The 144,179-nt window shown below is 40.2% G+C and overlaps 1 protein-coding gene and 1 long non-coding RNA gene across 2 annotated transcripts; both read left to right on the forward strand.

Moving 5' to 3' along the window:
* Positions 1-61,035: 61,035 nt before the first annotated feature.
* On the forward strand, positions 61,036-69,136 carry LOC124802570. Its single transcript, XM_047263444.1, has 2 exons — positions 61,036-61,860; positions 69,077-69,136. The coding sequence occupies exons 1-2, from the start codon at positions 61,036-61,038 to the stop codon at positions 69,134-69,136; spliced, it is 885 nt and encodes a 294-aa protein (XP_047119400.1).
* A 3,866-nt stretch (positions 69,137-73,002) lies between these two features.
* LOC124793320 lies at positions 73,003-98,598 on the forward strand. Its single transcript, XR_007016580.1, has 3 exons — positions 73,003-73,106; positions 96,651-96,806; positions 98,538-98,598. It is a non-coding gene; the product is annotated as an uncharacterized LOC124793320 (long non-coding RNA).
* The last annotated feature ends 45,581 nt before the right edge of the window (positions 98,599-144,179 follow it).

Raw genomic sequence — 144,179 nt, forward strand, 5'->3', positions numbered from 1 at the left:
TTACTGCTGATTTCAATGCTGGCCCATTAACAAGTGTCAAGTGTGCAAACCATTCAACAAAATATCATCAATAAGTGGTTTCAGAGCCTCCAGATTTGTGTGACTTATCACGTAATCGAAATTTAGCTGATTTCTTTTAGTACCCATGTGAATAACTTCACACTTTTCTTTATTCAGGGTCAATTGCCACTTTCCCCACCTTACAGATATCTTATCTAAATCATTTTGCAAGTTGTTTTGATCGTCTGATGACTTTAAAAGATGGCAAATGACAGCATCATCTGCAAACAATCTAAGATGGCTACTCAGATTGTCTCCTATGTCATTAATATAGATCAGGAACAATAGAGGGCCTATAACCCTTCCTTGGGGAACGCTGGATATTACTTCTGTTTTACTCAATGACTTTCCATCTATTACTACGAACTGTGACCTTTCTGACAGGACATCATGAATCCAGTCCTGCAACTGAGGCGATACTCCATAGGCATGCAGTTTGGTTAGAAGACGCTTGTGAGGAACGGTGTTGAAAGCATTCTGGAAATCTAAAAATATGGAATCAATTTGACATCCCCTGTCGATAGCACTTATTACTTCATGAGTATAAAGAGCTAGTTGTGTTTCACAAGAATGATATTTTCTGAATCCATGCTGACTATGTGTCAATCAATCATTTTCTTCTAGGTACTTCATAATGTTAAAATACAGTATATGTTCCAAAACCCTACTGCAAATCGACATTAGTGATACAGGCCAGTAATTTAGCGGAACTCCTACTTCCCTCTTTGGGTATTGGTGTGACTTGAGCAATTTTCCAGTCTTCAGGTACGGATCTTCCTGTGAGCAACTGGTTGTAAATAATTGCTAAATATGGAGCCATTTTATCAGCATACTCTGAGAGGAACCTGACTGGTATACAATCTGGACCAGGGGCCTTGCCTTTGTTAAGTGATTTAAGCTGCTTTGTTACACCGAGGATATCTACTTCTATGTTTCTCATCTTGGCAGTTGTTCTTGATTGGAATTCAGGAATATTTACTTCATCTTCTTTGGTGAAGGAGTTTCGGAAAACCATGTTTAATAACTCTGATTTAGTGGCACTGTCATCAGTGACTTCACCGTTGTTTTCACGCAGTGAAGGTATTGATTGTGTCTTGCCATTGGTGTGCTTCATGTATGACCAGAATCTCTTTGGGTTTTCTGCCAGATTTCGAGACAGAATTTCCTTGTGGAAATTATTAAAAGCATCTCACATTGCAGTACGCGCTATATTTCAAACTTCTGTCAAATTTGCCAATCATTGAAATTTTGCATTTTTTTTAAATTTGGCATGCTTTTTTCGTTGTTTTTGCAACAACGATCTGACACGTTTTGTATACCATGGGGGATCAGTACCATCACTTATTAATTTATGTGCTATATATCTCTCAATTGCTGTCGATACTATCTCTGAAAACATTCCACAACTTTTCTATACTTACATGATCAGATCGGAAGGAGTGAAGACTGTCTCTTAAAAAGGCGATAAGAGCATTTTTATCAGCTTTTTTAAATAGATATACTTTGTGTTTCTTTTTGATGGTTGTAGGTGTTATGGTATTCAGCCTAGCAACAACTGCCTTGTGGTCGCCCTAATCCCTGTATTCATCACAATACTCACTATTTGTCCAGGATTATTTGTTGCTTTCGCAACCATTTACACTTCGAGTGGGCTCATGAACTAATTGTTCAAAATAATTTTCTGAGAGACCATTCAGTACAATTTTGGATGATGTTTTATGCCTGCCACTGGCTTTAAACGTATAATTTTTCCAGCATATTGAGGGTAGATTAAAGTCACCACCGACTATAATTGTATGAGTTGGGCACTTATTTGAAATGAGACTCAAGTTTTCTTTGAAATGTTCAACAACTATATCTTCTGAGTCTGGGGGTCGGTAAAACAATCCAATTAATAGTTTAGTCCAACTGTCAGGTATAACCTCTTCCCATACTATTTCACACAAACTATCTACTTCAATTTCGCTACAAGGCAAGATACCTCTGATAGCAATAAATACTCCACCACCAACTGTATTTAATCTATCCTTTCTGAACACTGTTAGATCGTCTGAGAAAATTCCGGCTGAACTTATTTCTGGCTTTGGCCAGTTCTCTGTACCTATAACTATTTGAGCTTCAGTGTTTTCTATTAGGACTTGGAGGTCTGGTTCTTTCCTAGCATAGCTACGACAATTTACAACTACAATACCAATCGTTTCTACAACTACCTTACTGTGTTTTACCTGTCCACTTCTATGGTTCCCAGAGACCTTCTAACCTAAAAAACCACCCAGTCCCTTCCACACAGCCCCTGCTACCCATGTAGCCACCTCCTGTATGTAGTGGACTCCTGACCTGTTAAGAGGAACCCGGAAACCCACCACCTGATGGTGCAAGTCAAGGAATCTGCAGCCTACACAGTCACAGAACAGCCTGAGCCTCTGATTCAGACCCTCCACTCGGCTCTGCACCGAAGGACCACAGCCGGTTCTATTGATGATGGTGCAGATGGTGAGCTCCGCTTTAATCTCGGAAGCAAGACTGGCAGTCTTTACCATTTCCACTAGCCACCCGAAACCAGATAGAATCTGCTCTGATCCAAAGCGACACATGTCATTGGTACTGACATGAGCCACCAACTGCAGTTGGCTGCACCCTGTACATAATAAAACTAAAGATAGGCTTGATAAAAGTCACAAAACTTCAGGCTTTAAAAGGATCTTCTTGGAACATAAACTACATTTTTTTCTAGGGCACTGGCAAATCAAACATATGATGAAGTATGACAATGTTGATCTAAGTTCCCTGAATTCTGTAAATTGTTTAAATTAGTTTTTGAGGAGATGTTCCTAAAAGTAAGCACTTCAACAGCAGCAGGTAAGGAAAATAGATCGATAATTGCAGGTATCTGAAATTCCTCCCAAAAACTAAAATTTCTCCATTCTTTACAAAAGTTCTATATACTTATCCACAGTTCCTAGATTACTGTCACAGATATAAAAAATATACAGATGAGTATTGTTTTCTGGGAAAAAAACATTCAATGACAAAATAATATACTTGTATAATGCAGAAAATAAAAACAGAGTAATATGGGATGTCACAGAATAAGAGACTGGAAAAGACAGACAGAAGTACAATTACATATGAATACAGATGGGAGCAGAATAACCGAAAATCCTTTGGAATTGGCAAATTTTGTAAATGATTATTTATTCGGTATTGTAAAGAAGTTTCTATCAAATCTTCTTAGAATGCATGTACACCTCCAATGACTTACACAGCAAACAAAATGATGTTTCTCACAACAGAGCTTAAAGTCATGAAAACAAGACAGAAATTAAAAATAAGGAGCCAGGAGGCACAGGTGAGGTCCAGTCTCTATTCTGAAGGTGTGCATAGACAGCATATAAGCTCCATAACAAACGTAATAAATTAGTCCTTTACTTCAAGTACAAGAAACAGACATGAAATGTGCCCTTAGTTAAAGAAAGGTGTGGAGAGCACTAAAAACAACAAGTTATTTCCACTACTGTCTGCATTCTCAAAATTAAATGAATGTCTCATGAAAGCTAGACTAATGCATTACATTAATAATTACAACTTTTTTAATGACGCACAATTCGGCTTCCAAAGTGGGAAAAGAACAGTATTGACCATTAAAGAATTCACAAAAGTGATACTTGAAGATCTTTACAAGGATGATTGTGTCACAGACATATTCATAGACTTGTCCAAGGCTTTTGACACTGTTCATAAAATACTACTTTACAAGCTAGAAGTACTAAGCGTAAGAGAAACAGCAAACTTATGTGCAAAACAGGGTGCTTAGGGTTAGGGTAGAGATAGTTCAGATTGTCTACTCACGATAGATTTTTAGTACAACAATTATTAGAAAAGATACATATAAACAAATATGTCTCTAAGGGCAGTGTATTGGATCCTGTTCCGTTCTTAGTATATAAGGTGTCCATAATTAAAGTTTGAGTTTAAAAACATTGTAGAAAGAGAACCACTGCTCAGAATGACATCAAATTTGAACAGCATATTATAAGATTTGAACAGCACAATACTGACGCAGAGCGAAATGTCATGCACCAAAAACAAAATTTGAAAAAAATTTTATGACTAGATGGTATTGTAAGCACCCGAATATGCAAACCGACTGATGCACGTCACATGACTGTTGCTCAGTTTGCATCCGAGACACCTAACATGGCTGTCTCCATGAAGCGTCGCACACTGCTGATAAGGCTCTTTACAAGAACGGTGACTGTATGCCAGAAGCACTGCAGAAGTTCCAGACACTCGAGATTATGAAAAAAGGCATTTGTCCAATGTCTGCTAAGGGTCAGGAGAAAATCGTTACAAAATGCGAAAAGACAGGTTGTTTTGAAGTGCAGTGTGAGTGTGGCGGAGAGAGGAAAGCAGCTGAACTGACGTCCATCAAAGTAGTGGCCACAGAATTGCAGGAGGGGTCGAGCAGTGGCATGCAAACATGCTGTGCATAGGGAACTGCCAGAGCACTGGCCATGCCTACAAGCATGGCGCATAAAATCCTACAAAATATCCTGCATTACTGTTCACACAAAATCACCCATGTTCAGAAGTTGCTTCCTGCTGACCTACCAGCAAGATGAATACTTGATCTGGAACTCCTTGCTCACATGGAATTGGACAATGAATGGCAATGGAACATTCTGTGGATCAGACGAAGCCCATTTCCATCTCCAACATACAGAATTGCAGAAAATTGGCAATGGAAAATCCACATGCACATCAACCAGTACCAGTAGAATCGAAGCATTTGAGATGTGGTGCTATAGACGAATGTTGAAAATTAGGTGGACTGATAAGGTAAGGAATGAGGAGGTTCTATGCAGAATCGGAGAGGAAAGGAATATGTGGAAAACACTGATAAGGAGAAGGGACAGGATGATAGGACATCTGCTAAGACATGAGGGAATGACTTCCATGGTACTAGAGGGAGCTGTAGAGGGCAAAAACAGTAGAGGAAGACAGAGATTGGAATACGTCAAGCAAATAATTGAGGACATAGGTTGCAAGTGCTACTCTGAGATGAAGAGGTTAGCACAGGAAAGGAATTCGTGGCGGGCCGCATCAAACCAGTCAGTAGACTGATGACCAAAAAAAAAACCACTTTATTCTGCAAAGGTGACTGTGTGGTGTGGGGTGATGGCATCGTTTACTGCAGGGTTGTATTTTTTTGAGGACATGAGTTCTGCAGGACCTGTTACCTGTACCATCTTTGATGCGCACCAATATTATTACATTTCTTCAACAGTGTGGATGTGTGGCCGGGATCTTTTTTATACAACCCTGTTCTCCTCCACACATCACACACCCAGTGCAAAGGCATTTAGGAAATTCTACTATTATCAACCATAATTTCCTTAGAATGTGGTCATCCATGTCACTTGATTTTAATCCGTGTGACTTCTGGCTGTGGGGTTATCCGAAGGATGTTGTGATCAGTGCTCCAATTAAAAACAGCTGAATTCAAGGCACTCATTGTACAACACTTTCTGAACATGACCCCAAGACACTCTGAGCTGTTGTGGAACATGCTGTTTCTTGATTTCAACTTGAGAAGTAGAAAATGGTCGATGCATGTAAACATGTCTTGCAGCAGTTTCACAACAATAGAAACCATTATCATTTTGCTTTTTATGTGATTTTTGGTCACAGGATATTGTTATTGTAGTGGTCTTCAGTACGAAGACTGGCTTGATGCAGCTCTCCATGCTACTCTATCCCATGTGAGCCTTTTTATTTCTGAATAAGTACTTTCTGAATCTGCTTACTGTATCCATCTCTTGGTCTTCCTCTATGATTTTTACCCCCCACACTGCCCTCCAACACTAAACTGGTGATCCCTTGACGTCTCAGAATGTGCCCCATAAACCGATCAGCTTACATTTTATATCATCTCTACTTTGGACATTGTCAATTATCTTGCATCCAAAATATCAAACTCATCTACAACTTTAAGTGTCTCATTTCCTAATCTAATTCCCTTAGCATCACCTGATTTCATTCAGCTACAGCCTATTACCTTTGCTGGAATTTTGTTGATGTTCATCTTATATCCTCCTTTCAAGACACTGTCCATTCTGTTCAACAACTCTTCCAAGTTCTATGCTGTCTCTTGAGAACTTGCAATCACCAAAGTTTTTATTTCTTCTACCTCAACTTTAATTTCTACTCCAAATTACTCCATCGTTTCCTTTACTCCTTGTTCAAAGCACAGACTGAATAACATCAGGGATAAGCTATAATCCTGTTATACTCTCTTTTCAATTACTGCTACTCATTCACGTCCTTCGATTCTCATAACTCCAGTTTGATTTCCATAGAAGACACATATAACTTTTTGTGCTCTGTATTTTACCCTGGCTACTTTCGTAATTTCAAAGATAGTATTCCAGCCAACACTGTCAAAAGTTTTCTTAAGCCTACAAATGCTATAAATGTAGGTTTGTCTTTCCTTAATCTTGTAAGATAAGTCGCAAGGTTAGTATTGCCTCACATGTTCCTACATTTCTCCAGTATCCAAAATTATCTTCCCCAAAGTTGACTTCTGCCAGTTTTTTCCATTTCATTTCATTTTCATTTCATTTTATTATCTTCCTGTATATCATTTACATGATGTAGGAATTGTCACAACAAAGTTATCATACTAGTACAAGTACTACAGACATAATAATGGAATATCACTTTCAAGACATTTTTTAAAAGTACAAGTTTAGACATACAAATTAAAATTTTTGGCAATAAATTTACACACAATCAAAGTACTCATCTACGTCATAGAAAGTTTTGCTTAAAAGGTAATTTTTAAGTTTAGTCTTAAATTTTACTTCATCTATTATTGCCTTCATGTACACTGGCAGAGCATTGTAGAGTTTTATTCCAAAATAACTTACATGCTTTTGGGTTTGTGTTGTCCTTACCCTTTCTACATACAAATTCTTACGAGTTCTAGTATTATAATTACGGCAGTCCTCATTTGTACGTAGATTTTTCATATGTGCTCTTGTACACAGAATGCTTTTAAAAATATACAGTGATGGTATTGTGAGTATTTGCAGTTCTTTGAAAAGGGGCCTACAATGAGTTCTTGGAGAGTTATGTGTTATGATTCGTACAGCTCTTTTCTGAAATTTGAAGATATCTGTTAAGCTTGATTTAGTTTTACCCCAGAACACTATGCCATAAGACACGATGGACTGAAAGTAAGCAAAATACACTAGTCTAGTACAGTCTGTGCTGCATACTCTAGATAATATCCTCAATGCAAAACATGCCGAATTGAGCCTGTGGGATAAGTACTTGAGATGGTCTTTCCAGCTTAAGTTTTGATCAATGTGCATGCCCAAAAACTTTGTGGATTGTACACTCTCTGTCTTCTTATCCATTAGTTTTAACTGGAGGTCCATATCTTGAGTTGCTTTGCCATACTGTATATAATTTGTTTTACTTAGATTAAGTGTTAACTCATTAGCATTAAACAAATGTTGAATATATTTCAGGACTATATCAGTTGTGGTGGTTAATGATTTTTTATCATCACTTATAATTATGCTAGTGTCATCTGCGAACAACATTATTTTGGTAGAAATATTAGGATTTTTTATGTCATTTATATAAAGCAAGAATAATAATGGACCGAGAACACTGCCCTGTGGGACACCTATTTCCAATTTCTTTGCATCTGAGACCCACTCGATTTTCTGATTTTTATGCTCTGCGATGATTTCTACCACCTGAGTTCTATCTTGAAGGTAAGATTCAAACCACTGCTTCACAACTCCCCTTACACCTATTGCCTCCATCTTGTTTAACAGAATTTTGTGATTTACTGTATCAAAAGCTTTAGATAAATCTAAGTTAATTTCCACTACACATTTTTTAGTGTCGAGACTCCTGACAATCTCTTTGGTATAGGCATGGATAGCTGATTCTGTGCTGTGGCCTGAGTGAAAGCCATATTGATTGCAGTTTAGAAGTTTGTGAGCATCTAAGTAATTTATGAGTCTGGTTTTCATTAATTTCTCTAGAATTTTTGAAAATGATTGGAGAAGGGATATTGATCTATAATTTTCTACCTTGTATGGATCTCCTTTTTTAAACAGAGGTCTAACCTTAGAGATTTTCAACCTCTCAGGAAACACACCTTCGCTGAGAGACAAATTGGCAATATGTACCAGGGGCTTTATAATTTGTTGGGCAACTTTTTTTATTATTGACACAGGCACTTCATCCACACCTGCAGACATTTTTGATTTTAGACTCTTTATCACCTTTAATATTTCATTATCATTTGTGGGAATTAACAACATACTACTGTCTACTTTTAGGGCTGTTAATTTCTCATGTTTAGTAAAGTTTTTACTTAATGACACTGGTACACTTAAAAAGTAATTATTAATGTAATTTGCCAGAGTTTCATCTTTTAATTCAATATTTTCACTATTTTTGAGTACTATTTCCTGATCCTTGAGGCCCTTACCTGTTTCCCTTTTCACAATTCCCCAAATAGTTTTTGATTTATTGCCTGATTTTCTTATTAATTTATCATTACTTAGTAATTTTGCTTTTGTAATTACTTTTCTATATTTTTTTGTAATTTGTTACATATTCTTTAAACTTGGGGTCAGTCCAACTTTTCAGTCTATAGTTAAGCATTTTCATGGTCCTGGAGGAATTTCTAATACCTGTTGTGATCCAGGAGTTAGCATGTGTATGCCCATATGTGTTTGTTTTGACAAGTTTCTTAGGAAAACACATTTCAAAATTCAACATAAACAGGGAAGAAAAAACATTATATGCAGTGTTTGTGCTAGTTTGTAACAGTACTTCTGCCCATGATTGGTTGGTCAGTGCATTTATGAAGTGGCTGCAACTATTTGTGGAGAAGGTTCTTTTGTACATTTGGTATGAACTATTTTTGGTCACAGGGGCTATGGGAAATTTAAGGATAAGTGCATTGTGATCAGATATTCCTAGGTCAACATTTATTACATCTATATCTATGGCATCTATATTTGTGAAGATATTATCTATGAGACTTTTTGAAGAGTTTGTTATTCTTGTAGGGTTAGTTATATGTGGATACAAATTGAAGCTGTGTAAAACATTCAGGAACTCATCTTTGGATGCACCTTCAGTCAATAAGTTGACATTAAAATCTCCGCTTATAATTATTGTTGATTTTTTATGATGTAATACTTTGAGCAATGCCTCTAACTTATTTCTAAAAATTTCCGGATCACCACATGGTGATCTGTACACTGACATTATTATTAATTTACTCTTTTGCATATTCAACTGTATTGCTGCAGCCTCAAAATGTTTTTCTTCATTCATGGATTCAGTTACAGTCATATTTTTAACCTTTACTCCAGGTTTTACATAAATGCAAACACCGCCATGTCTTGTTTCCTTCCTGCAAAAATGGCTTACTAATTTGTATGGGGAAATGCAAATATTTTCTAGTTCATAACTCATGCACCAATGTTCTTGAATGCAAATACAATCTATACTAGCTTCACTGGCTGCAATCTCAAGTTCTAATATTTTATTTTTAATGCATTGTATGTTAAGGCTCATTATTTTGAAATTATTGAAATTAGATTGAGAGGAGTTTGTACTCATGTTTCCCAATGTTACCGGCTGTTCCTTGCCGAGGCTGGGTACCAAAAATCCTTAAGAATTACACGTTTCCTGCTCCTTGTATTTCTTACCCCTGGACGTGCCACCATACTTCTTGTATCTGTAGTTGTAACTGCTGTTTCAGTGGATGCTGGAGGTGTTTCTGAAGCTGATGATTCAGTGGATGTTGGAGATGCTGCTAGTTTTGATGCTGAGTCTGGTTTTGTAAGTGATGTTCCAACTGATACTGGAAGTGATGTTCCAATTGATACTGGAACTTTTGCTGAAACGGTATTTTCATTTAAATCTTGAACTACAGTTGGCACTGACGTTACTGTGGACGTTGAAGCTGCGTATGAAGCTGATAAATGAAGCTCTGATGGTGTTGATTTTTCTTCTGTTGATGATATCTGAGTGGCATTTTGTACCACTGTTCTTGCCTCTGTTCTTCTGATTGATGGACTAGTCACGGATTCTGGACTTGATTTTGAACCTGCTGGGGAGTGTGGTACATCTGCTGCTGATGATAATGGTTCAGCTGTTTTTGATGATTTCGACACTACTGACAATTTGGCTGACGTGGCTGCTGTACTGGACGACACTTCAGATTTTTTTACTTCTTCTAACGTCAAAGAATCTTCTGTTGCTACCAATGATTGTGGGACATCAGCTCTTCCTATTTCCGGTAATGTTGATACTTTAATAAGGCCGTTTTCAGACAGGGTAATAGTGTTTCGTTCTACTTTAGAGTCTTTAATGGCATTCGATATTTCAGCACTCGTGGCTTCTTTCCCTTTCATGTTTCTGTGAAGTCCATGCTCTGTAAAATGCTCTCTGCAATCACTATTTATCCCAACATATGTAGCATTAGGATAACCTCGACATATCTTAGCGAAAAGTCTGTAGGCGGTAATAATCTCAGTATTCACGCAAGAGTTTTCCAAGAGATCATACCTATGAGGGATACTGACAACAAAAAATTTCACTTCAGGCATTTTACAAATTACTTGCTTTAAAACTGTTGTAGCATGTCTAGTTTCATTGTGGTATACATCGTTGGCACCTCCAATTGTCACACATGTGCTGCCATTCGTCATAGATTGATTACAGCTATTTAAAACTTCACATAGTGACGCTCCTGGTTTGATTACGCGTTACCTAGAATCCTGTTTTCTTAGAACTCATAATTTCGGCTACACCTCTTCCATGGCTGTCCGCTAGAATAAGGATTTCATGTCTATTTTCCAACGTGGGTTTTTTGTTTTGTTTACAAATAGCAGGCCGATTTGTTTTGCTTTGTGAGCGCAATTTAGCGTTGATCACTGAACTGTCCGTGTGGATGATGGTACAATTTGATTGTTCTTTCTCCTCTGTGCTATTTTCAAGCACACTAAACCTATTACTTAGTTTTAAAGTAAGTTCCGCTGTTTTTGTTTTTGGTCGTGTGCTGCTTATTTGACTAGTATTTGAGAACTCTTGTAGGCTAGATTTTGAGGAATTTCTCACACTTATTACCAAGTTTTCAAGCGTTTTTGCGTATTTTATAATATAATCGAGTTCTTTCCTAAGTTCGTTCTCTACATTCACTTGCAAACCTGCCCTGTGCATTTCACTGCCTTTGTCCCGCCCGTTGCATTCTATACCGCAGTCGCACTTATTTAGAACTTCCGATCGTGAGAAACAATGGGTATGGCACCACTTATGATTGAACGCGCAAATTCTTAATCCATTTAACACAATTTTGTGGCATATGGTACACTTCACTGACGAAATACGATCACAAATTACCGAGCGATTTGAAACTACGTGTATACTCGCCGCCATCTTGGACTTAAACTCGTTGGGTTGGGGTTGGGTTGGGTTGGGTTGGGTTGGGGTTAAGGTTGGGGTTGGGGTTGGGGTTGGGTTGGGTTGGGTTGGGTTGGGTTGGTTTGGGTTGGGGTTGGGGTTGGGGTTGGGGTTGGGGTTGGGTTAGATTCCTCTATAAAGAACTTGCGTTAGTATTTTGCAAGCATGACTTCTTAAACTGATAGTTCAGCAATTATCACACTTTCTTTTGAATTGGAATTAATAGATTCTTCTTGCAATCTAGGAGTATTTTACCTTTCACATACATCCTTGCACACCAGATGGAAGAGTTTTGTCATGGCTGGCTCTCCAAAGGCTATGGGAATATTGTCTATCCCATGGCCTTCTTTTGACTTAGATCTTGCAGAGCTCTGTTAAATTCTTCTCGCAGTATTATATCTCCCCTCTCTTCTTCATCTACGTCCACTTCTCTTTCTATAAAATTGCTTTCAAGTTCATCTCCCCTGTACAGATCCTCCATACACTCTTTCCACCTTTCAGCTTTCCATTCTTTGCTTAGGACTGGTTTTACATCTCAGCTTTTAATACACATACCGTTGCTTCTCTTTTACCCAAAGGCCTCTTTAATTTTTCTGTATGGGGTATCTTTTTCCCACCTAGTGAAATATGCTCAAAAAATTCCTGCCCCGAGATACAGGGCTACAAAGATGACACTGTGAACACTATTTCGAAGATGCGAATTTTGAAACAAATCTAGATATTTTGTTGGGATTTTTTTATTTGAAAGATAATTGCTTTATGATTACAAAGAAATAATCCGTTCGGACTTATCGTCAAAGCTCTTTTACCATAGTGTTCTGAACTTTTTTTATAATTTATGGCAAACAATTTTTTTTCAAAAATGCCAATCAATAAAATTTTTATTTTTTTCCTGGTGGTTAGTACCACATAGTTCTACATTCGGATTGAAAAGGAGAGCTTCCACTTTTAAGTTGGACAGGGTTTATTTTAAAAAAATCTATTTTTTTAACTTTCAAGGTTAATGTATGTCTTTATTGAAGTTGTTTCTTACTAATTTCTTTGTTATAATGTTTATTAGTATTGTCTTTGTTGCAGTTATTTCTTTTCACTTTCATTGTTACAGATATTTCTTACACTTTGTTGTAGTTTCTTGTCAGTTTCTTTGTCATGGTTGTTCACTTGCAGGTTTCCGTATTGTAGTCTTTCAATGCTAATTTGTTTACTGAAGAGGCTTCCAAGATACCTGAGACCATCTAGTGAGTTCTGTGTTTTTGTGAGGAAGTAGCAAGTAGCCAGTTGATGCAGTTGCAATGTGTTATGTGAAAAGGATTGTTTGCAATGTCTTCTGACTGGGGCCACAGGAGAGTGAAGTGTGCTGACTATTTGCAAATCCATAAAAGAGTGACATATAAGACAAACAAAAAAACGGGATTTGTTCAGGTTGGGAATAAGAGGTCTCATCTGAAGACTCAGCTTCAAAGTGACAACTTTTTATGTTCTACATGTTTTGACAGAATAACAACAATGATAATATCTGAACAAGGTGAAGCCTCCCATGGTGCAGGTGATGCAGATTTTACATCAACGGAGGAAGAAATAAATACCCTGAATCAGTCAATTACAGAGGTAGGTGTTAGTCCTGTTAAGAAACCATGGTCAGTGAAGTAAAGTCAGAAGCTCTATGCATCAAGAAAGCACAGAGAATTACTGAAGCTATGATGAATACACTACAGCAAAACTAACCACACTCTTCAAAGTAAAATTCCATCTTCAGAAGAAAATGAGCCAAAGTACTCTTGCATCTCTTGCCAGGATTTTTTCACAAATATCAATTCAGCTGTTGAATATTGTGCATCCTAAGGTGAAAAGGTGCAAGTTTTAACTATTATTCCAGAGACATTTTCAAAGAAAACAATTGTGAACCACATTCCATCAGTATCAAAGTACATGGTAGACAAATCAAGAAATGCGAGGTCTGTAAAAGGAGTCTTATCACGAGCAGATCCCTATTATCATCACCCTGTAGAAGCAGCTCAAGTTCAAATAGTGTAGTCATTTTATCTGGAAGATAAATGGGATTTCCAAAGTGCCAACAAGAAAGACACTATAACTGTAACAGTTGAAGGTCCAAAAAGTTGTGAAAATGAAGAGGTATATGACTTGCAGTATTAAAGAAACTTTTGCAGTTTATAAGAGCAACTATACAACTTCACATATTGGAAGATCAAAATTTTATGCACTACGACCTAAGTGGGTAGTTTCACACCCACCTAGAGATGTCTGTTTATGTGTGTACTGCATGAATTTTGAACTTTGTGCGGTAACTTTGAAGAACTTACTGGAGCACGTGACATATGACACCCTGGTTGGGCGTGTGGACTGTGATCTAAAGTGAGAGACTTGTTTGTTTCAAGAATGTGGTGACTGCCCTGGAAAGGGAGGACTGTCTTTACAGACACTTGGCCTGGTAGATGTAGCAGATAACTCTGTAGAAATTACACATGCAGCATGGGGGAAAATAAACTAATTGAGACAACTGTTGACTTTGACAGTTTCGTTGATGAACTTGGTAAACAGTCAGTGTAAGCAGTAACACACTAGCATCTGAAGAAATTGCAACAACACATTTCAGAAGTGAAAGGGTGTGTACACGCTGAAGAACTATGTTTAGTTCTTCACTGTGATTTTGCTGAGAACTGGTCTGTAATTCTCCCACAAGAAGTACAAGGTTATATCATTGGAGTAATGACCAGGTTACACTGTTTACAGGAGTGACATATTTTCAAAACAAAACCACAAGTGTTATAGCTATAAGTGATGACAGGCAACATGACTCAGCAGATGCTTTGCTAGCAATGTGCAAAATTCTTCAACTGCACACAGGGGCAGAAAAGATCATCATTATTTGTGATGGTGCTCCTAGTCATTTTAAAACTCATTACTGGTTGTTTGAATTGAGTAAGCCGCTTGTGCCAACTGACTGGGTATACAGTGCTACTGGTCACGGGAAGGGGTCTTGTGTTGTAGGAGGCCTGCTGTAGCACCATGCTACAAAACAATTTTTCCAGACCACATACAGCTGCGATTCAGAATGCTGAGGATTTTACAAGAGTCGTGAAATCTAACACATCCACAACCCTCATTCTTTTGTCCAAAGATGAAATCGAAGAATTCTGTGAGCAGGAAAAAGAAGAATGGTCCAACCAAACTACTCCTGTGAAAGGAACAAAGAAGACAAATTGTTGGGCTCAAAGTGATGGGCACTTTAAAGAGAAAGAAAGAAGAAATCTTGTTTGTTCGGCCAACACCTCAGAAGCAGCAGGATAATATTGAGATTCACAACCTGAGAAGGTGGATGTTCATGGCATTTGTGTATGACTGTGACTGGTGGATTGCAGAGACTATAGACACCAGTTCATGAGTTAAACGAAATTGTAGTGAACTTTATGTTATCACATGGACCAGCTGCTGGTTATAGGTTATCAGCTTAAGGACAGCAATAACACCATCGGTGATGACTTCCTGTTCACAATGTTTTGAAGACTGTAAGTGCTCCAGTTCCTATTGGTTCAACAGGAAGGCATCACACTATATCAAAGGAAGATACTAAAGCAGTGGAACACATTTTTAGTTCACTGACTGACTAATTTCAGTACAAAACAGAGTACACAGAAGTTGCATAAATTGAAACCTTTAAGTCTTTGGACCTTTCACATACATTTTGGAACCATTTAAAATGCTCGAAAAACGTCTCTCTTACTCATCTTTAAAAACTAAAATTATGTTAAATAAGGCTAGGTTTCGATTTTTATGAGCCGATTATGTGATAATGTGGCAATAAAATAGGTTATATGTATGCCAAAAATTTCAATTGTTTATAAAACCTGTTCAACCTAAAAGTGGAAGCTCTCCTTTTCAAGGAAAGTAAACTATATGGTACTAATCAACAGAAAAAAATAAAACATTTATGGATTAGCATTTTTTTAAAAAATTCCATAAATTATAAAAAAGTTTAGAACACTATAGTAAAAGAACTTTGACACATATCTACAAATGGAGGGTTTCTTTGTAATCATAAAGCAACTATCTTTCAAATATTAAAAAAAAAAACAATATACATGGTACTGTTTCAGGTATACAGCATTTTAAATTTTTTCCAAAATTTGCATCTTCCACATGGTTTGCACAGTGTCATCTTTGGAGGGCTGTATCTCGGAGCACAATTTTTTTTTTTTGAGATAGCAAAAAAATGTGTGTTTCTTACTTAGTCCTTCATTTTAACATATGCTAAATTCAATAACATCCGAGACTGTAAAGGTAAGATTTTTTTCCTAGCCTTCCTGAACTGATATGGACTACGCCTATAGCAATCACTTTCTATGCAATACGAGACAGGGAGAGAAAGTTCTCTTTGCTTATGACAGCAACAGCATATTCACGCACAGAACACAAGAACCCGTTTTAGAAAAGCCAAATGAAACCCTGAAGGATGTTTCATTTAATTTTTTTCCCCCAATCTAATGCTCACCTCACAATGATGTAGCGATTGTATGTAAATTGAAGGGGATCACTCATTCTTATAAAAGATATAGCAACTGTCACGGGTAGCTCGATATATAACTGCACAGGATACAGGTGGTTAGCCACACCCTTGTCGAAGGAACCATCCTGACGTTTTCCTGCAACGATTTAGGAAAACCACAGAAAATCCAAACCAGAATGGCCGGGCAAAGTGAATTCCATACTCCCAAATATGAGATCAGTGTCTTAACAGCTGCACCACCTCATTCAGCTGGTCACTCAGTAGGCGCCTACTATACAATGTACTCTGATAAAGCTTATAATACAAAACAGTTTTTCTCTTCATTGCCATACACACTAAGCATTTCCACTGATGACTTCTGGCCCTAAGGATGCAGATATGCCATTTGCACTAGCTCCAGTCTGTTCTGAAAACTGACTTCACCTGAAAAATTAAGTCAGCATCCTTCCATGATAAGTGAGATGCTGAACACAGGAGAATGACATGCAATTTAGATATTGATAAATGATGTTCTTGCAAAAGCAGTGAACCATGATAATGTATTGAAATGGGACAGGGTGATGTACTTGTCCCCCCCTTTCATTATTAATCGCCACTCTGAGCCCTCGAAGTAGTCTTTGATTGTGTAGTACATACCACTTATTTATTCCAATAGAAAATGCTGTTTTGGGTTTTTATTTGTTTCTCCTTGGTAAATGTAAGTCCAAAATGGCTCTTTTTTAATAGCTATGTATAGAACTATTAGCAATTTATTTAGTAATGTTTTCCTCGATATAGACTTCAGATCGTTTAGAGGCACTCACTCAGTATGGTTCTTTACAATAAACCCGACTACTTCTAGTTACTACTCCTATGGCCCTTTTCAGCAGTTCGAAAATCGTGTCCACGTTTCGTGCCTTCGGCCCCAGAAAAGTATGCCACAGTTACGAATCGAATGTATGTCGGAAGAATATGTCACCACGAGGCATCGGTTGTTACATACTGATGATAAAAACTCTTAAAAACATAACCGGGGTTGCCACAAGTTTTCCCAAGTGAAATTCCCTGATATTTCACTGATTTCCAGAGAAGTTTTAGCATTTTTCCTTAACAAATTTTGAGATCTCAATGGTCAGTAAAGACATAAGTTGACAAAAAAATTTAAGGACTTCTGTATTTCTCCCCTGTGTGAGCAAAAATCTTCAGCAGTAACATCAACATCTTCTGTAATGAAATGATCTTCTGTAATGAAATGTTTTTAGATGGAGAAAGCAAGCCCAACGGTATATGTGTTCTATGAAGGCCACTGTTGTTATTTTATTTCAATAAAACATAACACATTTGGTGACAAAAATACACATTTCCTTGGAGTCACAAAACAGATTTAAAATACCTTCACTGACTCCAGAAATAACCTCATAAAAAAGTAGGCACCTTGGGAAGAAGTGTATAAGGCACAGAAGGCTTGTGTAACCAACAGTATATGTGACTGCCAATAAAATGTTAGTCCTATTATATTCGTTATTGTCAGTTATTACCCATTGTGTTATGTCTATTATTTTACAGGTGTCGTGTAATTTTTCTTTAGAGAAATATATGAATACATAACGTACAAACTACCAGGGACTGCCACAATTTTTTTCTTCTTATTATCCATACTCTGTAATATAAAAATTACTTTCAGAGTGCCAAAATGTACTAGAATAAATAAAATGTCCATAAAACACCACACTGTACAATGTACTTGTGGTGAGACAGTCACAATTCCTGAAATCCATTGCCTGTGGCCTCTGGCCTGCCGAGAAGCACTGCTGTCCCGGGTCCTCAGATAAATTACGAAAATCTGCCACATTATGCCGTATAAAAACAGGCCCAGCCTGTGGGCAGATTAGTGAGACCAGATCTGACAAGCACGGCTTTCATATTAGTGGGAAATTATGGGCTTCAGATCGGCAGGCCAGATCCGTTAGCGATACCTGCAGAAATGGCCTGCGGTTTTGGTCCGTCACGGAAGTCCACTCGTGTGGTCAGCTGTTCGTGTATCGGACACCGTGTTGATGAAATGAGACTGCAGTGATCGATCCTTGCAACAGACAGCATGCACAAATACTCTGAGAATCAGTACTAATGGTGATAGGTAGCAACTCACCATAAAGAGTATCACTGAGCCACAGACAGGCACACAGAAAAGACAATCACACTCTCACAATTAAATTTTCAGCCACTGTCAGAAAACGAAATGACACACACGCATTCACACAATCACTCAGACACAACCCGTGCACGTGTGACCACCGTCTACGGCCCGTGTCGACAATCTCTGAGAATCGGACCCAAACAAACTACACCTTGTGCGTCCCTGCCTGTTGTCGGCAGCTGCTAGACTAGTGGCAAGCTAAGTGGTGGCGGCACTGACTGCGAGCTAAGGGGAGTGGTAGGAAGGGGAGAAGCAGTAAAAAGGAGAAAGTTGGGAAGTGGCACATGTACTGAGTGAGCTCTGCCCAGCCAGTAACAATGCATGACATCTCAGTAAACAATCCACTTCATATACTGAGACAAAAAGATTTTTCCACTGGTATTTTTTTCCAGATTTCCCTGATAAGTTTGAAATTCCCTGATTTCCAGAACTTATGGCAAGCCTGGTAGCATGCTGATGGATGCCAGTATCTCCAAGTGTTCATTCCCTGTTAACTGACAATCAGTATTCATCCCTGAAAAGTTTATTATGAAGTCTATCGATTTATCATCTATGCATAATGTGACCAAATTGTTTCTACTCCTTATGCTGAAGTGCATACTTCGTGTGCGATGCTAATTTATTATGTACTGACCAATTATAAACATCCTTGAGGATTTCATTTGCTTTAGCAAATAGAAGCTGTGGTGTTTTATCAGCAATTATGATGTCGCTGATATAATCGACGAGAACTTTTTCTTCGTGTCTCGTACTATCTGGAAGAACACTGATACGTACTAAACACGGAACTGGATCCGGTACACTATCCTAAGGGATACCTATGTTTATATGTTTCTTGTCTAAAAATTGTTTTACAAAAAATTTAACATCAGCAAATGTGTAAACTATCTCTAGCGCTTGCACCCTTTTTTCGAGGTAAGAGTGATACAACCATTTGCTTTTCCTTTTACACCTACTGCTTCTAGCTTTTTATAGTATTTTGTAGCCAACATTGTCAAAAACCGTGGACAAGTCTGCTTATTTGCTTATAAACCGCTATTAGATAAAAACTGTAATTATTCATGTAAATCATTAAACTATCTTTCATGATAGATTCAATAACTTATGAGGGTGCAGATAGCAGTAGAACTGACCTGTAGTTTTCAATACTTTACACCTTATCTTTCTTTAGTGCACAACTCTGTGCATGCTTTAGGTATTCTGGAAAAATACCTGAATTGAAGGACTCATTTATTCCATTTATTAATGGGGCATGTGTGCTGTATATGCACCCCTTCAGAACAGAGACTGGGACAATATCCATATCTGCTAGCTTCTAATCTTTTACAACTGGGCAGTACAGGCATGTATGGTGTCTAAGCAACATAGACATAGACCACATAGACTGGAACATGTATCTATACCTACTCACTTCTTATCTTTTACAATTAGGCGATATGTAATAAATTAACACTGACCATAAAGAAAACAGTGTGCACACCTGCATAAAAAGGGAAAACAAGCATTTTGCATTAAGCTGATGATACATTTAAGGATTCTGTAACCAACACAAATTTTTTTGGAATGAATATTGATTGTCAATTAACGTGGAATGAATACACAAATATACTGACAAAAGAATGTCATCGGCATGTTATGTTCTTAGGGTTCTACTATCAGTGTGTAACAGCCAATGTCCTGTGGTGACATACTATTCCTACATACACTCAGTTCTTACCTATGATATTCTGAACACCATTTCTAAATTTCAGAAAAGGGCCGTAAGAATAATACCTAAGAGGAAGTTAAGGCTCAATGTAAAGAATTATTATAAAAACTGGCTATACTTACCGTACCGAGTGAGTATGCCTAATCCAATAATCTGTTGCGCAAATTGGGCAGAACATCTGGTCTACTAAGTATCCACTAACCCTTACTAATATTATAAAAACAAAAGTATGTGTTGCCTGTTACCTTTTCACAACCAAACCACTGAAGCTATTTTACATCAGTGAACATATATCATGTTAAAAAAATGTTAAATCTGTACCAAAATGTAAGCTATACACCATATAATGTGTTGCTACTTCAATAGTACAATGCATAGATGTGTGCTCCTGCCCATGGCCCTCCACACACACTGCTTGGCAGCAACGCAGCCATCTCGTGCATTGCAGAAGTTGGGAGGAGGGGCAGTGTATATTACAAGCTATGGTTACTCAAACAGGCAGACAGGTGAGGGTTGCTAATGTTACTGCATGTAAAATAGCTTACTTACTCATCACCCGTCATGACAGAACAACTGATCTGCCAGAACATCTGCAGGTAACAGCTAGTAGTTCCATACATAATCATGAAACAAGAGCCAATGCAGACTTACATTTACAAATGGAAAAACAAACATAAACCTCAAAACAGCATTTTCTATCAGAAAATAAAACTGTATAATACATCCTATCCAAGAAAATGAGAGAGATTACTAAAATATATCTGTTTAAAAAGACAGCTATAACATTCTTCATAAGTAATGTACACAGTTATGGATCATTTACATGAGTCTGAACAGTGGTTAATAATGGAAAGGGATAACTATAGCACCCTGTCACATCACAATATGTGGTCATAATGAAATTCTTTTAAAAGAAAAAGATCTACAGTGTGTGCCTTGTAATTTTCCTGAGCTCAACATCACACTAGGGTGGGGAGGGGGGGGGGGGGGAGGGGGGCAAGCTCACACAGTTTTTATGACAATGGCAGACATGCATGTGACTTGTAAAGGTGCAGAGCCAGTTTTCTAAACAGACTGGAGTTAGTGACAATGTTTTATAAGTATCTGGAGCAAACTGCACAATAGGGGCCAACTGAATGAGGCAGTGTGCTTATTCAGTTACTAACTTCAAACTCAGTAGGATGGAGTTTGTTCTATCTGGCCATCCTAATTAACGTTTTTCATGATTTTCCTAAATCATTTCAGGCTAATGCCAAGAAGGATAATGTCGTGGATGACCACTGATAAAAGTAATCTTACACATTCTATATATCTGGAGCTATTTATTTTTATCGTATTGTGAGGGCAAATCCTATATCATTGTGGGATGACCCCTGTAAACAAAGAAAAACAGCCGAACGAAATGACATGTCATTAAGGCACTGATGGGATCCACATAAAAGGATACGCAAGTATGTCGGATAAATAAATAATGATCGCTGTCCAGTATTTAATAGATACCGTATGATATTTACTGTTAGATAATTAGATGCAATTCTCAGTGAAATAATTATTACTAGAAAGCTGGCAAACGAATAATCACTGTTTTTTTCAGTATTCTGGATTGATTGCTTCACACCGAAGTATGCGATCACTAATCTAACAATTGTAAATGTATTTCACTATTATTTGTAAGCGTTTCATACCTGAACTTCAAGATTTACTAGTAATTAAACTCAAACATAATCAAGGACTCTACTTGCAGTTACGATATTAAAACAATCAGCTTTCACTGTTTACGAGCAACCACGGAATTGCTACAAATACTTTCATATATACTGAACTCAGTCGTTGAGTTTTACTGTCAGCTTCTGAACTAAAATTATCATTTTCATATGTCGTCGTCACTGTGAATGATAAACAATGTTGTTCTAAAGGGTATATCCAATTACGAGGGCAGTTCTACAACATACGATGTACAGGAATCTATACGACAAATAACACAATCATAAAACATTGAACACTTAATATTTCATCTCAACAAACCAAAAGCATTAATGACAAACACAAAATAACAACAATGTTTCGGAAACAGCAAACCATTATTTTAGAACGAACAACTTTTCGGCATCGTATCAATGCTACATAGTAACTAAACACGAATATTAAAATTTATACATTTTTATACCTTGTGAGATTTATTTACTACTAAATATCCAAGTAGAAAAATGTGTGACAAGCTACAATATATGTTCAATATCAATTCCAATTTGGCGCTCATTTGAAAAGTAGTCGCAGGGTTGCCAACTATCATACAATGAAAATACTAAAACATTCTCACAAAACGGCCAAAAATGGCTAAAATATAATTTATATGTTTCTTCTTCTTCTTTCGTTTCACCCTCTTTGGGGTACGCTGGATCAATGATTTCTTTGCGCGTTGTTCTTCATTCTATCTGATCTTCTTTTCCTCTCTTCTTCCGAGATGAAGGCTTTCGACTTTTGTGTAGATTTGTTTTGGAACCTTATGTTTTCATCTTTAGAAATTAATTTGGCTGTTCGATCGATAAGTGAATTTTCTGAAATCTTTAATTCTACTAGGTCTTTCTCAGTTTCTTTAAACCAGTTGGGTTTCGTTTTGCGGTTACGGAAAAAAGTCAAAGATTTGTTTGGTTAATCTCTTGGAATTCATTCTGAGATAATGACCATAAAAATTTATCCTCCTTTTTCGCATAGTATTTGAAAGTTTTTCAGTTTTCTTGTAGAGAGTTTCATTTTTGATGACTATAATCTAACTGTCTTGAAATTTTGGTCCTATAATTTTTGTTAAAATTTTTCTTTCCTTTAGCTCAAGTTTCTCCATTTGGCCTTTGAAATTCATGTTTAGTGTTTCGGAAAAGATATTAAAATCAGATGAATTCACAGAAGCAACAGAAACCATTCAGACACCAAAGCTGGGAGGATATCAAGGAAAACCTCATTACTACAGCTGAACGGATAGCACCTAACACAAAAAGTAAAAAAACATGCCTGGTGGTCGTTGAAATGTGATACCCTCGTTGAAACAAGAAACAGGCATGGCAAAACTGGCAATCACAGAAAGTAGACTGAATTTCATTAGAGTTAGAAAACTGGTAGATAAAAATATTAAAAGGATTAAGAAGACACATGAAAACAAAACTCTCCTCCAAACTGATGAAGAATTTACTAAAAACAACACAAGAAGCTTTTACAGAACTTTCAAACAAAGGTAATCACGATACAAAGCACCCACCCTCCAATTTCGAGATGTAAATGGGACCATCGCTCACAATAACGCAGAAAATTGCAGATTACTAGCAAGCTACTTTGAGAAACTCTTGAATTGTGAACCCATCCTTGAAAAATTTGAATCCATCCCAAATAACCGTGAGAAGCCAGATTCAGAACCACCGACTACTGAAGAACTACAGAAGGTCATTTCAGAACTTAAAAACAACAAAGCATCCAGAGAAAGCCTAATAATAGCCAAACTATAGAAAAAACTGACAAAAATGCAATTACATCCCTTCAGTGTGTTTTCGAAGAAATCTGGAAAGAAGAAGAGATCCAGACAGAATGGAGAGCAGCTCTCATCCACCCTATCCACAAGAAAGGTTTGAAGACAGACCCTAACAATTACAGAGGAATATCACTGCTGGATATAACATACAAGATTCTTTCTAAGGTCCTTTTGAACAGGGCAGAGCTGCAAATGGGCCCGCAAATCAGGGAATGCCAGGGAGGTTTTAGAAAGGCTAGATCATGTTCAGAACAAATACTAAACCTCAGAAACATCATGGCATACCAAAAATCAAGGGCAAAAACATACATAATATCCTTCATTGATTTCAAAAAAGCATATTATTCGATTGATAGAGTGACCCTTACAAATACATTTTCGTACGTTAAATTTATGGGCGAACTATCGGAATCCCTTGAAATAAAAACGTAAGTGCGACAGAGGGATGGATTCTCAGCATTGCTGTTCAATTGTGGGCTTGAGAAAGAAGTCAGAGAATGGAACACAAATATTAAGAGTGGTATAAGACTGGGTAAATATCTCAGAGAATGGACTAGTTGGGAGGCGGGGAAAGTAAAGCAATGGGATCCATAAAAAAATGTACTTGAATTTGACTTCCAACTAACAAAAAATACATACAACAAAAAATCCCTCCTTTCGTGTGGGTCCAAAATTACACATTACAAGACAGTGATTAAGCTACAAGCAATGTGTTTAATACATAAAAAAATAAAAATACGAAAAAACACTCATCCAGCAAAAATAAGTATCACTCTCCTCAGGTTCATTTCTTTTCTTGGTGCTGTAGATTTCACTGGTCACTCTCGCATATGCGGCATTTGTACCAACAAGCTTCACTATTTCTGCTGGGACTTCAGATGAAGAACAGTTAATGGTAACATTTCAATCCATATCTTACAGTCATAATAACAGAGAGTAAATTCTTTTTAACTCTGTTTCTGAGGTTTTTTTTCTCACCAAGTTTACCTGGCTAAAAATTCTCTTGGCTCCTGCACTGGAGCATGTTAGAGTTAACACTGAAAATGAGAGTGAGACTAATTCTGTAAAATGATTTTCACCTCTGGCATCACTGTACTTACTTCTTGGCAGAATTCAGAAGTGGATGTCTGAGTTATCCATTTCATATAGCTAATGTTTCCCCTCTGGTTTTCAATATTGTCGTCATTTTGCTTAAAACTCATACCATTAACTAATACCAAACCAGTAATAGAATGTTTCACTGTTCTCAAGGTGTCTCTAATATTTAGCAATTTCATTTGGTGGATTACTTCAAAGTTATCTGCATGGGTATTTTGAAACTCCTCAACCAGCTTTTTTTGTAAAATTCATCTGTGCCATAAAGTTTTCTTTTCGTCATCGGACAGACTGGAGAGTTTTAGTTCACTTTCGACCGAGTAACAGAGATGTGGGGATGGATCAATATGATTAGCAATATTGCTTTGAATGGGATCAATTTTAGCTGTGGGATTTATTATGCTGCCTCTTATGGACCGAACTAAATTGACCAAACTATCTAATAACTTATTGGGATCCGCAGTCTCGGATTGAAAGTTTATTGATTTTTTTAGTTCGATCACATACTTTTACTTGGCTCCTGCACGGAGGATGCTGGAGGTGGAAGCTTGCATTCGGTACGTACCACACTCGCTGCTAATACACACCCTGCCTCCTTCTTCCAAGAGCAGCCAGCTTACAGCTCATGGAAAATAAGAATGTGTAATAGGTTAATGAGCTGCAGAAGTGACACAAAAGTTGGTGGCGAGTCAGTAGAAGGATCAGGTCAAGGTATAGCCTCTTCGCCCATTTTGGTAAATAATATAAACAATCACTAAGCACAACATTGCACTACTGATTATCACTACTACATAACAGCTAACTATTGTTACGGAGCACAACACTGTTATGCAGCTAACGTTGGCAGCACCCATGAACATTCGACAGCTACCAGAATGCAGCCAGTTTCCATCGATCACAGAATGCATCTTAATGGATGTGTCCTTGTGGTACTGTATAAGAAGCAAGTATTGCGAATTTATTCACAATAAATGTGCATGTGCCTAAACTTTTTTTAAAGTTGCACTGAGAAGAACATGACAATTATTCATGAGTTTCATGCATAAGTACTTAATAGTTTCTGGGCAGAGTTTCCTCTGTAGCATGAAAAAGTTCAAACTGTTGTTAATGACAGAAGCAAAGCAGAAGAACAAAACAATTGTTTTCAAATTATTTTTTCATCTGAACATATACCTCACTGTTAACACCATGCAACATGCTGGTGTTGTCTATTTTGAGCCCCTGAATATTTTTTGGATCAAGTTGTTTTATTCCTAAAGATGCATAATTACATTTTAGTAGCTCAACAATACCCAAAAATTTCGTTCATCTGTGTGCTGTAATATTGCCTAGCAACTGCTAATAATTTGGATACTGAGATGTCAGTCAATTCATCTATAGTAAGATTGAATTTCTGTTTGGCTGTATCTCACACTAACAGAAAGTGAAATGCGAGTTGAGTAAATTCACAGTTATGCCCATACATTACATCACATGCAGATGAGGATCACTGTTTTACTCTCACTCAAAGGAAATACCTTATTGTATAATTGTGGCAGATAATCAGTACTCATTATTTCAGAATCTGTTGCAATGTACAATGCTGATCTAACTTCGGCCTTTTTCGTACCTGTGATTTCATCAACTCTTTTAAACATGAATTTATTCTCACATTACTACTAAATGAAATAGATGCTGGAAAGTATTACTTAGAACTTTAAAATGATGTTTTCAATGGTAATTTCCAAGAAATTTGCCCAACCAAGCTGCGGGCTCCAAATGATGGATATCGAACATGTGATTCTAAATCGATATATCCGAGTTACTAGGAAAAACCAAACGATTCATATCAGTAGTGAGTGGGATGTCTGGTATTGTAGATGTTTCTTTGGCCGACTGCCTCACGTGATAGAATCTAATTCCATGCTTATGCAATGTAGAAAATTGTTTGAATTTTTTGTCAGAAATGTGACACTCTACCCATATTTTTGGGTGACATTGGCAGAATCTACTCAGGTTGCGACAAAAAGGGAATGCTTCCCATAGCATACACATCAAATGGACTTTCTGTCACGACGACAACGTCGACGACGAGTGAGGTAAGTCGTTTCCTTTGTAATTACAACTATTTCAGTAACGCTCTGCTTTTGTCGTTGCTGTAATGACCACTATAAACGTGCTCATAATCACAGTCGCGTGATCAGTTTAGAATGGCACGTTCGATGTGTATCGTTTGGAGCCTGCGACTTCGATAGGTAAACATTCTTGGAAATTACCTTTTAAATAGTATAATTTTGCCCTTATTATGCTTTGTAAAATGCTGTAGTTGTCTCTGATACAACTGGTGGCATCCATTCCTTAATATCCAACATATCCTACCACTCCTTTCTGTAAGTTTGTATATACTGTGATTTTAGCATGATGTGATAATTAACTAATACAATTAGAAAGTTCAGTATATTCTTTCAGTACTCACTGCTCACTCACGTCATAAACGAGAAACTTTGCACAGCACTGTTGTATAATATCTTGGACCACATTTACAAGAAAGTGCCACTGTGTTACTGTAAGCTCTTAACTCTTTAGCTCTTTTTTGTGGTGTCCAGATTTCAACAGACAGGGGAACCACCAAGTTATATGTCACTGAAATAGGAGATAAGATGATATATATTATGATGTCATTTCATGGGTATGTGAGTGAAGAGATGTCCAATGTTTAACACACAACCTATGTGTGGTATCTATCATACCATGGCATGGAGGAAACGAACATTAAGAAATACGAATACATTCATAATAAAATGAAAAGCTGTATAAAATTATTTAAAAACAGTCTTCATCATAGCCAATGTAGACTTCTGACCAGATTTGGTCTTTTAATTATGGGCCCTCATCAGAGTTTGCACCATCTGGATGACGGCGTTGGCATCACTGAGTAGTTGAAAGACCAAAGTGAACAGATGTATCCAGTGAAACTTAATACAACAAAACTTCTAGAGAGAAGTAAAATTAGTTATTCCACCATAAGTTTTTGTGTTCCTCAAAACATCATTCTATAGTAGTTCTGCTCCTTCCACAATACCACATTTGTGAGATAGGCTTAACAGTTGCATAGTATGGAGAGTTGCTGAGATGGCATGGGAGGGGGGAGAGATGAGGGAGTGGCATGGCCTCAGGCGGCACAAACTTGGAGGTGGCAAGCAGCAGCCAGGTCGGATAATCCTGTCGACATGGTCATTTCATCAGTTGATGCATTGTCATGTGAACTGCATAGGTATTTACGGAGGATTTGAAGGCAATTGGACAAATGGAAGTGGTTCAAAATTGAGTTGTAAGATTTAAGGCTTTCGACTGTGTTAACCACAAAATATTACTGCAGAAATTGGACCATTATGGAGTAAGGGGAGTAGCTTACAATTGGTTCGCTCTTACTTCAAAAACAGAAAGCAGAAGGTAATTCTCCACAATATTGAGAGTGGTAGTGATGTTCAGTCCCAATGGGGCACTGTTAAGTGGGGCGTTCCCCAAGGGTCGTTGCTGAGGCCACTGCTGTTTCTTATTTATATAAATGATATGCCTTCTAATATTACAGGTTATTCAAAAATATTTCTGTTTGCTGATGACACCAGCTTGGTAGCGAAGGTTCTTGTGTGTAATATTGAAACATTATCAAATAATGTAGTTCATGAAATAAGTTCATGGCTTGTGGAAAATAATTTGATGCTAAACCACAGTAACACTCAGTTTTTACAGTTTCTAGCTCACAATTCAACAAGAACCGATATTTTGATCAGACAGAATGGGCATATTATAAGTGAGACGGAACAGTTCAAGTTCCTAGGCGTTCGGATAGATAGTAAGCTGTTGTGGAAAGCCCATGTTCAGGATCTTGTTCAGAAACCAAATGTTGCTTTATTTACCATTAGAACAGTATCTGAAATAAGTGACAGTTGAACACAAAAAGTAGTCTACTTCGCATATTTTCATACGCTTATGTCATATGGTATTATTTTTTGGGGTAATTCTTCTGATTCAAAAAGGATATTTTTGGGTCAAAAATGGGCTGTTCGAGCTATATGTGGTGTAAGTTCGAGAACCTCTTGTTGACTCCTATTCAATAGTCTGGGAATTCTGACATTGCCCTCACAGTATATATTTTCTTTAATGTCGTTTGTTGTTAGCAATATTAGCTTATTCCCAAGAGTTAGCAGCTTTCACTCAGTTAATACTAGGCAGAAATCAAATCTGCATGTGGAATGCACTCCCTTAACTCCTGTGCAGAAAGGAGTGCACTATTCTGCTGCATCCATTGTCAATAAGCTACCACAAGAACTCAAAAATCTTAGCAGTAGCCCAAACACTTTTAAGTGTAAACTGAAGAGTTTACTCATGGCTCACTCCTTCTATTCTGTCGAGAAGCTCCTGGAAGAGCTGCAAAATTAAGCAAATGCCAGTGTTACATGTTGATTTCCTTTATTTAAACTTACGAATTGTCGCCTAATACATATCCTATATTTCATTTTAACTGTTTCTACTATCGTGTTATAATTTCATGTATTGACTCGTTCCATGACCATGGAGACTTCTCCATAATTTGGTCCCACAGAACAATAAATAAATAAATAAAAATTAATCTAAACAATTATACCATAAACTAAGATTACTTGAGCCCTCAGTGTTACTGTCATTCCAAAGAGGAAAATAGCTTCAGTCTGTTGTCAGAGGCAACAGTTACTGATAGGGGTGTTAGTACCATGATTTTCCTATAAACAGCAGCAGTGTCTTTAGTATAGACAGATTTGTTAGTTCATTTACTAACCACCAGAGGCTTCGTTATGTCTCGTTTGTCATAGTAAAAAAATCTTGTTTCATTTACTCCTCAACACTTACACTTCCAATTATGGATTACAGCAATATTATCATACAAGGCCTTTTTCAGGAAATCTCATGGTGCCTGTAACTGGTTGTGAACCCCTCTGATCGTTATATCCATGATGTTCGACTCTTTGACTATATTTCACCATCGTTTGCACAGCTATTCTGGCTGCAAGAGACAAGTGCAGAGATTACCATATTCTCTGTCTTATCTACTGTCATATCAACAAACACTGACCCTCATGTTTCTATTCGATCTCAACGCTCTTATCTGAAAACATGACAGAAACACCGATTCCCATCATAACAAAATTCTTTCTGTTCCACTCTAACCATTTTCATGAAGTCTTTCTCACGGCAGGAACCCAGCTATAGAATAACTTCCCACATTACATTAGAGAACTGAATAACATCTCCAGTTCAAAAGGCAGTTAATGACATACTCTGCTAAAACAACAGTAAGGATTATGGTTGTCCCTGTATGCACTAGTTGCCCTTATATATTCATCTTTAGAATCAGATCGTCCTCTTTTTTCCAGTATTTTTAGCTAGCTAAATCAGAAATGATCTATCTTGTATCTAAAAATAAATTCAAGATTTGTACGCCAAAACAAGCGCCATGTGAAGTCTGTATGTAGCAGCGAGCTAAACATCAATCTGGAAATGGACAGTAAACTATGTGAAGGCTTATTTATGGCAAGGCTCATCGTTTGCCATTCGGCTCCAGGAAGAGAACTTCAGAACTGGATGCCTTATTCACACAGGCTTGTGTGGTCGGTTTCAGAATTCAATAACGGGATATCGGTATTTTGTACTTTTTAATGATGATTATACGAAGTTTAGTAGACTAAATTTCATCAAAGAAAAATCTGAAGTTGCAAATAAGTTATGTCAGTTCATAGCTGAAGCAAAAACTGCTGGATATATCTTCAAGGAACTTCTCAGTGACAATGGAACAGAATTTCGCAATGTCGTGGAAACTGGCAGAGCCATAATGCATACACATGGAAATATTCCACAAAAGCTTTGGGCAAAGATGGTGAATACTGCAACCTACATCTTGATCTGAACAGACCTTCCAATAGTCCAGGGATATCCTCATATGAACTATGGTATAGCAAGAAGCCAAGACTGAAACGTTTGCAGAAGACAGGCTCCACCTGCTATGCTTGTATTCCGAAACATCAGAGAAGGAAGACGGATTGTAAAGCAGTGAAAGGAATTCTTATTGGATACGATATTACAGAATTTATTGGAAAGAGGAGGGTAAACTCATTAGATCACAAGATGTAATCTTTGAAGAGATGCATTTGAAATCTGAGAAACTTTAATTTCCCCAGTGACTACTTTTAAATCAGCAGGATTCAATACATCAGACTGATGACCAGTCCATTATTGATGAGGATAACAGATGTGTGAATATACATGAAGTCACTCAGGAGGAAGATCAAGAAGACATAAATGAAGGAGCCTCACTTCCTCTGTGTGATTAGTCAACTCTCAGTGCTCCACAAAAGTTTAGAGATTGTGTGATGCATCTCCCAGCATGGTTCCAAGAACCAGAAACATTCAGTGAAGCCATGAAGTCTGGCTGGAAGGAAGCCATGGATTGTGAAATAAAAACTCTCCAGGAAAATAAAACACAGGACCTTGTTGAACTACCACCAGGAAAGAGGGTCATTCCGAACAGTTGGGTATACGAACTGAAAACAAATGCTGATGGATCAGTCAATAAATTCAATTCAAGATTGGTGGTGGAGGACTACTCTCAGAGGAGTGGAGTTGGCTAAGATAAAACCTTTAGTCTTGTAACTCGAGTGTCTACTAATGAAGCACTACTCTGTGTTGCAGCAATTGATGCTCCAACAGCTTTTCTTTTTAATGATTTGAAAGAAACCACATACATGCAGCAACCTGAAGGATGTGATGATGGGTCTGGGAGAGAATGTAGCTTAAAGAAAGGTCTGCATGGACTGAAGCAGGCTCCTTGTTGCTGGAATGAAAAGTTCAGTAATCATATCTCTAAACTTGGCTTCCAGAGGACCGAAGCTGATTCTTGTATTGTCATGAGATAGAAAGGCTCTAATAAAATATTCGCCAGCCGCTGTGGCCTTGCGGTTCTAGACGCTTCAGTCCAGAACCACGTTGCTGCAAAGGAAGCGGGTTCGAATCCTGCCTCGGGCATGGATGTGTGTAATGTCCTTAGGTTAGTTAGGTTTAAGTAGTTCTAAGTAAGGGGACTGATGACCTCAGATGTTCAGTCCCATAGTGCTTAGAGCCATTTTTTAAATAAAATACTGCTTGTGCTTTATGTTGATGATGGTTTGATTGCAGCTCACAGTGAATAGTAACTACAATAATTTATCATTGATTTAACAGAAGATTTCAAAATTACTTCATCACCTGCATCATTTCTCTTAGGACTGGAAACTGATTAACAAGAAGACGGATCTGTTCACATCAGTCTCATTTTGCAGAGAAGATATTAGAGCACTTCAACATGAATAAGTGCAAGGTTATATCTACCTCGGTTGCGAATGACAGTGATGCAGAAGAAAGTCATCATTACTCTGAATTTCGGTTCAGACTAGCTGTCGGAACACTAATGTTTCTGATGTGTGGGACAGTTCCTAATACTGCGTATGCTGTCAGTGTGGTATCTACAAATCTGGACAAACCACAGGTCGTGATTTAAGAGGATTCTACAATACCTGAGAGGTTCAACAAATTGTGGGCTTGTTTATAAAAAAGCTCAAAAAGGGGGATTTTTGAATGCTATGGTGATTCTGATCCGAGTAGAGATGTTGGCACAGGGCGCTCAAAATCAGGTGTTCTTTGTCCTTATTCTGAGGCACCTATCTCCTGGATTAGTCAAAGGCAATCTTCTGTTTCCATATTCACAACTGAAGCTGAGATTGTAGCCACTAGCGAAGCTGCTTGAGGGATAGTCCGGATGAAGAAGCTTTTCACACAATTGGATCAGTTGAAATCGACACCAATTTTACATATTGATAGCAAAGCTGCTATCCAGCGAGCCTAGAATCCTAAACTTCTTCGACAAACGTAGCATATTCGTATAAGACACATCTTTGTTCACGTTTGTTAGTGCTAGTGAAATTACAGACCTAAAAGTGGACACTGAAGGACAACTTACTGACATATCAACGAAACCATTGTTTTCAGTTAGATTTCAATGGTTGTGTAATAATACTGGATTCTGTAAGTTAGTAAATAAGGGAGAGTGGTGCTGTATTTTTTTTTTTCATCTTTGGAAATTTAATAACTGAACTCTGTACCTTTGTTTTCAGCAGTTGGCAGTACAAGTGTGTAACCTTTTACCTTTTGGTCATGTGCCTTTGTTTGGTTTGGTTTTGAGTAAAGCTTGCGTTATTCAACTATGTAAATGTTCGTTTTTCTTCCTGTGTTTTTCAAGTGTCTAAATATTCATTTGTGATACAGTAACTCTCAGCAATATGTAAAATAACAAGATAATTAAGTCGATTGATCTTAAATAAGATTCGATAGATGTAAAAACGAAAACCTTCGTTCATTAGGAAAGGATGATAAATGTAATAGGCAAACGAAGGAAGTGCACAAATCTAGTCCCATTGCCCATTCAAATACTTTTAAGAACTGAAAACCTCCTCTCAAGTTCTTTTCGTGCTCATTTTATCTATTCAAAACTTACAAAAACATGTCTCTATCACTTATCAATCTCTCTCCATCAAAATCTCTTTTGTAAAAATTTTACAATTTAATCGACACCTGTAGGATGCCCAAGAGTAAATTTTTCCAATGATTTGAAAAATTTTGCAGATTGGTTCCCAAATCTACTCTTGAGTGATGCAATCAACTGGTTGAAAACTTCAGACTCTGATTGGTGGCAAATTCAGGAAGCGTTTTGAATTTACCTTGATCGAGACATTTTGGATTTTTGTGCTGACACAGAAGTTTAGATTTGCCAACAACAAGGTCAGCAACATCTTGATAACTTTCACAGCGAATTTCCTGAAATTTAAATTAATAGGTAACCATTCACCCTCAAAAATAGAAGCTAAAAAAATGATATGATTGTATCTGTATGTATGTTTCCATTGGTAACTTGCTTACACTGTCTATATTGCCTTCTGAAGAAGACGTTTTTATAGAAGTTGAAACTCTGGTAAAGGGGTTTTAATAAACCAGCCAATTTGCAGCTGATTGGCTGTGTTCTATCTCTAGAAAGAAAGTATGTTTAACCATATCACAATCCCTGTCAAACTCTTCACGCAGTATCATATCTCCCATTTAATCTTCATGTACATCCTCTTCCATGTCCATAATGTTGTCCTCAAGTGCATCGCCCTTGTATAAGCCCTCTATATACTCCTTCCACCTTTCTGCCTTCCCTTCTTTGATTAGAACTGTGTTGCCATCTCAGCTCTTGATATTCATACAAGTGGTTCTCTTCTCTCCAAAGGTCTCTTGAATTTTCCTGTAGGCAGTATCTATCTTACCCCTAGTGAGACAAGCCTCTACATCCTTACATTTGTCCTCTAGCCATCCCTGCTTAGCCATTTTGCGCTTCCTGTCGATCTCATTTTTGAGACGTTTGTATTCCTTTTTGCCTGCTTCATTTACTGCATTTTTATATTTTCTCCTTTCATCCATTAAATTCAATATTTCTTCTGTTACCCAAGGATTTCTACTAGCCCTCTTCTTTTTACCTCCTTGATCCTCTGCTGCCTTCACTATTTCATCCCTCAGAACTACCCATTCCTCTTCTACTGTATTTCTTTCCCCCATTCCTGTCAATTGTTCCCCTATGCTCTCCCTGAAACTCTGTATAACCTCTGGTTTAGTCAGTTTATACAGGTCCCATCTCCTTAAATTCCCACCTTTTTGCAGTTTCTTCAGTTTTAATTTACAGTTCATATCCAATAGATTGTGGTCAGAGTCCACATCTCCTCCTGGAAATGTCTTACAATTTAAAACCTGGTTCCTAAATCTCTGTCTCACCATAATATAATCTATCTGATATCTGCTAATATCTCCAGAATTCTGCCACGTATACAACTTTCTATTATGATTCTTGAACCAAGTGTTAGCTATGATTAAGTTATGCTCTGTGCAAAATTCTACCAGAGGGCTTCCTCTTTCATTTCTTACCCCTTTTCCATATTCACCTACTACATTTCCTTCTCTTCCTTTCACTACTATCGAATTCCAGTCACCCATGACTATTAAATTTTCGTCTCCCTTCACTATCTAAATAATTTCTTTTATCTCATCATACATTTCATCAATCTCTTCGTCATCTGCGGAGGTAGTGATCATATAAACTTGTTCTCCTGTGGTAGGCATGGGCTTTGTATCTATCTTGGCCACAATAATGCGTTCACTATGCTGTTTGTAGTAGTTTACCCACACTCCTATTTTTTATTCATTATTAAACCTACTCCTGCATTACCCCTATTTGATTTTGTATTTATAACCCTGTATTCACCTGACCAAAAGTCTTGTTCCTCCTGCCACCGAACTTCACTAATTCCCACTATATCTAACTTTAACCTATCCATTTCCCATTTTAAATTTTCTAACCTACCTGCCCAAGTAAGGGATCTGACATTCCACGCTCTGATCCGTAGAACGCCAGTTTTTTTTTCTCCTGATAACGACATCCTCTTGAGTAGTTCCCCGCCCGGATATCCGAATGGGGGACTATTTTACCTCCGGAATATTTTACCCAAGAGGACGCCATCATCATTTAACCATACAGTTAAGCTGCATGCCCTCTGGAAAAATTACAGCTGTAGTTGCCCCTTGCTTTCAGTCGTTCGCAGTACCAGCACAGCAATGCCGTTTTGGTTAGTGTTACAAGGGCAGATCAGTCAATCATTCGGACTGTGCCCCTGCAACTACTGAAAAGGCTGCTGCCCCTCTTCAGGAACCACACGTTTGTCTGGCCTCTCAACAGATACCCCTCCATTGTGGTTGCACCTACGGTACGGCCATCTGTATCGTTGAGGCATGCAAGCCTCCCCACCAACGGCAAGATCCATGGTTCATGGGTTGGGGGGGGGGGGGGGCGGTTATATAAATAAGGAACAGCAGAAGCTCTATAACACTACGTTAGGGAAAGCCTGAAATCTCTTCTGTTTTACGCGATGACTTTCCGTCAATTACTACGAACTGTGACCTCTCTGACAGGGCCGGCTGGGGTGGCTGACCAGTTCTAGGCGCTATATTCTGGAACCGCGCGACCGCTACGGTCGCAGGTTCGAATCGTGCTTCGGGCATTGATGTTTGTGATGTCCTTAGGTTAGTTAGGTTTAAGTAGTTCTAAGTTCTAGGGGACTGATGACCTCAGAAGTTGTCCCATAGTGCTCAGGGCCATTTGAACCATTTTTTCTCTGACAGGAAATTGCAAATCCAGTCACATAACTGAGACGATATTCCATAAGCACGCAATTTCACTAGGAGCCTCTTGTGTGGTACAGTGTCAAAAGGCTTCTGGAAATCCAGGAAAACGGAAACGGTCTGAAATCTCTTGTCAATAGCACTCAGCACTTCATGTGAATAAAGAGCTAGTTGTGTTTCACAGGAACGATGTTTTCTGAACCCATGTTGACTGTGTGTCAATAGGCATAGTGTTGTGGAAAACGGTGGACAGCATACTGCACATGTTTTGCGCCAGTCACATGGAAATTAATAATACGATTTGATTTTTATTGATGCTTTTTACGCGCTTTTTTGCTTCTGGACAATTAAAAACCGATGTGATTGATCCTTTTTATGCGGTTTTTGGCTTCAGGACAGTTAAAAACCGATGTGACTGATACTTTTTAAGTGGTTTTATGCCTCAGAACAATTAAAAACCCATGTGAGTGATGCTTTTTATGCGGTTTTGACCTCAGGACATTAAAAATCGATTTTTCCCATCTTATGTGATATGACCTTGCCATGGTGGATGGGCTTACTTAACTAACAGTATCACAACTGTACACCCATGCACACTGAGTAGTGCAGTTTGTTTAAAGTCTAACATACACCTTAGGTATCGTTGTATGATTCATTCTTCATTTTTAGTCGACCACTATTAAATCATGATGCTTACAGGGCCCTCTTTTGCTACATTTTGTAACTATTTGTTTTTCTTCTGCCATACGTTTTCCCCCTTCTCCGATAATATTACATATCAATTTGAAGTTATTCTGACCAGTGGTGTTATTTCTACAGTGGTTTGAAAGTTTAACTTTAATTATAATGTTTCTGTATTTTTAATTATTTCTAGTTCATATTCCACATCATGGTCTCTATCCCATCTCCGTGGATTATCATTAACATAAAATTAGGTAGAAGCAGAAAGTGTGAAAAAGCTATCTATGATGTTAATGTTACTTAACACAAATTTAATCTTTCATTTTGTTGTCACAATGCTACAAAGGCCAGTTCCCCTGCTCTTGGTAATCAGAAGTCCATACCTGGCTCTAAAGCTGGGTTTCTACTGGCATGAATTTCTTACAAGTAGATCCCCTGCTACCACTCCCATAATTCAACATACGTGTGGAAACATGCAATTTGCATGTTGTTATACCAACTTACACCTAACCTTTGAAAGTTAAGTGGCGTTCTACCTCCTCCACCATCATCTACAAGTTTCAGCAACTATGATTAGTGGATCTGCTCTCATTCTACTCTGATTCATTCAACAGCACAGATCTAGAATCGTTTGTTTATTTACGTGAAAAGTTAGCGTCATACCAAAATAATGTGCTTGCTCTTCAACTAAGTAAATGAATACCTTCTAAAGTGACAAAATATTCTTAAACTATGTGACAGGGACATCTTTTTAACATTCAACAACTCTTTATAATCATTTATTTGTATCAGAGTAACATATCATCTTTCAAAGCGATGAAATGATTAAACAGTATCGTTACTGGCAGAATGGACTTGTTGAAGTTCATATTACAGCAGAACACTCAATACTGTAAAGGTATTTTTTATTTCAGTATAGTGATAATAAGGTCTTGCTTTAGTCATTGAGTGTAAGTATTATGGCGAAATAGAAGTTTATTTTTAACTTTGGAGAATTAAAACTACTCTTGTCCATCATTAAAATACTATGCAAATATGACATTGTTCATATTGGTGCTGTTACTGAGTGATTACTTTTCTCCACAGCTTTGTAAATTTTGATTACAAAATAAGTGCTGCACCAGTGAAACAAACATATACAAATATTGCAGTGACTTCAGTTTGCCAGATGTTTCAGTGTTACTTCTAATTTAATGTGAGGTGGCATGACAGCTTGCATACGTGTACTAGATCTTGCTACAGAGCCACAAATATAGCTCAAAAAAGATTTCAAAATTGATGTTACTCATTCAAAAATGATTTTAAAATGAATGCTGTCTCAAGCAGATAACTTCCTTATTAGCATACTGGATGTTCCCAAGTGATTGCTACAAGATGTCCACTCCCATATCCAACTTTAATAAAAAAAATATGACCTTTTAAGTTGAAAAAACTTTTTGAGTATCCCATTCATCAAAAAACAAAGTTCATTGTATATTTTATTTTTAGTTTCAGAAATGTTGATGTACGAAATCATATGATTGTTTTTATACACACTGTTCATAATTCACTGGGTCTCAGTGTGGTTTCAGGCCCCAATGGTTCATATTCAAAGATGTGAAAATGTTATTTCTTTCGTGCAAGCTTCTTTTGAATCAAAACCATCTACTGAAGGCACTCTAGCTGATCTGAGTAATGTATTTGATTTAATAAACTGGAGATACCAAGGCATTATGGCACCCACGACTTGGAACCTTTGCCTAAGGATCAATTCTTCAGGCACTGTCATTTGCAATGTTTCTTAATGATCTTCAGAGTAATTTGTCATGTATATCTGTACATGATGCAGATGACACAATGACTGCAAATTCTGGAAAAGAGGTGAACAAACTGAAACTACAAAACGGTGAGTCCTTCAAGTTATCAAATACTTGGTTTAATGCCAATGAATATCTGGTAAACTACTTGGCATGTATATGGATGCAGATTTTATCTGTTGAGTAAACTACATAAATGTCTTTCTGAAAAACTGTACCTTTGTTCATATTGTGCATTCTTTCACTTTTATATAAGATTTGGTTTTGTTGGGTGGGGTGATTCTCCTGGAGAAAAAAATATAGCAGAAGTAGAGCATTAGCTGTTTCCATAACTGAAACATCTTGTGGGCCTTATTCCAAACAGTAAATTGTATTAATAGTTACATGTCTCTTCATACACAGTTGTCCCTTGCTTTAAAAGAAAACCACCGCCAGTATAGCCTAAGGCAGCCTGTGCACAAACATAATACTTATCAAATATTAAAAACAGATACACAAACAACTAGAGAAAACGCGGTGTAGTTACAAGTGTCTAGTTACAAGACGTTTTAGTATATTACCTTCATAGGTACCTCAGGTCTCACTAAAGTGGCTGAAAGAGAAGGTCTATCTTAAACTTGAAGAATATGAGAATTGTGTAGAGGTTGATCTTAATTAATAATTAATTAACAAAGTTTACAGCTTCCACCACCTGAGAAGGTGCAGTGGGGAATTAGTCCACATTAAAGAAAAATTACATGATTGTCAGAACACTCAATAAAGAAGTAGATCATAAATTGAAATAATGGCCGTAATCTAAACACACTGTCTCACAAAAGGGAAAACACTTCATCCTGACAACTCATTGAAGAGCCCAGACTACTTCTGTGCTGTAAATCTGATAAGAAAAATAAACAGAAACCCAGGAAAAAATAACGATTTTGAAGGAGGTTTCATCGAAAAATATTGTTGTTGTTCTTAACTATGTGACCAATAGTTGAGATTACAGTAGCACACGAGCCATTACCAGCAATTCAATAAAGAAACTTTAGAATACCTGCTTGGTTGATGAGTAATTATTAAAGCCATCAACTCTGCTGTTGAAGAATGGGTGGGAAGATCGTCAATCACAGTTTCTAAGGACTAAAACTGTTTCATTGGTTCCACAACTATGTCATAGAATTGAGAAGTGAATGTGTCAGCCACCCATTAACTTTCAGCAATGGAGTCCACCTGGCACAGTGATCCAGCTCGTCATCAGTGTCCGCTACACACCATACTGCACAGCAACTGTGGTGAGCTGTACTTAATTCATACTACTTTTTTGTGACAGTGGTACCTACTGTGAAATAATTTAAAAGTGTCTACATCCAAAAAGAGACACGTTGAACGAAATATATATACGCCAGCTTGACAGTTCATGGGGTCGCGGGTAAATATTCAAATGGTCATTTCTTTTGTTATGTAGTTATGAATAAGCACTTAAATTTTGTGTGCATGCTTTACACCTTCCTTTGATAATTACAAGAGCCTGGAAACTAATTTTGCAATCTGGCAGAAAGTAGTGGAGAACATACTGAGCATAATTTCCAGTCTGCAAGTCCAGATTCATCTTTATGCTCACTGAAAGAAAATGTGCCTCTTTGCTGCTTACTCAGCAGGATCAGGAACTACGACTATTAGTAAAACTTTTGAGTTTTAACTGATTGCTATATTCTGTAAAAGTTCACATGTACAAAATATAATAATATCCCTGATAATAATAATAATAATAATCGTTTCAGAAACAGCACTATTAACAGTGCAGAGATGACCACTGTGGGAACTTCCAAGTAAAATGGTATATCATCCTGATTTCTAATCACCAAAAGTTACTTCATTGCCAATATAGCGGAAAAATAATTTCCTCACTTGCCACGTGGTTTTGTCAGCATTGTGGGCGACACACAGTTACTTCTGTGAAATTTAAGGGAACCAGGATAGTGGAATATCTTCACAGGTTCACTTCCAGCTTTTATGGAAAATCGCATTCAACTCTGCCAAGCTCTGACATTGTCCAAGACACCAGGCAAGCAGGCATTTGACTGACATGAACATATTGATATCCAGGTTCAAAGTGTCTCTCCTAACTGCCTCTCTGGCCATTTTTATATATGGCCACAGTGGACCACCAAAGGGAACATCTGCTATCAGTCGTCCTAGGGACAGGGTCAGAATCTAAAAGGCCAATTTCTCGGACACGTATTAATTAATAATAATTGTTTAACAATTGGTAATCTTCTCAATTTGTATATAAATAGAATTAAGTTTGGTTTAGTTATTAAAATGTTTTAGCTGGCTACAATTTTTTAAAGCGGAATCGACAGTAGAACATGACCTCTGAACTGCCTTTTTAAGATTCCTTGTTCTCACAGTTATTTATGAACTCTCTCGAAACTTGCTATAGCTGTATTACCGCATTATTGCAATTGCGTACTATAAGTACAACTTTCTATTACAAATACAAATGATAATCAATTATGAGTAAGGACTTCATTTCAAATTTGGTTTTTAGTAAATAATTTGAAAACCAATAGAGGTAACTTATTGGTGCTACATATAGAAAATGTTTACATCTTACTGAGGATGTTTCTAAGTCTAGTATTTAGAACCTTTAATTTTTCATAAAAACCCAAATAACTTTTGATTGTGATGTACATGATGTGCATTTGTATATTATGACCAGTTTTTAGCTCTCTAGTTCTATTATTTAGTGCCACTATTTTTTCTTAAGGTCGTATATTTTGCCTGACATATGAAGGGCTTATTTCAATAGTATAATTGAATATTTCTGGTATCTCAACTGCAGATTTTTCAGCGCTCATTTAATTTTAGGACTCTATATCTCAGAATGAACAAAAATGGACTTTTACAACTATTGAAATAAGCCCTTCATATTCATTTGATCATTCTGAGACCTTAAAATGTTAAAAATAACATACTTAAGCCTACTCTGATGAAGTTTGGAGCATTTATTTTAGATTTAATGTCACAATTATATTATGGTGTAATCCTTTGTATGTTAAGCACAGATGTTATGATGATGTGACATTGGCAGTAGTGAACTGGAGTAAACCCCTGCACACTAGCTTTCCCCTGTGCCTCTTATAACGATACAGCACTTGTTTAGCCTCAAGTTAGCAGCAGTAGAATATTAGGTGCAAACTCGTTATGGTTTTACCATATGCCAATATGAGATGGAAGAGCTATTCAAGGTTTTTGCAGAATTAAAATCTGACTTTAATAATAAATTGGATACTACTTATGCAAATATTGAAAATGGAGGTATCAAGTTAAACCCAGAGGCAGATGTACATTCTACATGTTTTTAAAGATATTTTATAAGTCCCTGCTTAAGTGTTGTGATGAATCCAAAAAACTGTTTTTCCCTGAGTTATTTGGAAGAGGATGGTGCTAAATGAGGAACCGGTCATTCGAAGAATTCCCTTCTTGGAATGATTTTCAGGAAATGTTTAAGAAGTACTGGTTGCCCAGCACACAGGAAAAGTTAATGCTAGAGTTATTTGGCCCAAAATATTATAGTAATAGTTGGCATCCTGGTAGTTATAAGAAATACAGAATGTCCCAAAATAATGTATACATTCTTTGAAACTGAACATCTCTTTAATGAAAGGGGTTAGAAATACAATTTTAGTGGTACTAGGTGCCTCATGGCCCGACTTAAGATGGTAAATGTTCAAAGTGGTGTCTGTCCATCGCAATACACTGTCGACAAAGACTTACAACTGAGCGACATGCCAATGTTATTGCTTCCAACGGAATAGCAGCACAGACTTGTTTAATTTGCTCTCTAAGGTCATCCAGTGTGTGTGGTCTCACAGTGTAAACTGTATTCTTGAGAGTACCCCAAAGAAAGAAGTCTAGAGGAGTTAAATCTGGAGATTGAGCAGGATACTCCACACTCCATCTTCGTCCTATCCACCTGGTACGGAATGTATGATTGAGAAATGCCTTCACATCCAGGTGAAAGTGAGGTGGCGTCCCATCCTGTTGAAAGTAATAATCTTCATTTCCAGACACAACGCTAAGACCAGGAGTTATCATTTACAACATTTCCAAGTACGAGTCACCCGAGACAGTGTTGTTGAAGAAGTACGGCCTGATTAACCCTCTAGAAGTCAGACCACAACAGACTGTTACTCCTAGTAGATTAATATGCCTTTGCTCAGTTACGTATGGATTCTCCCTGGCCCAGTACACGCAATTATGGTTGTTAATTGCTCCATCAAGTTCAAACGTCGCTTCATCTCACCAAATAATTCGATCTTGAAAACATTGCTTTTCTTCACATCTGTTAATGTGCCACTCACAAAATTCGCTTCGCCTATCAGGATCATCCTCGTTAAGAGCATGGAGAAGTCTTGGAATGTAAGGCTTAAAGTTCTGAGACGGCAAAATTGTATGAACACTGCTTCTGCAGATCCCAGCCCCATGAGAGCATTGCCTCACATATTTCTTCGGGGATCGTGTGTATGCCTGGATTACTGCATCAAAACCCTCGTTGTCTGTTGAACTTCTCTTTCGTCTGCTATGTCTCTTCTTCTCATTGTGCACTGTTTCTTCGATTTCAAACTTATCTCTGATTATGAGAATTGTTACTCTTGTTGGTGGTGGTATTCCAAATTCAGCTCTCCAATGTCTCCAATTTTTCCCGAGGACATGCAGCTTTACTGTATGATTAAATGATGATGGCGTCCTCTTGGGTAAAATATTCCGGAGGTAAAATAGTCCTCCATTCGGATCTCTGGGCGGGGACTACCCAAGAGGACGTCGTTATCAGGAGAAAGATAACAGGCGTTCTATGGATTGGAGCGTGGAATGTCAGATCCCTTAATCAGGCAGGTAGGTTAGAAAATTTAAAAAGGGAAATGGATAGGTTAAAGTTAGATATAGTGGGAATTAGTGAAGTTCGGTGGCAGGAGGAACGAGACTTTTGGTCAGGTGATTACAGGGTTATAAATACAAAATCAAATAGGGGTAATGCAGGAGTAGGTTTAATAATGAATAAAAAAATAGGAGTGCGGGTTAGCTACTACAAACAGCATAGTGAACGCATTATTGTCGCCAAGATAGACACAAAGCCCATGCCTACTACAGTAGTATAAGTTTATATGCCAACTAGCTCTGCAGATGATGAAGAAATAGATGAAATGTATGACGAGATAAAAGAAATTATTCAGGTAGTGAAGGGAGACGAAAATTTAATAGTCATGGGTGACTGGAATTCGTCAGTAGGAAAAGGGAGAGAAGGAAACATAGTAGGTGAATATGGATTGGGGGGAAGAAACGAAAGAGGAAGCCGCCTTGTAGAATTTTGCACAGAGCATGACTTAATCATAGCTAACACTTGGTTGAAGAATTATAAAAGAAGGTTGTATACCTGGAAGAATCCCGGAGACACTAAAAGGTATCAGATAGATTATATAATGGTGGGACAGAGATTTAGGAACCAGGTTTTAAATTGTAAGACATTTCCAGGGGCAGATGTGCATTCTGACCACAATCTATTGGTTATAAACTGCAGATTGAAACTGAAGAAACTGCAAAAAGGTGGGAATTTAAGGAGATGGGACCTGGATAAACTGAAAGAACCAGAGGTTGTAGAGAGTTTCAGAGCATAAGGGAACAATTGACAGGAATGGGGGAAAGAAATACAGTAGAAGAAGAATGGGTAGCTCTGAGGGATGAAGTAGTGAAGGCAGCAGACGATCAAGTAGGTAAAAAGACGAGGGCTAATAGAAATCCTTGGGTAACAGAAGAAATATTGAATTTAATTGATGAAAGGAGAAAATATAAAAATGCAGTAAATGAAGCAGGCAAAAAGGAATACAAACGTCTCAAAAATGAGATCGACAGGAAGTGCAAAATGGCTAAGCAGGGGTGGCTAGAGGACAAATGTAAGGATGTAGAGGCTTGTCTCACTAGGGGTAAGATAGATACTGCCTACAGGAAAATTCAAGAGACCTTTGGAGAGAAGAGATCCACTTGTATGAATATCAAGAGCTCAGATGGCAACCCAGTTCTAAGCAAAGAAGGGAAGGCAGAAAGGTGGAAGGAGCATATAGAGGGTTTATACAAAGGCGATGTACTTGAGGACAATAGTATGGAAATGGAAGAGGATGTAGTTGAAGATGAAATGGGAGATATGATACTGCGTGAAGAGTTTGACAGAGCAGTGAAAGACCTGAGTCGAAACAAGGCCCCCGGAGTAGACAACATTCCATTAGAACTACTGACAACCTTGGGAGAGCCAGTCCTGACAAAACTCTACCATCTGGTGAGCAAGATGTATGAGACAGGCGAAATACCCACAGACTTCAAGAAGAATATAATAATTCCAATCCCAAAGAAAGCAGGTGTTGACAGATGTGAAAGTTACCGAACTAGCAGTTTAATAAGTCACAGCAGCAAAATACTAACGCGAATTCTTTACAGACGAATGGAAAAACTGGTAGAAGGGGACCTCGGGGAAGATCAGTTTGTATTCCGTAGAAATGTTGGAACACGGGAGGCAATACTAACCTTACGACTTATCTTAGAAGAAAGTTTAAGAAAAGGCAAACCTACGTTTCTAGCATTTGTAGACTTAGAGAAGGCTTTTGACAATGTTAACTGGAATACTCTCTTTCAAATTCTGAAGGTGGCAGGGGTAAAATACAGGGAGCGAAGGGCTATTTACAATTTGTACAGAAACCAGATGGCAGTTATAAGAGTCGAGGGGCATGAAAGGGAAGCAGTGGTTGGGAAAGGAGTGAGACAGGGTTGTAGCCTCTCCCCAATGTTATTCAATCTGTATATTGAGCATGCAGTAAAGGAAACAAAAGAAAAATTCGGGGAAGGTATTAAAATTCATGGAGAAGAAGTAAAAACTTTGAGGTTCGCTGATGACATTGTAATTCTGTCAGAGACAGCAAAGGACTTGGAAGAGCAGTTGAACAGAATGGACAGTGTCTTGAAAGGAGGATATAAGATGAACATCAAGAAAAGCAAAACGAGGATAATGGAACGTAGTCAAATTAAATCGGTTGATGCTGAGGGAATTAGATTAGGAAATGAGACACTTAAAGTAGTAAAGGAGTTTTGCTATTTGGGGAGTAAAATAACTGATGATGGTCGAAGTAGAGAGGATATAAAACGAGACTGGCAATGGCAAGGAAATCGTTTCTGAAGAAGAGAAATTTGTTAACGTCGAGTATAGATTTAAGTGTCAGGAAGTCGTTTCTGAAAGTATTTGTATGGAGTGCAGCCATGTATGGAAGTGAAACATGGACGATAACTAGTTTGGACAAGAAGAGAATAGAAGCTTTCGAAATATGGTGCTACAGAAGAATGCTGAAGATAGGGTGGGTAGATTACGTAACTAATGAGGAAGTATTGAATAGGATTGGGGAGAAGAGAAGTTTGTGGCACAACTTGACTAGAAGAAGGGATCGGTTGGTAGGACATGTTTTGAGGCATCGAGGGATCACAAATTTAGCATTGGAGGGCAGCGTGGAGGGTAAAAATCGTAGAGGGAGACCAAGAGATGAATACGTTAAGCAGATTCAGAAGGATGTAGGTTTCAGTAGGTACTGGGAGATGAAGAAGCTTGCACAGGATAAAGTAGCATGAAGAGCTGCATCAAACCAGTCTCAGGACTGAAGACCACAACAACAACAACAACAACATGTCAGCATACGACACTCACATTCTCTGTTTTCCAGTAACACTTTAGCGTCCATTTCCTTTGTTCAAACGATAACGCCATGTTCGCTGACAATCCTGAAACAGAAGAAATCATTGTTATGTTTTTCTCCGCCTTCTTAATTATTACCCATAAAAATTGTATTTCTGTCTCCTTTAATTAAAGATATTCTCTGTTTCAAAGAGCGTATACATTATTTTGGGACACCCTGTATATTGAGTGGTAGCTAAAAAGCTCAAAATACGTGGACAATCCTATAAAGGACAGCCTGTAATCAAAGTGTTAGTGCAGAGGATACCTTACTATGTCAAGAAAGATATATAATATTTTAGCAGATGACGGCAATCTGTTTATTGACATTAATCAAAGGTATTGATATACTGAACAAAGAATGAGGAGACTACGCACAAGGTGACAACTGCCAACCAGACAATAATGAAGAGAAAGGTATCCACACACATTTTAACGAAAAAGTAATACGAATTATTGTGAAGTAAGGATGTGGAATAATAATAGGAGAAATAATCAAGGAAGTAACGAGGCATAGACAATTCATTCTAGTAATGTAAACAACATCATCAGAAACTAGGTTGACACTTAGTGTGGTGGCTGATGTGAAGGTGGCTGATGTGAAGGTATCTCCAGCAGCTGTCGCTCCCATCAGCCACCATGCCGAGTGTCAACTTGTTGCGTGAACAGTAATGTAAGTACTAATATGCTGATTGACTGGAGAACACCTTGCAGTTTGTTGTTCACTTTACTGATCAGATGAACACGAGCTCAATGCAACTCACTTTGCTTATGTTGCACAATAGACAGGGCATCACACAGCTGAGTACCATCAGCTTACAGTCATGTGATGCCTTTTGATACCACTGGAAAGTTGGCGTTGTTTTGTAAACTCACGTCACCAGTTTTGTAAAGGGCTCGTCGATACTGCTGTGGAGGCCGAGTTGCCACCATGTTACGGCAGGCTGAGTTTGAGAGTTTGTGGAATGGCTTCTGGTGCAGTACACCGCTAAGACAATTTGTCCCTGCCACTATTACACAACTGTGCCCCAGGGTCAGGTGACAGGATAGGTGAATGAAGGTTCAACAACACTCCAACAAATTAGCAACAAAATCACACAAATTAGTTAAAAAGGTTTACTTGTCTTTGTGACTTGTTGAATGATTAAGTCTGCAATACTGCATATAATATAAGACAAAAGAGGCCCTCAATGGCTAAGTGCAAATGATTGAAGGTAAACTTCACAGTACATAGCAAATGAAATTTTTACAAGAACTGTCTGTTCACTTTTAAGAGTTCACTAAATGACGTTCCCTGTCCGAGTCAGCCCTGGACGATGATCTATAAACAAGTGGGCGAGAACTGCTCTTCTATCGTCCGAGCAGGCTTCTTTCCGTTGTCGTCTGGTCATTGGCGGACTGTAATCGGTCAGCAATTGGCTGAGGCGAGGTCGATATCTTTACCCTCAGCGCCATGGAGGTAAGAATAAGGGGAGATGGCGCTACGTATCCCAGCCGTACTACGTTTTGAAGCCATGGGGGCGTGGCTAGCTGCCATGACACTCTGACCAATACATTGTCAGTGTGCTATAGCGCTGCGTGTATTACAGTGGCTAATTGCACCATATACACGTGTAACGTCATCAGATTGGTTGTTTCAAAGTTTTTGTTTAAAATAAAATCTCGTAAAGGCGAAATTCTGCATGTCTTCTGATTAAAAATAGTTTTTAATGTAATATTACGAACAGCTAGCCTTCAATGTAAACGATACAATGTTGTTAATTCAGTAATATACGTGTATCACAAACTAAATAATAGAAACTGAAAACTAAGTTAGCTATACCCTCCCTCCAAAGCCCCATAAATACATCTTGTTTGTAATACGTACTGGGACATTTCAGTTACGTTACACTACTGGGAAACACTCTTCATTACCACCAATATTTACTGAAATGTGGTACATAGAATGGCAAATCTACACAGTGTCCTGTTTAGGCCAGTTAATGTAGTGTTAGCTTTTAATTTGGTACATGATGAAGACAAAGTGAGTTACTCAACACTTCGATTATCGACGATACGTACGTATTATACTGAAACGTGAACTTGAAAACTAAGAATTTAATTCTTTGAATTAACATACCTTTTGCAAATGTTTTGGGTGTGTAGGGAAAACTGATGGTACAGCATTTTCTCGGAGCCTTACTGTTGAAACGGAAGTTCGGTCTATGTCCTCTTCTCGGAAATGCTGAGAACATATAGTGCTCCATCTAGACGCACACCAATTCTTCCTCCTCACGGCATTCTCCCACAGAGCTTTCCGACTTTCATTTTTAGGAAATCTACAGGAGAAAAACACGCTATAGTACAAGTACCGATGTAGCACACGTCCATTCACAATGAAGTTGTAAAATCACACTTAACGAGACAACTTACACATGAAATGTTATTCCCTTCGATTTCGCATCACAATCAGAAAGATTCGTACATCCGAACACCACACAAGTCACCATAATAGCGCAAAATCCTTCCAAAAGTGAGCGACAAGCCTATGCACACAAGCTTACAGCAGCAATCTTTCGGTCGGATTGAGATGGCTACCCTCGTCTTCACATAGCTTCACAGCTGTGACGTCACGGCGTCTCCCTCTATTCTTACCTCCATGCTCAGCGCCGACAGTGGCGCGGGTGGAACTCGCGCAAGTGGAGAGTCTCTATGGCACTGGCACCAGCTCGCATCTTTGCACCTGTGTCTTGTTCGGACGACACAGCGCGTTGATGTATGTCAAGTTTAGAGACAACGTATCTGTAAAGAACTCTTTCGCAGTTGTGATAGCACTTTATTAATCACTATCAGGCTCAGAAAAGATCGTCTTGTTTTGGTGTAATAGGTACAGTAATACTCAACAACATTAACCCAAGAACCTCATTGTGTAAGTACAAGCTGAGGGGGAAATGGAGGGAAGCTCCTGTTCTATAATTTTTGTACTCTTAGTGGAGCTTTCACATAGATTTTCTTGCTAGAGGAGATCGGTTGGCTCACATCAGTGCAATTTAATTTCACCTCTTCTGCAGCTCTGTACAATGCGTGTGCAAGGCAAGTGATGTGTGCCACACTGGGATAGAGACTCTGAAGTCTGTAGGATGCTACAGCCATGTATGAAGCAGCATTTATTGGTCTCTATTCACACCAACTAGCGACAGTAGCTTCATTGAGTTGTCAAACGCAAAGGCGGTTGTCGAGCTGTTTATTCTGCTGAGAGCTTCACACCCTTAGGAGAAACATTTCTCCAGGTCCGTCAACTTTAAGAACACCAACAAAAGTATTTACAATTTAACCCCTATCCAAATTGGTGATTTCCGATAGACGCCCTAATCTCTTGGTCAACAACTTTAGTTCGTATTTTGTCGAGCACTTCCTCGTAGCACACAGATAAATAGTCGTTTCTCAGCGTAGCTTCATCTGGAACTGGATTTATTTTGTACTTCAAGAACTGTCAGAAGCGGGGATTCTTCAGCTTCTCCAATAGGACATTGCAAGACACCACCATCTTAAACAAGTTCTTGCACCTCTGAAGATGGACATGTCTACTCAAATAACAACGTTCGTCTGCTGTCCTTTTCAGCACTTATCTTCGTGCAGCTACTGTGTTTGGAGGTGTTGCAGTGTTTTTACACGATAAAGCCATTTCCCCCATTAACCTTAACTTCATATAGTTTATAAAATAATATTTCCCCGTCATTGCTGAAGAATTTCTCCCCTGGTTTCGTCGAATAGGACTAAGTTTGTATTCAAACTGAATGGGGCGACTACTTGTGCTACGTTTATTACGCCAGAAGCCACCCTTGTTGGCTTCGAGAATGTTTTGTAGACTCTGTGCAACAATCTTTACATCAGTGAATGGACTACATAATGTGTTACACTGCTTGTCTACTATAAACCCGATAAATAAATCTTTGTAGTAATTGTGTTTAATTGTGACAACATTATCTCAAACATTGTCATGTGAGCAAAATTTTCGTGTTTATATTCTTGTGTACTTAAAAATACGACAAACATTTGGATTTCTGGAAAAAAATTTGGTCGAAATATGATTCATTATGGAAAAAGTTGTCCGAAATTTGACCTATTACTAAAAAAGATATAAACATAATTTTTGCTACATTAAAGCTTTGTGGATGAATTGCTGTAAAATTCACCCTAAAGTTCGGGAAAAAGATTTGACACTAAGATCCATGCCAAACTAATAATAGAATAGTAGGCCCTCATTCAGAGAAGACAGTAATCCTCACATGGCTGAGACCTATTTTTGAATAGTTGTTTAAAGAAGGAAAAGTAACAGCTAAGGAAGAACATTGTAAACCAACAGTAGTGAGTGACATTTTTGGAAAGAAAGTTGATGTTCACCTATATTCTGTGCATAAAATATCATTAATCTTACACCATGGCTAGCGCTAATGAGGAAGAAATATTGTTGCCTCCTAGTACCAGTAATGGGAGTGTGTGTTACTGGAACCACCTGTAATAAAGGGAAGCAAATTAAAAAAGAAACATGACTACCAGTTACGATTAAAAAGTGGAACTTCCATCAAACATTGTTGCTGGTGCCATACATATCCTGTTAGGATAAGATTGGTTACTTGATAATTATTATCGATTGGATTTCAACCACAAAATATTTGTGTGGAAAATAGGTAAAAAGGTAGCTAGCATAGCTTTCCAAAGCAATCCATTGAAATCTAAGCAAGGCCCATCATCAGAGGAGCATATTCATTTAGTTGTGTTTACTGATATTATTGCAACAGATGAAAATAAACAAGAAAAAGAAGGGAGGTATTAAATCAAGAGGAGTTGGCATTTAATCGATAGCAAGAGAATCACCTGTAGTGCCAGAAGAACAGAAATTTTAATTAGAAGGTATTCTGTTAAAACATAAAGATGTGGTCACAGATAACTTGGGACTAATGAAGGAATACTTCTGTAACTTTAAAGTAAAAGATGACACAGTTTTTTTCCTTTTGCAAGTCATATCCACTACCAATAAACCTTCGAATTGCAGTGAGAGATGAAATACGAAATGAGATAGACAGCAACATAACTGAATGTATTTTTAGGGTCTGTTGTGGGTACTTAAGAGACTTGTGGTAGGTGTTCATTTAGTTTTAGATTCATGATCACTCCATAAACACAAAGAGACAGAAAGGGTTAGAACCCTGAGTACAGAAGAGATGTTATCTAACTTTGATGAAGCAGAATTTCATATTTCCATAGATTTCATGGAAGGATACTGGCAGGTAGCATTACATGAACACTCAAGGCCATACACAGCCTTCTTATTTGAAAGAAAATCTTTACAGTTTAAAGTAAATGCCATGGAAGTATTACAATTCGCCTTGGGTTGTGAGCTGCACCAAGGAGAATGGAATCCAGGAGAGGGTGATCACAGAACAATAGCTTTCATTAGTTGAAGTCTTGGCAAGCATGATTGAATTACTCCATTACCGAATTGGACATTCCTGTGTCAGTTTTCATTCCTGCTCAATATTTATTAGGGAGGGAATTAGTGCAAGAATTAATAATGTATGTCAATGATTTATTAATAGTCTACAAGACTTGGGAAGACTGTTGACAATTATTGATATATATTTTGAGGTGACTGGAAGAAAAAGGGTTACTAATAAAAGTTTCTAAAACATACTTTTGGTGACAAGAGTTGACTTTTTGGGACACAGTGTGGGAATAATGGGAATACAACCATGTCCAGAAAGAATGCAAGTTATAAAAGACTGTCCAGAGACTAGAAATATTAAGCATCTATGATCACTTTTAGATTTGGCTGGATTCTATAGGAGCTTTGTAAGAGGCTAGGCTGTGAAAGATGCTCATTTATCGAACTTATTGAAATAGAAAACTATCTGGAACTGTGATGAAAGTACAAAAGAAGACTTTAGCAATATTAACCAAGCTACAGCAAAAGCATCATCTTAAAGTGAATCAGGTGTTCAAATTAGCCATTGATGTATAATAATTCAACTTGGGTTGTGAGCTGTACCAAGGAGAATCGAATCCAGGAGAGGGAGCTCAAAGAAAAACAGCTTTCATTACCTGAAATATTGGCAAGCATGAGTTGAATTACTCAATTACCGAACAATTTGGAAGCAAGACAAGTCACTATTTCACACTGACTATGAACTTCACTACATAATAGATGAGAATAAATATTTTGTGAGTAATATCTAGATAAGTATGCATGAGAAGATAGCATTTACTATTAAGGAATTACTCATTACTCACAGAAGTCACCATAATTTACCACAGCTCACATTTAAAAAGAACAAGAGATCAGAAGAGACATCAGAACTGGATAGATTCTCTCTTACATGCATAGCCATCACCACATAGAGAGATGGTAATAAATGGCAAGAATATCCAGATTACATTCTAAGTCCAAAAAGGCTACTCTGTAAAAGGAGCAACATATATTTTGTCAAGGACAACCTTGTTCTGTAAGTTCTAAGCTTTTCGATCTCTGATAGTGGCAGGAGCTGAAGTGGTGTAATAAATGAAGAAAATCTTAATATCGGTCTAGATGACTTTACTCAAAATAATGTTTCTTGCTCATGCTGAGTTGAACAAAGAGTAGTATATTTAAGAGACAGTCGTATATTTAAGAGACAGTAGTATATTTAAGAGGAAGCTCAGTAATAAGGTATGGGTTCAAAATACAATAGAATTAAGGTAACTAAAGTTATAAGAGGGAAGACGAGAAAATAGTGGTTTAATGGGAGTGATGTAATAATGAACAGGCTATGATACGCATATATACATGAATTATATTATGAATAGTGCAGGTGGGATAAAGGGAGTATTACTTAAGTTTAAATGGAGGAAAAGTGGAGGCATATATATAGGGCCAATATAGCTATAAAATTTGAATGGTCTTTATGAAGGATTTTTCTGTAGGAGGAGGAGTATTTATGGGTTTCTGCAGAAGTAGGAGACTATTAGCTTTGAGGATTACTCCAAAGTTGCAAAATATAGGAACGAACCTGACTTTTGTGGTCTAATTCTTATACTCATTTCAGAAATGGATAACTAGGACAGAATTGTCTTAACTTTGTGTGCTGCTCTTAACACAGAAATTAGGAAGTTAACGAGTTTACTACACTAGTTGTTCTCAACATTTATTACATTTGATTGTTTGGAATTGACAGATTAATATATAAACTCCGAAAAGCTCGAAGTGTCTATGGAAAACTATAATTTGCTGTCAGAACTGAATGGATACATCCAACGACTTGGGATGTTTGCGTGTTTCACAACTATTCCTTAGAATGTTTCGTACTTTTCTTATGGTTAGCAGTACCTTTGTTTGCTAGGAGCTTTTTACGAGGGGAATTTTTACTTATTTTGGATGGTTAAATCACATGATTTAGTTTATACACATTTTTAGGGAATGTTAGCTTAACTTAGAATAAGTAGGTTAACTGCCTGCTTACCTTATCCTACTTGAAGGAAGTGTAGAGGAAATAAGAAATGAGGTTCCTAAGCCTATGTTTCCTCACAAGTTTAGTTGGTAATCCAGATGAAGATACAACTATGATCAATTCATAATAGGAATTAATAATTACTCCATGTCCAGTCAGCATGACTAGGCTATGAATACTCACTGTGTCTGAATAGACCATTGATAATTAAAACAGAGGTACAGCTGGTTTACCAGCCACCATTGTGGCTGGTCCACATACATAAATAGAGACAATGAAAAAATAATATATGGTCATAACATTTTAAGACTATAACTTACTTCAAGAATTCAAATTCCTATTGAAGAATGGTTACTTTGCACCAGTGTTTATCCGACCTCAAGCATAGTATTTGAGATCAGATACATTGAAATGATAAATTTTTACTGAGTCTTTGTAAGTAATCCACAAGTAATCATTAAGTAAGGTTAGGGCTATATCATGAGTAAAGATGTTTTAAAATGGAATTATATGAAATATTACTTAGTTCAAATACCATAAGTAAAGGGTTTTTATTTTACAAAGTTTTAACAATTTTCGTTTCTGAAGACAAATGTACAATCTGAACTAGCAGTATTATTTATTTCTCTATTTCCTGTGGTTGTGATGACATCATTTACATACACAAAAAGGTGACATACAGTATAACATACCACTTGGGTAAGGTAATGTGTTGCACTATGTCTACCAGGCCGACAAATGATGAGTATCATAGTGAGCATACCGGTTTTTTATAAGTTTGTTGTTCTAGAATAGCATGTTGTTTGGAAGTTTATGACTGTCTGTGCATGTACATGGGTAAGGATGGGCGCCACATGTCTGCAAGGTGGAATGACGGCAGCTGCTTTACTTTACTTTTGTGGTACTTGCTGGTTCGGCTGTTTATTCCATCGGAGATGTGACTTGCCATGAAACTGCATACTCTGTGACAATATGAATTATTGCATGCAGAGAAAAAAACAAAACAAACATTTTTTATATGTCAAAATGGATTAAGATAACTTTCATGAAGGTTAAGCAGAATGCATGTAACGTTACAGCTCATATTTGAAAACAAACCTTTATCAAGTGTTTTTGCATCATATATGAATGGTCAGTACAATTGTACTTCCAAAGAAATGCTATCTCCTAATTAGCAGAAAGTTACTAATTTGAGAAAAATATACAGCTTATAGCACCAGAAAAGTTACAGTGAAGAGAAATCCATATTAACAAATAATTACACAGACCAACAATGGAAAACTTTTTGGTGAAAATACCTTATTCTTTTTATTGTTAGGATGGGAAATCTAAATATGACACTTCAAAAACTGTATCACCCACCATTTCTTCACACTTTACAGTTAAATTCATTAAATTAAGCGATTTTTTAAAGAATTTAACAGCTTTTGTATAGTTAAAATAATTTAAAATGAGGTGTAATAAATGTAGATGAGAAACATTTGCTGGCACAGAAGGTCAATTCTATTTTTGTGTTAACAGATGGTGGTTTGTATACTCTCAATCTGACTTCACTTTCCTGCACATGTGCTCAATACAGTGTTTAATCGTGGTTGTAAAAACTCTGCTGACAGTTTTTGTTATATTTGTGTTGAATTTGTGATTAAAAACACCAAAGAAACATTGTTGACTTTTTGAAAAACGTTTATCTATCATACTTTCGATCTAAACTTGGTGATCAAGATAAATTTTAGGCGCCACACAAGGCATATTGTGTGTGTGTTGGAGACCTGAGAAAATGGTTCAAAAAGGAGAGAAAAGCCTTTAGATTTGCTGTTCCCATGATATGGAGGAAAATAAGAAATCATTCCGATGATTGCTACTTTTGCAGTGTTGATATTACTGGTCATTATGCGGAAAACAAAAAAGGTAATAAGCTACTCTAACCTTTCATCTGCCATCCGACCAGTAAGGTATGGTGTAGATTTGCTGTTTCCTGACCCACCAGATGATTTAAATTCTGTTCTAACAGAAGTATTTTCTGATGCACAATGTGATTGAGATGAACCAGATGATGATGAATTCCAATGTAATACAGAAAGTCTAGAGCCCAAATTGTTTACTGAGACCGAGCTTAACGATTTGGTTAGGGATCTGGGCTTAATGAAAGAAAAAGTTGAATTGCTTGGCTTTAGATTAAAAGAAAAGAACTTATTGACAGTTGAAACCAGCATATACATGCATAGAAAGAGTGAACAGCAATTTTCCAACTTTTTTCAACAAGAAAGTGATTTAGTGCACTGCTCAGACATTCCAGGTCTGATGAATGAGTTTGGTATCGAATACAACAAGGAAGACTGGAGGATGTTTATTGATTCATCCAAAACTAGTTTTAAGGCTGTTTTATTAGACAATTGTAACATGTATGCATCTATACCTGTTGGACATTCTGTACCATGAAAAAAAGCTATGAAAATCTAGAAATAATGTTAAATAAAATAGGCTATTCTGCTCATGGTTGGATGATATGTGGCGATCTAAAAGTAACATGCATGCTCCTTGGTCAGCAAGGTGGCTTTACCAAATTTCCATGTTTCTTGTGTGAATGGGACAGTAGGGCTAGGGATGAACACTGGTACAGAAAGAACTCGTCTGTGAGGAAGTCTTTAAACCCTGGTGAGAAGAACATTCTACACAAAACCTTGTAGATCCAAATAACGTCCTCCTGCCACCTTTACATATAAAATTAGGCATAATGAAATAGTTTGTAAAGGCTTTGCCTAAAGATGGACTACTTCTTTTTCTCGATCAGTCGATAATAGCTGACGTCGAGAGATTGTGAATAAGATATTGGCCACGCCTTCTTTGCCAGCCTCCTCCACTTTCGTCTCGCACGCCGCTGCTACGTAAGACCACCATGCAGCAGCGAATACTCGATCGCTGCTGCCCTTCGTTTTACAACTTATTGTTAAACCTAAATAGCACTACACTGACTTGTGACCGCTTTGAGTTTCCCGTCGTTTCGCCTCAGACGAAACTCACACACAGGAGTGGGTATGATGACAGTTTTTCATACCGGAAATTATCAGATTTCTAAATTACCACGATTAGTCGTAATTTTTTCTTCATACTTGGTATTTATTCACTCATGCCGTAACTACGGCTATAATGGTTCTGCAAACAAATATGCTGCATGAGTGTGGAAAACCACAGGATGGTTGTTATTTGTCATGATTAACATTTTTTTAAAAACTTTCGAGAAATCGTGTTTTCACTAATAGAAGCAATAGATTTCTTTTATGTTGCCTCATTTGGTAAGAGGGTTTGAGTTGATTTGGGGTGAGGGGACCAAATAGCGAGATCATCGGTGGTCGCATCGGATTAGGGAAGGACGGGGGAGGTAGTCGGCCGTGCCCTTTCAAAGCTGTCACCCCGGCATTTGCCTGAAACGATTTAGGGAGATCACAGAAACTTCAATCAGGAAGGCCGAACGCGGGTTTAAACCGTCGTCCTCCCAAATGCGAGTACAGTGAGCTAACCAATGCGTCAGCTTGCCCAGTCGTATGGCAAGAGTACTGCGCAAAAGAAACAGGAAGAACAAACTCCCGTAAGCTGCCGTCATTCCGTCGGTCACGTGGTGACGTGCTGACACGGGATTGGCTGCCTTGAAGTGGCGTGATACTCTCATAGCAGTACAGAGCAGGGTGTGGTCGCATCCACGTCATCTCAGCACACAGATCGTTGGAAAGAGTGATATTGTATTTCTCTAAATACAATTTTAATAACATTCTCGGATTAACACATCAATTCAAAAATGCAAAATTAGCCTTGTGGCGGCAGCACCGTCCAACGCACGAAGGGCTGAACTACGGCACTGCCGACACAAGTAGGGGCAGCTGTACCGTTATGCGGAATTTCGGCAACGGTGCGTCGCACACCGGACCGCACGGGAACGAAGCTGCCATCAGTGCGAGCTAGTCGACGCGACGCGACACACGTCTCCCCAGTTCTTCCGCCGCGGACCACGTGCGTCGAGTCAACGTGACTCCGCCGTAAATGCGTACGCGCGGTCGTAAACGCAGTCGCCGTTAAATTGTCTTTCGTTTCTTCGCGGACGTTACGGCGCCTCCGGTCGCGCCAAGAGCAGAACATTCTGTGACGCGGTCTTTTGTCTCGCTCGGTCCACGCGGTCGCGCCACGGCTCGTCACTGGAGTGTACACCCTCCGGGATCGGTGACCGAGCCGTGCCGCCAGTGCAACGCGCCTATGTAGACGGACATTAGCGAAGTATATTATTTGTCATTTATTGTAACGGCAGGAAAAATAAATGTGTCCTGTCCAGAAACCGCTTTAGTCATTTATTGCCACAAAGCCTCTCCCATGAGCACAGTGCGTGGGCGCGGTGATAAATGCCGGTTCACTGCACATGATCGACTGTAAGCGGAGATACAACACGTTCCCGCTTCACTGGTGACCCCGACGTGATCTGAGGCTAAAAAAACAATTGGTGACAAACGTTCGTCGGTACGAGAGACGTGGAACCGCGAGTAGGCTTGCGCGCATACGCCCGCGCCGAACAGTGCTCCGTAGTAATTTTTTTTTAACTAACTTTTTGGTATTGTTTTTGTGTGCGTATATTTTGATCGCGGACTGCTTAGTGTTATTTTTTTCTTTTCGTGTGTTTCCCTTGTGTTATTTTCACTGTGTGCTTTCCTCTTGTACGAGAATTCGACTCTGAACTAAGATGGCGACACTAGAGGAGTTGCGAAAGACCGTCGAAGAACTGCTCGCACGCAACACGAGGCTAGAGAGCGAGCTACAGGCACGGACTACACGCGCGGACGCCGTCGCTAACTTGGCCGACAGGGTGCACGACGCGCTGACAACGGCGCCCAGCACCGCGGCTGCGGCAGCTTACGACTCCGTCCCCCCACCTCCGTGGCGGCCAGCGCCTCCCGCACCCGCATCGGATGCCGACCTGCACCAGCTAGTGCAAAACTTGACCGCGCAGGTGGCAGCTCTCGCGACGCAAGTCGACCGGTTGGCGCGCTCACAGCAAGAGGGCAGCACGCGCCGCAGCGGCAGCAGACCGGGCGACAGGCGGCGTGGCTCGCGCAGCCGGCAACGCAGCAACAGCCGCTCCAACGGTACCCCGCCGACGTCACACCCAGCACAAAGCGGCTACTGCTGGTACCACGCCCGCTTCGGCAACGAAGCAACCAGGTGCCGCGCTCCTTGCTCGCACCCAAACGCCAGCTGCGACCGGACCTAGGCGCACCCGGCTGCAATATGATATCGAAGCGTCTGTTTGTTGCGGAACGGGGGGCAGGCGTGAGGTACCTCGTCGACACGGGTTCAGACCTCTCGATCTTCCCCCGTTCTATGTTACGAGACCGCAGGCGGGCCGAGGCACTCTGCCTTACAGCGGCGAACAACTCCACGATTAAAACTTACGGCACACACAGCCGCAATATAGATCTGGGCCTACGGCGCACGTTCTCGTGGACTTTTACCGTGGCCGACGTCAATGAGCCGATCCTGGGCGCAGACTTTCTCGGCCACTACGGGCTACTAGCCGACATCGCAAACGGCCAGCTCATCGACGCCACGACTAAGTTAAAGATAGCGGGACAGCGCCGGCAGGCTGCATACTACAGCGTTAAACCCGTGAAGTGCCCCGGACCGTACGCTGACATTCTGGAACAATTCCCCGACCTCACCCGCCCAGCCGGTGCACCGAGAGACATCAAACATTCGACGGTGCACCACATTATAACCACACCCGGACCCCCCACATCGTGTCGCCCACGTCGACTCGCGCCGGACAGACTCGCAGCAGCAAAGGCAGAGTTCGAGGCCATGCTGCGGCAAGGCATCGTGCGACCATCGAGCAGCCCATGGTCATCGGCGTTGCATTTAGTGCCCAAGAAAGACAATTCGTGGCGCCCGTGTGGGGACTATCGCGCCCTTAATTCGCGAACGGTGCCGGACCGATACCCAGTCCCACACCTTCAAGACTTCAGCTACGCCTTGGCGGGCTGCGCGGTGTTCAGCAAGATTGACTGCGCAAAGGCGTACACCCAAATTCCGGTGGCGCCCGAAGACATCGAAAAAACAGCCATCGTAACGCCCTTTGGGCTTTTCGAAAGCCTGTTTATGACTTTCGGTCTTCGGAATGCTGCCCAGACTTGGCAGCGGTTCCTGGACGGCGTCTTGCGAGGCTTGCCATTTTGCTTCGCGTACCTCGACGACATCTTGGTGTATTCCAAGTCGCCCGAACTCCACCGCCGCCACTTAACGACCATCTTTCAGCGCCTGAGTGAAGCCGACATCGTCATTAACCCCGCTAAATGCGAGTTCGGCGTGACGGAAATTGAGTTCCTCGGCCATTTAATTACGCCCACCGGATCGACACCGCTACCGGAGAAAGTTAAGGCAATACAGAACATGCCGCGTCCGCAGACGCACAAAGAATTACGACGCTACCTCGGCATGTTGAACTTTTATCGTCGACACCTGCCCAACGCCGCAGCAGTGCAAGAGCCGCTGACTAAGGCGTTACAAGGTCCTACTTCAAAAGGAAAGACCCTCGTGAATTGGACAGACGCAATGGAGCAGAGCTTCACGGACTCAAAAAGGAATCTCGTGGAAGCGACGCTGCTCGCGCACCCGGTACATGACGCGGACTTAGCTGTAGTCGTGGACGCCAGCCAGGCCGCCATCGGCGCGGCGTTACAACAGCGCGTCGGCGGGAGTTGGCAGCCTCTCGGTTTTTTCTCCAAAAAGCTTTCCGATTCGCAACGTGCTTGGAGCGCTTATGACCGAGAGTTGCTTGCGGTGTACGCGGCGGTGAAATACTTCCGACCGTCCATAGAAGCCCGACAGTTCATCATTTTCACCGATCACAAACCCATTACCCACGCGTTCGAGAACAACCACACTAAGTGTTCACCGCGCCAACTCCAGCAGTTAGAGTACGTGTCGCAATTCACGACTGACATTCGACACATTTCGGGGATAGACAATATCGTCGCCGATTGTTTGTCCCGAGCGTGTGCCGTTATTTCACCCCCTGTGAACTTTGAGGACGTGGCCCAAGTACAGGAGAGTGACGAAGAACTACACCGATTCCGTCACGACACTTCCAGCGGCCTGCAACTGGAGCTGGTGCCTGTCCCCGGCTCCGCACGGAAGATTTGGTGTGACACCTCAACCGGCACGCACCGACCGTTTCTCCCAGAGAAATTCTGACGCAGTGCCTTCGACCGTATCCACGGACTGTCACACCCCGGCACCAACACCACTGCGACGCTCGTGGCTGCGCGTTTCGTCTGGCCCGGGCTTCGGAAGGACCGCCGCGAATGGGCGCGCACTTGCACGTCATGTCAGCGCGCCAAAGTCGGGAGGCACACCCACGCACCCGTGGGCACCTTCCCGGACGCGACACGCCGATTTGCACACGTCCACGTGGACCTCGTCGGCCCGCTTCCTCTCTCACAAGGCAAGCGGTACCTCCTAACAATGGTGGACCGCTTCACTCTCTGGCCGGAAGCAACGCCCGTCGCGGACGTCACAGCCGAGACCGTCGCCACCGCATTCGTCGACACCTGGGTGGCACGCTTCGGATGTCCCAGTCACGTGACAACTGATCGCGGCCGCCAGTTTGACTGCGCGTTGTTCACGCACGTCGCCAGATTGTGTGGCACCCGGTTACACAGGACAACCAGCTACCATCCGGCGTCGAATGGCATGGTCGAACGGTTCCACAGGACCCTCAAAGCCGCTCTAACCTGCCACGACACCTCATGGCCAGAGGCGCTTCCACTGGTGCTGCTCGGCCTGCGAGTCACGCCGAAGGAGGAGATCGGCGCGTCACCTGCCGACCTCGTTTACGGGCAATCCCTGACAATCCCGGGCGATTTTGTCGAAGATGCAAGACTCCCACGCGACGCCGTGGCACCCACTCTGGCGGAACGTCTGCGCAGTCACATGGCCGGCCTCCGAGCGCACGCACCGACGCGGCACGGCACCGGGAAGATATTCGTCCACGCCGACCTGCAGCGCTGCACGCACGTCATGTTGCGTACCGACGCAGTACGGCCACCTCTCCGACCGCCCTACAGTGGACCGCACCGCGTGATCGCCCGAGGAGACAAAACGCTGGTCCTCGAGTGCAACGGAAAGCCGTCGACAGTGTCAGTCGACCGCGTCAAACCAGCCTACGTCTTGCCCGTTCCATCAGCCACGCATTTCTTCGACCCGGCAGAAGATCTGTTCACGGACGACACGCCCTCTGCCAGCGGTCAGACGGAACCCGCACCCGGAGCCGGCGCGACCGGAGGCGCCGTAACGTCCGCGAAGAAACGAAAGACAATTTAACGGCGACTGCGTTTACGACCGCGCGTACGCATTTACGGCGGAGTCACGTTGACTCGACGCACGTGGTCCGCGGCGGAAGAACTGGGGAGACGTGTGTCGCGTCGCGTCGACTAGCTCGCACTGATGGCAGCTTTGTTCCCGTGCGGTCCGGTGTGCGACGCACCGTTGCCGAAATTCCGCATAACGGTACAGCTGCCCCTACTTGTGTCGGCAGTGCCGTAGTTCAGCCCTTCGTGCGTTGGACGGTGCTGCCGCCACACAGATCCCCCCTTGGAGAACGGAGCTCCGCTCTCCAAGGGGGGATCTGTGTGGCGGCAGCACCGTCCAACGCACGAAGGGCTGAACTACGGCACTGCCGACACAAGTAGGGGCAGCTGTACCGTTATGCGGAATTTCGGCAACGGTGCGTCGCACACCGGACCGCACGGGAACAAAGCTGCCATCAGTGCGAGCTAGTCGACGCGACGCGACACACGTCTCCCCAGTTCTTCCGCCGCGGACCACGTGCGTCGAGTCAACGTGACTCCGCCGTAAATGCGTACGCGCGGTCGTAAACGCAGTCGCCGTTAAATTGTCTTTCGTTTCTTCGCGGACGTTACGGCGCCTCCGGTCGCGCCAAGAGCAGAACATTCTGTGACGCGGTCTTTTGTCTCGCTCGGTCCACGCGGTCGCGCCACGGCTCGTCACTGGAGTGTACACCCTCCGGGATCGGTGACCGAGCCGTGCCGCCAGTGCAACGCGCCTATGTAGACGGACATTAGCGAAGTATATTATTTGTCATTTATTGTGACGGCAGGAAAAATAAATGTGTCCTGTCCAGAAACCGCTTTAGTCATTTATTGCCACAAAGCCTCTCCCATGAGCACAGTGCGTGGGCGCGGTGATAAATGCCGGTTCACTGCACATGATCGACTGTAAGCGGAGATACAACACGTTCCCGCTTCAGCCTCTCAGACAGTGCAATCTTTATGGTTAAAGCCTAACACAACTGTGAAGCTAGTAGCGGTATCCATTCCCTTTGTTTCCAGCGTCTCAAGCATAGTAATAAGGAAAATATAATAATAATAATGCTACCAATAAAACGTGATGTAGTTGTTGATGTGGTCTTGAATCAAAGACTGGTTTGTGCAGCTCTCCACCTTACTGTATCCTGTGCAAGCCTCCTCATGTTGGCTAAATACAGCAACCTCTAATTGAAACTGCTTAACTGTATTCATCGCTTGGCCTCCCTCTACAATTTTTACTCAGCACACTTCCCTCTACTATCAAACTACCGCTACCTTCATGCCTTAGGACATGTAGTACCAAATGGTCCCTTCTTCTAGTCAAATTCTTCTATAAATTTCTTTTCTCCCCAATTAGATTCAGTACCACCTCATTAGACACTCGATCTACCTATCTAATTTTCAGCATTATTCTGTAGTACCACATTTGGAAAACTTCTATTCTCTTCTTATTTGAACTGCTTGTAATGCACATTTCATTTCTGTAGAAGGCTACACTCCACACAAATAGCTTCAGAGAACACTTCCTGACACTGAAATTTGTATTAGATGTTAACAAATTCTGCTTCTTGAGAAATGTGTTTCTAACTACAACCAGTCTGCATTTTATATCCTCTCTGCTTCCGCCATCCTCAGTTACTTTGCTGTCAAAACAGCAAAAATCAACTAAAACTTTTACGTGCCTCATCAGTAAACCCATCACCTGATTCTTTAAAGATTCAAACTCATATGTATGAAACACCTTCAAACGTCTGATTAATATGCGAATGAGGTAAGGTGTTAAATATTCGACACTAACCATGTAAGGGAGAAAAAATTTAACAAAGATTTAAAATTACGTTTAAAGTTATGTTTCATGCTCTTCGATTTCATAACTGCAATACGGTGTGTTCGCTAGAAGTACATAACCTTCTGCTCTCTGTATTTTATCCCAGCTACCTTTAGAATTTAAAAGACTGTATTCCAATCAACATTGTTGAAAGCTTTCTGTGGGTCTACAAAATTGTAAATGTAGGTTTATCTTCATTTAAACTCTCTTCTAAGATAATTCGTAGTCTCAGTATTGCTTTGTGTGTACCTTCATACTCCAGAACCCAAACACATATTCCCCAATATCAGCTTTAATGGTTTTTTCCATTCTTCTGTGAATATTAGTGTCTGTATTTTGCAACCATGACTAAATAATTGATGGTTCGGTAATATTCGGACTTATCTGCAGCGGCCTCTTTTGAAACTGGAATTAATACATTCTTCTTGAATTCTCAAGGTATTTCGCCTGTCTCTTACATCTTGCACATCAGGTAAAATAGTTTGTCATGGTTGGCTCTCTACAGCGTCTAATAATCCACACTGAATATTGTCCACTACAAGGCCCTTGTTTCCACTTAAGTCCTCAGTGTTCTGCCAAAATTCTTCTTCCAGTGTTATATTTTCAGCTCATCTTCATCTAATTTCTTTTCCCTTTCCATAACATTACCTTCAACATAATTTACACTGCATTGCTCTTCTGTGTATATCTTCCACCTCTCAACTTTGCCTTCTTTGATTAGTACTGGCTTGCCATTGAAGTTCTTGACATTTATACAGCAGCTTCCCTTTCTCCAAAGGACTCTTTAATTTTCTGTGGGCGGAATTTATCTTTGCCTAGTTATACATGCTTCTTAATCCTTGCATTTCTCATATAGCAGGTCCTGCTTAGCCATTTTGCACTTGCTGTCAATCTCTCTTTTTGGACATCTGTATTTCCTTTTCACGGCTGCAGTTGCCGTATTTTTATATTTTCTTCTTCGTCAATCATTTCAATATCTCGTGCATTATCCAGCTATTTCTACTGGTCCTTTTCTTTTATTTCTCAGTGTTACCCATTTGCCTTCTGTTGGGTTTCTTAAGCTTCTTTCAGTCGATAGTTGCCTACTTCTTCCTTGAAATTCTCATCAACCTCTGCTTATTTCGACTTATCTGTGTCCCATCACGTTAATTTCTTACCTTTCTGCAGTTTCCTCTGTTTTAATGTGCAATTCATAACCAATAAAAATATTTGCAGACTCCATACCTGCACCTGGAAATTTTTTGAGTTTAATATCTGGTTTCGAGATCTCTGTCCTACCATCAGGTAATGTATTTGAAATCTTTCTTGTGTCTGCAAGTCTTTGCCTTATTTCATGATTTTTAAACCATCTATTAGTGATGATTAAATTATGATCCATGCAGAATCTACCAGAATTTTTCATTCTTTCCCCCAGTCCTTGTCCTGCTACTCTTTTCCCTTCTTTTCGTTTTCCTGCTACCTAATTCCAATCCTCATCAAAGTTAAATTTTACTCTCCCTCAACTATCAGAATAATTTATTTTATCTCATCATAAATTCTTTCAATCTGTACGTCATGTGCAAAGCTAGTTGGGATATAAACATGTAATTTTGTAGTGGATGTTGGCTTCATTTTTTTCTTGACTATGATAATGTGTTCACTATGCTGTTCATAGAAACTTAACCTACACCCTTATTTTCTTCTTCATCATTAGACATATCCCAGCATTATCCCCAATTGATTTCGTATTTATAACCCCGTACAGACCTGACCAGAAGTCCTGTTCTTTCTGCCACTGCACTTCACTAATTTCAAATATATCAATCTTCAAGCTATTCGTTTCCCTTTTTAAATTCTCCAAACTACCTGCTCGATGCACCCCACTTGCAAACAGCACTTGGCAGACAGGGACAGTGACACATCCGAGTGCTAGCCAAGCTCTACAGCGCTTAACTTGGGTCATCCAATGGGGATCGGTGTTACCACTGTGGCAAAACCATTGCCTACATGTAGCTATAGAGTTACGAACCCTGAAGTGCAGTAGGCATGTTGCACAATATTGTGACAACCTGGGGTTAGAGTATCATCTTGTTTCTCCAGTTCTAGGCTGTTAAGTCAGTTCTACTGGTTAACTTGAGTTTTTTGGGAGCTTAGAATGCTGACTGTGGGTTGCACATTATCCAACAAACCAAAGAAGAAGTTTCATTTTACTTTAATTATGCAGGTCAGCCCGAAACACTGGATTGTGTGAAAATAATCTAATAAATCCATTCACATGATCAGACTTTACAGACAAACATCCACGTTTGCTGCATTTAAATATGGCTGCCATCAATGTTTGCACCATATCATAGCTCAGAAAAGAAAATACACACTGTCATCTGAAGCTGTCAAACCAAATAAATGTGTCCCTTATTAGTTGGTTAGTAGATAACTGCCTATAACAGCTAATTTTACAATGGTGATGTGTAATGTCGTTCTTATGGCGTCAGGTTATAATTACACAATGACTTTTCAATCAAATTATCGTTTAAACAATTTCAAAGACAACCAAAATGATGTTCAGGTATCCTTACACTCTGTCTCTGTTGTTTGGAGGCAAATCGTGTTTGTAATATATTGACTAAACTGGTTTGGTGTGGGGACAGAAGGGCTAAAAGTTACGAAAACAATAATTACTACAAAATCAAAATTGTACATAATTTAATTGGTATATTAAAAGACTGTATCTGATTAGCACATTACGTATTAGGCGTTGGATTTTGTAAGGTTGAGTTATCTCGAAATTTGCTGCTACATCCTTATTTCTGTTTTAGTTAATTAATAATGACTAAAACATCTTCTTTTAGATTAATCAGATCACTTCCATCACGGCATTTTGACCTCACAGTTTGATCAATCTATCTCATATGCTTAAAAACTATATTTAACAAAAGTACCAAAAAGCAAAGTGAAACACACTTTCGTATCAGAGTTAGTGGGATTAGTCCATAGAAGCCATCCTCCACACACATAATGTTACTGTGGGTGGTTCTGATTTCCACTAAGTGTTAGTAATTCTGATGATAGTTTCTAAATAAGAAAACTTAAATTACAAAGTGAAAGCTGATAAAGTAGATATAAATGAAAAGATTTATATGAAAAGTCACAATAACTTGATAGCATTTTTATGTTGTATTAGGGACTGTTTCTTATGCTATGAGTGACTGAAATCAGGAAGTACCACAGTGTGTGACTGGCATTTGCATGAGATCAGACTGTGACATGATGTCTTTCTCCCACAGTGTAATGTGCTCTTTGTCTTGACTACCACATTTATGAAAGCGCTGCTAAAGATTCGATCATGACTAAATATTTATGACAAAACGTTCAAATATGTGTGAAATCTTATGGGACTTAACTGCTAACGTCATCAGTCCCTAAGCTTACACACTACTTAACTTAAATTATCCTAAGGACAAACACACACACCCATGCCTGAGGGAGGACTCGAACCTCCGCCGGGATCAGCCGCATAGTCCATGACTGCAGCGCCTTAGACCGCTCGGCCAATCCCAAGCAGCATTTATGACAAGCAAAACTATAAATATGGTTGCTGCTCATTTCATTTGCACCAATTTAAGCTGTGCTCTTTGGTTTGTGTATAACCACACTCTCAAAAATCGTGGCTTATTTCAAAGAAACCACAAAGTATTGGTATCAAGCAAGACTATACATATGATTGCTGCTCGTTTCACTCGCAGTAACTTAAGCTTTACTTGTAGGTTCCCACCTAACCACACCCTCAGGAGTCATGACATATTAAAAAAAGGTCAAGTATTTGTGATAAGAAAAAATATAAATTTCATATGATGTAAATGTCTTTACTGCTTGTTTCACTAGCAGCAGTTTCATCGTTCATTTTTTAAGCTTGAAGCCATGAAAGAGAAGAAACTCATTTCATGTAAATAACATCGAATATTGTGGGACATGCTTCTATTACATAAATAAGAAGACCCAGAATGTGTTACAAAAGCAAAGCTGGAGAGAAAAGGTATTAGTGTGTTCTAGGATATTATCCTACTTCTTTCAGTTCTGTAACAATACGTCTCTAACCACAGTGAATGCATTTCATCTTGAAATCTCTTAAGGACTGATGTGTCTAAGAGATATTTAATTATAACAAATCGTATATAGAGTGATGTGTTTGTGATAAATCTTCTATTTGACGTTGCCTTCAAATTGCATACTGTCAAAAAATCCAAGTTATAACATGGAAACAACGAAATATGATGGATACAATACTGTGTCTCAAAATTAGTGAGTGAGGAATGTCACATGACCGATTTCTGATTTCAACCAAACACTAGCCACTAATTTCTGATTTCAGCCAAATGCCAGCCACATAACATAATACTTCCTAATTTTAGTGACTAACGATACGTTATGTCATAACCAGTGATTAGTATGTGAAAATTTATGTTATGATGGTACCACTGTTGTTCCAGCTGGTAAAAATTGAGGAGCATTAAAGCAGTAAAGTAGGGATCATTTCAGTGCAGCCAGTAAGTGGTTCCATCTCACTGAATTTTGTATTAATACTGACAAACTGTAAATATTCTCTTTACCTTATCAATTAAAGAGGATGGCAATAACTGCTTCAGCTAAACTTCTTGACTTCTGTCTTCACACGAAATTAACATGGAAGAATTATACCAAATATATCTCTACTAACTTAGTATGTGTTACATATTTGTTAGGTAAACTAAGGTCATGTGTTAATGATAAGCTATTGCTAAATGCATACTATACCTTTTTCCAAGCACAATTGACATGCCATTGTGTTATTGAGGAATTTCCCTGGAGCAAAAAAAGTTCACATTTGGCAAAAATAAGGAGTTCAGATGCATCTGTGGGGCTATAAATAATGAGTCTTGGAAACCCTATTTAAAAAAAAAAAATACCAACAGCTACATTCCTCTTCATATTAAGTTGTCTAATACATACAAAAGAAAACTAGCATTATTACAAACTAAAACACTCTACCCATTGATGTTATTTTGGAAATTTGTGGTACGTTCCTATTGGGACAAACTGCTGAGGTCATGAGGTCATTGGTTTACACACTACTTAATCTAAAACTATCTCACGCTAAGGATAACACACCCATCCATGCCCGAGGGAGGATCCGAACCTCTGATGGGGGGGGGGGGGGGGGGAGCTGCAGGAACTGTGGCAAGGTGCCTCGACCCCGCGGTGGTGTAGCCACGTGGTCCGTCAATATAATACACACCTAAAACAGAAGACAGACATCACAGTCGCTAGACTTAAGGAAACTCTAGACAGTTACAAATACATGAGGGTAAAACAGTTTAATATGTTGTCACTACAGGTACACAATGTGTCACCAATATGTTTAAAGACGTCGCACAGATGTGGATTTGAGAGATAAAGCATTTTATACAATAGAAGAGTTCGAAATAGGCTTTAAAAATTATCTCAGACGGTAATATAGTTTCATTACATTAAACTTATGTATGTGATTCTACAGAATACATCATGCGCAGTATGATGGACAATTTAATGTCGAATAGTAATTACATAAAATATTTTTTAGTCTGTGCTTGTTATTTATGTAATTGTATTGCTATGTCTGTGTACACAAAAGATTATGTTGGTTGCATTTTTAAAGGTGTATAATAAATAAATAAATGAAACATCCTTCATCTGAAGCACTTGATTAGATAGAAAGTGTGTATTTGTAATTGACCTTGATCTTTTTTCCTTTCAGATGATTTTGCAGTTACAGTCATCTCGAATACAGGCTGCTGTGGCAGACTTATCTCCATTTATGGAATTTACCAAACTATTCTATTCGTTATGTTCGGCTGACGTAGAGACCCATAAATCTTCCTGTCTATTCCAGAAATTGGGAATCTAGCACTTTCTGTAGTGTTTGCTTATTTTTACATGACATCCATCTTCTCACTGTCGTTTCTTGGGGTGGTAGGTTTCATATTTCCACAATATATTATTTCCAACTAATGAGAACTAATCAAGTAGATATATATGCAAAACAGAACTAACAGCCCCTTGGTTTCCAGAGCTCTTACTTCCATAACATAAGGTGTGCAAAGTAAACGTATCTATAGAAATACCAGTAACTTGATGTTTTTAATTTCTGGATCTGCGTCGTTTACCAGTCATGATTGGACGGACTGTGTGAAGATTAAATATGCAAGAGTTATTTATCATTTTTCATATATATAAGGAAATATATATGATACACACACTGAAGAGCCAAAGAAACTGGTACACCTGCCTAATATCGGGTAGGGCCCCCGCGAGTATGCAGAAGTTTTGCAGCATGACATGGCATGGACTCAACTAATGTCTAAAGTAGTCATGGAAGTAATGACACCATGAATCCTGCAGTGCTGCCCATAAGTCTGCTAGAGTAGAAGGGGGTCAAATCTGTTGTGAACAGCTTGTTGCAAGGCATCCCAGGTACGCCCAAACATGTTCATGTCTGGAGAGTTTGGAGGCCAGCGGAAGTGCTGGACGTGTGGGGTGTCGGATTGACCTGCTGGATTTTTCCAAGTCCGTCGGAATGCACAATGGACATGAATGGAGGCAGGTAGACATGATGTTTACATATATGTTACCTGTCAGAATCGTATCTAGAAATATAAGGGGTCCCATTTAATTCCAACTACACACGTCCCACACCATTACAGAGCCTCCACCAGGTCGAACAGTCGCCTGCTGACATACAGGGTCCATGAATTCATGAGGTTGTCTCCATACTCATACATGTCCATCCGTTCGATACAATTTGAAAAGAGGCAACATGGTATCAGTCATTGTTGACGGGCCCTGGCGAGGTGTAAATCTTTGTGTTGTGCAGTTGTCAATGATACACAAGTGGGCCTTCGACTGCGAAAGCCCATATTGATGCTGTTTCATTGAATGGTTTGCACACTGATGGCCCAGCATTGAAATCTGCAGCAATTTGCGGAAGGGTTACACTTCTGTCATACTGAATGCTTCTCTTCAGTCGTCGTTTCTCCCATTCTTGTAAGATTTTTTCCAGCTACAGCGATGTCGTAAATTTGATGTTTTACTGGATTTCTTATATTCACCATATGCTCGAGAAATGGTCATATGGGGAAATCACTACTTCATCGCTACCTCAGATCTGCTGTATTCCATCTCTCTTACACTGACTATAACACCATGTTCAAACTCACTTAAATCTTGATAAGCTGCCATTGTAGCAGTAGGTACCGATCTGATAACTGCTCCAGACACTTCTTGTCTTACATAGGCATTGCCATATTCTGTCTGTTTATATATCTCTGTATTTGAAATCACATGCCTATGCCAGTTTCCTTGGCGCTTCGGTGTGTGTGTGTGTGTGTGTGTGTGTGTGTGTGTGTGTGTGTGAGAGAGAGAAGATTACTCTTTCATATCTTGTGCAGTTGTCCTTTTGAATGGTCCTGGTGACAGGAACTGCACTTCTGGGGCAATGAGTTGAATATTTTTAAAGCAACCATTGTATCAATGTTCCTTTCATGATTATGCATGTCCTGCCTCATGCAGATAACACCTTGGTTTTCTTTTACTCTGATGTGGTATAAAAACACGTAATGGATGTAGATTTCATTATTCCTAATTGGGTGAACATAGGCTTGCAGTGCTGCAGTCTTTAGCTTGATGCAAAGATTCTGACTACTTTTTTTATGTAGCACTGCCACATTCTTGCAGCCTTCAGAATATCTCCATAACAGTAGGCCATGATTGATGTGGCTATTAAATATTGCATAATGCACTGTTATAAGGTATGGGTCAGCTAATACACCTGTTCTCCTCAGAAGGTATATTACTGTACACACAAACTAAGTTGACACTCGGCGCGGTGGCTGAAGCGAGTGACAGTGGAGGCATCTCCCAATTACAGTCATTCCCATAAGCCACGGCGCCGAGTGTCAACTTACTTTCTGCAGACAGTACGTCGGAGAGCTGGGAGCACACATACACTGTTTGTTCATTCATTATTAATTTGCTGTCAACCAGGAATCCCAGCAGTTTGATAGCCTCCATATTATCGGGGTATGCAACATTTGTAAGGCTACATGTAAGATTTTGTTGTGTTATTTCTTCATTCGTTTTCATTTTATTGTCGAAGAACCATTGTTTGATGTTTTGTAAGATCACATTTGTTGTTTGCAGAGCTTGTGCAGCAGTTTTTGTTTTCGCAGATACTAACAGTGCACTGGCAAAAAAATAAGTTAAAATCTATGTGAATGATTGGTGCTGTACAAACAAAACACAGAAGGAAGCGTATACTGGAGACTGCCCAACCGAATGAACTGCTGGACAAGGAAATATGCATGTGTGGTTGGACATTTAAAAAAGTAAAATTCGTAATGTCCTGTCGGTGCCGAATTCACTGAAGACATGATACATGCACGGATTGGAGAAGGATAGAACTGTCTCTGTTATTTTCCTTGAGTTATTTAGTGAGATTACAGAATGCATAAATCTGGCAAATGAGTCGAGGATTATACACTTCAGAAAAGTTGCAGTAATATTTTCAGTGATCAGACCACCGCTACGATCGCAAGTTCGAATCCTGCCTCGAGCACGGGTGTGTGTGATGTCCTTAGGTTAGTTAGGTTTAAGTAGTTCTAGGGGACTGATGACCTCAGAAGTTAAGTCCCATAGTGCTCAGAGCCTTTTGAACCATTTTTTGAAACTAGTAAAGAGTATAGGAAGGTGTTTTATACTGAGTGACTAAAACAGTCAAACAACACTTCGAAAATGTGCCTCTGTTTAATGGTTTTGTTCAAATTTAAATAAGAAACTCTCGTGTTACAATGAGCCAATAATAGCAACCAAAGCATTAAGCCGTAAAAATCATATGCAAAATTTACTATAAAGATAGTGACATTTATAATGAGTATCCTTTACTTCCAACGGAATTCGTATTTTCTCCTTGAGTTTCATTCTTCTACACATTTTTCTAACGCACACTGTGGACATTTTTATAAGCGGAGGTAAGTTTCTGGAAATTTCTTGTTTAGTTATTAGTGTAAGATCTACGGTCTCTATTGGATTGGATTGGCTTTGTCAATAATGATTTTTAATTCTGTCATCAAATGCCCCCACTTTCGAAGTCAGTACTTTAATCTAAAAAGCCATGGATTCATGTCAGCAAATAACAACTCTGCTTTTTCCTTCACATTTTAAATTAATCAAATAAACTGGCTCGTTCTAGTGCGTAGTTCTGTTGCTTTGTTGTCTTTGGTTGTCGGTATTATTAAAATCCACTGCTCCGGTATGTTTTCATTTATTAAAATACAATCTCTGAAAAGCAGTTTGTTTGGAGGCGTACGAAATGCAGTGCTGTGTTTATCTAGGTTTGTTATTTTGAGTATGCGTATGGTGTCCATTGTCATGTAATCGTATCGGGTTAAGAAGTTATTTGTGTGTTCGAAGTTTGGTTGCGCGTTGCGCGATTACTTGCTAGTTGCAAGCAGTTATTTTTATCGGTGTACTGCTACAAATTATTCGATTGTTGTAAAAGACGTCTCCAGGGCTATTACGAGTCATAACATCTCAAAATTGATGAAAATACGTCCTAAAATAATCCCCCTTCGTTGTCTCATACCATTATTATATATACTGTCTGATGTTTTGGAGCATTAGTAACATCCAGTACTGGTATGTAATTTCACTGATAAAATAAAACCATTACCGTCGCACCCCTCCAGTTCTGTAGGACTACGGTTTTGTTGAATACAGATTTTTTAATATTGAACTGTATTAATCATCCCTTTTATGTGTAATCATGCTTATTTCTAGACCTCGGTATATTTATTTTATTACGCATTGTATCGCAGTCATGTTTTACGTGAAGTTTCATTGCTCACATCGAAATAATTGTGACGCATTGGCATTATTTCACCTAAACCAAGTATGTAAAGATCTGTATTTACGAATACCGGTACATGAAATGTGTAGCTATTGTAATTGGAATTGTGAATAAGTTTTGTTTTAATTGTAGCGTAAATCATTGGTAAGGTCTTGGTAGCGTAACTATGACTGTGTAGCTAATATCTAAACCCCAGAAAGCACCAAGCTGGTATTCTGAAGGGGGTGTGGAATCTGAGAAACAACCAGTATTCAAGAATATTGCTATCAAAAAGATGTTTTTGGGAGTTAATTTGACAAACTTAACCATGATAGCCTCATGATACTTATTCAAGAAACTGGACTAAGCAATAAATGCTTGTGTGTGAAAAAATAAACGTGTTTGGGGTCCAGTGAACAACATGAGCCATAGGTAGCCTATATGAACTGTGATGTCATATGGCATCTATGATATTTTGTTTGTTTCAGTGAAATATTTTGAGTGTGTGTTTTGATCATAATATGAAGTTTATTTTTTGTGGCTGGTAGCTTAGACTGTATTGTTTGCTAGGTGTACTTTGAGTCTAGGCCTACTGGAGATGGTGTTCGACTGGGGGAATGCTTGTGGCATACAAGATGTATATATGTGTTCATTTACATTGACAGGCTGATCTGTAGACTAATGTAAACATATATCTAGGATAGGTTGGGTTGGTAGGTCATTCCACAGATACATTTAAGGTAGGTCATTCCATAGATACATTTAAGTACCTATGTGAGGCTCCATTTTCGAATTGTGGTCTGGTATTTTCAAGTTTTTAATATATTTGAAGGACTAATAGAAAGAACATCATGGGCCCAAAACTACCTTTTCTCACAGAGATCCTGTTAGTCTCTAGCATTTTATTTCGCTAATGTTTTCGTGTTATTAGTTATGTGAGCAGTTGATCAGTTCTGTGTCTTATATCTCCACCACGTTAAGGGTGTTGTCGTTCATAAGCTTGGTATCACATTTTTAACTAATCCTGTTGTTGGCATTTCAAAGATTGATTTGGACACAACAGTTCATAACCAGTTCTTTGTCTTGCCTTTCTCCAACCAGTCAGTTATAGAGAGGTCTGTGGTTTAACATGAACTCTAAAAACAGTGCAGTTTTTATATTAACAGATTGTTGCCAGAGGTTAAAGAGTGATAAATGACAGAAGAAAGGGGTTGTGACATTTTGAAAACTTAAAGTAAGTGCAATTTTAGGATATGCCTTCTTAGTCACTGTCCACGTTCTCAGACTAACATGTAAAAATCTTTTTATGTACCATGATATCATGTCTTAGAGTTGAAGTTTGTTGTCTAGATAACAATAGGGGGAACAATCTTACACGTGAGGTGACATCAGTGCAAGAATCCAAATATTAAACAATGAAGTTATTAAGGAATTGTTTTATAAAGAAACAGTATGGCTGGTCACTACTGATAGTCAAGGAAGCAAGATCCCAGGAGGCCCTACTGCTGATTAACACTTTTAAAAGTGAAACACTAACCTTATTTTTCAGAACTATTCATTCTTGTCCTCACATCCTGTCTGTCTGCGTGAGGTAGGAACTAAGTTAAGGGGCCATTGGAAGTGTTCTATTCCACCTGTCTCCTTTGACCCATGAGATAATGGTGTTGTGTGTGTGTTTTTGAATTGGTTTGTGTTTGTTGAGTTTAACATGTGATATTGGGTTCATTATCACTAAGGTAACATGGGTTTATTTGAGTCTGGGTAGCCAGTGCTGCAATGTGGATTTGGAAATCTTCATTTTTCAGTGATGGTTATTTATGTGTGTGGCATTTTGTTAGGTTTGATTAGTTTTGTGTGTGTGTGTGTGTGTGTGTGTGTGTGTGTGTGTGTGTGCGTACTGGTAGCGGCGGTCAACCTAGGTGATTTTGTTGCATGCTTTTGTTGGTAATAAACTTTTATTTTTGTTTTAATCTGTAGTAATTCTGATGTTCTGTCTGTTTTACATTTATTGTACTTTGGTTGGTTTTAATTGATCTGGTGTATATACAAGTTTTTGCGTTTTCGAGTTGTTGAAGGTTTTGTTTTTTGTGCTGTTTTTTGAGTTATGTTGGTGTGTGAAGTTTACATTGTTTTCGTTATTATTATTATTATTATTATTGCTGGTAGGTATTGAGAGCTGCATTTGAGCTACATAGGTCAAGGGAAATGTCTGATTCCACTCTTCGGGTTGTAGCTATTGGTTCCTTGGTATCTGGGCTTCCTTTCAGCTGTATTGGTTCCTTGCTATCTGGGCTTCCTTTCAGCTGTATAGGTCAAGGAAACATCTGATTCTGCTTTTCGTGGCACTTATGCAGTCTAGGGAGTACATGCGCTGATCACGAGAAAAGTACCTATTTTTGAAGGAAACACGTATTTTTGAAGATATAAGCATATATATGCGCTGAATACCAAAAATTTTTTTATTTCAAAACTTGAGTGTTACAGTCATATCTGACGCGCTCTTCACCAAAAAAGTACTTATTTTTCATTTGGATGCAAAAAAAAAAAATCAGTTAACTGTCTCAAAATTTTTTTTGTATCAAAAATGACATATTGCATATGTATGCACGGAATTTAGTTTTTTTTTTTTCCTCTCTCTCTCTCTTCAAGAAAGGTGGAATTAATAATTAAATTGTGGAATGGATTTTCCCAAAACATTGACGCCAGATAAATTCCGCCAGGTAGTTATTCAGCATAGCACGGTGAGTTCTGAAAGGCCTTATAGGATTTTTTTCTTTAGCTTTTTGCCAGACTGACTTCATGTGATTTGTGGTTGCGTTTGTAAAGGGATCGAGAAAATAAAGCCAGATTATTGTAGCCCAAGTTACCTATGGTGTTGTAAGTTGCCACAAATCAGAAACTGCTGTGGTTCCAGTAGCAAAACATACTGTTGCAAAATTGGCAGCAAATGGGTAGCATCACGTTGTGGCACAGCAACCATAAAGCTTTGCTTTGTCTCAACGTCATAACCACCAAAGACCCATTGCTCTCGCACCTATGACTTCGATGGTGCTGACGAAGCAGCTCTCGTCTATTTCAACAGTATGGCCAGGGCCGCCCAAAACTATTGGCTCAATTAAGAAATATTCATGGCAGATATCTCTACAAAATTGGCACCAATCGACCACAGTGTGCTCACTGCCAATTTTGAGCTCCCTCATTAAAAACTTTTGCCTATTGAGTTCGAAAACCCACATGTAAGACAGTTGCAAAATTTTAGAAATGTCTAAATGACTGCCAGCAAAAAATGACATTTTCCTGATTGAACATTTCTTTCTACAGTTCCTGCCAATGGAGCAGCTCCAAATTTCGCCATCTTTCCCTGTAGTTTTCTCCAGCTTCATCTCGTTGTATCCAACACAATACCCATTTTCACACACCATATCGTTCTTCATAAGATCTTGTTGCCTAGCCCATTGTATTGAGCTTCGGGTGTTCTCCATAACATGGTATAAATCTTCCATTACAAAGTCGCTCAAATCTGTAAAATTTCTCGCCATTTTGGCACACGCAGTAATATACGATACTTCAAAACGGACAGCCTCAACAGAAAAATATAGGTTGTTGGGCGCACTGATCAAGATGCATAACTGTGAGCAACAGGGACATATACCATATGCAACAATATGCAAAGCCAACAATAGCTATCATGGTTAGGATGTATGAAACTGTAAGCATTACCTATGGCTAAAGAACTCTGTGAAGAAATATATTAAAGTGTCTGCAGCATATTGGCATAGCAACATGAGTAAGCTGGTGAAAGCAGACAGTTAATTAATCTTTTTTTCCCCCAACTCCATATGAAAATAAGTACTTTTTTGGTATTCCGCGCATATATATGCTTATATCTTCAGAAATATGTTTGCTTCAAAAATAGGAATTTTTCTCATGATCAGCGCATGTACCCCCTAAACTGCGTAAGTGCCATTTTCGTTATTGCAGATGTTGGTTTTTTGGTATTGTGGGCTTGGTTTGAGCTATATAGGTCGAGTGAACTGTATGATTCCTGCTGGCTTTGTGGCTGTAGCATTATGTCGTAGGTTGAGACTTTTTTTAGGGGTGATGTGATGTGATGTTTTGTATTGTTAAAATTAGGTTGTCCTTGCCCTAGACCCCTTATTTCCCGCGGTTGTTCTGTAGTTTCATTTTATCATTGAAGTAAGATTACTTTCACTGTTTCTATTTTCCTGCAGGTTTGTTGGCATGTGTACATAGTGACAATATCGACGACATTTTGTATACTCTGGACGTAGGCGTTTCTGTCATATGGATGACGTCATGGGTCAAAGCAGATGGATTAAATCGGATGCTTCCCTAATGCGGAGTTCCGAAGGTTTGATTGGATCTACTGACACTGCCTTTGACTGGTAGCATGCTACTGATGATGTGGTGTGTGTGATATCCATGCACAAAACTTCCACACAAACACATGGGTCGTTTCACAATGCCGTAATTAGTTTCAACCAGTCAGTGGTAGTCTTCAGACGAAAGGCATATGCTGAAGCTGATGGTAGACAGAGATTAGTTTCTGTTGTGTTCAATGTTGTTGAGAACAGAATGGAAACCAGTATGTGCCTTTACCCTAAAGGCGCTAGCTGGCTTGTCAAAATTAGATACAGCGTTGTGAAATGCTTGTGAGATTATGTCAAAAAATATATAAAAGAATTTTAGATCCCTTATCTCTAAAACAGTATGTCACTTTTTTCCATATTTATATTGCTTCTGCATTATTTTTAAAAAGCAAGTTGAGGAGCCTATGATTGTTTCGTTATGAGAATAGATAAAATTGTCGTTGCAGTGTGTGGCTGATTTCGATGAGTGATTTATGTCCAGCATTTTGATTATGTGATAGGTGAAAGCAGACGGTTGGTATTGATAAAAATCAAAATTTCTGTTATGTAAGCTAGGACTAGTGGGCCAGGGAAAAAACTAACTAGTCGCTCGGTCATTTCAGAAAAAAATTGATATTTGCTGGATGAATTCCCGAATGTTTAATGGGTTTAAAGACATTTTTTAAAAAATTTTATTCTCAACATTTAGAAACAGTGGCTATTTTTTGCTTTTACAGGCAAATTATTCAGTACTGAGTTGAAGAATCATTAACTGGACTATAAATTAAAAACCATGATAACCATGCTGAATGTATTCCTTAATATAGGCCCTACTTTTAATGGCTCAAACTTGTTGATTGCAAGCTAAAAAAGCGTATTCTTTAAACTATTTAATTGGATAGATAAAAATTCTACTCATCAAGCAGCGGCAGAACACATACATAAAAGACAGCTGTAATTGGCAAGCTTTTGGAGCCAGTGGCTCCTTCTTCAGGCAGAAGGGTGGAAGGGGAAGTAATCGAGTGAAGGAGAAAGACTGGAGAGGTCTAGGAAAAGGGGTAGATATTGGTTAAGTCACCCAGAACCGCGGGTCAGAGGAGACTTACCGTACGGGATGAGAAGGAAAGACATTACTTACGGTAAGTCTCCTCTGACCCGCTGTTCTGGGTGACTTTCCCGATATCTACCAATTTTCCTAGACCTCTCCAGTTCTCTTCCTTCACCCCTCTTCCGTCTTTTATGTGCGAGTTCTGCTGCCACTTGGTGAGTAGATTTTTTATCAATCCTAATTGTATTTTTCCAAAGTAAGAGTAATTTCTCAGCCTTAATATTTATTGTGCTATTACACTATACAGTATAACTACTTCTTATAGTGAGAAGCTTACACAAAATGTACACTATTTTAAAAAATTGATTTTTTGAATTTTTTCATTCTTTGACCTACAATATCTTTGTAAGGAGAGCAGATAAAAGTCTGAAAATTACACACTTAATGGATCTTCATGATATCAAACTTAAATTGGAAGTAACAAACAGAAAATATTGTGGGGAAGGCTAACCAAAGACTGCAATTTATTGGCAGTACTAAGGAGATTGCCTACACTATGCTTGTCCGTCCTCTTTTAGAATTCTGTTGCGCGGTGTGGGATCCTTGCCACATAGGACTGACAGAAGTACATTGAAAAAGTTCAAAGAAGGGCAGCACATTTTGTATTATTGCGAAATATGAGAGAGAGTGTCACAGAAATGATAATGGATTTGGGCTGGACATCATTAAAAGGAAGGCATTTTTTGTTGCAACAGAATCTTCTCATAAAATTCCAATCACCAACTTTCTCCTCTGAATGTGAAAATATTTTGTTGACACTGACCTACATAGGGAGAAACGATCACCACAATAGAATAAGGGAAATCAGAGCTCGAATGGAAAGATATAGGTGTTCCTTCTTTCTGCGCTCTATACGAGATTGGAATAATAGAGAACTGCGAAGGTGGTTCGTTGAACCCTCTGCTAGGCACTTAAATGTGATTTGCAGAGTATCCATGTAGATGTAGACAAGCCTGTACAAATCTGTGTGTTGTCATCCCCCTTCCACCAACATCTGTTCACTCATACTTAGTTAATAATGAGCCCTTGAAGTGTGCAGTTGAACAATGGAGTCTCAAAATAACGAGAATAGTTTTTCTAAGTGTTGGTTACTAACCTTGAAAACTCAATAGTGTGTCATTTAATTGCCAAAGTCAGGATAAATTTCTGAAGGGCAAAAGCAAACCTTGGCAGTTGATGAATGTATAGTTCTTGCTGACTTTTCTGAAAACTATTCCTTTGTTGTTCAAGTGAAATACAAGGGCGCCACTGGGTAAACAAACAGGCCACAGTTTGTCCATTTGTGTTCTGTTATAAAGATCCAGATAGACTAGAGTTATAGTTTTTGTGTTGCAAATGATTACTTTGAGCACAAAGCTACAGCAGTGCATGCTTTTCACCTGCAGTTAACAAACTACGTAAAATAGCACGACAGTTCCATAAACAAACTGATGAACTTCTCTGATGGTGCTGCAGGCCAATATAAAAGCAAACAAATATTAATATCTCCTTTCTCAAAGAAAAAAAGACTGTTGGCTCGGTGCAGAATAGCACTTTTTTGCATCATGTCCTGGGAAGAATGAGTGTGATGGCATAAAGGGTACAACAAAGCGAGCTGTCACAAAAGCTAGTCTGCAACGGACCTATGAGAACCAAATCTGGACACGTCAAGAAATGTTCAAATTCTGTAAAGAATAGGTAAAAAGGGATTACGTATGTTTCATTAAATGTGAGGAAATATGAGAACTCTATGCCAATGTCTTGGAGGAAAGATTCAAAACTTGTCAGAAGATTAAAGGCACCCGATCTTTTCATTGTTTTATACCTCAGTCATACAACTTGCTCAACTGTAAGTTCACATCAACATCCTCTGATAGTGAATGTCATCACTATGGAAAACTTGTACCACTGACACTTCAAAGTAAGGACATAGTGGCTTGTGTCTATGACGAACAGTGGTGGATTGCCAAAGTTGGTAACATTGCTCGTCAAAACCAAGATGTGGATGTTACATTTTACCAGCACCAAGAACCCCATTTAAAAAAATTTGAAAAGGATCAACACGAGAGGCCCGTTAAAAATGCATTAAAGGAGTTGTCTTCTCCCCTGGAATTTATGACTGTGACTAGGCGAACATTTAACTCTGTGCCCAACATGAGTGAAGAAATATCTCTGTTGTTCAATAAACAATGTAGCAAAAACAAACAAGTTGAGAACGGGATAATGTAATGAATTGTCTCATTTTTTAAAGAGTTATCCTAGATATTTTTAAATTATGTAATTTATACACTGTTTCCATCAGCCCAGATATTGCAAACAGTAAGAAACATATTTGTGACTCATATTTGAAATTTTTTTTGTCCATGGAATCTCAAGGTTGAAATTTATACAGAAGTTTGATATCATAAAGGTCTATTAAATGTGTAATTTTCAGATTTATATCTGGTCCATTAACAAAGATTTGCAGACCAAAGAATGAAAAAATTCAAAAGATTTGTTTTTAAAGTGTTTCTAAGTATAAGCTTGTCATAATTGTTTCTCTAAAAAAAAAAAAAAAAAAAAAACTGCAGCAATAAAACATGAACAAGAAAAAAAACGAAAATAAAACTTAAATTTCAAGGGAAATGCACCATATACAGCAACAAAACAGTGCTCATACAAGTGTCCGCCAACAGTAAAATGTGTCAAAGGCTTTAGGAAGACTGTGCAATGCTTCGTAACAGCAAATTGCCTCCGCTGAGCGTGACGTCACAACTGTTTACATTAAATTCATTTTAGCAGTTACGAGCTCGATCATGCGCATGCACAGTTGAGTAGTACCTTCTCCCGCTTCTGGCTACAGAAATTGTTGGCTGTGTAAGCAGTCGCAGCAAGCAGCTAGATGCTACCGGGAAAAATTTTACTGGAGCGCCCAAGCTGCCAGATTTATACATGCGCAGGAGGTCCAAATCTAGGGGGGGGGGGGGGCAAATTCATATTCTTGAGGGGGGGGGGGGGGGGGAGGGAACCTTGTTTCACAAAGCGACTCGCATCCAGCGCACGTTAGTTCGTTAGTTTATCGATTATTCATATTACTTTGAAACTCATCCCTGTCGGTTTTTGAACATTTTTAACACATTCTAAGTTGATTTTGAATGAATCGTAAGTTGATTTGTGAATGCGTGCGTAGTGTACATGTTTCCTCTGTCAGTGGAATCTGACAGAGCTGATCGAAGTAAGGCTGAACGGATGAATACCAACCGCTGTCTGATTGTGTGGTTGATTGTGTTTGCGAATGATGAGCGTTGTTGTAATTACTAGCGGAATCCATAGATTCAGACTACAGGAGTGGAAATAAACGAATAACACGTAAGAATGATTACGTATTACCTTCGCGGTGTATACAAGAAAATGAAATTTTGACAAAAAATTTTTGGGCAGATCGCTATACTAGTTAAGAGTTGTACAGTCCCCAGCTAGCAGCTACTTTAAGTTCTGTTCTGGAAGAAGCACGGAAAATGTGTTGTACGACCATGTAACAACGCCTAACCGGAGAATAATCACGGGATAGCTAAACCGGTGATTCTGGTAGAGTTAATGAAGTTAACCTGCAAATAAGCTTTGGCATTGGCAGGAATAGTTACAGAATTAGCGATAACAAGACTGTTTGTTAGAATGATGAAGGAGAAGAAATGGGGGCATCACACAAATTATGGAACAATATGACGATTCCAAGTTCGTATAAAAATTTCATACTACTACTTTTCGATCTCGTGCTTGAGGAACTGGAGTGTATGAATGAAGTGTGAAACTATTTCCTAACGTAAAGCTTTTTGCTTCTAGTTGGCCTAATAGGCATTTGATATTGGTACTTTGTGAATTATTTTCTGTCCTTACAAAACAGACCGTTTGTGCCAAAACAGTCTCATTTATTTTGTGTGTATTACAATTGTTGTAGTATTAGAAAGGCCTATTTTGTTTTATCTAGCAGACAGTGACAAAATAGGTGTAATCAGATCGGGAAACAACACCAGTCTTGGGTCCTATTTGTATTAACAGCTTTTTCAGTATTAGACAACGACATTTCGACTTTTCATGTAGCAAAATGTTTGACGAACTTTGATGAGGTAATAGATTCTTTCACAGAAGGAAAGCACTCCATGTAAAGCTGTACCAAGATTAGAGGGTAAAAAATTCTAGGAGCTAAGGATTGAAGAAACATGTATTGTCCTGCTTGTCTCATGTCTTTACTGGGTTTATATATCCTATATTTAATTTTATGTCACACAAAGCAGCAAGTTGTTAGCTGATAGGGAACAAAGAGTGCACATTTTCTGAAGAGTTCTTTTTTTAAAAAAAAGAGGGACAGAATGTCAAACCGGCCAACTGTAAACAGGAGAGGCACCACAGGACATTTTAATTTCCACTGTCCTGAATGTGGTTTGATGGCATCCATTACAAAATATACACATTTCAATTCCACAGAGCGAAGTACAGTGACGTGCGATAGGAGAATGCTGTGTGAGGAGACGAGACACTGCACTTTGGCACACTTATGACATGTCTTACATTTCCTCAAACACACATGTTGCATGCATCAGACCCTTCAGAAAGACGTGCACTACAAAATGAACATATTTTAGGAAATTATATATATATACATATATAAAAAACAAAGATGATGTGACTTACCAAATGAAAGTGCTGGCAGGTCGACAGACACACAAACATACACACAAAATTCAAGCTTTCGCAACAAACTGTTGCTTCATCAGGAAACAGGGAAAGACGAAAGGATGTGGGTTTTAAGGGAGAGGGTAAGGAGTCATTCCAATCCCGGGAGCGGCAAGACTTACCCTAGGGGGAAAAAAGGACGGGTATACACTCACGCGCACACACACACATATCCATCCACACATATACAGACACAAGCAGACATATTACACGTTTTTTCGAAATTTTCCCGAATTTCTCCATCCTTTAACGTGTTTTAGCGGCAACACAACCACCTAACCTTGATGCACATCGCTGTCTACCAACCCAAGTTCACCACAGGATCAACTTAACCATCACTTTTTCGCCTTTTTTCATACCAGATCTCCAGTTGCTTTCTAGTTCACCTTTATCTCTCCCCATATACACTCCTGGAAATTGAAATAAGAACACCGTGAATTCATTGTCCCAGGAAGGGGAAACTTTTTTGACACATTCCTGGGGTCAGATACATCACATGATCACACTGACAGAACCACAGGCACATAGACACAGGAAACAGAGCATGCACAATGTCGGCACTAGTACAGTGTATATCCACCTTTCGCAGCAATGCAGGCTGCTATTCTCCCATGGAGACGATCATAGAGATGCTGGATGTAGTCCTGTGGAACGGCTTGCCATGTCATTTCCACCTGGCGCCTCAGTTGGACCAGCGTTCGTGCTGGACGTGCAGACCGCGTGAGACGACGCTTCATCCAGTCCCAAACATGCTCAATGGGGGACAGATCCGGAGATCTTGCTGGCCAGGGTAGTTGACTTACACCTTCTAGAGCACGTTGGGTGGCACGGGACACATGCGGACGTGCATTGTCCTGTTGGAACAGCAAGTTCCCTTGCCGGTCTAGGAATGGTAGAACGATGGGTTCGATGACGGTTTGGATGTACCGTGCACTATTCAGTGTCCCCTCGATGATCACCAGTGGTGTACGGCCAGTGTAGGAGATCGCTCCCCACACCATGATGCCAGGTGTTGGCCCTGTGTGCCTCGGTCGTATGCAGTCCTGATTGTGGCACTCACCTGCACAGCGCCAAACACGCATACGACCATCATTGGCACCAAGGCAGAAGCGACTCTCATCACTGAAGACGACACGTCTCCATTCGTCCCTCCATTCACGCCTGTCGCGACACCACTGGAGGCGGGCTGCACGATGTTGGGGCATGAGCGGAAGACGGCCTAACGGTGTGCGGGGACCGTAGCCCAGCTTCATGGAGACGGTTGCGAATGGTCATCGCCGATACCCCACGAGCAACAGTGTCCCTAATTTGCTGGGAAGTGGCGGTGCGGTCCCCTACGGCACTGCGTGGGATCCTACGGTCTTGGCGTGCATCCGTGCGTCGCTGCGGTCCGGTCCCAGGTCGACGGGCACGTGCACCTTCCGCCGACCACTGGCGACAACATCGATGTACTGTGGAGACCTCACGCCCCACGTGTTGAGCAATTCGGCGGTACGTCCACCCGGCCTCCCGCATGCCCACTATACGCCCTCGCTCAAAGTCCGTCAACTGCACATACGGTTCAGGTCCACGCTGTCGCGGCATGCTACCAGTGTTAAAGACTGCGATGGAGCTCCGTATGCCACGGCAAACTGGCTGACACTGATGGCGGCGGTGCACAAATGCTGCGCAGCTAGCGCCATTCGACGGCCAACACCGCGGTTCCTGGTGTGTCCGCTGTGCCGTGCGTGTGATCATTGCTTGTACAGCCCTCTCGCAGTGTCCGGAGCAAGTATGGTGGGTCTGACACACCGGTGTCAATGTGTTCTTTTTTCAATTTCCAGGAGTGTATTTTTATCTTTCATTTTCATTTCAACCTCATGTTACACTTTCCACCTTCTAATACCATGTCACCCTCACAACACCCCCACAAAATAGGTCTTTAAATATGTCTGCTTGTGTCTGTATATGTGTGGATGGATATGTGTGTGTGTGTGTGTGTGTGTGTGTGTGTGTGTGTGTGTGTGTGTGTGTGTGTGTGTGTGTGTGTGTGCGCGCGCGAGTGTATACCTGTCCCTTTTTCCCCCTAGATCCGGGACTGATGCGCAGAACAGTCTGAATTACAGTTGGGAAGTGGGTAGTCTACACGTGACCCATTTTTACATTTAGTGTTTTTGCTGTTTCCTCTTCATTTACTGCTCCCACATCAAATGAAGACAAAACAGATTTCTGTGGCCGGGAGCTATCAAGTGAATTAAAATACATTCACATAATAATGGAAGGCTAAACTGTGTTATTAGTTGCAGATTTTATTTTATTTCCATCTTTCTGACAGTCAAGCGTTAATTGCCTTTTAGAACAATGAAGTTATTTTTGTTGGTTTGCCAAAGAAATTTTCTTTCATTAATCTTTTCCACTAAGGCAGACAATATATTTGAGACAAAGTGTTTAATTCCACACACTGTGTTTGCTGCATTTCAAGTGCACATTTTCAACTTCTAGCACATTTGGCATTACGCCATAATAAAGAACCAAACATGAGACAGGACAGTACTGGTACTCCAAGAAAATTTACATCCCAAAAACCACATAGAAAAGCTTAATAACAGGTCGTGGGATTCTGGACATACAAATTTGCACATTAAATGTGAACATTTTAGTATGGGTCACGAAATTCCGATTCTCTTGGAGTATCCTCTGATGTCTTGTTTCTTACATAATGTAAGATCTTTTAATGTTTCACACGTACAAACATGCGGGCTCCCTACGACATCGTAGCTGCGCTTGCGCGGTGACGCCTGTCATCTGGCGCTCTCTGGCAACTGCAGAAACGAACCTATTTCTAACAGGTTGTGGGAAAATATTTCGAATGGTGTGTTGAAAATCGTTACCATCAAAGTACCATTCTAGCAGTTACACCAGAACTATGTGAGATAATGTACGATGAATTTCTTAAATCACAAAGTGTTTGACTCTCATTTAAAAATCAACTCTTTGATGATGAGCCATTTAGATGAATTTTGAGCCTGGAAGATCAGACATTTATGTCGTTATTAAAAATTTTACTGGCACCTTTGTGCGATACATCTTAAATTGTTATACGCGCATAAAAGACCAACATTTTATGAGAAAGCTTAGCTTCTCTTGCAGCGTATTAATCTGATAGACCAATATTATATGTGAAGGCTTTGCGTTTCGTTTAGCAACACTATTTACATTAATTTGAGCCATTAACTTTTTCTGTTTGTGTGTTCGCGCTACTTAACAGTGATGTTGCTGTTGGTTGACTACATCACGTGTCCTAAGCTCTGAATACCTGCTGTGATCGGCTGGCGAAATCGCATGAAATGAGCTATGACTAACTTACAAAAGCGCATCCCAATCTCAATTTCAATGCTTTGGAAAGTAACATGCGGTGTTTGGTGGAATTCGAGATTATACTTTCCTAATACAAAAATATGCAGCATACATGTTGCTGCACATCAAAGATCTTTCCAAAATGCGTGTTTTTTTTTCTTAAAGCGCCAGGAAATTCTACGCCCATGTATAAAACCATAATCAAAGGACTTATAAGTTATACAGTTCCAAGAGAAAATATACCGTCAGTTAACAGGGAAAAAGTATGTTTTCACTTGGGGGAAAGTGTATTTTTGACTGAGAAATCTGGGAATTTTTTTTTCCTTGTCCGCATATACCCTGACATGATATACAAGTTGGGGTGACAGTCATTAAAACAAAGGTGTTTTTTGTTATGATGAGATGTTTTCAGGAAATTTCCTCTGAATGGCAAAATATTTTGTTGGCAGCCACCTACATAAGGAGAAATTATTATCGTGATAAAGTAAGAGAAATCAGAGCTCCCACAGAAGCTGTTGAAGAGTGGAATGTTACAGAAATAGTCTGAAGGCTTTTCGATGAATCCTCTGCCGAACACTTAGGATACAGGATACTTATAAATGGTGGAAAAATCAAAATTTTTTAAATGACTTTATTAAATTCTATAGTCTTTCCTGATTACATTGATATATACACTGTAGGGTTTGAAATGAAAAATGACCGATACATACCAAATTTTAAAGTTACGGTCATGTACGAGGTGCGACAATAAAGTAATGAGACTGATTTTCTTTGCAAGATGTGGCACCCCTGCAGGCTTGCGTAGGCACAATATCTGTGACCTTGGTCTATAAGCCGCTTCTAGTTCAAGCGGCATGTTGAAGCAACTGCTCAGTCATTAGTTGTGCTGTAATAAGTTAACACGTGTTAGTGTCTCTCATCACGGAAATGGAACTGCATAATATTGCGCAACAGTATGCCATTTCTTTTTGCGTCAAATTGAGTGAAAACGCGATGACAACTTACGGTAAGCTTAAGAAGGCTTTTGGAGAGGAGGTTATGTCAAAAGCTCAAGTTTTTGATTGGCATAAAATGTTTAGTGAAGGCAGAACAAATGTTGAAGATGAAGACTGCAGTGGACGACTGTCAACCTCACGGACGGATGTCAACTTGGCCAGGGTGCATGAACTCATAAAATCTGATAGAAGGTTATCCATGAAAATGATTGCAGGAGAACTGCACATCAATCAAGGAACGGTTTGGCTAATAATAACATTGCTGATAATTGGATTCTGCATCACGATAATGCACCATCCCGTACTGCTCTGTCAGTACAGTAATTTTTTACCTCAAAACAAATTTCGGTACTGCCAGAGCCACCTTATTCACCAAATATTGCTCCGTGCAACTTTTTTCTCTGTCCAAGAATCAAAATGGCGGTCAAGAACACCATTTTCAAACAACACAAGATGTCCCAAAAGCTGTGACGAAGGTCTTGGAGGATATTACAGAAGATGAGTTCCAGAAATGTTACCATCAATGGCAGAAGTGCTAAAAAAAGTGTGTGCAATCAGAAGGGAACTTTGAAGGAGACAACACGAAAATTGACTAAAACTGTAAGCAACATTTTTTTTCACATCAGTGTCATTACTTTACATTCACACCTTGTATACTGCCATGCCCCCTTTATTTCTGTTACAGAAACCAGTATTATTTTGAAAAGAACTGTGCACTTTCTTTCTGTTTCCAGCGATTATGTGTATGATACATTGTATATGTTGGTAACAGTGCAGGTTTCTAGCATCTGTAAATGATTATCTTTGCAAGTATTTACTTTTGTGTTCTGAAGCAGTTTGTTCACATGTTAATAAACGTTTGTTTCCCAAGCGCTACATATATTTGTGAAAATACATATTTTTTAGTGTGCCACACATCAAGAAATTCAATGAAAGGAAATTCTGTGGTAACCAGTTCACAAACAAAACAAGCCACACTGTTGAAAGTAACCTACGTGTCAGTTCTTCAGTGAAGAAATTCGCACATGGCACGCCTCCTGGTGATTCAAATTTTTGTGTTAAAAATGACGCTGTTTGTAGTGGATTTGTTGTTGTTGGTGTGGGTATCTTATCTTCTTTGATAAAGGAAGTGGAAAAATGTAAACAATGTGATGGTGTAGGCTGTCTGGAAATAACTGAACAACAAAGTAGCAGGAAGGGTTTAGCGTCAAAATTAGTTGGTCTGTGTAGATCCTGCAATAAATCTACCTCGAAAATGACTTTGAACATTGTGCATAATTCATATGATGTGAATTTGAGGTTAGTGTACGCAATGCGTGCAATAGGAAAAGGAAAAAAAGGCTGCACAAACGTTTTGTCATTTGATTGACCTTCCTCCTCCCAGTAGGTTCAGCAAGTACATAAGAATACTTTTAGGTGCCTTGACGGTTGTGTCTAAAGCATCTATGAAATGTGCAGCAGAAAAAACTGTTAATATTAGTGAAACAAGGGACATTGCTGTTGCACTTGATGGGACATGGCAACATCGAGGACATCGTTCCTTGAATGGTGTTTTAAGTGCTACTTCTGTGGAGAATGGAAAAGTTGTTGATGTTGAGTGCATATCTAATTATTGCCACATCTGACATAGTAACACTGAAGGACATATTGAACATCAGTGTTATAATAATTATGATGGTTACAGTAGAGGTATGGAGTGTGATGGAGCTCTAAAATTATTTCAGAGGTCAGTGCCCGTTTATAACGTTAGATATACAAAGTACCTAGGTGATGGGTACTCTAAAGCTTTCAATAAAATTAATGAGTTCAATGTTTATGGTGATAGCTTCGTAACAAAACTGGAGTGTTGTGGACATGTGCAAAAGAGGATGGGTGCTAGATTGAGGAAGCTAAGAAGAGAAATGAAAGGAAAATTGCTATCTGATTGAAAATCTCTGTCTGGCTGAGACAGATTGACAGAAACTGAAATAGACCTCCTTCAGAGGTATTAAGGACTGGCCGTTAGACAAAATGCACCTCTGAATGATGATACAGCAATGAGGAAAGCTGTATGGGCCACCTACTTTCATAAGTTGTCCACAGATGACCACACTGTTCATGGACTTTGCCCTAAAGGAGCAGATTCTTAGGTGTGGTTACCAAAAAGCAAAGGAAAGTGGTCAAATATACTATCAAAATATCATAAGCATTATCTTCTTGAGCCTGTTATGAATGAAATAAAACCAATTTTTAGAGATCTGAGTGGACCCCGTTTTGCTTAGTACCACATTTACTCGAATCTAAGACGCACCTGAAAAATGAGACTCGAAATCCAGGAAAAAAAATTTTCCCGAATCTAAGCCGCACCTGAAATTTGAGACTTGAAATTCAAGGGGAGAGAAAAGTTTTAGGCCGCACCTCCAAATCGAAACAAACTTGGTCCCTTGTAATATGAGACACAATTTAGGTCAAATGAATGACGATACAGCTACAGTAGTTTGGTTCGAGTCGTAAGCTCAGTAGTTAAGCTTTACCAGGTAGCCATTGCTATGCGTCAGGCGCTCCGTCCGTATTATACGGGTACCCTTCCTCTTTCGCGTACTTCGTTAGCGAAACAATGGCAAGAGACTGCTATTTGCTGTTACCTACACTCCTGCTTTCTTTGAGAATGATCAACAAGAACCAAATAATAGACAGCGTATGATAGAAGATATTCTGAACGGGAGTTTAGCGAAAATTTTTCTCCGTTTGAAAATCTTTGCAGGCACCTCTTTAGTACATTACATTCTGCACTGAAATTAGTCATCTTAGATTTAAAAATCTAGTCAATTGCCGTGCTTCATTTCTGACTGTATCACTATTAGGCATAAGAATAATACAAATATAAACATGGGATGATATCTATATTTTTCCGCGTTTGCTGTTGTCTCACTCTAGTTTCGTAGTTTATTAGGCAGACAGGATTTAAATGAGTTAGCAGCAAACATGAAAGAATACATGGCAAAATGTTTATATTCTAATTATTCTTATGTGAAGAGAATACTGCATGCTATTCACAATTCATAAAAGTTCCTATAAGGAACCATCTCTTCTCACAGTTAGGAAAAAATTCAGAACGTAGAGTTGGCCATATTGACAAACATCCCAAACAGTCTTGCCAGTCGGATTTTCGTAGTGCATTGGAATGCTGCTACATTCAAAGGTGCACAATACGGAATTTGTATTTACTTCGTTGGATAATGTATGAAAATGCAGTGGTCGAAACTCGAGACGGAGGAAAAACTTGTCTGCCACCCCCCCCCCCCCCCCTTTTTTTTTTTTTTTAAATGCACTCATGCAGAGGGTTTGGCGCCAGTATTTATCTTTGTGCCTGCAAAGCATGCCTGTGTAGTGCTACATATATTCGACAGCAGAAGTTAGTTGTGGCGGCACCTACCAACATTTTCCAGAGCTTCCGCTTACTTTGCACTCGATTCTAAGCCGCAGGCTGGTTTTTGGATTACAAAAACTGGAAAATAAGTGCGGCTCAGATTCGAGTAAATACGGTAAATGTCTTCATGGGGGCACTCAGAATACAAATGAAAGTTTCAACCATTCCATACGGGAAAGATTACTCAAGAATGTTTTTGTAGGACTAAATACATTAAAAGTGGTGTACTAGATGGTGTGCTATGTTTCAATGACGGAGTGATAGGAAGGTAGGAAGTCCTGAGAAATTTAGGCATAAAATGTGGCTCTAATATGAAAGATCAATTTCTTCTGTGTGACAGACAACGGGTGCATGAAGCTGAAAGATTCGCTCTTCAAGTTACCAAAGAAGCAAGAAGTGCTAAAAGGAATGCCAAGAGGAAGCTTGAAGATGAAGAAAGGCTGCAGGATGTAGACTATGCTTCAGGAATGTTCTGAGGCACAGTTTAATTGGACTCATATGTTCATTCGCAATTTCCCGCTAGTTGTTTTCTTCAGAATTCAGGTACAAATATTTCCTAAAGTTTATAAAGCATTGCTCTAATTTTTTCTGTAGCTTTTGGTAGTCCATACTTATGTAGTAGACCTAAGCTTTATTGCAGAATCAGCTAAATCATAGAAAAAATAACATTTTTATTTGGAAAAAATTATAAATATTAAAATGTAAGATATTATACTTTTTTATCCTTGTAATATACATAATAGGTGGAATTAAATAGGTCTAGTATCTCAGCCATGTCATGCATGTCTGGTAAAAATTTGGTCTCCTTCAAATGTATAACATTGGATTAAATGGAACCTCAGTTTGAGGAAGAATTTCCTTGTTACTTTTTTTAAATAACTCTAAGCAGGTTCAAAAATATTCAAAATACTTCTAATTTGTTTAGAAAGTGTGCTCTATTACCTGATATCAACAAAAATCTTAAAACATATACATTATAAACAGTGCCTGAAAGAAATATAATATTGAGCTGGAAAAATGCCCTGTATCCTTAAGTGTGAACTGCCAGATAGCCGTGTAGATTTACACGAGAAATATCGTCTGGTTTGCACTGATGATGTAATGATGTGAGGGGGCTGAATGCAAATTTTTTTTTTTTTTTACGCCTGCTTTGGTGACGGAAGCAATGCATTTAACTTCCAGAAAGAAATTATCTCACAAAACAGGCCTTTGACTAAACTTCATAAAGTGCCGTACTGTGCTGGTTTATGGTATAGAGCAGATGTTGCCAACAAGTATTCCATTGGTTCTCCATCATTTGAAAAAACGTCGTTTTCACTAAAACACAGCTACATTTACAACTCCATTTTTCCTGTACAGTGTTCTATAATACATACAATTGTGACTTTAAATGACAGCTTTGAATTATCAAGGGCATCAGTTTTTTTTTTTCCAAATTTAATGTGCCATTATCAACAGAATGATTGCATGCAGATCATTATATTGGCGTGTGAGGTTTTGGGATTGACATTTATTTTTTTTATTGCGTATCTTGAGACTTTGAGCCAAAGCTCGTGGGATGAGGTGGTACCTAGTTTACAGAAAGCTGAATATAAAATTTATAAACAAAAAATTACAGAATTAATAAAATATGAAATTAAGAGAAATTAGGATAAATTACATGTTGCATAGAGAAGTTCTCATGTATTGTGAGGGTCTCTTGTGCAGAATTGTAGCATACCACAAGGTAACCTTTGTGTGTGGATTTGAATACTTACGTGTATCACTCTTTTTTTCTGCCCTGCTGGGAAATTTGGAAAAAAAAAAACCTGGAGAAATCTTGTTTTTTGTCTCAGTAGATGAAACAGTTTGTTTACTGGGATTTCCTGCATCGTCGCTGGCTGGATGCAGCTTAATACATGCACCGCTTCCCTACTCCCTCATTCTTACTGCTTCTCCACTTCCTACCACTCCCCTCAGCTTGCAGTCAGTGCTGCCACCACTTCTTGCCACTAGCCTAGTAGCTGCCGATGGGAGGCGTGAGGGGTGGTTTGTTTTGATATGATTCTTGGAGATTGTTGACCCAGTGGCTGGAGACAACGGTCATATGTGCACGAGTTGTGTCTGAGTGATTGTGTGTGAATGTATATGTATATGTGTGTGTGTGTGTGTGTGTGTGTGTGTGTGTGTGTGTGTGTGTGTGTGTTATTTTCTAAGAAAGGCTATGGCCGAAAATTTAGTTGTGAGAGTGTGATTGTCTTTTCTACGTGTCTGTCCATGGTTCAGCGATCATCTTTACGGTGAGTTGCTACCTATCTTCATTAGCATTAATTCTCAGAGTATTTGCACAAATTGATGGATTTATCACCACCATCTCATTTCGTCAACATAATGTCAGTGACTTGTGTAAAGCTGGCCACATGAATGGACTTCCATGATGGGCCAAAACCACAGGCCATTTCTGTGGGTGTCTCTAACGGATTGGGGCTGCCGATTTGAAGCCCATCGTTTCCCAATAATGTGCAAGCCCTGCCCATCGGATCTAGTCTCGCCGATCTGCTCCCAGGCCGGCTCTGTTTGTGTGTGGTATAATGCAGTGGGTTTTCGTGATTTATCCGAGGACTCAGGACTGTGGTGCTCCTCGGCAGGCCAGAGGCCACGGGCGATGGAGTTCAGGAATTGTGACTTTCTCACTGCAAGTACATTATGCGGTACATTGTTTTATAAACATTTTATTTATTCTAGTACATTTTGGGGCTTAGAAAATAATTTATACAGGATGTACATATCTTTTTTTTTTTACGAACATTCAGTACGCGAAACATGAGTGACCCGGCAGACATCAATACAGTAATCGAATTCGTGTCATACCTGTCCCAGCATGGCATCGTCAATTGTGATATTTGTTTCTCGTATTCTCTCCCGGAGCTCCGCTACATCACGTGGTAGAGACCATACATACACCGGATCTTTAATGTGTCCCCACAGAAAAAAAGTCACACGGAGTGAGATCTGGTGATCAGGGAGGCCATTTCATGAAACAGCTGTTCCCTTTTGTAGCACGGCCAGTTCATCGATGCGGCAGCTCCGTATTCAGGTACCCACAAACTTCACGATGAAAATGGGGTGGAGCCCCATCCTGCTAAAAGATGAACGGAGAGCCCAATTGCATCTGAGGCATCAGCCATTGCTGCAACATATCCGAGTAGGAATATCCAGTGACAATGCTCTTGGCGAAGAAGAATGGCCCGTACAGTTTTCGACACGACAAAGCACAAAAAAACATTTACATTTAGCGAATCACACCCAAATTCAATGCATTCGTGTGGATGCTTTGTACCCCAGATTCGACAATTATGCCTGTACACTTTCCCATTAGTGTCAAAAGTGGCTTCATTGCTAAAACTTAAGCGATCAAAATTCCATCCCCGTCCTTATTCAATTGTTGCAACTGTGAACAAAACTCAAAACACTTGTCTTTGTTGTCGTTATTGACCTTCTACCCTAGCTCCAATTTGAATGGTTTCATAGACAACTTCTGTCGCATGACTTGCCACAGTCAGTGGAGCCATTTCGAGTTCATGGGATGCACGACGCACCAATTTCTTTGGACTCCTTATGAATGTCTCTCGTATGCAATCCAAATTCACTTCACTCACACTGGGATGTCTGGTTCTCTGTGCTGGGCACAAGCAACCCGTCATAATAAATTTGTTGTGCCTTCCTTGTTGGTGGTTTCTTACCGTACTTTGTTCTAAACATCCATTGAACAGCTGTAGCACACACTTTTTTTTGTCGAACTCCAACACACAGAAAGTTCGCTCCGCACCTGAACTTGCCATATTTATGACTGGTGCTATCGGCAAATCACCAAAGTATGCTGTGGTGGTATACATGAAAAAGAACTTTCAGGGTTTCTCTTCAAAATGACGTGTGTGATATCTGTGCTATGTTTGGTTCTTGTGCAATAAATAATTGAAAGTGTTCCCAGATGTAATGTACACCCTGTATATTAGAAAGTATGAGCGATAGGAAGAACAACTTGTGGCAGTCACAGGCGGTTTGTATGCTATGTACCTGTATATTTTGGCCTGCCTTATATACTTCTTTCAATAGGCCTACTTTTTCTGAGGTTATTTCTGAAATCAGTGTAGGTATTTTAAATCTGTCTTGTGACTCCAAGGAAATGCGTATTTGTGTCACCAAATATGTTTAGTTTTATTGAAATAAAATAACATCAGTGGTCTTAATGGAATATTATATACCATTGTCTTTCTTTCTCCATCTAAAAACTGTTCATTACAAAAGATGCTGAAATTAGTACTAAGATTTTTGCTCATGAGGGGAAGAAATACAGAAGTCCTTACAATTTTTTTTTTTTTTTTTTTTGAACTTGTCTTTACTTGCCCTTGAGACCTTGAAATTTGTCAGGGAAAAATGCTAAAACTTGCTGGAAATCGGGGAACGTCACTTGGGGAAACTTGCGGCAACCCTGAATGTTCACAAGCTGACACTGCAGAGCTTGCTGACTGCATTTTTCAGGGATGAGAATATTCTTGCCAAGTGCACAGAATTGCCCCAAACTATAACACCATATGAGATAACAGAGCAAAAGTAAACAAGCTTTTGTGTTTGTGTCCAAGACATAGTGTATAGTGAAGACAGAAGTGTTCATTTTCTGCTTAAGGTGTTGAACATGATACTTCTGAGAGAGCTTTTCATCTATCTTCAGTCTTAAGAATTTAAAATGTCTGTTCGACCAGCTCAGGACAAGACTATTTCTATTTTACAAGAGTTCAGTTGTTGGCAGTGAAGTATTAATCCGTTCTCCAAAAGCCATGTGCTGATGTTGCCAACTACCTTGTCAGCTAGATGATTTACGTTATGTTCAGTGTTTTCCGAGAGAACACATGTCCGAATATACAAAAGCTTTCATTTGCATTTGCAGTAGGTATGGGGAAAAAAAAAAAGAAAAAAAAAAACAGAAGCTCCTGTGTGTGTTTCCTATAGATAGTGGATATAACAACAGCTCCTTTAAGTTATGTTTTCAGATTATTTTTGATGCCACAATTTCCACTCGCGTTGCTACTTTTGTGTTTTCTTCTTGCTTAGTACTCTTGATACATTTTGTTCAAAGTTTGACTATGGTTCCTGTTACTAGGTGCGAGGATACAAGTGAGTTGGTTTCCATTCGGACGTCTACGATGAGACGATGGACAGGGTGAAAGGCCTCGGCGTTGATACCGAGTGCACTGGTGGTGGCAGAATACAGCACGACCCCAGTGCCAAGGTCATCAAAGTGTACAGCTACTCACAGGTAGTACCAAAAGCAGTGAGTTGTAGAAATGACAGTATGTGTCATCTTGAGCTGTTATTCAACTTAATTTTTTACTGTGTGACTGGTTTCAGTTGAAGACCATAATGGTTTCAGTTGAAGACCATTTTCAGGCACCTGTTGTATATACATCGCGGATACGGGAAAATTTGGGATGAAAAGAATGTTTGAAAATTATAGTAACAATACAAGCAACACTTACAGAATTTGATTACCAGCAAAAACTATATATATCAAAAGAATACAATGTCAGAAATATAAATTAAATATCCACAAGCATTGTATGTATTGTTACTACAATTTTGAAATATCCTTTTTGCCTGAATTTTTCCTGTTTCTATGCTGTGGGAACAACAGGTGCTCAAAAATGGTCTTTGACCAAAACTGGTTGCATCGTAAAAAAAAATTATCAACAGCTTGAAGTGTTACATGATGTCATTTCTACAATTCGTATAAGCTGCAGACCACAGTTAACAAAAGGTATTTTAAGAACAGTGAAGTTTCTGTTCATACGTTGTGTGCCCTATAATTCAAGTATTTTTAAAGCTTTTAAGAATGTTATACGCCAAGCTCCTCCATGGGAAAGCAGTTTCTGCTTTGGTTACATGGCACAAATTATAGAATACCTTGTTAGATGGTCAGAAGTAAATGTCACCAGATGTTAATACCTGTAAATCATCATCATGCTTCTTACAACCGTGTACAATAATTTGGGTGTGGTGTTGTGGACAAGTGTTATGGTTGAAATGGCTACTGTTGTTCTGGGTAGCAGCCATGATTATGAAACGTCCTGACAAATTAAAACTATGTGCCGGGCCAGGACTACATCCTGAAACCTTGCCTTCGTGGACAATGCTGATACCAACTGTGCTGTTCAATCTGATTCAGGATTTTTTCTTACACCTTTCAGATTACTTTTGAGGCCACAATCCTTGCTTCCACTTGTATATTTAGCGAGAGAGAGTTGTATATGTAGCGAGAGAGAGAGAGAGAGAGAGAGAGAGAGAGAGAGAGAGAGAGAGAGGATCTTCTGTCCCATAATTTTATGACATTATTATTATTATTATTATTATTATTATTATTATTATTACCAGCTTCTGTATCTTTTGATTGAGTATAGTTACGGCAGCACATGAGTTGTGGTGAGCCTGGTGTTTTTACAAGACTTTTTCCAGTTGCCAGGACAGTTGTCATAATTACTCAAATCAACAATTCCTTGCACTTGGAGCAGACCAAATGATTCCTCTGTACCCTTCGCACCTATTTTATACTTTTCAGACTGTGTTTCACACATTTTGTGACCTACCTGTTTCATTTAACACAGTTAATACAGTTGCAGATTGTGGGTACGTGTTTAATTTTTTTGCACGGTTACTGCTGCTTGTGTTTCAGTGTTGTGTACAATGCCAGACCCATCAATAGAAAAATTAATTCTGATGCTGCATCTTGCACATCTGTTCTGAAGGTCTTTACACACTCCCTTTTTCTGCTGCTTTTGTGTTGTGATGTGTGGTGTAGAAAATTTCAGATTGCTTTACGGTTTCATGTGCTCTGTATTAGATGCAGTTTTAGTGTACGTACAAGCACATTGTTTACTTATGATGTAGTTGTAGTTAAGAGTTCTCGTTTTAGTGTTTAATTATTATTGTGATATGTAGCACACTGTTTAATTGTACTTTAGTTTTAAAATACCCAAGGACTGCTTCATTTCAGGGGTTTGGGAAGGCAGACCACAGCAAGACTGTAGAAATTCTGAAGACTGCATATTCTGTTTACAACATTACTTGGAGTGATGAAGGATACTGATCTGCTCAGGTAATTAAATTTACATATGTGTGATACATTTAAAATGTCTCTGACATTACAACAACCTTCATAATGAATGAAGGTGATATTTTTTCCATTTAAGCTGTTGTATTTTAATAAGACCTCTCCTTAATTATACAGGGTGATTCAAAAAGAATACCACAACTTTAGGAATTTAAAACTCTGCAACGACAAAAGGCAGAGCTAAGCACTATCTGTCGGCGAATTAAGGGAGCTATAAAGTTTCATTTAATTGTACATTTGTTCACTTGAGGCGCTGTTGACTAGGCGTCAGCGTCAGTTGATGCTAAGATGGCGACCGCTCAACAGAAAGCTTTTTGTGTTATTGAGTACGGCAGAAGTGAATCGACGACAGTTGTTCAGCGTGCATTTTGAATGAAGTATGGTGTTAAACCTCCTGATAGGTGGTGTATTAAACGTTGGTATAAACAGTTTACAGAGAATGGGTGTTTGTACAAAGGGAAAAGTTCTGGACGGCCGAAAATGAGTGATGAAAATGTAGCACGCATCCAGCAAGCATTTGTTCGCAGCCCAGGAAAATCGACTTGCAGAGCTAGCAGAGAGCTGCAAATTCCACAATCAACTGTATGGAGAGTCCTACGAAAAAGGTTAGTTATGAAACCTTATCGTCTGAAATTGGTTCAAGCACTGTCTGCAGCTGATAAGATTAAAAGAATCGATTTCTGTGATTTTATCCTTGCTCAAATGGAAACAGATGAATCTTTCGTTTCAAAGATTGTGTTTAGTGATGAAGCAACTTTCCACACTAACGGGAAAGTCAACCGTCACAATGTCTGTATATGGGGCACTGAGAATCCGCGGGAAACAACTCAGTATGAACGTGACTCGCCTAAGGTGAACGTTTTCTGTGCCATTTCAGCCAATAAAGATTTTGGTCCCTTTTTCTTCGAAGGTGCTACTGTAACTGGACTACAGTATCTGGAGATGTTAGAGAATTGGCTGTTCCCTCAGCTCGAACAAGAAGCACAATAATTCGTATTTCAGCAGGATGGAGCGCCACCACATTGGCACTTATCTGTCCGTAACTACCTGAACGTCAACTACCCGAGGCGATGGATCGGCTGCCAGGCAGCCCGTGACAGAGCACTTCATCACTGGCCTCCAAGAAGCGCTGATCTTACCCCCTGCGATTTTTTTTTTTTTTTATTTTATTTTATTTTATTTTTTTTTTTTATTTTTTTTTTATTTTTTTATGGGGGTATGTTAAGGATATGGTGTTTCGGCCACCTCTCCCAGAGAAACGAGAAATAACAGCAGCTATCCAAACTGTTACGCCTGATATGCTACAGAGAGTGTGGAACGAGTTGGAGTATTGGGTTGATATTGCTCGAGTGTCTGGAGGGGGCCATATTGAACATCTCTGAACTCGTTTTTGAGTGAAAAAAAAACTTTTTAAATACTCTTTGTAATGATGTATAACAGAAGGTTATATTATGTTTCTTTCATTAAATACACATTTTTAAAGTTGTGGTATTCTTTTTGAATCACCCTGTACAGTTAGTTCTGGCCCAAAAAGCCATTTTAAATGTTTTTAAAGTACAACAAACAGTAGCATTTCTACTGTAATTTGTAAGCCATGATGAACAGTAGCACATAGTGTGAGTTTGCTGTCTTTTTATTTCTGTGAGACCTCGCTATGTGTGTAAACCGAAAAATGGCTTTTCGAGCTGAAACTAGTTGCTTAACTAAAAATATTTTTAGTAACTATATTATCTTAAGTTGAAAAGTATAATTTTCATCCAAATGACATTAATAATTTTTGTGTCCTCTTTTTCACTTTTGCCATATGGGTGTGTTCTGAGAAGGTCTATCACATGTTTGTTCCCACACTATGCAGTACAGTATCCAAAGATTGTTATTCTGTGAAAATAAATCCATTGGTGTTAATTAGATGTGTACTGTACTCTCCATTTAATGTACAAAAGCAGTTGTCCAGTAGCAATCCATTGCAAGAGGAGGGACAATTTCCAGTTTTGTTATTTATTTTATTTACCCATTTAAATAAAGCTGACTTAGGAATTTTCCCTTATGTGGGGACTGTTTGTACTAGATAATGTGTCTATTTGAAGTTCTATATTAGTATATTTTGCTGTTCATGTCACTTCTGCGTAATTTTTCATTGATTGTATCGATACTTGTTTGAATTCTGATATGTTGTGAAATTTCAAACATTTGGGAATCCCGTGATAAACTAGTACTATTAGCGTCAATTGTAGGCTTAAACTAAATTGTGCTCTTTCAAAAATTTTTAGAACAGTATGCCTATCATCCTCATTCACAATAGTCTGTCTCTTATTTTGTTGTCCAATTATGTGAGAAATAGTTTAGTTTCAGAATTTTGAGATGCCTGCAAAACTATACTTTGTAAGTTAGTGCTACCAGTGTTTTGTATACGTAATTTACGTAGCAAATCAATGCTTTGTGGTTCACAGCTCAGCCAAAGTATACATCACCCCTGAATTTCATTGTATGTCAATGCAAATAAATGTGTATTTTTGAGAATTTTCGGAAGTTACCATTGTCCTTTGCATAATCTGTGAGCAGTCGGGGTTTGTGATGTAGTTCCTGTAGCAGATTTTCTGCCAGACATTTTGTGTTACATCTGGTTTTCCCTTAATGCTCTACCGGCCAGAACTCTATTGGATCTTTTTTTTGCAAACTTTTATACATAAATATGTTACATTGAGTGATAAATTGAATAAAAAGTTGTTTTGAAAAGTTTCAGTTTATTAGAACAAAAACTACAGACGTCCCATTTTTGGGACATTGGCCAAATGCGCTATCCAAATTCACAATTTTATTCTCCATGCATAATATTGTAAGAAGCAACACAAACATTAAATAAAGAATATTTTAATATTATGGAATGTATATTCAGTATGAAATGAAGCAAAACACTTGTCATGTACACCAACATTGCACCTATCACAAATTTTTGTTGTTTTTTTCTTGCAGTAAGCACATCTCTTCTGTGTTTTACTTGGCACAAAGAAATGATTTCCTGGATCTAGTCGTACATCTGTGCTCACCCGTCCTCCCATCAATTTGCTGTCCGCCCTGGTAGCTGAGTGGTCAGCGTGACAGACTGTCAATCCTAAGGGCTCCTGTTTGTTGTCAGTCTTGCCACGGTATGGTGAAAAATTATAAAGAAAGCCATTGGAACTTGTAAGACACCAAATTTTATATCCAAATTTGATAGGCTTTCCCCTCAGAAACATTTTAGCTGAATGTTTGCCATAATAATGTACCATTATTTCATCAGTTGAGAGTTCTGAATGAAATACGCCAAATTTACCAAATTCCTATTTCAGCATTTCAAATTATAACCTCAGTTTGTACATCTTGTCGTTTGTCTATTTTGGAGTTGTCATTGAGATGAATGAATCTCTTTATTTCCCAAAACCTATTTCTTGACCCAGAGTTGAAGACTAAAGGAACACCGACATCAGGAACCTGTTCCCAGTACTTATTCTTGTGGGGAAGCTTATGATAACCACTCAGAAGTAGTACGCCAATAAATAATTTTAATTCTTCTTTGGTTAGCAGAAAATTTATTCTGTTATGTTGGCAAGCATAAATTTCGCTTTGTTCAATAATAGTATCCATTAGTTTCTCAGAAAAAAAAAATCCTCAAACACCTGGGGCACTGTGTTATTTGCTAGACATTCCGCATTATAATGTTTGTTGCTCTTCCCTGGTTCACTATTGTTTGTGTACGTTGTTGACATTTATACCACTTACATATATATTTTTTTGTAGATAACATACCACTTTCCCCTCCACCTCCCAACACTTTCCTTCTTTTGGCTTCTGGATGTACAACTGTAGCATTAACTTCATCTCAGCTAATCCTACCCCTAATGATCCAACTCCCCAAGACACTATCCAAATTGAACCCTGCCTGGAACAGTTCCGTCCTCCGTCACAGCGGGACCCACCTCCTCTTCCTCAAAATCACCCTCTCCAAACCTTCCAGGAATTTCTGACTTCCAGCCTTGCCTCTCAATCCTTATTAAAAAACCTTAATCCTACTCCCAACATCACCACTGCTGAAGCCCAGGCTATCCGTGATCTGAAGGCTGACCGGTCCATCGTCATTCTTCCGGCGGACAAGGGTTCCACGACCGTGGTACTTTATCGTTGGGAGTATGTGGCTGAGGGACTGCGTCAGCTTTCAGACAACACCACATACAAAGTTCGCCAAGGTAATCCCATTCCTGAAGTCCAGGCGGAGCTTCAAGGAATCCTCAGAACCTTAGGCCCCATACAATACCTTTCACCTGACTCCATCCACCTCCTGACCCCACCGACACCCCGCACCCCTACCTTCTACCTTCTTCCTAAAATTCACAAACCCAATCATCCCGGCCGCCCCATTGTAGCTGGTTACCAAGCCCCCACAGAACGTATCTCTGCCTACGTAGATCAACACCTTCAACCCGTTGCGTGCAGTCTCCCATCCTTCATCAAAGACACCAACCACTTTCTCGAACGCCTGGAATCCTTACCCAATCTGTTACCCCTGGAAACCATCCTTGTAACCATTGATGCCACTTCCTTATACACAAATATCCCGCACGTCCAGGGCCGCACTGCGATGGAGCACTTCATTTCACGCCGATCACCTGCCACCCTACCTAAAACCTCTTTCCTCATTACCTTAGCCAGCTTCATCCTGACTCACAACTTCTTCAGTTTTGAAGGCCAGACATACTAACAATTAAAGGGAACAGCCATGGGTACCAGGATGGCCCCCTTGTACGCTAACCTGTTCATGGGTCGCTTAGAGGAAGCCTTCTTGGTTACCCAGGCCTGCCAACCCAAAGTTTGGTACAGATTTATTGATGACATCTTCATGATCTGGACTCTCAGTGAAGAACTACAGAATTTCCTCTCCAACCTCAACTCCTTTGGTTCCATCAGATTCACCTGGTCCTACTCCAAATCCCATGCCACTTTCCTTGATGTTGACCTCCATCTGTCCAATTACCAGCTTCACACGTCCGTCCACATCAAACCCACCAACAAGCAACAGTACCTCCACTATGACAGCTGCCACCCATTCCACATCAAACGGTCCCTTCCCTACAACCTAGGTCTTCGTGGCAAACGAATCTGCTCCAGTCCGGAATCCCTGAACCATTACACCAACAACCTGAAAACAGCTTTCGCATCCCGCAATACCCTCCCGACCTGGTACAGAAGCAAATAACCAGAGCCACTTCCTCATCCCCTCAAACCCAGAACGTCCCACAGAAGAACCACAAAAGTGCCCCACTTGTAACAGGATACTTTCCAGGACTGGATCAGACTCTGAATGTGGCTCTCCAGCAGGGATACGACTTCCTCAAATCCTGCCCTGAAATGAGATCCATCCTTCATGAAATCCTCCCCACTCCACCAAGAGTGTCTTTCCGCTGTCCACCTAACCTTCGTAACCTCTTAGTTCCCTATGAAATCCCCAAACCACCTTCCCTACCCTCTGGCTCCTACCCTTGTAACAGCCCCCGGTGTAAAACCTGTCCCATGCACCCTCCTACCACCACCTACTCCAGTCCTGTAACCCGAAGGTGTACATGATCAAAGGCAGAGCCACGTGTGAAGGCACCCACGTGACTTACCAACTGACCTGCCTACACTGTGAAGCTTTCTATGTGGGAATGACCAGCAACAAACTGTCCATTCGCATGAATGGACACAGGCAGACAGTGTTTGTTGGTAATGAGGATCACCCTGTGGCTAAACATGCGTTGGTGCACGGCCAGCACATCTTGGCACAGTGTTACACCCTCCGGGTTATCTGGATACTTCCCACTAACACGAACCTGACAGAACTCCGGAGATGGGAACTTGCCCTTCAGTATATCCTCTCTTCTCGTTATCCGCCAGGCCTCAACCTCTGCTAATTTCAAGTTGCCGCTGCTCATAGCTCACCTGTCATTCAACAACATCTTTGCCGCTGTACTTCTGCCTCGACTGACATCTCTGCCGAATCTCTTTGCTTTTACAAATGTCTGCTTGTGTCTGTGTATGTGTGGTTGGATATGGGTGTGTGTGCAAGTGTATACCTGTTCTTTTTTCCCCGTAAGGTAAGTCTTTCCGCTCCCGGGATTGGAATGACTCCTTACCCTCTCCCTTAAAACCCACATCCTTTCGTCTTTCCCTCTTTCCTGATGAAGCAACCGTTGGTTGCGAAAGCTAGAATTTTGTGTGTATGTTTGTGTTTGTTTGTGTGTCTATCGACCTGCCAGCACTTTCGTATGGTAAGTCACATAATTTTTGTTTTTAGATATATTTTCCTGCGTGGAATGTTTCCCTCTTATTATGCGTTCAGTTAACTAAGTAGAAATCAGTAATATCTTATCTCAGTGAGGAACTTGAAACTTTCAGCACAGGTCAGGAGCATGTAGAGGTGCTCTTCCTCTACTTGAAAAGAACAGTTGACCATGCACTGAGTAGATAGGTTCCTAGTAGAACAGTTCATAATGGGATGGAACCTCCGTGGTATACAGTCACTGTAAAGAAAACTTCTAAAGGAACAGAGATTACTGCATAATAAGTGTAAAACAAAGTGTAGGATTATAGATTGAGAGACGCTGGATGAAACATGTTTGGCTGTCAAGAGAGCAATGCATGAAGCCTTCAATGACTACTGTAGCAGAATATTGTCAAATGACATTTCACAAAATCCAAATAAATTCTGGTCGTATGTAAGGGCTGTTAGTGGCACAAAAGTTAGTGTCCAGTCCCTAGCAAGTGAGACAGGAACTGAAATTGAGGGTAGCAAAGTAAAAGCTGAAATTCTGAACTCGATTTTCAAATGTTCCTTTGCAAATAAAAACCCAGAACTGCCCCAGTTCAATCCTCGTACACTGAAAAAATAAACGAAATAGGTATTAATGTCAGTTGTGTTGAGAAACAGTTGAAATCATTAAACAAAGCTCCAGACCCCGATGGAATCGCAGTCAGATTCAATATTGAATTTGTGGCTGAGTTATCCTCTCTTCTCACTGTAATCTATCCAAAAAACCATACCCAGTTTTTGGAAAAAGTTACAGATCACACCTGTCTGCAAGAAGGGTTGTAGGAGTGACAAAACTACCATCCAGTAGCCTTGACATCGATTTGTTGTAGATTCTTAGAAAATATTTTGAGCTCAAACATAATGAGGTATCTCGAACGGAACTACCTTCTCAATATCAACCAGCATGGTTTTCAAAAACATAGATGATATGAAATCCAACTCTCACTTTTCTCACATAACTTGCTGAAAGCGTTGGATCAAGGCAACAGGTAGATAGTGTTTCTTGATTTCCTAACAGTATTTGATTCTGTTCCACACCTACACTGTCTGTGAAAAGTGTGATCATATGGTGTATCAAGTGAAATTCTTGACTGGATTGAGGACTTTTTGATAGGAAGGACACAGCATGTTACCTTGGATGGAGAGTCATCATCAGATGTAGAAGTAACTTCAGGTGTGCCCCAGGGAAGTGTGTTGGGGCCCTTGCAGTTCTTGTCCATTAATGACCTTGCTGTAAATCAGGATTTTTGCAGATGATGCAGTATCTGTAATGAAGTGCTATTTCATAGAAGCTGCATATATATATTCAGTCAGATCTTGATGAGATTTCAACATGGTGCAGTGATTGGCAACTTGCTCTGAATGTTTAGAAATGTATAAACTTAGTATCCTGTGACTATAATATTGGTGAGTCACTGTTGGAATCTGCCAACTCGCACAAATACCTGTGTGTAACACTTTGTAGGAATATGAAATGGCATGATGACATAGGTTCAGTTGTGGGTAAAGCAGGTTGTAGACTTTGGTTTATTGGTATAATAATGGGGAAGTGCAATCAGTCTACTAAAGAGATGCTTACAAGTCATTCGTGTGACCCCCCCTAGACTATTGCTAAAGTGTGTGGGACTTGTACCAGATAAGACTAGCAGGAGACATTGAATGTATACAAAGAAAGGCAGCATGGTCACAGGTTTGCTTAATCCATGGGAGAGTGTCACAGAGATACTGAAGGAACTGAAATGGCAGACTGTTGAAGACAGTTGTAAACTATCCCAAGAAAGTGTATTAGCAAAGTTTCAAGAACTGTCTTTAAATGATTACTCTAGGGATATACTACAACCCCCCACATATTGCTCTCACAGTGGCCGTGAAGATAAGATTAGAATGATTACTGCTCACACAGAGGCATTCAGACAAATTCAGACAATCATTGTTCCACGCTCCATACATGAATGAAACAGCAAGAAACCCTGATAACTGGTACAATGGGACTTACCCTGTACCATGCACCTCCTGGTGGATTGCAGATTATAAACGTAGATGTGAACTGACAGTCTCTTACATGTGCATGAGGGAAACATCTAATCACCTTTATTTTACCAAGACAAAAATTATGATTTACTAAAGTTTCAAACCTTGACAGGAAATAATGGATTAGGCTGTCCATAAATTATAAACTAACATTATTGTGATGATGGAAAATCTCATATAAAGAGCTGAAACAAATACTAACAAAGAGATAGAGGGGCTGGCCAGTACATCCAATAGATACACGAAACATAACAGAAAATTTACGTATCCTAGCTTTTGGAACTTTGTTCCTTCATCAGGGAGGAGAGAGGGGAAAGAAGGGGAAGAAGAGAAAGTGGATTCAGTTACTCACAACCCAGGTTATGAAGCAACAGGGTAGAGGTAAACAGGGAGGGTAGCAAAGATGGAGGCATGGGTGTATACTCTACAGTATGTCAACATGTTGCCTTGACCTGTTTGATCACCAGGTCTGGCTCCAATTCAGTGCACACGGGACATCATCGAAGAACTCCAGTGTCTCCCAAAAACAGCATTAACCATCCCTGTTTTGATGACAATGTGGAACAGGCATGGAACTTCATCCCACAAACTCATATCCAGCACAATGCATGTACGTTTGCATCCTTACATTCGGGCAGTTACACTGGATTTCAATGTATTAGTGTATCACATTTGCAATGGTGTATCTCGCACTTATATTATCCTGTGATCTTGCAACGTTAATCACTTAAATAAGTTACTTAGACATATATGTTCCTGAAATTTCATTACTCTACGTTAATTACTTTTTGGTGTTGCAAAAATATATATATATATATATATATATATATATATATATATATATATATATATATATATATATATATATTTTTTCAGTGTACATGATGACTACAATAATACATTATAATGTTTCTCCAGTGGTTTCAACATTAACTTTTTAACAGAAAAGATTTTGCTTACAGTTCATTTTTAAGTTAACATTCTAAACTTTTTAACAATCCATATTAAAGCTAGCAATAGTAACTATATTAATAATTGCTACTGTAAACAGTTACACATATGGACATCAGTTTTGAATAATGGGTTTTGAGTGTAAATAATGTTTTATGTAAGTGTTTGTATTGATACTTAAAATTAAATGTCATGTAATGAATGTCCAGATACTCATATGAAAAGTTTTGTTGGATCAAGTTATTTACGAACGCGATGTACTGTGTTCTTCCATTAGAGAATGAGACTGTATTGTTTATCGGTTTCATTACAAAATGCTAATAAGCTTTTAGTTAGAAAACCTTCTATAACTAGAATTATTAATATGAGAAATATAGGAACAATGAAAGAACGGAAGATCAGTTGCAGAAACAAGAGTAGCTCTGAGTTGCAAGAGTGGTTGCTTTTCCCACACATGTCATTAACTGGCATTATCGCCACTATTAACTTACCGTGGTTTCACATCTCATCTGTTCATTGTTCCCCATGTCCTGCCCTTCTGTTCCCCCTTCCTATTAGACCATATATGCCTCTGTTACTGTAATTGATATGTAAACAATATTTATCACATGACCTTTTTTTGTTACAGGTTGTAATATTTGACATTGCAGCTTTTGAAAATGGAGCAGGATGTTGTGCGCTCTTTCCTATTGGAGTGTTTCTCTGTGATCAGAATTGGAGGCAGACAATTCACTTGAACTTCCAATGCTGTTGTTGATGTCTTTGAATCATGTTGTTTCTTTGTGATTAATAAAAAAATTATACAATCCAATGGTTTCTTCACCTCGTCTTTAAAAATTCCAGACCTATTGTTCAAACACATATTTTGAGAGTTATGCATCTGAGCATTTTTGTGGAAAGTGCGTTTCACACATACTTTCAAGATAAATTGAATAATGACCCCCATTTTGTGTGTTGGGGAAGATAATTTGATACAGCTAAACGCATATACGGGTACACACATTTGCTCGCGCCTGAGACAAAGTGAGAGTGATTCAAAGGAAGAATTCACTACTTTTTACCTACTTTCTGAATAACTCGTACTTTCGTCAGAAATGTCACACTGCAAAGTTGATTAGATAAAGGGACAAAAATGAGAGTAAAATATAATTTGAATATCAGAAAAAATAACCACTTAGTGTTTGTGTAATACTTTACGGCAAGCCTAAAATTAATTTTTAAGCATTGGGAAATCTGGGATGGAATAACAATAATATGAAATAGGATAGCTTTCTGCTCCCCACCTAGAGGAGACACTGAGTGGCAGACTGGCGCATTGAAGGAAGATTTTTAGATATTAGAAAGTATGGGACAGTCCTCATCAAGCAGGTGTGGTGGTGTGAGGCTGGGGTGGGAGCAGGTAAAGGCCTAGATATGTGAGACAGAGAGACTAGCAAAGGTTTAGGTAATGGGGGTTTACAGGAGTGAAGAATATGTCGCAGCTAGAGTTTCTAGGCTTCGTTCCTGTGGCCCCACACCCCAATGCCCTCCCCTGCTCCCATTCCAACCTCACACACTGTTACTGTCCCCCTAGTACACCTCTCTCTGTCTGTCCACCTCCACACTCCCAACCAGCAGAGACTCCCTATGCTGAGGTGGGCTCTGTCCATTAGATTACACTCGTAAGATGAAAATAAACATTATGCAGCATGAAAGAATTATCTGTGTGGGATGGAAATATGTAGATGTGATGTACGTGCACAGACAAAAAAAAAAAAAAAAAAAAAAAAAAATTACAATGTCAGAAAAATTGAATCATTTATTCAAGAGAAAGAGCTTCACAAATTGAGCAAGTTGGTCCACCTCTGACTCTTGAACAAGCTTGGCATTGATAGATTTGTTGGATGTCCTACTGAGGGACATCAAGCCAAATTCTATCCAAGTGGCGCATTGTATTGTCTAAATCATGAGCTGGTTGGGTGGCCCTGCCCATAATGCCCCAGACATACTCAGTTGGGGAGAGATCCCGTGACCTTGCTGGCAAAGATAACGTGTGGCAAGTATGAAGACTAATTGTGTGTGGGCAGGCATTATCTTGCTGAAATGTAAGCAAATGATGGCTTGTCATGAAGAGAAACAAAATGGGGTTTATAATATCGTCAACAGATATCTGTGTTGTAATGGTGACACAGATGACAACCAAAGGGGTCCTGTTATGAAAAGAAATGGCACAGTAGACCATCAGTCCTCGTTTGACTGTATGGCAGCCAGCACCCGGGTTGGTATCGCACTGCTATCTGGTGTGTCCCCAGGCACGTCCCTGGTCTGGAATTGCATTGACTGGAATATAATTGGCTTCAGTGATGAATCCCACTATGAACTGAGGCCCAATGATCAGCACAGATGTGTCTGAAGACGCCCCAGACGGTGGGATACCACCGTGAATGTCACATCCCATACGGTCCAACTACCAGGACTGATGATCTGGGGTGCGATTTCTTTTCGTAACAGATCCCTTTTGGTCAACAGACGACTATGCTGTAGGGGTGACATGGATGTCACCCCTACAGCATAGTCGTCTGTTGACAATACTGTACATCCTATTTTGTTTCCCTTCTTGGCAAGCCATACATTGCTTACATTTCAGCAAGATAATGCCTGTCCGCACACAGCTTGTCCTTGTGCTTGCCAAACCCTACCTTGGCCAGCAAAGTTGCTGGATCTCTCCCCAATTGAGAATGTAAGGAGCATTATGGGCAGGGCCGTTAGACCACCTCGAGATTTTGACTATCTACCGTGACATTTGAATAGAATTTGGCATGATGTCCCTCTGTTGGACATCCAACAACTCAATCAGCCAGAGCCAAGCTTGTATAAGGGCCAGAGGTGGACCATCTCATCCAATTTGTGATGCTCTTTCTCTTGAATAAATCGTCCAGTTTTTTCTGAAACTGTAATTATTTTTCTGTCTTCACATGTATGTCACATTTACTGATTTCAGCCCTATTTGGTATTTGGATAATTCCTTCAGTACCTAAGTGTTTTTTTGAGTATAGAGTATCTGACAGTTTCTTTTTTTTTCAGTATGCTTGTCTGCTGCCCATTGCCTGCTCTAACTGGTGAGTAGCAATCTGTCCTATTTCATATTGTTAGAATTAACTTTTGACACTCAATATTTATGATGCAAGCAAACTGTTATTGCCACTTGACATGATTGTGAATGGTACTCTGTTAGCCATTGGCACAAATGGATTGACATGATAAAACAAGAGTCCACAGCTTTTACAACCTTTTTGAATGTGATAAATACAGCTTACTGCTGTCAATACTTTTGTTAATTAAAATATTGATCGTTTGTTATTTTCAAGCATACATGTCAGGTGCCAAGACACCTTTGAATTACTGCAAATGGACAAAGATGACCAGACTCATTTCTCTTCAGTAGAAACAACTATCGACAAGAGAAGAAACTTGATGTCATTCAAATCTACTTTTTCATTGGTAGAGATCTTTCACTCATGGGATTAGCAGCAGAGATTAAAAAGAAGCAGCAGCAAACAGATCCAAGGCATCCATTGTTTGGAACTCATGTTCTTCCATCACAACTCCTTATAATAGTATCAGCTCTGGAGAACTAAGTCCCGATTCATTTTCTTGTAACAAAATAGACTGGCATTACCTTGCAGTTAAAAATGGGAAGCTTTACATGAATGTCCTACATGCAGTTTTTTTATACTTGTGCTCTTTGAGTTCCTGTCCTAGAATACATTAAAATATTAAAAAATGTGTAAATTAATCTTTGAAACAATCCAAACCTTTCAATGGAAACCAGGAAAGACTTAGAAACATTATCATTAAAAAAAAAAAAAAATCAAGGAAAGGTAATGTAAGGAACTATCAGGGAAAGTCTGCTGTACCCTTCCTGTTGTGTACTGTGTTATTGTTATTCTTAATTTTTTAAAATTTGATAATGGCCATTAAAGACCATGCAGAATAGCAATTGCACATTACTAGAAGCTGCCTTTGCATTCTTCCTCCAACAACCCGTTGTATTTGCTCAGCGTAGAAGCCTTTAAAGTTGTAACTCTGGTCGGTCTGAGACGCCGCCTAGATTTAATCCAGCCTGTCAAAGATCCCTTTGTCATTCCCCTGAACTACGTCAGAAACTTTAGGGTTGTTTCCAAGAGTATTAAAAATCTGTTTTGTCAACTTGACCTTAAAACTTTCGTCTTCCTGACTCGACAGGTGCAGGCAGTATTTCTCGATTTCTGAACAGCTTTTGACTTAGTGCCAGATCGATGCTTATTATCAAAATTGCTACCGTGAGGGGTATCAAGTGAAATTTGTCACTGGAATTGAGGATACTTTGGTAGGAATGACTTACATATTAGCTTGGCTGGGGAGTCATCATCTGATGTAGAAGTAACCTCAGATGTGTCATAGAGAGGTATGTTGTGACCATTGCTGTTCGTGTTCATGTAATTTAATGACTTTGCAGACAATATTAATAGTAAAGCACTCTTTTCACAGATAGTGCATTTATCTAGAATAAAGTACAGTCTGAAAGAAATTGTACAAACATTCATCAGATCTTGATAATTTCAAACAATCTTTTAAATGTTCAGTCATGTGAAATCGTGCATTTTGCAAAATGAAGAAAACGCAGTGTGGTATGACTACAGTATCAGGGTGTCTTGCTTGGATTAAGTCTATTCATACAATTACCTGGGTGAAGCACTTTGTAGGGATATGAAATGGAACAGTCATATGGGCCCACTCAGGGGTAAGGCAGGCGAAAGAGTTAGATTTTTTTTTTGGTAGAATACCATAGAAATGCAGTCATTCTACAAATCGTTTGTATGATCCATCCTAGAATATTGCTCAAATGTGTGGGACCTGTATCAAAATGGATTAATGGGGGATTTGAACGCATGCAGAGAAGGGCAGATCAAATGGTCACAGGTTTGTTTGACCCAAGGGAGAGTGTCACAGAGATGCTGAAATAACTGAATTGGCAGACGCTTCAAGATAAGATGTACACTATCCTAAGAAAGTATGCTTACCAAAAGACGACTCTAGGAATATGCTACAACCTTGTAACTATTGCTCCCATAGGAACCATGAGGACAATATTAGATTAATTACAGCGTGCAGATCAAGAGTTAAATGGTCTTGAAACATGAACAAGCTTTAATATCTGGTACAGTGAGATGTACCCTCTGTCATACTCTTCATAGTGGTTTGCAGAGTGTGGATGAACATGTAGATAGCATCATCAAGAACGCAATCAACGTGTATCTGAAACTTGAGCTTCTCCTAGTGTGTAGTGTCACAAACGTTTTGACATTATTGTACATACTTCTGCCACTGGGGCAATCATAGGTAATGACTAATTTGGCAGTAATATGCAGTGCTAGATTTGTTAAAAGAAAAAAAAATAGACTTTTTAACATGTATTTATGGTATGTAACACTCTATCATTTCCTACATTTCTAAGTTCCTACTAAGAGTTTCCATAGTTTGATTTAGACTTCTGAAAAAGTTATAACACTTTTCTGAGCTTTTTAAAAGTGTGAATACAACATTTGCATCTTACCGCTTCAACTAGAGCAAAAGTTCTATTGTACCACATCTCAAAATCTTTGGGTCCAATTTTTTTCGTCATCAGCGGTATACTGTCACAAATCAAGCCTTGGTTATGTGTATTGTTAGATTTTGTTTATTATTATTTATGTGGGGTGCATGAGCAATGCAGCTGACTGGGATTCACCTACTGCAAGTCATAGACTGACCGCTGCTGTGTTCACTGCCTGGGTCAAAGGTGCTGAAAGGATGTGCTCATTGATGCTATGGAGACACTGTTCTGTGTTTTATTTTAATGACAATTATTGTCATTTTTTCTTGTTTTGTTTATAAGAAAGGAATGAGGACATCATTAGATCTTTTGAAGAGTACACAACATAAATCACAAAATGTTATTTCTGTATTAGCAAAAAATTGGACTACATTGTATGATAGAGATGAAAAAGAAACTGTGATTAAATTCTTTCTGTGTTAGATTCCTGAACCTGCCAATCTTTGAGAGAGAGAGAGAGAGAGAGAGAGAGAGAGAGAGAGAGAGAGAGAGAGAGGGGGGGGGGGATGGGATTTAATTGTATCTCCCCATGCAGCCGTAGCATTTTGGCATGTTGTACATTGGTCCGATCATCAGTAGCTTGGAGGACTCGTATGTAGGGCATAAGCAACACACACAAACACACACACTTAATAATAGTCAAGAAAATTTGCAACCGCAAAATATTGCCTCGGTACAGGTCATAGAATCTAATATACAACACAGATATTTCAATATGCATATCCAGTTACTGGAATAGTGTTATTAAGAAAGCTGTTGAGAGACAGAAGTTTTTGCTTAAATTCTTATAATTTACACCAGATGATGTACAAAATAAACTCCAAATTACTGTAACAACATAGTGCACAAGGCACACATTCATTTTGTAATTACAACAATCATACCCCAAACTATAACAATTAAAGTATTAAAGACCAGCATTTAATTTTAGCTGCTACAAAATTATGTCACAGGTAACAATTATTTAATTCACTTCTTAAACATAACAATTTAATTTAAAAACGACAACAAATAACATTTTTAAGTACAATATTCAAGTTTAGCTGCTGCAAAGATGCATAACAATCATATATATTTCAACATTCTTATAAAAAATACAACATAAAAAGGAAGACCTGATTGTAGATTATGGGTGGGCTACGTAAAATAAATGACAAAAATCAGCAGCTGTAAAAGGCAGATTTTTTTTCCAACTACAATCAATTCCTCCATTTTACAACAGCATAAAAGAATGCAGCTCTTTTTCCCCAAATTTGCTGCTTCAGAGTATTAGTGTCATAATGAAGTCTTTTAAGAATTAGGGGCACAAACAGATTAATAAATACAAACAAAAGCAGGAATATTCAATTTGCTCGAGGCTACCAAATGAAAGAAGAAAGGGGGCTAGGGAGGAGAAAAAAGATCACGTAAGAAAGAAATAAACTGCTGATTGTTTGCATCATTCCTAGACTCAAAACCCTAAGCAAAAGAAACAGTGATGATAGCATTGATTTAAAATCGTGTCAGAAAAGACGGCAGCTAATTCTAGGTGATGCTCCATAAAGCCATGGTCTCACGTTGTCAAACCCCTGCAGGATTGTTTGAGGGACAATGATTTGACACTGTTTGTTAAGTCAAAAAGGCAATTGCATTGGGATTGAATACAACATGACAATGCCGACTTAAGTACAAGAAGAGTGAATCTTCTAAGAGATTGTACTTTGAGCGTCTCCAGGGAGACCAGTATTAGATTCCGATGCACCAGTGCTGGTTTACTGTATCCCTCGGACCTTCACATTGACCATGAAACACAGAAATTGCTTTGCAATTGAATACAAAAGGTACAATGCCGACTTAAGTACAAGAAGTGTGTATCTTCTAAGAGTTAGTGCTTAGAGCGGCTCCTGGGAGACCAGTATTAGATTCCGATGCACCAGTGCAGGTTTACTGTATCCCTTGGACCATGACCATGACCATTGACCATGAAACACAGAATTTGCATCAGGATTGAATACAAAAGGGACAATCCTGACTTACATATAAGAAGAGTGAATCTTCTAGGAATTTGTGCTTTGAGCGACTCCTGGGAGACCAGTTTTAGATTCGGATACACCAGTGCAGGTTTACTGTATCCCTTGGACCTTCACATTCACCATGAGACACAGAAATTGCATCGGGACTGAATACAAAAAGGACAATGCCGACTTAAGTACAAGAAGAGTGAATCCTCTAAGAGTTTGTGGTTTGAGCGGCTCCTGGGAGACCAGTACTAGATTCCGATGCACCAGTGCAGGATCACTGTATCCCTTGGACCTTCACATTGACCATGATACACAGAAATTGCATTGGGATTGAATACAAAAGGGACAATGCTGAATTAAGTACAAGACGAGTGAATCTTCTAAGAATTTGTGCTTTCAGCGGCTCCTGGGAGACCAGTACTAGATTCCGATGCACCAGTGCAGGTTTACTGTATCCCTTGGACCTTCACATTGACCATGAAACACAGAAATTGCATTGGGATTGAATACAAAAGGGACAATGCCGACTTAAGTAGAAGAAGCGTGAATCTCCCAAGAGTTTGTGGTTTGAGCGGCTAATGGGAGACCTGTATCAGATTCCGATGCACCAGTGCAGGTTTACTGTATCCCTTGGACCTTCACATTGACCATGAAACACAGAAATAGCATTGGGATTGAATACGAAAGGGACAATGCCGACTTAAGTAGAAGAAGCGTGAATCTCCCAAGAGTTTGTGGTTTGAGCGGCTAATGGGAGACCTGTATCAGATTCCGATGCACCAGTGCAGGTTTACTGTATCCCTTGGATATTCAGATTGACCATGAAACACAGAAATCGCAACGGAATAGAATACAAAGTGCACAATGCCGACTTAAATACACTCCTGGAAATTGAAATAAGAGCACCGTGAATTCATTGTCCCAGGAAGGGGAAACTTTATTGACACATTCCTGGGGTCATATACATCACATGATCACACTGACAGAACCACAGGCACATAGACACAGGCAACAGAGCATGCACAATGTCGGCACTAGTACAGTGTATATCCACCTTTCGCAGCAATGCAGGCTGCTATTCTTCCATGGAGACGATCGTAGAGATGCTGGATGTAGTCCTGTGGAATGGCTTGCCACGCCATTTCCACCTGGCGCCTCAGTTGGACCAGCGTTCGTGCTGGACGTGCAGACCGCGTGAGACGACGCTTCCTCCAGTCCCAAACATGCTCGATGGGGGACAGATCCGGAGATCTTGCTGGCCAGGGTAGTTGACTTACACCTTGTAGAGCACGTTGGGTGGCACGGGATACATGCGGACGTGCATTGTCCTGTCGGAACAGCAAGTTCCCTTGCCGGTCTAGGAATGGTAGAACGATGGGTTCGATGACGGTTTGGATGTACCGTGCACTATTCAGTGTCCTCTCGACGATCACCAGTGGTGTACGGCCAGTGTAGGAGATCGCTCCCCACACCATGATGCCGGGTGTTGGCCCTGTGTGCCTCGGTCGTATGCAGTCCTGATTGTGGCGCTCACCTGCACGGCGCCAAACACGCTTACGACCATCATTGGCACCAAGGCAGAAGCGACTCTCATCGCTGAAGACGACACGTCTCCATTCGTCCCTCCATTCACGCCTGTCGCGACACCACTGGAGGCGGGCTGCACGATGTTGGGGCGTGAGCGGAAGACGGCCTAACGGTGTGCGGGACCGTAGCCCAGCTTCATGGAGACGGTTGCGAATGGTCCTCGCCGATACCCCAGGAGCAATAGTGTCCCTAATTTCCTGGGAAGTGGTGGTGCGGTCCCCTACGGCACTGCGTAGGATCCTACGGTCTTGGCGTGCATCCGTGCGTCGCTGCGGTCCGGTCCCAGGTCGACGGGCACGTGCACCTTCCGCCGACCACTGGCGACAACATCGATGTACTGTGGAGACCTCACGCCCCACGTGTTGAGCAATTCGGCGGTACGTCCACCCGGCCTCCCGCATGCCCACTATACGCCCTCGCTCAAAGTCCGTCAACTGCATATACGGTTCACGTCCACGCTGTCGCGGCATGCTACCAGTGTTAAAGACTGCGATGGAGCTCCGTATGCCACGGCAAACTGGCTGACACTGACGGCGGCGGTGCACAAATGCTGCGCAGCTAGCGCCATTCGACGGCCAACACCGCGGTTCCTGGTGAGTCCGCTGTGCCGTGTGTGTGATCATTGTTTGTACAGCCCTCTCGCAGTGTCCGGAGCAAGTATGGTGGGTCTGACACACCGGTGTCATTGTGTTCTTTTTTCCATTTCCAGGAGTGTACAAGAAGAGTGAATCTTCTAAGAGTTCGTGATTTGAGCGGCTCCTGGGAGACGAGTATTAGATTCCGATGCACCAGTGCAGGTTTAGTGTATCACTTGGACCTTCACATTGACCATGAAACACTGAAATTGCATCGGCATTGAATACAAAAGGGACAATGCCAACTTAACAACAAGAAGAGTGAATCTTGTAAGAGTTTGTGGTTTGAGCGGCTCCTGGGAGACCAGTATTAGATTTCGATGCACCAGTGCAATTTTACTGTATTGCTTGGTCCTTCACATTGACCATGAAACACAGAAATTGCATCGGGATTGAATACAAAAGGGTCAATTCCAACTTAAGTACAAGAGGAGTGAATCTTCTAAGAATTTGTGCTTTGATCGGCTCTTGGGAGACCAGTATTAGATTCCAATGCATCAGTGCAGGAGTACTGTATCCCTTGTACCTTCACATTGACCATTAAACACAAAAATTACATCGGGGTTGAATACAAAAGGGACAATGCCGACTTAAGTACAAGAAGAGTGAATCTTCTAAGAGTTTATGATTTGAGCGGCTCCTGGGAGACCAGTATTAGATTCCGATGCACCAGCGCAGTTTTACTGTATCCCCTGGACCTTCACATTGACCATGAAACACAGAAATCGCATCGGGATAGAATACGAAAGGCACAATGCCGACTTAAGTACAAGAAGAGTGAATTTTCTAAGAATTCGTGATTTAAGCGGCTCCTGGGAGGCCAGAATTAGATTCCGATGCACCAGTGCAGGTTTACTGTACCCCTTGGACCTTCCCATTGGCCATGAAACACAGAAATTGCTTCGGGATTGAATACAAAAGAGACCCTGCCGATTTATGTAAAAGAAGAGTGAATCTTCTAAGAGTTTGTGCTTTGAGCGGCTCCTGGGAGACCAGTATTTGATTCCGATGCACCAGTGCAGGTTTACTGTATCCATTGGAATTTCACACTGACCATGAAACACAGAAATTGCATCGGGATTGAATACCAAATTGTCAATGCCAACTTAAGTACAAGAGGAGTGAATCTTCTAAGAGTTTGTGCTTTGATTGGCTCCTGGGAGACCATTATTAGATTCCGATTCACCAGTGCAGGTTAACTGCACCGCTTGGACTTTAGCATTGACCATGAAACACAGAAATTGCATCGGGATTGAATACAAAAGGGACAATGCCGACTTAAGTACAAGAAGAGTGAATCTTCTAAGAGCTTGTTTTTTGAGCGGCCCATGGGAGACCAGTATTAGATTCCGATGCACCAGTGCAGGTTTACTGTACCCCTTGGACCTTCCCATTGGCCATGAAACACAGAAATTGCTTCGGGATTGAATACAAAAGAGACCCTGCCGATTTATGTAAAAGAAGAGTGAATCACCTAAGAGTTTGTGTTTTGAGCGGCTCCTGGGAGACCAGTATTAGATTCCAATGCACCAGTGCAGGTTTACTGTATCCCTTGGAATTTCACATTGACCATGAAACACAGAAATTGTATCGGATTGAAAACAAAAGGGTCAATGCCAACTTAAGTACAAGAGGAGTGAACCTTCTAAGAGTTTTGTGATTTGATCGGCTCCTGGGAGACCAGTGTTAGATTCCGATGCACCAGTGCAGGTTTACTGTATCCCTTGGACTTTCACATTGACCATAAAACACAGAAATTGCATCGGAACCGAATACAAAAGAGACAATGCCGACTTAAGTGCAAGAAGAGTGTATCTTCTAAGATTTTGCGGTTAAAGTGGATCCTGGGACACCAGTATTAGATGCCAAAGCACCAGTGCGGGTTTACCGTATCCCTTGGACTTTCACATTGATCATGAAACACAGAAATCGCAACGGGATAGAATACAAAAGGCACAATGCTGACTTAAGTCCAAGAAGAGTGAATCTTCTAAGAGTTCGTGTTTTGAGCGGCTCCTGAAAGACCAGTATTAGATTGCGATGCTCCAGTGCAGGATTACTGTATCCCTTGGACCTTCACATTGACCATAAAACACAGAAATCGCTTCGGGATTGGTTACAAAAGGCACAATGCTGACATAGGTACAAGAAGAGTGATTCTTCTAAGAGTTTGTGGTTTGAGCGGCTCCTGGGAGACCTGAATTAGATTCCGATGCACCAGTGCAGGTTTACAGTATCCCCTGGACCTTCAGATTGACCATGAAACACAGAATTTTGATCGGGATTAAATACAAAAGGGACAATCCCGACAGAAGTAGAAGAAGAGTGAATCTTCTGAGAGATCGTGCTTTCAGCGGCTCCTGGGAGACCTGAATTAGATTCCGATGCACCAGTTCTGATTTGGTGTATCCCTTGGACCTTCACATTGACCATGAAACACAGAAAATGCATCGGCATTGAATACAAAAGGCTCAATGCCAACTTAAGTACAAGAAGCGCGAATTTTCTAAGAATTTGTGCTTAGAGCGGCCCCTGGGATAACAGTATTTGATTCCAGGCACCAGTCCAGGTTTACTGCATCCCTTGGACTTTCACATTGACCATGGAGCGTAGAATTTGCATCTGGGTTGAATACAAAAGGGACAATGCCGACTTAAGTACAAGAAGAGTGAATCATCTAATGGTTTGCGCTTTGAGTGGATCACGGGACACCAGTATTGGATTCCGATGCACCAGTGCAGGTGTTCTATACCCCTAGGACCTTCACATTGACCATGAAACAAAAAACTACATCGGTGTTGAAAAAAAAGGGACAATGCCGACCTAGGTACAAGAGGAGTGAATCTTCTAAGAGTTTGTGGTTTCAGCGGCTCCTGGGAGACCATTATTAGATTGCGATGCACCAGTGCCGTTTCACTGTATCCCTTGGACCTTCACATTGACCATGAAACACAGAAATTGCTTTGGGATTGAATACAAAAGGGACATTGCCGACTTAAGTACAAGTAGAGTGAATCTTCTAAGAGTTTGTGTTTTGAGCGGTTCCTGGGGGGCCAGTATTAGATTCCGATGCACCAGTGCGGGTTTACTGTTTCCCTTGGACGTCCCATTGGCCATGAAACACAGAAATTGCTTCGGGATTGAATACAAAAGAGACACTGCCGATTTATGTAAAAGCAGAGTGAATCTTCTAAGAGTTTGTGGTTTGAGCGGCTCATGGGAGGCCAGTATTAGATTCTGATGGACCAGTGCAAGTTTACTGTATCCCTTGGACCTTCACATTGACCATTAAACACAGAAATTACATCGGGGTTGAATACAAAAGGGACAATGCCGACTTAACTACAAGAAGAGTGAATCATCTAATGGTTTGCGCTTTGAGCGGATCACGGGACACCAGTATTGGATTCCGATGCACCAGTGCAGGTGTACTATACCCCTTGGACCTTCACATTGACCATTAAACAAAAAACTACATCGGGGTTGAAATGAATGGGACAATGCCGGCTTAGGTACAAGAGGAGTGAATCTTCTAAGAGTTTGTGGTTTGAGCGGCTCCTGGGAGACCAGTATTAGATTCCGATGCACCAGTGCAGGTTTACTGTGTCCCTTGGAATTTCACATTGACCATGAAACACAGAAATTGAATCGGGATAGAATACAAAAGTGTCAATGCCAACTTAAGTACAAGAAGAGTGAACCCTCTAAGACTCTGTGCTTTCATCGGCTCCAGAGAGACCAGAATTAGATTCCGATGCACCAGTGCAGGTTTACTGTATCTCTTGGACCTTCACATTCACAATGAAACACAAAAATCGCATTGGGATTGAATACAAAAGGTACCATGCCGACATAAGTACAAGAAGAGTGAATCTTCTAAGAGTTAGTGCTTAGAGCGGCTCCTGGGAGACCTGGATTAGATTCCGATTAACCAGTGCAGGTTTTCTGTATCCCTTGGTCCTTCACATTCACCATGAAACACAGATATTGCACCGGCATTGAATACAAAAGGGACAATGCCGACTTAAGGACAGGAAGAGTGAATCTTCTAAGAGTTTGTGTTTGAGCGGCTCCTGGAGAACAGTATTAGATTCCGATGCACCAGTGCAGGTTTACTGTATCCCTTGGACCTTCACATTGACCATGAAACACAGAAATTGCTTTGGGATTGAATACAAAAGGGACATTGCCGACTTAAGTACAAGTAGAGTGAATCATCCAAGAGTCTGTGTTTTGTGCGGCTCCGGGGGACCAGTATTATATTCCGATGCACCAGTGCGGGTTTACTGTTTCCCTTAGACCTTCCCATTGGCCATGAAACACAGAAATTGCTTCGGGATTGAATACAAAAGAGACACTGCCGATTTATGTAAAAGCAGAGTGAATCTTCTAAGAGTTTGTGGTTTGAGCGGTTCCTGGGAGACCAGTATTAGATTCTGGAGCACCAGTGCAGGTATGCTGTATCCCTTGGACCTTTCCATTGACCACGAAACACAGAAATTGCTTCGGGATTGAATACAAAAGGGACACTGCCGATTTAAGTACAAGAAGAGTGAATCTTCTAAGAGGTTCTGGTTTAATCGTCGGCTGGGAGACCAGTACTAGATTACGATGCACCAGTGCAGGCTTACTGTATCTCTTGGACCTTCAGATTGACCATGAAACACAGAAATTGCATCGGGAATGAATACAAAAGGGACAATGAACGACTTAAGTATAAGAAGAGTGAATGATCTAAGAGTTAGTGTTTTGAGCGGCGCCTGGGAGACCAGTAGTAGATTCCGATGCACCAGTGCAGGTTTACTGAATCCCGTGGACCTTCACATTCACCATGAAACACAGAGATTGTATCGGCCTTGAATACAAAAGGGACAATGCCGACTTAAGTACAAGAAGAGTGAATCTTCTAAGAGTTTGAGTTTTGAGCGGCTCCTGGGAGACCAGTATTAGATTCCGATGCACCAGTGCAGGTTTACTGTGTCCCTTGGAATTTCACATTGACCATGAAACACAGAAATTGAATCGGGATAGAATACAAAAGTGTCAATGCCAACTTAAGTACAAGAAGAGTGAACCCTCTAAGACTCTGTGCTTTCATCGGCTCCTGAGAGACCAGAATTAGATTCCGATGCACCAGTGCAGGTTTACTGTATCTCTTGGACTTTCACATTGACCATGAAACACAGAAATCGTATCGGGATTGAATACAAGAGGCACAATGCCGACTTAAGTACAAGAAGAGTGAATCTACTAAGAGTTCGTGGTTTGAGTGGCTCCTGGGATACGAGTATTAGAATCCGATGCAGCAGTGCAGGTTTACCATATACCTTGGACCTTCACATTGACCATGAAACACAGAAAATGCATCGGCATTGAATACAAAGTGGACAACGCCGACTTAATCACAAGAAGAGTATATCTTATAAGAGTTTGTGGTTTGAGCGGCTCCTGGGATACGAGTATTAGAATCCGATGCACCAGTTCAGGTTTACTGTATCCCTTGGACCTTCACATTGACCATGAAACCCAGAAATTGCATCGGCATTGAACAGAAAAGGGGCAATGGCGACTTAAGTACACAAAGAGTGAATCTTCTAATATTTTGTGTTTTGAGCGGCTCCTGGGTGACCTGAATTAGATTCCGCTGCACCAGTGCAGGTTTACTGTATCCCTTGGACCTTCACATTGATCATGAAACACAGAAATTGGAACGGTATAGAATACTAAAGGCACAATGCCGACCTAAGTACAAGAAGAGTGAATCTACTAAGAGTTCATGGTTTGAGCGGCTCCTGGGATACGAGTATTAATCCGATGCAGCAGTGCAGGTTTACCGTATATCTTGGACCTTCACATTGACCATGAAACACAGAAAATGCATCGGCATTGAACACAAAGTGGACAACGCCGACTTAATCACAAGAAGAGTAAATCTTTTAAGAGTTTGTGGTTTTATCGGCTCCTGGGTGACCAGTATTAGATTCTGATGCACCAGTGCAGGTTTACTGTAACCCTAGGACCTTTGCATTTGCCATGAAACACAGAAACCGCATCGGGATTGAATACAAGAGGCACAATGTTGACATAAGTACAAGAAGATAGAATCTTCTAAGAGTTCGTGGTTTGAGCGGCTCCTGGGAGACCAGTATTAGATACCGATCCACCAGTGCAGGTTTACTGTATCCCTTTGGACCTTACATTGACCATTAAACACGGAAATTACATCGGGGTTGAATATAAAAGGGACAATGCCGACTTAAGTACAAGGAGAGTGAATCTTCTAAGAGTTAATGGTTTGTGCGGCTCCTGGGAGACCAGTATACCAGTATTAGATTCCGTTGCACCAGTGCAGGTATACTGTATCGCTTGGACCTTCACATTGATCATTAAAGACAGATATTGCATCGGGATTGAATATAAAAGGGACACTGCCGATTTAAGTACAAGAAGGGTGAATCTTCTAAAAGTTTGTGGTTTGATCGTCTCCTGGGGGACCAGTACTAGATTCCGATGCACCAGGGCAGGTTTACTGTATGTCTTGGACCTTCAGATTGACCATGAAACACAGGAATTGCATCGCGATTGAATATGAAAGGGACAATGAACGACTTAAGTACAAGAAAAGTGAATCTTTTAAGAGTTTGTGGTTTCAGCGGCTTCTGGCAGACCAGTATTAGATTCCGATGCACCAGAGCAGGTTTACTGTATCCCGTGGACCTTCACATTCACCATGAAACACAGATATTGCACCGGCATTGAATACAAAAAGGACAATGCCGACTTAAGGACAGGAAGAGCGAATCTTCTAAGAGTTTGTGTTTGAGCGGCTCCTGGGAGAACAGTATTAGATTCCGATGCACCAGTGCAGGTTTACTGTATCCCTTGGACCTTCAGATTGACCATGAAACAGAGAATTTGCATCGGGATTAAATACAAAAGGTACAATCCCGAGTGAAGTAGAAGAAGAAAGAATCCTCTAAGAGATTGTGCTTTCAGCGGCTCCTGGGAGACCAGTATTAGATTCCGTAGCACCAGTGCAGGTTTACTGTATCTCTTGGACCTTCACATTCACAATGAAACACAAAAATCGCATTGGGATTGATTACAAAAGGCACTATGCCGACATAAGTACAAGAAGAGTGAATCTTCTAAGAGTTAGTGCTTAGAGCGGCTCCTGGGAGACCTGGATTAGATTCCGATGCACCAGTGCAGGTTTTCTGTATCCCTTGGTCCTTCACATTGACCATGAAACACAGAAATTGTATCGGCATTGAATACAAAAGGGACAATGCCGACTTAAGTACAAGAAGAGTGAATCTTCTAAGAGTTTGTGCTTTGAGCGGCTACTGGGAGACCTGAATTAGATTCCGATGCACCAGTTATGGTCTACTGTATCCCTTGGACCTTCACATTGACCATGAAACACAGAAAATGCATCGGCATTGAATACAAAAGGCACAATGCCAACTTAAGTACAAGAAGCGCGAATTTTCTAAGAATTTGTGCTTAGAGCGGCCCCTGGGATAACAGTATTTGATTCCAGGCACCAGTCCAGGTTTACTGTATCCCTTGGACCTTCACATTGACCATGGAACATAGAATTTTCATCTGGGTTGAATACAAAAGGGACAATGCCGACTTAAGTACAAAATAGTGAATCATCTAATGGTTTGCGCTTTGAGCGGATCACAGGACACCAGTATTGGATTCCGATGCACCAGTGCAGGTGTACTATACCCCTTGGACCTTCTCATTGACCATTAAACAAAAAACTACAATGGTGGTTGAAAAGAAAGGGACATTGCCGACTTAAGTACGAGTAGAGTGAATCTTCCAAGAGTCTGTGTTTTGTGCGGCTCCTGGGGGACCAGTATTATATTCCGATGCACCAGTGCGGGTTTACTGTTTCCCTTAGACCTTCCCATTGGCCATGAAACACAGAAATTGCTTCGGGATTGAATACAAAAGAGACACTGCCGATTTATGTAAAAGCAGAGATAATCTTCTAAGAGTTTGTGGTTTGTGCGGCTCATGGGAGGCCAGTATTGGATTCTGATGGACCAGTGCAAGTTTACTGTATCCCTTGGACCTTCACATTGACCATTAAACACAGAAATTACATCGGGGTTGAATACAAAAGGGACAATGCCGACTTAAGTACAAGAAGAGTGAATCATCTAAGAGTTTGTGGTTTGAGCGGTTCCTGGGAGACCAGTATTAGATTCAGGAGCACCAATGCAGGTATGCTGTATCCCTTGGACTTTCTCATTGACCACGAAACACAGAAATTGCTTCGGGATTGAATACAAAAGGGACACTGCCGATTTAAGTACAAGAAGAGTGAATCTTCTAAGAGGTTCTGGTTTAATCGTCGGCTGGGAGACCAGTACTAGATTACGATGCACCAGCGCAGGCTTACTGTATCCCTTGGACCTTCAGATTGACCATGAAACACAGAAATTGCATCGGGAATGAATACAAAAGGGACAATGAACGACTTAAGTATAAGAAGAGTGAATGATCTAAGAGTTTGAGTTTTGAGCGGCTCCTGGGAGACCAGTATTAGATTCCGATGCACCGGTGCAGGTTTACTGTGTCCCTTGGAATTTCACATTGACCATGAAACACAGAAATTGAATCGGGATAGAATACAAAAGTGTCAATGCCAACTTAAGTACAAGAAGAGTGAACCCTCTAAGACTCTGTGCTTTCATCGTCTCCTGAGAGACCAGAATTAGATTCCGATGCACCAGTGCAGGTTTACTGTATCTCTTGGACTTTCACATTGACCATGAAACACAGAAATTGCATCAGGATTGAATACAAAAGGGACAATGCCGACTTCAGTACAAGAAGAGTCGATGTTCTAAGAGTTTGCGGTTAGAGCGAATCCTGGGACATCAGTATTAGACACCGATGCACCAGTGTAGGTTTACTGTATCCCTTGGACCTTCACATTGACCATGAAACACAGAAATCGGAAAGAGAAAGAATACAAAAGGCACAATGCCGACTGAAGTACAAGAAGAGTGATTCTTTTAAGAGTTTGTGGTTTGAGCGGCTCCTGGGAGACCAGTATTAGACTCCGATGCACCAGTGCAGGTTTACTGTATCCCTTGGACCTTCACATTGGCCATTAAACCAAAAACTACATCGGGGTTGAATACAAAAGGGACAATGCCGACTTAGGTACGAGAAGTGTGAATCTTCAAAGAGTTTGTGGTTTGAGCGGCTCCTGGGAGGCCATTATTAGATTGCGATGCACCAGTGTAGGTTTACAGTATCCCTTGGACCATCACATTGACCATGAAACACATAAATTGCTTCGGGATTGAATACAAAAGGGACATTGCCGTCTTAAGTACAAGAAGAGTGAATCTTGTAAGAGGTTGTGGTTTTATCGGCTCCTGGGTGACCAGTATTAGATTCCGATGCACCAGTGCAGGTTTACTGTAACACTAGGACCTTCGCATTGGCCATGAAACACAGAAATCGCATCGGGATTGAATACAAGAGGCACAATGTCGACTTAAGTACAAGAAGATAGAGTCTTCTAAGATTTTCTGCTTTGAGCGGCTCCTGGGAGACTAGTATTAGATTCTGATGCACCAGTGCAGGTTTACTGTATCCCTTGGTATTTCACATTGACCATGAAACACAGAACTTGCATCGGGATTGAATACAAAAGGGTAAATGCCAACTTAAGTACTAGAGGAGTGAATCTTTTAAGAGTTTGTGCTTTGATCTGCTTCTGGGAGACCAGTATTAGATTCCGATGCACTAGGGCGGGTTTACTGTATCCCTTGGACCTTCACATTGACCATGAAAGACAGAAATTGCATCGGGATTGAATACAAAAGGGACAATGCCGACTTAAGTACAAGAAGCGTGAATCTTCTAAGAGTTAGTGCTTAGAGCGGCTCCTGGGAGACCAGTATTAGAGTCCGATGCACCAGTGCAGGTTTACTACACCCCTTGGACCTTCACATTGACCATTAAACAGAGATATTCCATCGGGATTGAATGTAAAAGAGACACTGCCGATTTAAGTACACGAAGAGTGAATCTTTTAAGAATTTGTGCTTTGATTGCCTCCTGGGAGACCAGAACTTGATTCCGATGCACCAGGGCAGGTTTACTGTATCCCTAGGACCTCCACATTGATGAAACACAGAAATCGTATCGGGATTGAATACAAGAGGCACAATGCCGACTTAAGTACAAGAAGAGTGAATCTTCGAAGATAATCTCCTTTACGCGGCTCCTGGGAGACCAGTATTAGATTCCGATGCACCAGTTCAGGTTTACTGTATCCCTTGGACCTTCACATTGACCATGAAACCCAGTAATTGCATCGACATTGAAGGAAAAGGGACAATGGCGACTTAAGTACACGAAGAGTGAGTCTTCTAAGATTTTGTGCTTTGAGCGGATCCTGGGTGACCTGAATTAGATTCCGCTGCACCAGTGCTGGTTTACTGTATCCCCTGGACCTTCACATTGATCATGAAACACAGAAATTGGAACGGGATAGAATACTAAAGGCACAATGCCGACTTAAGTACAAGAAGAGTGAATCTACTAACAGTTCGTGGTTTGAACGGCTCCTGGGATACGAGTATTAGAATCCGATGCAGCAGTGCAGGTTTACCGTATACCTTGGACCTTCACATTGACCATGAAACACAGAAAATGCATCGGCATTGAATACAAAGTGGACAACGCCGACTTAATCACAAGAAGAGTAAATCTTCTAAGAGTTTGTGGTTTGAGTGGCTCCTGGGATAAGAGTATTAGAATCCGATGCAGCAGTGCAGGTTTACCGTATCTCTTGGACCTTCACATTGACCATGAAACACAGAAATTGCATCGCGATTGAATATAAAAGGGACAATGAACGACTTAAGTACAAGAAGGGTGAATCTTTTAAGAGCTTGTGGTTTGAGCGGCTCCTGGGAGACCAGTATTAGATACCGATCCACCAGTGCAGGTTTACTGTATCCCAAGAAGAGCGAGTCTTCTAAGATTTTGTGCTTTGAGCGGATCCTGGGTGACCTGAATTAGATTCCGCTGCACCAGTGCAGGTTTACTGTATCCCCTGGACCTTACATTGACCATTAAACACAGAAATTACATCGGCGTTGAATATAGAAGGGACAATGCCGACTTAAGTACATGGAGAGTGAAACTTCTAAGAGTTAATGATTTGTGCGGCTCCTGGGAGACCAGTATACCAGTATTAGATTTCGTTGCACCAGTGCAGGTATACTGTATCCCTTGGACCTTCATATTGACCATTAAACAGAGATACAGCTTCGGGATTGAATATAAAAGGGAAGCTGCCGATTTAAGTACAAGAAGAGTGAATCTTCTAAGAGTTTGTGGTTTGATCGTCTCCTGGGAGAGCAGTACTAGATTCCGACGCACCAGAGCAGGTTTACTGTATCCCCTGGACCTTCACATTGACCATGAAACACAGGAATTGCATCGCGATTGAATATGAAAGGGACAATGAACGACTTAAGTACAAGAAGAGAGAACCTTTTAAGAGTTTGTGGTTTGAGCGGCTCCTGGGAGACCAGTATTAGATTCCGATGCACCAGAGCAGGTTTACTGTATCCCGTGGACCTTCACATTCACCATGAAACACAGATATTGCACCGGCATTGAATACAAAAGTGACAATGCCGACATAAGGACAAGAAGAGTGAATCTTCGAAGAGTTTGTGTTTGAGCGGCTCCTGGGAGAAGACTATTAGATTCCGATGCACCAGTGCAGGTTTCTGTATCCCTTGGACCTTCAGATTGACCATGAGACACAGAATTTGCATTGGGAATAAATACAAAAGGGACAATCCCGACTGAAGAAAAAGAAGAGTGAATCTTCTAAGAGATTGTACTTTCAGCGGGTCCTGGGAGACCAGTATTAGATTCCGTAGCACCAGTGCAGGTTTACTGTTTCTCCTGGGCTTTCACATTCACCATGAAACACAGAAATTGCGTCGGCATTGAAGACAAAAGGGAGAATGCTGACATAAGCACAAGAAGAGTGAATCTTCTAATAGTTCGTGGTTTGAGCGGCTCCTGGGAGTCCAGTATTAGATTCCGATGCACCAGTGTAACTTTAATGCATCATTTAGTCCTTCAAATTGACCATGAAACACAGAAATTGCATCGGGAATGAATACGAAAGGGGCAATGCCGACTTAAGTACAAGAAGAGTGTATCTTCTAAGAGCTTGCGGCTTGAGTGGCTCCTGGGACACCAGTATCCGATTCCGATGCACCGGCGCAGGTTTACTGTATCCCTTGGACCTTCACATTGACCACGAAACACAGAAATCGCATTGGGATTGATTACAAATGGCACTATGCCGACATAACAACAAGAAGAGTGAATCTTCTAGGAGTTAGTGCTTTGAGCGGCTCCTGGGAGACCTGAATTAGATTCCGATGCACCAATGCAGGTTTACTGTATCCCTTGGTCCTTCACATTGACCATGAAACACAGAAATTGCATCGGCATTGATTACAAAATGGACAATGCCGACTTAAGTACAAGAAGAGTGAATCTTCTAAGAGTTTGTGCTTTGAGCGGCTACTGGGAGACCTGAATTAGATTCCAATGCACCAGTTCTGGTTTACTTTATCCCTTGCACCTTCACATTGACCATGAATCACAGAAAATGTATCGGAATTGAATACAAAAGGCACAATGCCAACTTAAGTACAAGAAGCGCGAATTTTCTAAGAATTTGTGCTTAGAGCGGCCCCTGGGATATCAGTATTTGATTCCAGGCAGCAGTCCAGGTTTACTGTATCCCCTGGACCTTCACATTGGCCATGAAACACAGAAATTGCGTCGGCATTGAATACAAAAGGGACAATGCAGACATTAGCACGAGAAGAGTGAATCTTCTAAGAGGTCGTGCTTTGAGCGGCTCCTGCTTGTCCAGTATTAGATTCCGATGCACCAGTTCAAGTTTAATGTATCATTTGGTCCTTCACATTGACCATGAAACACAGAAATTGCATCGGGAATGAATACGAAAGGGACAATGCCGACTTAAGTACAAGAAGAGTGTATCTTCTAACAGCTTGCGGCTTGAGCGGCTCCTGGGACACCAGTATCAGATTCCGATGCACCAGCGCAGGTTTTTCTGTATCTCTTGGACCTTCACATTGACCATGAAACACAGAAATCGCTTTGGGATTGATTACAAAAGGCACTATGCCGACATAAGTACAAGAAGAGTGAATCTTGTAAGAGTTAGTGCTTTGAGTGGCTCCTGGAAGACCTGAATTAGATTCCGATGCACCAGTGCAGGTTTACTGTATCCCTTGGTCCTTCACATTGACCACGAAGCACAGAAATTCCATCGGCATTGAGTACAAAAGGGACAATGCCGACTTAAGTACAAGAAGAGTGAATCATCTAAGAGTTTGTGCTTTGAGCGGCCACTTAGAGACCTGAATTAGATTCCGATGCACCAGTTCTTGTTTACCGTATCCCTTGGACCTTCACATTGACCATGAAACACAGAAAATGCATCGGCATTGAATACAAAAGGCACAATGCCACCTTAAGTACAGGAAGCGCGAATTTTCTAAGAATTTGTGCTTTGAGCGGCCCCTGGGATATCAGTATTTGATTCGGGGCACCAGTCCATGTTTACTGTATCCCTTGGACCTTCAAAATGACCATGGAACATAGAATTTGCATCTGGGTTGAATACAAAAGGGACAATGCCGACTTAAGTACAAGAAGAGTGAATCTTTTAAGAGTTTGTGGTTTGAGCGGCTCCTGGCAGACCAGTATTTGATTCCGATGCACCAGAGCAGGTTTACTGTATCCCTCTGACCTTCACATTCACCATGAAACACAGAAATTGCATCAGCACTGAATACAAAAGGGACAATGCCGATTTAAGTACAAGGAGAGTGAATCTCCCAAGAATTTGTGTTTTGAGCGACTCCTGGGAGACCAGTATTAGATTCCGATGCACCAGTGCAGGTTTACTGTATCCCTTAGAATTTCACATTGACCATGAAACACAGAAATTGCATCGGGATTGAATACAAAAGGGTTAATGCCAACTTAAGTACAAGACGAGTGAATCTTCTAAGAGTTTGTGCTTTGATCGGATTCTGGGAGACCAATGGTAGATTCCGATGCACCAGTGCAGGTTTACTGTATCCCTTGGACTTTCACTTTGACCATGAAACACAGAAATTGCATCGGAATTGAATACAAAATGGACAATGCCGATTTAAGTACAAGAAGAGTGTATCTTCTAAGATTTTGCGGTTAGAGCGGTTCCTGGGAGACCTGAATTAGATTCCGATGCACCAGTGCAAGTTTACTGTATGCCCTGGACCTTCAGATTGACCATGAGACTCAGAATCTGTATGGGGATTTAATACAAAAGGGACAATGCTTACTTAAGTAGAAGAAGAGTGTATCTTCTAAGATTTTTCCGTTAGAGCGGTTCCTGGGACCTCAGAATTACACTCCGATGCACCAGTGCGGGTTTACTGTATCCCTTGGAATTTCACATTGACCATGAAACACAGAAATTGCATCGGGATTGAATACAAAAAGGACAATGACGACTTATGTACAAGAAGAGTGAATCTTCTAAGATTATCTGCTTGAAGCGGCTCCTGGGAGACCAGTATTAGATTCCGATGCACCAGTTCAGGTATACTGCATCCCTTGGACCTTCACATTGACCATTAAACACCGAAATTACGTCGGGGTTGGATATAAAAGTGTCAATGCCGACTTAAGTACTAGAAGAGTGAATCCTCTATGAGTTAATGGTTTGGGCGGCTCCTGGGAGATCAGTATACCAGTATTAGATTCGGTTGCACCAGTGCGGGTATACTGTATCCTTTGGACCTTCCAAATGACCATGAAACACAGAAATTGCTTTAGGATGGAACACTAATGGGACACTGACGATTCAAGTACTAAAAGAGTGATCCTCTAAGATATTCTGCTTTAAGCGGCTCCTGGGGTACCAGTATTAGACTCCGATGCACCAGTGCAGGTTAACTGTATCCCTTGGACCTTCACATTAACCATTAAACACAGAAATTACATCGGGGTTGAATACAAAAAAGACATTGCCGACATAAGAACAAGAAGAGTGAATCATCTGAGAGTTTGTGGTTTGAGCAGTTCCAGGGAGACCAGAATTAGCTTCCGGAGCACCAGTGCAGTTATGCTGTATCCCTTGGGCCTTCCCATTGACCATGAAACACAGAAATTGCTTCGGGATTGGATACAAAAGGGACACTGCCGATTTAAGTACAAGAAGAGTGAATCTTCTAAGAGTTTGTGGTTTAATCGTCGGCTGGGAGACCAGTACTAGATTCCGATGCACCAGTGCAGGTTTACTGTATCCCTAGGACCTCCACATTGACAATGAAACACAGAAATCGCCTCGCGATTGGATACAAGAAGCACAATGCCGACTTAAGTACAAGAAGAGCGAATCTTCTAAGATTATCTGCTTTAAGCGGCTCCTGGGAGACCAGTATTACATTCCGATGCACCAGATCAGGTTTACTGTATCCCTTGGACCTTCACATTGACCATGAAACACAGAAATATCATCGGTATTAAATACAAAAGGTTCAATGCCAACTTAAGTACAAGAGGAGTGAATCTACTAAACGTTTGTGCTTTAAGCGGCTCCTGGGAGACCAGTACTAGAATGCGATGCACCAGTTCAGGTTTACTGCATCCCTTGGACCTTCAGATTGACCATCAAACACAGAAATTTCATTGGGATAGAATACAAAAGGGACAGTGCCAACTTAAGTACAAGAAGAGAGTATCTTCTAAGAGCTTGCATTTTGAGCGGCTGCTGGAACACCAGTATTAGACGCCGATGCACCAGTGCAGGTTAACTGTATCCCTTGGAATTTCACATTGACCATGAAAGACAGAAATTGCATCGGGATAGAATACAAAAGTGTCAATGCCGACTTAAGTACAAGATGAGTGAACCCTCTAAGACTCTGTGCTTTGATCGGCTCCTGGGAGACCAGTAATAGATTCCGATGCACCAGTGCATTTCTACTGTATCCCTTGGACCCTCACATTGACAATGAAACACAGATATTGCACCGCGATTAAATATAATAGGGAGAATGAACGACTTAAGTACAAGAAGAGTGAATCTTCTAAGAGATTGTGGTTTGAGCGTCTCCTGGGTGACCTGAATTACATTCAGATACACCAGTGCAGTTTTACTGTATTCCTTGGACCTTCACTATGAGTATGAAACACAGAAATCGCAACGGGATAGAATACAGAATGCACAATACCGACTTAAGTCCAAGAAGAGTGAATCTTCAAAGAGATCGTGCTTTGAGTGGCTCCTGGGAGACCAGTATTAGATTGCGATGCTCCAGTGCAGGATTACTGTATCCCTTGGACCTTCACATTGTTCATAAAACACAGAAATCGCATCGGGATTAATTACAAAAGGCACTATGCCGACTTAAGTACAAGAAGAGTGAATCTGCTAAGTGTTTGTGGTATGAGCGGCTCCTGGGGGACCTGAATTAGATGCCGATGCACCAGTGCTGGTTTAATGTATCCCCTGGACCTTCACATTGACCATGAAACACAGAATTTGTATGGGGATTGAATACAAAAGGGACAATGCCTGCTTAAGTACAAGAAGAGTGTATCTTCTAAGATTTTGCGGTTAGAGCGGATCCTGGGACCCCAGTATTAGACTCCGATGCAGCAGTGCGGCTTCAGTTTATGCCTTGGACCTTCAGATTGACCATGAAACACAGGAATCGGAAGGAGATAGATTACAAAAGGCGCAATGCCGACTTAAGAACAAGAAGAGTGAATCTTCTAAGAGTTCGTGATTTGGGCGGCTCCTGGGAGACCAGTATTAGATTCCGATGCACCAGTGCAGGTTTACTGAATCCCTTGGAATTTCACATTGACCATGAAACACAGAAGTTGCATCGGGATTGTATACAAAAGGGTCAATGCCAACTTAAGTACTAGAGGAGTCAATCTTCTAAGAGTTTGTGTTTTGATCGGCTCCTGGGAGACCAGTATTTGATTCCGATGCACCAGTGCATGTTTACTGTATCCCTTGGACCTTCACATTGAACATGAAACACAGAAATTTAATCGGGATTTAATACAAAAGGGACAATTCCGACTTAAGTACAAGAAGAGTGAATCTTCTAAGATTATCAGCTTTACACGGCTCCAGGGAGACCAGTATTAGATTCCGATACACCAGTTCAGGTTTACCTAATCCCTTGGACCTTCACATTGACCATGAAACACCGAAATTGCATCGGGATTGAATACAAAAGGGACTATGGGGCTTCAGTACAAGAAGAGTATATCTTCTAAGAGCTTCCGGTTTGAGCGGCTCCTGGGACACCAGTATTAGATTCCGATGCACCGGTGCAGGTTTACCGTATCCCTTGGACCTTCACATTGACCATGAAACACAGGAATAGCATCGCGATTAAATATGAAAGGGACAATGAATGACTTAAGTACAAGAAGAGTGAATTTTTAAGAGTTTGTGGTTTGAGCGGCTCCTGGGAGACCAGTATTAGATTCCAATGCACCAGGGCAGGTTTACTGTATCCCTAGGACCTTCACATTGACCATGAAACACAGAAATCGTATCGGGATTGAATACAAGAGACACAATGCCGACTTAACTGCAAGAAGAGTGAATCTTCTAAGATTATCTGCTTTACGCGGCTCCTGGGAGACCAGTATTAGATTCCGATGGACCAGTGCAGGTTTACTGTATCCCTTGGACCTTCACATTGACCATGAAACACAGAAAATTCATCGGCATTGAATACAAAAGTCACAATGCCAACTTAGTTACAAGAAGCGTGAATTTTCTAAGAGTTTGTGCTTAGAGCGGCCCCTGGGTATCAGTATTTGATTCCGATGCACCAGTGCAGGTTTACTGTATCCCTTGGACCTTCACATTGACCATGAAGCATAGAATTTGCATCGGGGTTGAATACAAAAGGGACAATGCCGACTTAAGTACAAGAAGAGTGACTCGTCTAAGTGTTTGCGCTTTGAGCGGATCCTGGGAGACCAGTATTGGATTCCGATTCACCAGTGCAGGTGTACTATACCCCATGGATCTTCATATTGACCATTAAACAAAAAACTACATCTGGGTTGAATACAAAAGGGCAATGCCAACTTAGGTACAAGAGGAGTGAATCTTCTAAGAGGTTGTGGTTTGAGCGGCTCCTGGGAGACCATTATTAGATTGCGATGCACCAGTGCCGGTTCACTGTATCCCTTGGACCTTCACATTGACCATGAAACACAGAAATTGCTTTGGGATTGAATACAAAAGGGGCTTAGCCGACTTAAGTACAAGAAGAATGAATCTTCTAAAAGTTTGTGGTTTTATCGGCTCCTGGGTGACCAGTATTAGATTCCGATGCAGCAGTGCAGGTTTACTGTAACCTTAACCTTCGCATTGACTATGAAACACAGGAATCGCATCGGGATTGAATGCGAGAGGCACAATGTCGACTTAAAGACAAGAAGATAGAATGTTCTAAGAATTTCTGCTTTGAGCGGTTCCTGGGAGACTTGTATTAGATTCTGATGCACTACTGCAGGTTTACTGTATCCCTTGGAATAGCACATTGACCATGAAACACAGAAATTGCATCGGGATATAATACTAAAGGGTCAACGCCAACTTAAGTACTAGAGGAGTGAATCTTCTAAGAGTTTGTGCTTTGATCGGCTCCTGGGAGACCAGTATTAGATTCCGATGCACTAGGGCAGGTTTACTGTATCACTTGGACCTTCACATTGACCATGAATCTCAGAATTTGCATCAGGATTGAATACAAAAGGGACAAGCCCGATTAATATATAAGAAGAGTGAATCTTCTAAGACTTTGAGTTTTGAGCGACTACTGGGAGACCAGTATTACATTCCGATGCACCAGTGCAGGTTTACTGTATCCCTTGGAACTTCACATTGACCATTAAACACAGAAATTGCATCGGGATTGAATACAAAAGGGGCAATTCCAACTTAAGTACAAGAAGAGTGTATCTTCTAAGATCTTGCAGTTTGAGCGGCTCCTGTGACACCAGTATTAGATTCCGATGCACCAGTGCAGGTTTACTGTATCCCTTGGACCTTCACATAGACCATGAAACACAGAAATTGCATCGCGAATGAATACAAAAGGGACAATGAACGACTTAAGTACAAGAAGAGTGAATCTTCTAAGATTTTGTGGTTTGAGCGGCTCCTGGGAGATTAGTATTAGATTCTGATGCACCAGTGAAGGCTTACTGTATGCCTCGGACCTTCACATTCACCATGAAACACTGAAATTGCATCGGCATTGAATACAAAAGGGTCACTGCCAACTTAAGTACAAGAGGAGTGAGTCTTCTAAGAGTTTGTGCTTTGATCGGCTCCTGGGAGACCAGTATTAGATTCCGATGCACCAGTGCAGGTTAACTGTATCCCTTAGATTTTCACATTGACCATGAAACACAGAAATTGCATCGGAATTGAATACAAAGGGAGAATGCCGACTTGAGTACATGAGGAGTGCATCCTCTAAGAGATTGCGGTTTGAGCGGCTCCTGGGACACCAGTATTAGACTCCGATGCACCAGTGTACGTTTACTGTATCCGTTGGACCTTTACATTGACCTTGAAATACAGAAATATTCATCGGGTTTGAATTCAAAAGGGACAATGCCGACTTAAGTACAAGAAGAGTGAATCTTCTAAGAGGTTGAGGTACGTGCGGCTCATGGGAGACCAGTATTAGATTACGCTACACCAGTAACGTTGACTGTATCCCTTGGACCTTCACATTGACCATGAAACACAGAAATTGCATCCGGAATGAATACAAAAGCGAAAATGCCGACATAGGTACTAGAAGATTGAATCTTTTAAGAGTATGTGCTTTGAGCAGCTCCTGGGAGACCAGTACTAGATTCCGATGCACCAGTTCAGGTTTACTGTATCCCGTGGACCTTCACATTGACCATGAAACACAGAAATGGCATCGGGATTGAATACAAAAAGTACAACGCCGACTTAAGTACAAGAAGAGTGTATCTTCTAAGAGTTAGTGCTTAGAGCGGCTCCTGGGAGACCAGTATTAGATTCCGTTGCATCAGTGCAGGTTAACTGTATCCCCTGGACCTTCAGAGTGACCATGAAACACAGAATTTGCATCGCGATTGAATACGAAAGTGACAATCCCGACTGATTTAGAAGAAGAGTGAATCTTCTAAGAGGTTGTGCTTTGAGCGGCTCCTGGGAGACCAATATTAGATTCCGATGCATCAGTGCAGGTTTACAGTATTCCTTGGACCTTCACATTGACCATTAAACTGAGAAATTGTTTCGAGATTGAATACAAAAGGGACACTGCCGATTTAAGTACAAGAAGAGTGAATCTTCTTAGAGGTTGTGGTTTGAGCGGCTCCTGGGAGACCAGTATTAGATTCCGATGCACCAGTGCAGGTGTACTGTATCCCCTGAGCCTTCGCAATGACCATGAAACACAGATCTTACATCGGGATTGAATACAAAACGGACAGTGACGACTTAAGTACAAGAAGAGTGAATCTTCTAAGAGTTATTGCTATGAGCAGCTCCTGGGAAACCACTATTAGGGTCCGATGCACAAGTGCCGGTTTACTGTATCCCTTGGACCTTCACATTGACCATGAAACACAGAAATCACATTGGGATTGAATACAAAAGGCACAATGCCGACTTAAGTACAAGAAGATTGAATCTTTTAAAACTATGTGTTTTGAGCAGCTCCTGGGAGACCAGTATTACACTCCGATGCTCCAGTGCAGGTTTACTGTATCCCTTGGACCTTCACATTGACCATCAAACACAGAAATTGCCTCGGGACTGAATACAAAAGGCACAATGCCGACTTAAGTACAAGAAGATTGAATCTTTTAAAACTATGTGCTTTGAGCAGCTCCTGGGAGACCAGTATTAGACTCCGATGCTCCAGTGCAGGTTTACTGTATCCCCTGAACCTTCGCATTGACCATGAAACACTGATCTTACATCGGGATTGAATACAAAACGGACAGTGACGACTTAAGTACAAGAAGAGTGAATCTTCTAAGAGTTTGTGTTCTGAGCGGCTGCTGGGAAACCACTATTAGGGTCCGATGCACAAGTGCCGGTTTACTGTATCCCTTGGACCTTCACATTGACCTATAAACAGAGAAATTGCTTCGGGATTGAATACAAAAGGGACACTGCCGATTTAAGTACAAGAAGAGTGAATCTTTAAGAGCTTGTGGTTTGATCGTCTCCTGGGAGACCAGTACTAGATTCCGATGAACCAGGGCAGGTTTACTGTATCCCTAGGACCTTCACATTGACCATGAAACACAGAAATCGCATCGGGATTGAATACAAGAGGCACAATAGCGACTGAAGTACAAGAGAAGTGAATCTTCTAAGATTATCTGCTTTAAGCGGCTCCTGGGAGACCAGTATTAGATTCCGATGGACCAGTTTAGGTTTACTGTATCCCTTGGACTTTCACATTGACCATTAAACACTGAAATTACATCGGGGTTGAATATAAATTGGGCAATCCCGACTTAAGTACAAGAAGAGTGAATCTTCTAAGAGTTTATGGCTTGATAGGTTCCTGGGAGACCAGTATTAGATTCCAGTGCACCAGTGCAGGTAAACTGTATCCCTTGGACCTTCCCATTGACCATGAAACACAGAAATTACTTCGGAATTGGATTCGAAAGGGACACTGCCGATTTAAGTACAAGAAGAGTGAATCTACTAAGAGTGTGTGGTTTGATCGGCTCCTGGGAGACCTGTACTAGATTCCGATGCACCAGTGCAGGTTTACAGTATCCCTACGACCTTCAAATTGACCGTGAAACACTGAAATGGCACTGGGATTAAATACAAGAGGCAAATTGCCGACTTAATTACAAGAAGAGTAAATCTTCTAAGATTTTCTGCTTTAATCGGCTCCTGGGAGACCAGTATTAGATTCCGATGCACCAGTGCAGGTTTACTGTATCCCTTGGATCTTCAGATTTACCATGAAGCACAGAAATTGCATCGGGATTGAATACAAAAGGGACAATGCCGACGTAAGTACAAGAAGAGTGTAATCTTCTAAGAGATTGTGATTTGAGCGGCTCCTGGGAGACCAGTATTAGATTCCGATGCATCAGAGAAGATTTACTGTATCCCTTGGACCTTCACATTGACCATTACACACAGAAATTACATCGGGGTTGTGACAAAAGGGACAATGCCGACTTGAGCACAAGAAGAGTGAATCTTCCAAGAGTTTGTTGTTTGAGCGGTTCCTGGGAGACCAGTATTAGATTCCGGTGCACCAGTGCAGGTATACTGTATCCCTTGGACCTTCCCATTGACCATGAAACACAGAAATTGCTTGGGGATTGTATACAAAAGGGACACTGCCGACTTAAGTACAAGAAGTGCGAATCTTCTAAGATTATCCGCTTTAAGCTGTTCCTGGGAGACCAGTATTAGATTCCGATGCACCAGTTCAGGTTCACTGTATCCATTGGACCTTCACATTGACCATGAAACACAGAAATCTCATCGGGATTGAATACAAGAGGCACAATGCCGACTTAAGTACAAGAAGAGTGAATCTTCAGAAAATATCTGATTTAAGCGGATCCTGGGAGACCAGTATTAGATTCCGATGCACCAGTTCAAGTTTACTGTATCCCTTGGACCTTCAGATTTACCATGAAACACAGAATATGCATCGGGATTGAATACAAAGGGGACAATCCCGACGTAAGTACAAAACGAGTGAATCTTCTAAGAGATTGTGCTTTGAGCGGCTCCTGGGTGACGAGTATTAGATTCCGATGCACCAGTGCAGATTTACTGTATCCCTTGAACCTTCACATTGAACATGAAACACAGAAATTGCATAGGGATTGAATACAAAAGGTACAATGCCGACTTAAGTACAAGAAGCGTTAATCTTCTAAGAGTTTGTGTTTAGAGCCGGTCCTGGGAGATCAGAATTAGATTCCGATGCACCAATGCTGGTTTAGTGTATCCCTTGGGCCTTCACTTTGACTATGAAACATAGAATTTCCATCGGGATTGAATACAAAAGCTACAATGCCGACTTAAGTACAAGAAGAGTTAATCGTCTAAGAGCTTGTGCTTTGAGCGGCTCCTGGGAGACCAGTATTGGATTCCGATGTACCAGTGCAGGTGTACTGTATCCCTTTGACCTTCAGATTGACCATTAAACCAAGAACTACATGGGGGTCGAATGCAAAAGGGACAATGCCGACTTAAATACAAGAAGAGTGAATCTTCTAACAGTTTGTGATTTTATCGGCTCCTGGGTGACCAGTATTAGATTTCGATGGACCAGTGCAGGTTTACTGTAACCCTAGGGCTTTCGCATTGACTGTGAAACACAGAAATCGCATCGGGATTGAATACAACAGGCAAAATGTCGAATTAGGTGCAAGAAGATAGAATCTTCTAAGTTTTTCTGCTTTGAGTGGCACCTGGGAGACCAGTATTAGATACCGATGCACCAGTGCCAGTTTACTGTATCCCTTGGACTTTCACATTGACCATGAAACAAAGAAATTGTATCGGCATTGAATACAAAAGGGACATTCCCGACTTAAGTACAAGAAGAGTGAATCCTCTAAGAGTTTGTGCTTAGAGCGTCTCCTGCGAGACCTGAATTAGATTCAGATGCACCAGAGCAGTTTTACTGTATCCCTTGGACCTTCACATTGACCATGAAACACAGAAATCGCAACGGGATAGAACACAAAAAGCACATTGCCGACTTAAGCACAGGAAGAGTGAATCTTCTAAGAGTTCGTGCTTCGAGCGGCTCCCGGGAGACCAGTATTAGATTCTGATGCAGCAGTGCAGGTTTACTGTATGCCTTGGACCTTCACATTGACCATGAAACACAGAAATTGGTTCAGGATTGAATACAAAACGGACAATGCCGACTTAAGTACAAGAAGAGAGTATCTTCTAAGACTTTCTGCTTTGAGCGGCACCTGGGAGACCAGTATCAAACTCCGATGCACCAGTTGAGGTTTACTGTATCCCTTGAACCTTCACATTGACCATGAAAAATAGAATTTGTATGGGGATTGAATACAAAAGTGACAATGCCGACTTAAGTACAAGAAGAGTGAATCTTCTAAGAGTTTGTGGTTTGAGCGGCTCCTGGGAGACCAGTATTAGATTCGGCTGCACCAGTGCAGGTATACTGTATCCCTTGGACCTTCCCATTGACCATGAAACACAGAAATTGCTTCGGGATTGACTACAAAAGGGATACTGCCGATTTAAGAACAAGAAGAGTGAATCTTCTAAGAGTTTGTGAATTGAGCGGCTCATGGGAGACCAGTATTAGTTTCCGATAGACCAGTCCAGGTTTACTGTATCCCTTGGATTTTCACATTGACCATGAAACACAGAAATTGCATCGACATTGAATACAAAAGGACAACCGCGACTTAAGTAGAAGAAGAGTGAATCTTCTAAGAGTTTGTGCTTAGAGCGGCTCCTGGGAGACCTGAATTAGATTGAGATGCATCAGAGCAGTTTTACTGTATCCCTTGGACCTTCACATTGACCATTAATCACAAAAACTACATCGGGGTTGAATACAAAAGGGACAATGCCGACTTAGGTGCAAGAAGAGTGAATCTTCTAAGAGTTTGTGGTATGAGCGGCTCCTGGGAGACCAGTATTAGATTCCAATGCAGTAGTGCAGGTTTACTGTATGCCTTGGACCTTCACATTGACCATGAAACACAGAAATTGCTTCATGATTGAATACAAAACGGACAATGCCGACTTAAGTACAAGAAGAGAGTATCTTCTAAGAGTTTGTGGTTTGATCGGCTCCTCGGGGACCAGTATTAGATTCCGATGCACCAGTGCAGGTTTACTGTATACCTAGGACTTTCACATTGACCATGAAACACAGAAGTCGCATCGGGATTGAATACAAGAGGCACAAAATCGACTTAAGTACAAGAAAATAGAATCTTCTAAGATTTTCAGCTTTGAGCGGCTCCTGGGAGACCAGTTTAGGTTACGATGCACCAGTGTAGGTTTACTGTATCCCTTGGACCTTCACATTGACCATTAAACACAGAAATTACATCGGGGTTGAATACAGAAGGACAATGTCGACTTAAGTACAAGAAGAGTGAATCTTCTAAGAGTTTGTGCTTTGAGCGGCTCCTGAGAGTCCTGAATTAGATTTTGATGCACCAGTGCAGGTTAACTGTATCCCCTGGACCTTCACATTGGCCATGAATTACAGAAAATGCATCGGCATTGAATACAAAAGGGACAATGCCGACTTAAGTACAAGAAGAGTCAATCTTCTAAGAGTTTGTGTTTAGAGCCAGTCCTGGGAGATCAGATTTAGATTCCGATGCACCAACGCTGGTTTACTGTATGCCTTGGACCTTCACATTGGCCATGTAACATAGAATTTGCATCGGGATTGAATACAAAATGGAAAATGCCGACTTAAGTAGAAGAAGAGAGAATCTTCTAAGAGTTTGTGGTTTGATCGGCTCCTGGGAGACCAGTTTTAGATTCCGACGCATCAGTGCAGGTTTACTGTATACCTAGGACCTTCACATAGACCATGAAACACAGAAATCGCATCGGGATTGAATACAAGAGGCACAAAATCGACTTAAGTACAAGAAGATAGAATCTTGTAAGATTTTTTGCTTTGAGCGGCTCCTGGGAGACCAGTATTAGAGTACGATGCACCAGTGCAGGTTTACTGTATCATTTGGAATTTCACATTGACCCTGAAACACAGAAATTGCATCGAGATTGAATACAAAAGGTACAATGCCGACTTAGGTACTAGAAGAGTGTATCTTCTAAGAGTTAGTTCTTAGAAAGGCTCCTGGGAGACCAGTATTAGATTCCGATGCACCAGTGCACGTTTACTGTATCCCTTGGACCTTCAGATTGACCATGAAACACAGAATTTGTATTGGGATTGAATACAAGAGGGACAAACCCGACTTATGTACAAGAAGAGTGAATCTTCTAAGAGTTTGTACGTTGAGCGGCTCCTGGGAGACCAGTATTAGGTTCCGATGCACCAGTGCAGGTTTACTGTATCCCTTGGACCATCACATTGACCATTAAACACAGAAATTACATCGGGGTTGAATACAAAAGGACAATGTCGACTTAAGTACAAGAAGAGTGAATCTTCTAAGAGTTTGTGCTTTGAGCGGCTCCTGGGAGACCAGTATTAGATTCCGATGGAC

This window comes from Schistocerca piceifrons, chromosome 1 (genome assembly GCF_021461385.2).
Source record: "Schistocerca piceifrons isolate TAMUIC-IGC-003096 chromosome 1, iqSchPice1.1, whole genome shotgun sequence".
Lineage (NCBI taxonomy): Eukaryota > Metazoa > Arthropoda > Insecta > Orthoptera > Acrididae > Schistocerca > Schistocerca piceifrons.

What these genes read in the sequence shown, in the direction of transcription:
- LOC124802570 (XM_047263444.1), top strand. Translation starts at nt 61,036, where the DNA reads ATGGTGGACCGCTTCACTCTCTGGCCGGAAGCAACGCCCGTCGCGGAC. An exon ending in CCGGCGCGACCGGAGGCGCC is followed by an intron (nt 61,861 to 69,076) that starts GTAACGTCCGCG and finishes TTGTCACTACAG; the next exon opens with GTACACAATGTGTCACCAAT.